Below are 144,179 nucleotides of genomic sequence, written 5' to 3'. Positions count from 1 at the left end.
CACTCAGATGTTCTTCTTTACGTTTTGCATTGTGGCAGAGTTTTTACTCCTAACATGTATGGCCTATGACCGCTATGTGGCCATCTGTAACCCCCTGCACTATACAACCATTATGAACAAAAATGTGTGTATTACGCTTATTTCTGTCCCTACGCTTGTCTGTTTTTTTAATTCATTGATCTATGCTGTGCTGATTTCTAATGTATCATTCTGCAACCAATTAGTTGGTCATTTCTACTGTGATCTGAAAACCATGATATCACAGTCTAGTGGTGACATCACAGGTATTAAAATGCTGCTATCTATGGAAAATGTTGTTTTGGGACTTTCGCCCTTTGTGCTGATATTAGTCTCTTATACATGTATAATTGTTACCATTATAAAGATCCGCAGCTCCGCGGGCAGAGTAAAGGCGTTCTCCAGCTGCTCCTCCCATCTCACCGTTGTATTATTATTCTATGGGACGTCCCTCATCTCCTACATGGTGCCAGAGTCGAAGGTCTCTCGGGCACGAGACAAATATCTCTCCTTGCTTTACACAGCGGTAGCCCCAATGCTAAACCCTCTAGTTTATACTCTGAGGAACAAACAGGTTTTAAAATCTATGGACAATATTTTAAAAAAATATTTGAAATGTTAACTTGTTCATCTGTGTGAAAGTAGATCCATTAACTGTGTACAAAGCAAAGCAAGATTCAAATAAGTGCAAGGTTGCTGGAATTGTGGGTAATTGCAGGCGGGAATATGTTGTTTACTTTTCTCACTTGTCTATGGGTTGCGTGCAAAAAGCATCAAGTATATCGGTTGGGTAACCTGAGCCTCATTGAATCTGCTTCCAAATGTAGCATAACTAGAGATGATCACACACCTAATGGTGGCTCGTACCTTATGGCAGGAGGGGGCTGCCCCTGGCCACGAAGCAGGCACCCACCCCTTGCCGCCACTGCCACTCCTCCTGGCCCCGTGGAACGCAGGTGACAGGCACTGGACTGGCGTGTGCGCAGTACCGACGTAGGTACTGCGTATGCGCAATCCCTGGATTTTATGGACTGCCCCTCGGAGAGGCGTCCCAGAGGGAGGGAACAGCTCCCAGTGGGACTGCCTTGGTGACTGGCAGGTCAGACTTCCAATAGGAAGTCACTGCCAGTCACAATGAATCTCGTGCAGTCTCACAGACAGTGTCAGATTTCACTTGGGGGGGCTGCAGCCCATAGGTATATACACCGCCATTGCAGACACCCTTATGTAATGGTTTTAGATTTCACTGCGTATGTTTCACTTCTTCAGAACAACCCTCGTGTTTTGATTTTGGATCTGGATTTTTTTATTTTAATTATAAAACCAGCTAAAATCAATACACAATACAAAACAAACCTAAAACCAAAAATTTGGATTCAAAATATGAATTCTGATCTGCAGGAAGATCCAAGCCAGGTTTTTTTTAATATTGGGAATGGGATAAAGAGAATTGTTTTTAGATTGTTATTTCTTTAGAACTAATCCGCATCTCTAGTTTAATATACCAATTTAATACAGACTGGTATATTTTGTTGACAACAATTGTGTTGTGATTCTGGATGTTGACATGATCATATTTTCAAATGCAGTATGTTGACATTAAACATGATGTTGACATTTATCATAATGACATGGACGACACGATTAGAATGCTGACAAAGAGTCCCTGGGGGTCTAGTGGGGATGCGGTTAAAATCCTGGCGGCCAGGATGCCGTCAGTTAGAATACCAATGAATGACTCCCGACTTGTGGCCACAAGACATTGATGAGGATACCAAGGACAGAATCATAAATGCTAGCATAGCAAACATAAGTATTCAGGCGGGTTAGCATTAGACAGTGGGTGGGGGTTTACCTAGGCACTGGTGGGGTACTTAAGCATACCTCCCAACTGTCACGCTTAACGCGGGAACGTCCCGGTATTTTGGGACGTTCCCGCGTCCCTCCTGCGGCCGGCAGTGGGAGTCCCCTTCTGTAGTCTGTGAATAGACGCTGTGCGCATGCATGCTGTCCCTCAGCTGCACGCAAATGTTGGGAGGTATGGGAGGTATGCTTAAGGTTAGGCTGTGGAAAGGGTTAAGCTGAGGGAGGGAATGTAGGCTGCGGGAAGGGGGGTAGGGTTAGGCTGTGGGAAAGGGGGAGGGTTAGGCTGTGGGAAGGGGGGTAGGGTTAGGATGTGGGAAGGGTTAGGCTATGCGAAGGGAGGGTAGGGTTAGGCTGCAGGAAGGGGGGTAGGGTTAGGCTGTGGGAAGGGGGGTAGGGTTAGGATGTGGGGAGGGTTAGGCTGTGCGAAGGGAGGGTAGGGTTAGGCTGCAGGAAGGAGGGTAGGGTTAGGCTGTGGGAAGGGAAGGGTTAGGCTGTGGGAATTGGGGTAGGGTTAGGATGTGGGAAGGGGGAGGGTTAGGCTGTGTGAAGGGAGGGTAGGTTTAGGCTGCAGGAAGGGGGGTAGGGTTAGGATGTGGGAGGGGGGTAGGCTGCGGGAAGCGGGTAGGGTTTGGCTGTGGGAAAGGGGAAGGGTTAGGCTGTGGGAAGGGGGGTTATTGTTAGGCTGTGCGAAGGGAGGGTAGGGTTAGGCTGCAGGAAGGGAGGGTAGGGTTAGGCTGCAGGAAGGGAGGGTAGGGTTAGGCTGCAGGAAGGGAGGGTAGGGTTAGGCTGTGGGAAGGGGGAGGGTTAGGCTGCAGGAAGGGGGGTAGGGTTAGGCTGCGGGAAATAGGAGTTAGGTTTAGGAAGCAGGATATGAGGGTTAGGTTCAGGCACTAGCTCAGGGGAGGGAAAGTTAGGACTAGGCACTTAGAAAGGGAGGGGATACAGTTTACTAGGGGTAGACTGCTGGGGGGCTCTTAGGATTAGGCTGCAGGGAGGAAGGGTTAGTGTTAGGCACTAGGAATAGGCTGTGAGGGGGAGGTTAATAGTAAACTGCGGTTAGTGTTAGACATGGGAAGGGATAGGCAGGGGGGGGGTTAGAGTCTGTAGGAAGGGAAGGTTAGGGTTGAGCACTTAGAAAGGGGCTTAGAGTAAGGATGCTGGGGGAACTCAGGATTAGCCTGCGAGGGGGTGGGATGGTTAGGCTTAAGCACTTAGTAAGGGGGTTACGCAGTGGCGGATCCAGTACAGGGCGATAGGGGCGGTCGCCCCAGGGCCTCCACACATCAAAGGCCCCACACTCCAGTATGTATATGCCGCAGCTGCTGAATGTACACACGCGGCCGCGCAGCCCTGCGCCTGCCCCGGCCCGGCAAGTCTCTCAGTCTTGTGATACGCGAGATATCCCAGGAGCCAGCCTGGGATCGCTCAGCATTGTGCCTGCATTGGCCCAACGAGTCTCGTGAGAAATCCCAGGAGCCATCGTAGCAAGGGATGACATAGGACACGGCGGCGCATCCGGGATGGCACCATTTTAATCAGCAGCAGACAGTGCAGCACAGAGTACTGAGAGCAGCCCTTCCCCGGTTCCCCAAAGCCTGCCCAGCAGCAGCCAGAGCCCCGGGGCGCCTGGCTCCTGTCCTGACTCCCTCGCTGCTGGGTTTGGCAACTGGCACCCCCTGGTGCATGCAGATGGTAAGGACAAACAAGCATAATAAATACTATCCAGAAGAACTGTAGCTAGGAGTCTGGGTGCTCATGGTAAATGTGAAGGACTTTACCAATCCTTATAATATTTGCTTATAAATTTGCCATCCACGCTGTATTGGCCATACTGTTGAAAAACTTGAATATAAAAACATAAAATGTAGAAGAAAGGTTAATACACGTTAAGGTGAGGTGTGACCATGGACTTATTGGTCCACAGAGAAAATTGAGCAGGATGACACTGTAGTAACAGTGGCTAGGGGTGTTTGGCAGGAAGGGTTGGGAAGTAGGGTGGTACAAGAGTAGTAAGGTATGGGGAATATTAGGGGCAATCTTTGTAGGATACTGTATATGCAAGCATGGGGCAAATTATAGAGAATACTACAAGTTATGACCTACAGTAAGTTAGAGAGACATAAGGGAGGTGGGGGGGGGGAGAGATGATCTGCAGCAGTTAGAGAGATATAGGGGGGAGAGATGATCTGCAGCAGAATTAATAAAGAGAGGGCATGCAACAAGAAACCATATACAAAGCATATACATAGCACTACTTTGAAAGGGGAAGGGATCTTGAAATACAGTCCTCATATTCCTCCATGAACTGGTAATGCCCAGCCCCCTACAGATTGGCAAAATGAGCCAGGTAATGCCTCCATCCCTCAAACAGTGCCCCTGGCTAGTTCCATCCTATCCAACCCCTAGTTACAGCCCTGATGCCATCTGAAGTGTGTTATAGAAGTGAGATAGTAATTGATTATGTTTTAAAAAAATATATATATTACTTTTATTGATAGAGGCCCCATAAGTTTGTTGTCCAGGGCCCCCATATACCTTAATCCGGCCATGGGGTTAGGGATAGGCTATGGGGTGTGAAGGATAGGGTTAATTACTTAGTATGGGGTTAGGGATAGGCTGTAGGGTGGGAAGGTTAGGGTTAAGCACTTAGTAGGGGGGTTAGGGATAGGCTGTAGGGTGGGAAGGTTAGGGTTAAGCACTTAGTAGGGGGGTTAGGGATAGGCTGTAGGGTGGGAAGGTTAGGGTTAATTACTTAGTATGGGGTTAGGGATAGGCTGTGGGGTGGAAGGTTAGGGTTAAGCACTTACTAGGGGGTTAGGGATAGGCTGTGGGGTGGAAGGTTAGGGTTAAGCACTTAGTATAGGGTTAGGGATAGGCTGTAGGGTGGAAAGGTTAGGGTTAAGCACTTAGTAGGGGGGTTAGGGATAGGCTGTAGGGTGGGAAGGTTAGGGTTAAGCACTTAGTAGGGGGTTAGGCTGTAGGGTGGGAAGGTTAGGGTTAAGCACTTAGTAGGGGGGTTAGGGCAGGGGCGTGGCCTAATCACGGACCCCCCGTGACCACGCCCCCTTTTGAAACCTTCGAGTCCTGCTGACTGCTGAAGGAGCCCAGGCCAGCCCAGCCCAGCGCAGGTACTGCTAGGTGGCCTGCAGCTGCACTACTTCACTACTACTGCAGCTGCACTAGTTCACCCGGGCACAGGAAAAGGCAGGGGCGTGGCCTAATCACGGCCCCCGTGACCACACCCCCTTTTGAAACTTTGCGTCCTGCTGACTGCTGAAGCAGCCCAGCCCAGCGCAGGTACTGCTAGGCGGCCGGGGGAGGGGGCACTGCCGCTGCCGGTCATTAGGAAGTGCTGATATTGTGCGGGGGGTGCCGGTCATTAGGAGGTGCCTGTGCACCCTCGGCACCCCCTGTGCGCACGCCTATGTCCACATGTATGTGGTGCCCACTGCTGTCGCTTAGCTTAGTCATCCAGCTACCTCGGTATACCCTTTTGGCCCAACTACAGTAAATGAAAACAATTTTGTGAGCTGTGAAGTGATCAAAATTGACTAGAAATGAGTGGAAACTAATGTTATTGAGGTCAATAATACTTTAGGGGCAAAAACAGGCCCAAATTCTGTTATTTTAGCCATTTTTAGCATTTTTTCATAAAAATCCAGATCCAAAACCAAAACCCACAAGGGTGGTTTTGCCAAAACCAATCCAGATCCAAAACACGAAGGGAGATCCAGATCCAAAACCAAAACCCGAAAAAGTGGCCGCTGCAAATCTCTAATTTAAAGTAACTCCCCAAGGAGACACTGCTACCAACTAATATAGAGTGGGTTAGAGCCCTAACAGTTTATGAAAAAGTTTATAAATTAATAAGGATAAATTGTTTCTAATGCTGGACATTAATGTGTGTTTTTAGATTTTTTTATATATTTTTTTCCATACGTGTGGGTATATGTGTGTATATTAAATAAATGGAATTTTAATTTTTTAATAAATTCAATCATTTATTGATCAACTCAGTGCGCTCTCTGTAAAAAAAAAATATTTTCTGGTTGAATTTTTTAATTCGATTGGGAGCAGCATAACATTAAATAATAACTGTGTGTAATCAGTCAATTATTGATTCAATCAAAACATTAAGTGTTACAGAAAGAATCAATTTGCGCCCAATATACCCAGTGTATATTGTTTTTGTCCTATTAAATTACACAGTAGTGCCCCTTATACGCATAATGGCCCTTATTCAGTTCTGATCACAGTACAAATTTGTTCTCAAACTGGGCAAAACCATGTGCACTGCAGGTGGGGTATAGAGAGTTAGATTTGTGTGAGTTATTTTGTTTCTGTGCAGGGTAAATACTGGCTGCATTACTTTTACACTGCAATTTAGATTTCAGCTTCAACACACCCCACCCAAATTTAACTCTCGCTGCACATGTTCCATCTGCCCCACCTGCAGTTCACATGGTTTTGTCCATTTTGAGAACAAATTTGTACTGCTATCAGATCTGAATAAGGGCCAATGTCCACAGTTGTGCTGTCACTCCAGCAGCTCACTGTCCATGTCCCTCAGAATCTCTATGCCCTGTGTCCCTCCAGCAGCTTCCCCACCTCTTAGTCCGTCCAGCCCCCTCTCACCCTGTGTTCAGCAAGCAGGGCTGGCAACAGAAATCTTGGGGCCCGGTACACTGATATCTCTGGGGCCCCCTAACAATGCCCCCTTGAGCAGAAATTTTTTTGTATACCGCTTATTGAATGTGTTTTTTTATTATTACAAAAGACACAATTAATATTCACTAATACTGGAGGGGTGTCTGGGTAAGTACCCTTACAGGAATCCAGGTGGGTGCCTTTATAAACCATTTCTAGGCACTGCACTGCCGCAGCTATGCTTACAGCCCGTCAGAACTTTGGGGCCCCTCACAAGCTTGGGGCCCGGTACAGGTGTCCCCCTTGAACCCCCCTGTTGCCTGCCCTGTCAGCAAGCACATAGCCTGCTCCTCTTAGTGGCTCTTCTTCACTTCAGCGGTGGTGATGGCATGACATCACAAACACTGTATGTAGAAGAAGAAGCAGGAACCGGCTTTTCTGTTGGAATTACTGTTCTGGGCTGTGGTAGAGAGATGGAACTCAGCCCCCCCCCATTCCCCCTCACTTTAACCCCTGGATATAACCAGGGCTATTTTTCAGCAGGCTCCAGCAGGAACTGAGGCCCTTATTCTAGTTCACTCTTTCTGACAAAATCCTTCTTAGATGGACAAAACCATGTGCACTGCAGGGGGGCAGATTTAAAATGTGCAGAGAGAATTAGATTTGGGTGAGTTATTTTGTTTCTGTGCAGGGTAAATACTGACTGCTTTATTTTTACACTGCAATATAGATCTCACTTTGAAGTAAAACCCCACCCAAATCTAACTCTCTCTCTGCACAAGTAACATCTTCCCCACCTGCAGTGCACATGGTTTTGTCCATCTAAGAAGGCTTTTGTCAGAAAGAGTGATCTAGAATAAGGGCCTCAGTTCCTGCTGGAGCCTGCTGAAAAATAGCCCTGGATATAACATACATAAAATGGATATATATGAAGATGGATATGATAGATGCAGATGTATTAAGCCTTGGAGAGTGATAAAATGGAGAGAGATAATGTACCAATCATCTCCTGATCATTTTTTTGTTGCCTGTACATGGCAATTACAAGCTGATTGGTTGGTACTTTGAGCCAGATTCTAGTTCACTCGGTCCCCTGCGAATTTGCTATGAAGACCAATGTTTCAGATTAATGTTACCATTATATCTGATATTCGAGGAATCAATAAACTCGGGGATGGTACCAACGGACTGGCGCATAAAAAAGAGACCTTGGCGCTTCTTTCTGGAGTTCTGCTGCCCGCCTATACTCAAAAATTGGGACTATTCCCTAAAGTCCCGATTAAATAGTATAGCAAAAAGGGGGGGTATTTGGTAGTGGCGTGGCGCTACTTCAGGTTAATCATAGATTTCTTCTTGATACTTATCTTTTGTTTTTCTTAATCATGAAAACATCGCTTCTAAAAACTTTGAAAAACTCCGATATGTCGCTTCCATCAACACTTTAAACATGGAACTAATACCTAGCATCTTAGCTAATGAAAAGGAAATGCCGCTATTAGAAGGAACTCCGGGAAGAAAGACCAGTACGTGATTTCGCGTCACTTTTTGGCTGAGAGCCAAACCGGAAGTGACTTTAAGAACAAGAAGATACACAGTGGCCATATTACTACACCCAAACAAGACTTGCGGGACATACTGACATACGTGGAGAGCAGGAAATAACACGGTGGCCATCTTACTACACCCGGATCACCTTAAGGATAAGACATCAATACTGTTACACCTTCCGGCTGATAGTTGGAGTAGAAGTGATGCGGACTGCAGGAAGTAGAGAAACTGCCATATTACTACACCCGCGGAGTGTAGCGAAGGAATATATAATATATCATAATCTTTTTTCAAATTTACAGCTGAATAATAGATGCATGCTAGTCGGGACTATCTTTATATCCTAGGCTATAGAGAATGTTTTAAATCAAGCAGAAACATAATGTTTGTTGTGAACAGGAAACGGAAGGGCCACCATTTTTGATGTCAAACACCATAAATAGCAAGCCCACTAGCATGTCCTCCATGCCTTGATAAAGAGATGTGGATCTCGAAACGCGTTGGCAGGGGGACTTGCTATTTCATTTGATGCTATTTTCTGCTGGAGGTTTGTTTTTTCTTGGCAGTGAACCGTCCCCCCCCCTGGAAGTAAGGTAGGACAGAGGTTTTTTATTGTACAGAGCCTGTTTACCGGTTAGCAGCCCTGTACCCATGCCCTGCCTGCTCTAGGAGGAACGGACCTGCCCCTCCACCAGTTGACCAATTTTTTATATAAAAAATAAAATCCTTTAAATCGACGCATTGGAAAAGAAACCTTTATGAGAGGGATTACACAAATACAATTGTGAGTATTGGTACGCATTTGCATACATTTGAAAATATACCTTGATGTGAAGGCATCACATACAGTGCCTGTATATTGAAAAGATACCTTGATGCGAAAGTTTTTAAATGCTCTTACGTAAGTAAGGTACGAATCCATGGAGACCTACGATCAGTTGAGTATAAAGAAACCCAGATAGGCTTACCCTCACTACATTGATGTGGAAGTGAGGTAGGAATACCTACAAACTGGGACATATTCTTCTTTTAAAAGGATTAGGACAAGCATGTAAAATTCTCACTTTAAAAACACATCCTCTTATCTTTTATCTCCTCTATACCAATCTGCGAGATCAAAAAATGAAAAAGGAGAGAAGAGAGATCACCCCACATGATTAAGAAAAACAAAAGATAAGTATTAAGAAGAAATCTATGATTAACCTGAAGTAGCGCCACACCACTAACAAAACACCCCTTTTTCCTTAACTGGCGCATAGCTAACGTAGTACCAATATGAAAGAAAGGTAGCAAAACTAACCCTGAAACTATAGATCGTCAGCCTTACATCCATTGTGGGGAAAATATTAGAAGGAATAATAAGAGATAGTATCCAAAATTTCTTCGAACAGAAGAAAGTGATAAGTAAGGCTCACCATGGGTTCCTCAAAAAAAGATCATGTCAGACTAATTTAATAAGCTTCTATAAAGAAGTCAGTAGGGGGCTGGACTTAGGGAAATCTGTTGGTGTAATACTGTTTGATTTCGCTAAAGCTTTTGTCACGGTGCATCATAAAAGGTTATTAACGAAACTAGGTAACTTAGGGTTAGGGGATAAAATTTGTAATTGGATTGAAAACTGGTTGCACAATCGGGGACAGAGAGTGGTGGTAAATGGCATACATTCCAGCTGGGGTAAGGTCCAAAGTGGAGTCACGCAAGGTTCAATATTGGGATCCACCTTGTTTAATATATTCATTAATGGTATTGGAAGGGACATAGTGAGTAAAATTGTAATATTTGCAGATGACATTAAATTGAGTAAGGAAATTAACTCAGGAGAGGATGTGGAAACACTACAATGTGACTTAAATAAACTGGAAAGGTGGAAAATGCAGTTTAACATTGAAAAATGTAAAGTAATTCATTATGGGAACAAAAATTATCAAGCTACTTCTAGGCTTAATGGAGTTATTATAGGAAATTCTGCTGTAGAGAAGGACTTGGGGGTCATCATAGATGAAAAATTGGGTAATAGTGCACACTGCTCAATTGCAGCAGCAAAAGCAAACAGGACGCTGGCATGCATTAAAAGGGGTATGGATTCAAGGGATGCCAATGTGATAGTGCCTCTTTACAAGGCATTGGTGAGACCACACTTGGAATATTGTTTTCAGTTCTGGCAACGCACCTTAAAAAGGATATAAATGAATGGTAACAGGTACAGAGAAGGATGACTAAGCTTGTTAAAGGTCTTGAATCACTAGAATACAAAGATAGATTAACCAAGCTGAATATTTTTTCACTGGAGAAATGAAGATGGGGAGGTGATATTAGTATGTTCAAATACAGTATTGGAAATCATATGGAACTGGGAGATGATTGGTCACTAAAAGGCCTCTACTTAGGACACTCAGGCATGTACTGAGGCTCAAGGAAAATAAATTCTGTACTTGTTAAGAAGAGGATTCTGAACCATTAGAGGAGTAAAATTCTGGAACTCATTGCCGGTAGGGGTGATTACAGCAACTACTGTTAATGAATTTAAATCAAAATGGATGCATTTTTGACCACTAAGGTAATCCTATAGCTATGACTTCCTCACGTCAGTAGTAACAAGTTAGATAGGTTGAACTCGATGGACTATCGTCTTTTTTTCAGCCTTAGTTACTATGTTACTATGGGCCTTATTCTAGTTCACTCTTTCTGACAAAATCCTTCTTAGATGGACAAAACCATGTGCACTGCAGGGAGGCAGATGTAAAATGTGCAGAGAGAATTAGATTTGTGTGAGTGATTTTGTTTCTGTGCAGGGCAAATACTGGCTGCTTTATTTTTACACTGCAATATAGATCTCACTTTGAAATAAAATCCCACCCAAATCTAATTATATCTGCACAAGTAACATCTGCCCCACCTGCAGTGCACATGGTTTTGTCTATCTAAGAAGGATTTTGTCAGAAAGGGTGAACTAGAATAAGGCCCCATGTGTCACGGACCCACCGTTCGCCTGTTCAGATACTTCAATCTGAGCATCACCGGCCGTGACTGGGGTTCATTTTGGACACACAAGTCCCCTCTATGAGGTACCCCGTCACCAGCAGGCTTGATTTAGCGCTGTTGAATTGCGCATGGGCGCCTTGCTGCCCCTGACCACACAATACAGTATAGAACCAAGGTAACTGTTTGACCACTCTTCTTTGGCTTAAAAGGTCCTGAGAATCACAAAATCATAACTGTGAATATGTATTATATATTCCTAGAAATACTACAGAGCTTTAAGTGATAAAAATGGTTACAAGATTACAATGATTTTAAAAGTACACACAAGAGAAATGCAATTCATAAATAAAAGGGAATAAAAAAATGACAGAACTGTATCTTACACCCAAGTACTCATTCTGTAGTGGGGGGGTCTCCACATGATATCAAACAGGTCGCTTCTAGCTAGTTTGCTGGTCCCCCAAGAAGTACCACTGACTTATTGACAAGAGGGACAGTTATACTTGCAGACTCCCTCATCCCTCCCACCCTTGGGATTTGACCCGTTCCTTGCTGGAACTAGGGAATGTCCCTGGTAATGGATTTTCTACAATACATGCAGAATTCGTCTGCTGTTTTCAAAGTGATTGATACTCCTTCCTTATCAAGTGAGATGCATAGCAGACAGGCTTCACTGATAAGAGATCTGGAGGAAGGAGACAATCTCTAACCTCTCTTGTGGACCATGGTTTATGAGGGGACTCAGATCTTAGTAGCAGTAGTTTGTTTATTTATAAGGCGCTACAAAGTGTCCGCAGCGCCATACATAGGAAACAAAAAACAAATGACAAGGTAGCATACAGGGTGTGTTGATAAAATACAGCATAAATAGGGGTATAGCTGGTAGAACTAAAATCAGCATCAGTTCCTAAGTAGGTGTCGAAATTGTCGAGGAGACTGAAGATGAAGTAGAGGAAGGGAAGAACAGGGCAGGAGCACTGGTGAGGTAAAGAGGTAGGGTGAGTACGTGAGGAAGGTGGGCCCTACTCATAAGAGTAAACAGACTAAAAGGAGGTTGGTGGACGAACGAAAAACAATGGGATAAGTAGGAACGGATGGAGGGGTAGGGTAGGCAGGATAGGAGGAGCAAAAGAGGTTAGGAGGAGGAGGGATAGGCTAGTCGGAAGAAGTGGGTTTTGAGGGAGCAAAAGAGAGTGGAAGATTGCGCTAAGATATGATGATTTAAATTTGATTGGATAAATGAAATGGATAAATTAACAAGAAAAAGGGAAGGGTGGTCAGGTGTGTACAGAGAAAGGGGTTTTTAATCATACAACATTGTATATTACAATAAAATACATAAATCACTAAAATTCATTGAAATAGAAGTATAAAAGTAACGTTCAGATCAATAGTCACACATATGTCATCCGAAGAGCCAGTCTGTGGGATTTTTTTCGGTACTTGTTTCCTAGCACGGCCACACCGATTTGCATCGGGGTGATCGTGTCGGAAAAATGGCGTCGGTCGCATCGCATGCGACCAAATCGCATGCGATGCGACTGACGCGATCGACCCGATTTTTACATTGAATCAAATGTGAATAGGGTCCCTGGGACCCTATTTTACATTGGATTCAATGTAAAGTATTCCCCAGACCCCAAGATTTACCCCCTCAACGCCACCCCACGATTGACGCCAACCCGAAGCGTGGCGAGCGCAGCGAGCCCGCGAGGGGCGGTGGTGCGCATCCTCCGTCCTTTTCATACCCCTACTATCCACGTCGGTGTGGAGTTGAGAACATAAAGTGTGGCGAGCGCACCCGTATAACTTCACAGGTATACGCGTCTGCTCGCCACGCTGCGCTCGCCACACTTTATATTCTCAACTCCACGCCGACGTGGATAGTAGGGGTATGAAAAGGTAGGAGGATGCGCCCCGCCACCCCTCGCGGGCTCGCTGCGCTCGCCATGCTTCGGGTTGGTGCCAATCGTGGGGTGACGCTCACAATGGGGTTGCGTAACCCATGACGGGGCCATATACAATGTGAAATGGGTCAGATTGGCCCATTTCACATTGTTTCCTATGTGAGATGGACTTAATCAAGTCCATCTCATCTTGTGGCATTATAATGGCACAAGACCGACGCGATGCTCCCGATTTGAATGATAAAAATATTTTAACATTGAAGCCTATGGCAAAATCGTGGGCATCGCGTCGGTCGCGTCGGGGGCCATGTTAATGCACGCGACCGACGCGATGCCCCCGATTTTGCCTTTGCCGGCAAAATGGACCTGATTTCAAAGAAAATCGGGTCCATCGCGGGCATCGTGTACCTTAACTTTAAGGTACACGATGCCCGCGATTGTGGCCGTTCTAGGAAACAAGTACCTTTTTTTCCCTCAAGGTGGATAATGAGGTACCACACTTTTTTAGAGAGACAATTTGTAATCCAGGTGTTGCTGGGGAGCTGATGCTCAGTTAGTGCTGAATCCTCAACCCCAAAACTTGAAACCGGGCCTTTAGGAGGTGGCGTACTCCCAAATGTTCTTAGTTGCCACGGAGTAGGTGGGTGGGTCAGTTGGTGGAGCCTGAGAGCTTGACAGTCCCAAACAAGGTGGATAGAAGTCCCTCTGTGGATTCTGTTTGTTCCACTTTTTCCAGAAGTAGTGGGTATAGCTGGCTGTGGGTGTAAACTGGATCTGAGGTCACCAAAAATGCACCTACGCGTTTCGCTGCCCTCAGCAGCTTTTTCAAGGTCCACCAAGGTCCAACGCATAGTGATGAAATAAAGATCGTCAGGTCATAGTGTTCCATTATTACAGAACAACTTACATATAAACCAATATTTACTATTATGGTAAATGTACGTATAATTTCTAAGCATTAACATAAATGAGATATGTTGGACTATATAAACAAAGAAAGATGTCTGACACTCAGCCGCTGGGATCACCAAGCAAAATGCGAGTTTCGTACCACTGAGTCAGCCACATACTATTATAAATTTGGGATTGTGTTGAAGTTGGCAAAGATGTGATAGAACTTTCCCATGTCTCAAAAAGGAAGATACTCTGTTTGTCTTGTCAAAGCTCATCTCAAAACAATCCATGCGATAACTGAAGACACGTGTTTCCTTATGAACTGAAAATTGACAGGGGTTGGTTGTATCCAATCTTGTAGGATGATGTTTGTTTGCCCCACACTTCTTGTAAGAAGTAATTTTCTGCAACCTGGGGCAAATCTCTGTCCCTTTGGGGGGGGGGATACAGTCATTGGATCACCAGCATGTTGGTCGACAGTCATTAGGTCGACACCATTGGGTCAACATGCATGGCGGGAGAATAAAATAATGTGCCGAGCTTAGTGAGGCACCATGCCCGAAGCATGGTGAAAGCAGCAAGCCATGCGAGGGGACGCAGTTCTACGTTTCAGTGTCCATGTTGACTGTGTCAACATTTGTGACAAAAAATGTGAAAAACCCCATGTTGACCTAATGACCCTGTCGACCTAATGACCCTGTTGACCTAACCCATGGCAACCTAGACTCATGTTGACCTTCCTGCATGTCGACCTAGACTCATGTCAACCTAAATGCATGTCGACCCAATGGTGCGACCTAAAGACTGTCGACCAACCAGCATGGTGACCTAATGATCCACACCCCTTTGGAGGAATACCTAAAACAGCCCGCTCAGGAGTGTATTTCAGCATCCGTCCTAACTTGCCACCAAAAACCTTAAAATTTAAAAAGATCAATTAATTAATTAATCAAGTTGTATCATTCATTTTCTCTATTTACCTTTTTGAACAACCACCAACAATGGCTTGTGTATTACGGTATACACAGAATAGAGAAAACACTTATGCAATTAATACTGTAAATGATAATTACTGTATAGTAAACACAATAACGCACAAAAGAAAAACAAAATAATAAACATTAATTGTTCTGGGAAATCTTTAGTAAATGTATTCACAAAGGGCTGTCCCTGAGGCATAACTGCAGCTGTGTATATATATTGCTGTCCTTCCTTGCACTAAGCAAATGGGAGCAATCCTTATATACTGTATGTGCCATGATACCATCAGAGAGTCTTCTATGTATTTAGTTCAAGTGGTCCAGGTAAATGTTACAGTTTAGCTTTCAAATATAAATTGTGAATGATTATTTGTTACATTACTGTATGTTGTCGTGAACAAAAATACTTTTTTTACCAGCTAAATTTTAATTAATTATTACATTGTGTTTCTTTTCCCCATCCTACTGGAAGACCAGTTAGTTATACATTAATCAATCAAGACATTTATTAATTAATGTTTAACAAAATAAAAGTATAAAATATATAAAACAATATATAGATTAAATAAATGACACACTTATGATATTAAGAGGCCCGTTAATCAGCAAGTTTTAGCTATTTAAAACTCATTATGTATAATAAGCGTTGCTCTGGCCAATCAGCTCCCAGCTGTCATTTTCAAACACATGAAAGGAGTTGATTGGTTGTAGCACAATTTATCATACGCAATGAGTTTTAAATAGCTAAACCGTGTTTTTTAAATGTTTTCTGTACTGGCCCTGATATTATTCCCATAAACTATGCAAACCTCATTAGATAAGATTCTTCTGGTTAAACAAAGTGGCAACAATTTTATTAAATGTTTTATAAAATCTTGTGGCTTAATGGTACAAAACCTGCTTAGGCATTAATAAAAATCTTAATAAATAATTTTTAAATTGATCCTTTGATTGCCTGTAAGTATGTAGTAATCTTGTGTTACACATCTATATAATTATACATGTACATTTTTCATCTTTCACTTTTAAACAATGTTCACCCGAGATAAGTCTAGCTTGTGTGTTTAAAAATGGATAAATTGAGGCTTCAGAAATTCCTCATATGAATGATTTTGTTATCTACTGAAATGTATTTGATAGCATTATGTGTATTGTTGGACAGTAACAGAGTATCTGATTTTAACTAAATATGGGGGGGGGGGGGGAGTATGCAGCACTTAGTAAAAAATTCTCAAATTCATTGGATTGACTTTACATCATTTTATAATAATAAAATCAATGACAGTGAAAGGGACTTTGGACCAAAGAAGGAAATTTCTTATTCCATCCAAGATCCATGATCCTACAAATCCAACAAGGCGGACGGTAATTATATTCACTCTGACAACACAGAGTTGGTCCATATTGCACCCAGGTGCTTATAGGAATGGACAGTGAGGACAGAGTTACACAGCTAAATACCAATCCTAAATTGCTTGTATCAATTTATATTAACTTATTTTTTATTCACAATATGTTAACATGTTCACCGTAATGGTTTATCAAACTGTCATTGGTTTTATTATTATAAAATGATGTAAAGTCAATCCAATGAATTTGAGAATTTTTTACATTTTATAATAATAAAATCAATGACAGTGAAAGGGACTTTGGACCAAAGAAGGAAATTTCTTATTCCATCCAAGATCCATGACCCTACAAATCCAACAAGGCGGACGGTAATTATATTCACTCTGACAACACAGAGTTGGTCCATATTGCACCCAGGTGCTTATAGGAATGGACAGTGAGGACAGAGTTACACAGCTAAATACCGCTCCTAAATTGCTTGTATCAATTTATTTTAACTTATTTTTTATTCACAATATGTTAACATGTTCACCGTAATGGTTTATCAAACTGTCATTGGTTTTATTATTATAAAATGATGTAAAGTCAATCCAATGAATTTGAGAATTTTGAGAATTGGTATTCTTCTTTCAGGTTTGACACACCTGACATTTTGCAGCTGCTACTGAGTCAAGCGGCTCCTGCCCACTGCGCCCCTAAAGGTTTCGTTTCATATACCTTTTTTAGGTAGAAGGTATTTCTGATTTGAACTAAATCTGAATTTTGGCTCTGAGGTTTTCCGAGATGTCTTCTTTTCGGTCCTTTACCGGGCCATTCCTATGTCACAGATGAGGAGGTGTCTCAATCATTAGGGAGAGTTACAGTGGAGTAATTGCAACCAATAACCTCCTAACTGCCATTTCAAAGACTGTGTAAGATGAAATCTAGAAGTGTATTGGTTGGTTATTACAACTTCTCAACTCTATCTCTCCAAGACTCGATGCATCTCCACCAGCTGGAGCATAGATCAGAGAGATCATCTATGTCACAGATTGGTCCAACAGTACTGGCGCTCTGAGGTCACAGTGACATCTGATACAGATGTGTACCCCTGTGTCAGGAACAAGGGCCATCAATAACTCCTTAGATTCACCACTGTTTTTTTATTCATGCTTTTCAGAAGATACCCTTTACCACTACCAGGGACAAAATGTCGATGCATCCCTCACGTACACTAGGACTGGGAATTAATAACGATTTAAGATTTTAAAAACTAAAACATACCGGTGACCAGCCTCTGAATTCACATTGGAGGAACCAACATTTACGTTACTATATAAAAGTGTGTAATAGGACAGGATGGGCGGAATTGAATGGACCCACTGTTACCTTTAGGCCAAGACCATCCAAATTAGGATGAAAATGTTACAAGAAAATAACATCAGTGGACTAACCACTGAGCGTTCGTATGTTATCAAATCAACGGCAGAAGGAAAATAAGGGCAACAAATGTAACATTATGACCAAAAATTATGTTTTTGTCTCCTGTGTTACATTTTCTGACTTCCATTGCTAATAGAAGGTGAAGCCTACATGGGACATGATTTCTGCTTCTCCCATTACTGACCCCATCAGGTGATCCTGATCCTGCACCAGCAATGACGGAATATCTCATAAACTGCACAGTACAGGGAGACTTTCACCTCCTGGCGTTCTCCATCTCTGCAGACCTACAGCTTCTGCTCTTCATTGGGATCCTGGTGATGTATTTACTGACATTGCTGGGGAACCTGATTATCACTGGTCTTATATATCTGACCCCACAGCTCCACACCCCTATGTACTATTTCCTATGTAACCTCTCACTGCAGGACATCGTCTACGTCTCCAGTGTCCTCCCAAGATTTATATCTGTCCTGGTAACAGGTGACACCAGAATTGCCTTCCCAGCATGCATCACTCAGATGTTCTTCTTTGCATTTTGTGCTGTGTCAGAGTTTTTACTCTTAAGTGCTATGGCGTATGACCGCTATGTCGCTATCTGTGACCCCCTGCACTATACAACCATTATGACCAAGAGTTTGTGTATTACACTATTCTCTGTCTCCTGGCTTGTTGGTTTTTTAAATTCTTTATCCTACTCAGTTCTAGTTTCTACGTTATCATTCTGCAACTCCCAAGACGTTAGTAATTTCTACTGCGATCTGAAAACCATGATATCACTCTCTAGTGATGACATCACATATATTAAGATACTGGTATATGTGGACAGTATATTTTTGGGGCTTATGCCCTTTATACTGATATTAGTCTCTTATACATGTATAATTGCTACGGTCATAAAGATCCGCAGCTCAGCGGGCAGAGGAAAGGCGTTCTCCAGCTGCTCCTCCCATCTCACCGTTGTCATATTGTTCTATGGTACATCGCTCAGTTCCTACATGGTCCCGGAGTCACAGTATTCTCCGGAACGAAACAAGTTTCTCTCCCTGCTGTACACAGCGGTGGTCCCGATGCTAAACCCTCTTGTTTATACTCTGAGGAACAAACAGGTCCTGACAGCCATAGAGAACATCTTAAAAAGATATCTCAAATGTTAGACTGTGCATCCAGCTTCTTCTCCTCCTCATCCTTCTTCTTCAGTAACGAATGCGCAATGGATGAAAATATGACAGCAGGAACATGACAGATTCAGTTTTTGGAGCTTAGATGATCTCAGTTGGCTCAGAATCTGTATAATAAATACATATAGACTTTCATTTGCAGAGACTAGTTTTTCTATATTTTGTTATTTTCACCTCCGTTTATTTAATAATGTACTGGAGGTAAGACAGCTGCGTTAGACAGGAGCCTTGGGTCTCCAGAATCTGAGGGGACCCCCCAAGATTAATTATAAAAATAAGAATGACTGATAGAGGGGTCCTTGGTGATCTTGATGCAGGTGTTGAACTTCTAAGAGGCCATCTCCATACTTTCACTTGAGGTTCTGGAAAGTCAGCACTGGTGTGTGGGTGGTGGAGGGTACCAAAAATCCTTTCCACCATCCCTGAGTGGAAGCAGAAATTGTGCAGGCTTAGAACAGTCAGTCTGTATGGTCTCAGATGAGACAAGTGACAGGAGACAGAGGGGGTTGGGATCATTTGGTCTATAGAATGATGGTCAACAGTCATTAGGTTGACACCATTAAGTTGACATGGGAAAAGGTCAAATGGGCATTTGACAGGTCATCAGTGTCTAGGTCGACAGTCAAAAGGTTTTTTTTTTGGACCCGAATGTCAACACAGTCGACATGGACACAGTTTAAAGTGCACCGCAGCCCCTCGCATCGCTCGCTACACTCAGCACACTATTTTATTCTACCATTATGCCGTAGTGGAGGGTAGGGTATCAAATACCGCCTGTCAGCACATGTCGGCTCAAAAAATAGTGAAAAACCCCATGTCAACCTTTTCACTGTCGACCTAGACACTGTGGAACTAATGACCTGTCAAACTAATGACCTTTCAACCTAGAACCATGTTGACCTAGACCCATGTCGACCTTTTTCCATGTCAACCTAATGGTGTTGACCTAATGACTGTCGACCATCATGCTGTAGACCAAATGCCTGCATCCCGACAGAGGTTGAGGCACATACATCAGATTGTATGATCTTAAGTTCATCCAACTTGGCTGGGATATTTAGGCTAGGTCTGCTGGTGAATCCAGAAGGAATTCACTCATTTTCAGACATCCAGGGTTCATGAACCTTCTGAAAGGTGAAATCTGGAAATATCTCCAACTTCACAATTTTTTTTATCTTCCTCGTCCAAACTACCTGAAAAAAGTAGAGCTCTAACTTCCATTGAACCTCTTGGTGTCGACCCCCAATCCCCTACACAGACTATTTCTCAACTCTATGTTACCATTAAAGAAAATACTTTTCCAATTCCCATCTCATTTATAGGAGTTTGGGAAACTACAAGAGATGATCCAATAAATTGGGCAGTGGTTTTTCGCAATACCCAGACAAGCTCTCTCGGTCTAGACACCCTAGAAAATTGATATAAGATTATTTATCATTGGTACCGGGTTCCCATAAAATTACACAATATGTTCCCAAAAATGCTGGAGATGTAATGTAGCCTTGGGGAACTTTCTGCACATGTGGAGGGAATGTCTGATCCTTACCCCTTTTTGGTCTACTATTTTTAACCATTTAGAAGTCATTTTGAAGGGAGATGTAACAAAGGATCCTGGTTTCTGGATACTCAACTTTACGTTGGTTAATACTAAAATGTATTAAAGTTCTCTTTTAAGACATCTTAGCAATGCTGCAAAAGCTGTAACACCAGTACACTTTGCTTCTCTTCCTAGAAACACACAGGGATATATTCAAAGTCGGGTCCATGTCGGATTTGACTGACCTGTTGAATTTGGCTTTGTTTCAGACAAAAGCAGGCAGATTGGAGGCTTTTCCTAAACAGAGTTTACTGAATAGGTCGGAACCCGACAGCAATTGCATATATCCCACAGTCTCCCTCTCTCTTTTCCTTTTTCTTTTTATCTGAATCTTTCTCTATCTCTCTTTCTTTTCTTCCTTTTAAACCGTTTCGTCACCTTTTCCCTTCATTGATATACCTTGCACTGAGCAGTTTCTTGCTTTGAATGAAAAGTATATTTTCCCTGACACATAGGGCCTTATTCTGGTCTGTGCGGACGGAGCCGAAACTGCGGCCAGGACCGTGCGTCCTAAACCCCGCCTTCCGTACGGATCGCTCACTCCGTCCGAATGCGGTAAGAAGCTGTCCGAACGGACCGCAAGTGTATTTCTCATGAATACACCTCCTCCATCTCAGGGAACCTCCCCCATCATTCCATGGTCGCAGACCATCGAATGCAGGACCGAGTGGTCAGGCAGCTCCCGCAACCTCAGACCACTCGGGCATTTCTCCGTGCAAAAGCAGGGATCTGGGCGGGCAGTTGACATCCGGCAATGTCATATGTCCGCCCCCTACACGTGCGTCATGACCGCATTACCATACGTACACCCAGCGTTTTCATGGGAACGCCCATGAAACGTGGGGTGTAAACATATGGTAATGAGCCCAAACAGCCCTTCACGCCCCTCTCCACCCCCTGTTCGTAGTGTACACATTTCATGCGGAATTTGGCCGTACGCCCCGCTCGCACATGCGCAAGTATGCCTCTGCACATGCGCAGACACAAAATATCGGCGGACCGACCGCACGCGGACATTAACGCACCAACCAGAATAAGGGCCCAAGTTTTGTTTGATGTACTTATTTGTGCACGGATTTGTTCATTTACCACACAGTGAAGCTTAATTGTTTTTTTTTTTGTTGTATCTGAAAATTTATTGTTATCCTATGACAAATTGTACATGTTATAATCAATAAAAACAGTTTGAAAAGAAAAAAAAGTTAATCCGACTTAGAGACATATATATATAATCAGTGGTATCAGCGGTAGAGAGAAAGAAGTAATAATGCCACTGTATAGGTCATTGGTACGGCCTCATCTGGAATACTGTGTCCAGTTCTGGAGGCCATACAGTATCTCCAGAAGGATATAAATACATTAGAGACTGTACAAAGAAGGGCAACTAAATTGGTGCATGGCCTACATCACAAAACGTACCAGGAAAGACTAAAAGATCTTAATATGTATAGTTTAGAGCAGAGAAGGGAAAGGGGGGACATGATAGAAACTTTCAAATATATCAAGGGTTTTAGCAAGGTACAGGTGGTAAACATTCTTCACAGGAAGAGGAGCCGCAGAACACGAGGACATGCACTGACACTAGAGGGAGGAAGATTCAGGGGAAATTTGAGGAAGAATTACTTCACAGAAAGAGTAGTAGATAAGTGGAATAGCCTCCCATCAGAGGTGGTAGAGGCATATGAATATCCTTACAAAAAAAAAAAAAAAAATAAGGATCAAATATGGTTTGAGGTGACATGTTTAAAAAAGGGGCAGACTAGATGGACCAAGTATGTTTCTATGTTTCTAATGGGTATATAGTTTCCTGTCAAGGGGTGGTGGTGGTGGTTGGGGTACCGTATTCATTACACTTTGCTTTTTCATTTCAAGAAACAAGTAAAGTTTAGATTTCCTGTCTGATGTGTTATTGGGACAGATGTGTTAACAAGCGTTAAGTGTATATGCCGCACCTAACGCTGGTCAACTGGGGGGATTATGTGTTTTTAATGTACAAACAGTGTAACTAACATGCGCTAGGGAGAGCTCGCCAACGCTTGGTACAGATATCCCCTTCAAACCCCCCAGCCATATATGGCTCGGGGGATGTATGACCAACCTCTGAGGTTTTTTTCGGCCGGCCTCACGGCTCAACTGCCGCATCCACCTGGAGTGTACAAGGACGCCAGCAAACATCGTGCTGCAGGTCAAGCCACTTGCCATCGGGCTCCCCGCTCCTCCATCTCCCAACATCAAGGAGGGTGAGCATATTCACTAGGAGAGGGTACAGAGGGATGTGATAGGTCGCACAAGACACAAGGGTATGTTGGGTGGACCCCCCTGGATTTATTATTGCACTGAATTACTTATAGCAATAGTGGTGCTACCTCGGACATGAAAATTAGCAAGAACAAGAAAAAAGAGGGAGAGATGTCCTATGTTGGTGCACCAAAGCAGAGTAAAACATAACTCAGGGCCCTGAGGAAGCTAAAATCTGCGAAGCACGTGCCGGCTAGCGGTGCGCGGGCAGATGTTTGTAACTGTTTATTATTTTTCTTACTTATGCATTTTGATTATCTTTTAAATCGTGCCATGCCGCAATAGCCCTTCTAAGGGCGTTCACTGCAGTCAGCTACGGTCCACTTGGAGGCGACTCCAATGGACTAGCACAGTGAATAAATATCCAACAGGCACTGTACTCCACCGTACTGACTCCTATACCAGGCAGATTGTAGCCGACAGGAGTTTTAGTTATTACCTAGTTCAGTGCCTCCATACTGGACCTATAGCATTAGAAATAGTGACTCAGATAGTGACTCTCCCTAGGGAGTTGGAGTGATTTTCACCCATACACTGTGAGATTGCAAGGTGTATGCCGACTCACTTCTGACTGTCACCTATTAATCTAGAATAACGTGCCACACTCCAACTGACACAAGTGTATTTGCGGCAATCAGAACATCCACTATTAAAGGCATATTGCCTGTTTATACTGCTCACACCTGGCGTTACATGCGCCTATACAGGAAACTTGCATTGAGCTCCTTCCAACAGCATATTAAGTGCTTCTGGCTTTTACTCCCTCTCACTCCTTAACCCATCCATCCCCTGTTACTAACATTCCGGGGTACTTATGTAATATCTGGGCTCCCGTTTTTCTTATGAGACCGCGTCCCCTCGCGGGGCTCACTGTGCTAGCCATGCTTCGGGCACGGTGGCTCGCTGCGCTCGCCACACTATATAAAATCAACTCCATGCGTAGTTGGATAGTAGGGGTATGAAAAAATGGGGTGCATTTAACATGGGAGCCCAGATAATACATAAGTACCCATTCCAGCTGCTGCTAACCATCCATTGACCTTGACGGTGCTCCTATACCCACGCTCTCCCAAAACTAACAAGTGACCCACCTGATGCTGGCTATTTTAGCTTATTTGTACTATAGGGCCTCATCCACATATGAGTAGCCCATTTCCTGATTTATGGTATCTGCCTTTTATCTGTGTATATATTTTTTATAAGTTCTATATATATATATGTATGTGTATTTTTAAGATATGTTTTTTCCTATATAAAAATTTTATACATCATTTGAAACGTGCCCAGGTGTCCTTTTGTTCAGTGTGGTACACAGGTTATTAAATCCTGATTTGGCAGCGCAAGAGCAAAACCAATTTCTTTCTGTAAACCCTTAGTGAGTCACGAGCAGACCCACTTGCCCCTGTTGCAGTCAACTCGGGAATTCAGCTATTATACTGTAATTCCACTAGAAATCTAATTAATTAATCCATTTTAGCGCCGGGCCTAGTGGATTGTGGAAACTCCCTCTGGAGTTATCCATACCCACAATCTTTTGTGCAACAATAATACATCTGCCCCATTATCTGAAATGTACATTCCTAAATCTGTCCTTTGGTAATTTTGCTCGGTTACCACAGAATAAACAGAGACGGGAAGATCTACTGATTATACAGAGAATACCAATAGGTAAGCATTATCGCCGTAAATTCATTCCTGTCTCTCAAGATGAAGTTTTGCTGGCATTGCCAATTATTATCCAGGTGATTGATGTGATCCCACAATGAGGTCCATGTGCTAGATAATAAAGGAGTATGTGCCTGGTTAGACAGGGTGATAGTGGTCTCCCACTATATGGAGGACACTTGTATCAGCAGAGCCGACTCTGAGTCTATGACAAAATGAAGGATGACTCTGAGAGAGGCTTCCAAGGGCATATGGGTGTCGTTCTGACCCCTGACTGCTTGAGTCTGGTTTGGTCACATGACAGTCTAGGAGTTGTGTCACAAATTGTCCAAATCATTTACAGACCCAAATAATGGTGTGAGAGAGAAAGAATTAGAATATCAGACGTTGGATGTAGTGTCAATGTTCCATTCGTTGGGAGGTGAATTGATTCATCCTCCATTGCCGGGGGAACACTTCCACGGGATTTTTGGGCTGGTGTCTGAACTAATGACTACTTAAAGTCTTAATGGAAACATACAATACACTGGCAGCAGGTGATGAAGCTACAGTAGGCCATCTGTCACCTCATGAAAAGACTCAGCTCCGCACCCCTTAGGAAGAATAGACACCTCAGGTAACAGCAGGTATACAGTAGCTGCACATTGATGTTAGTGTGTAAAATGAAGCTACACGGGTGTAGTAGAGGAAAACATGAGATGTACCTCAAAGACGGGGCCTGGTTCACACCTGATCGGACCGGTGCTAATATTTGGAGCCCTGCTATCAGATAACGGCTGCCCCACCAGATGAAAACCCACCCGGTGCCAGCCTGTGAATTGTTTAGTACGGCTGGATCGGGGATTAGCTGCAAATACATTTTCCAAGTGTGTGTGTCTGTGTAATACCCGCTTGGTACTGGGTATGGCAGAATACCCTGGCATTGTCACAGCTGATAAACTTTACACTTACTCTGCTCCGGCTGGTCGTGGGGTTAGCAATAAGTACCAGTGGGAACCCTGTATACTCAGGACTTTACTTACAGAAGCCTTGAGGTAGTGGGTTGCAAATGCCGGTGCCGTGCAGTAGGAATTGGGTGCCAGGCCATCTCATAACAAAAAGCAGTTTATTTCCGGTTCAAATGGGGTTTTCACTGCAATAATATTGAATTACTTGCTCTTCTCTCTCCAGCAGAATATTTATACAGATTACATCAGTCCAGCACTTCCTTTCATTCGTATAAATGATGATGGGTTAGCAGTAAATAATATAACAGTGGGAAACAGTGGTGTAACGATAAAATGAGCGCCCCCTGTAGAATAAAGCCTGCCCCCTCCCCTTCCCCCCACCTTATCCCGCTGCTTGCCGCTGGGTCTGTGGCTGCGAGGGTCATTTTCATTAGCAGGTGCCAGCCAGGAGGAGAGCCAGAGCCGCAGACAAGTAGATCTGCGGGTCCCGCCACAGACCCGGCGACAGCGGCAAGCAGCGGGGTAAGCAGGGCAGTGCATCTAAAGCCCCACAGATCTCCGGCACCCACACTCACTCAGCGCCTCCCCACGACCGCAGGGTCTTTGTTACAACAATGCTGGGAACCAGTAGGGTGGCAGCCCCAAACTGGGACTCTTTATGATGCGTTGTCCTCCTACCCGCTGGGGATACTCTCAGTCTTTCTAAATGGGATTTCTCATGGACTAATCAATGGAGGGTCTCGTCATTCTTGTAGGGTAGGGATCCTCCTTGTTCCTTCCTCTGATCTCTGCATACTGCTGCCCTCACACTACAAATATGGTCTCTCTCACACTTCATAGCAGCCCCCACACGCTGCTTCATAATACCAGGGACCATGGAAAACACTTTTGCCTGTCCACAGTCCCAGGACGCCTTCTCCCTAACTGCTAAAGAGGTTCTAGAGCTGAAGCACAACATACTCAGGGGTAAGCCATGCACCCAGCCCCTCTGGCTGCAGGAATAGACGCTGTGCGCATGTGCACAGCGTCTATTTAGCGCTGCTTAGCAGCTAACAGGGGGGACATCCGATTGCCCCCCTGCCGTGGGACGAAAAACTGGGACGTTCCCACAAGTGGGACCATTGGGAGGTATGGCTGAAGCAATACAGATCAGGATATCTTGAATTAAGTCATAGCTGCACATGAGAAACAGACAGGACCATGACAATGTGACCTTTGTTAGGATAAATTATACGTTATAAACTCCAGTCCTGTGCCCCCTTTCTGTCTGGGCCTGGGACTGGAATCCCCATAGTCCCCCCCCTTATAGCTGCCCTGATCAGGACAGATGATCCATCCAATTTGTGTAGCAATTGAGTGATTTGCTCAGGTCAGGTATACAGTGCAGCTTACACAAATATTGACCATGAAGAGAGAGTGAGCGACCCGCACCATATGTAGTACGTTTGATATTTATGTTAGTTTGTGTAGACGTGAACAGAGATATACCCACCTGTGGGAAGTTATTATATATAAATCCTCCCTACTAGGTTGAGGGTGCTGTCGACTGATTAGTAAACGTAGACTATGTAGGAAAGAAAAAGCAAATCAGTTCAAAGTGACGCACTCCTCATTCACAATGTCAAAACTGACTAAAATTCTGTTATGTCTTTATTAAGTGTTTCAAAAAAATATTTTTTGGTATTTAATAGCTAGTATCACTTACAGGTCATCATTATTTGCAATGGTAATCTCAAATTTTTATTATTATATAATGCTTGACCCGATGATTTGTTTCCCTGTATCGGGGATTGTGGTGGCGAAAATATTATTTTTTTAACTGATATATTTTATTCAATTTAACATTTAATATACAGTTTACAATGTTCAAGCGTATCAATAGAAACATATACATATACATAGTTCGAAATATTCAGCTTTACAGTTTTATAGTTTGCATAGAACATTGTGATATTTTTCAGAACATTGGAATTTCTATTTTTAACTCAAAATTAGTTACAAATCTTAAAATTATGAAATGACATTAAAACAAGACAAATAAATAAATAAATAAATAAATAAAAATAAAAAAAGTAATAATTGCCCGGAAGATTTTATATATATATTTATATACATATCATATAAAGAAGAAAAACAAAACAAAACACAGTTAAGTGTTTCCCTTAACCCATCTATCCTTATTTACAGAGGACATATATAATATTCAGAATACATACTGATCAAGTTTGGCACGTTTTTCCCCACCATGTAGTGATTGTGCATAAACAAACCAAGGGTTCCAAATCTGAATAAATTTTACGGATCTATTTTGTAAAAATGCTGAAATCTTTTCCATTGAAGCAATAAACCAAATCCTATTTGACAATATCTGAGACGAAGGGGGTTCTAGGCATTTCCAATGTGATGCAATAAGACATCTTGCTGCACTTAATATCTGGTTTGCTAATTTTTCTGATAGAGGATCTAGGTAGGTTATTGGATGTCCTAGCAGGAAAGACCATGGATCCCTAATTACAGTAGTTAGCAAAACCTTACTTAATAGGTTTGCTACTTTGTTCCAAAAATACTTAATTTTAGGACAAGTCCACCATATGTGCAAGAAAGAGCCCAACTCGCCACAGCCTCTCCAGCATAAAGGTGAAGCAGAGCTATACATCCTATTTAGTCTAACTGGAACCAAGTACCAGCGATAATAAATCTTATATGCATTCTCCTTAACCAGAGTAGAGATAGAATTTTTGGATAATCTCTCACAGATTAGTGACCACGACTCTTCATCTGGGGGATCTCCCAAATCTTCCTCCCATTGTCGTTCAAATTTGGAGGCGGGAGATTCGGATGAATGCAATAACAGATTATATATTGATCATTCCCTTCATAAGGGGTTCATCTAAACATATACGTTCTAATGGAGACTTTAGAATTTTGATGGGGAAGCAAAGGGTATCTACAAAATTCTTTATTTGTAGGAACATGAAAGCATTAATTTCTGGGAAAGAATATTTTTCTCTTAGATCTCCTAAACTCATACACTTTCCCTCTTGAAGAACATCTGCTGCAAAAACAATTCCTTTAGTAATCCACTTTGTTATATCCGCTGTTGCCCGTCCCTGTTTGAAAGATTTATTATTCCAAAGTGGAGTAAGGGGAGATGGTTTAGACAGTAGTTTATATTTTCTGATCCCTTGTTTCCAAATTGAACAGGTAAAATTAATTACAGGGTTACTAGTAACCTCAAGAGGTCGACATATTGATGTAAGCGTTAATAGAAGAGGAAGCGATTCAATTCCGCTGGAACTCATCTCAAGGTCGACCCACCATGGTCCTAAATTAGACGCAAACCAGACCACTGCCTGACTAATATGTGTTGCCAAATAATATAATTTAATATCAGGAAATCCGCGTCCCCCACTGGACGGTTCCTTACGTAAAGTCAAAAAACTAATTCTAGAATTTTTCCCTTTCCAGACAAACTTTGCAAACCATTTATGGAGCTGCGAGAGTATCTGACTAGGAACACTAATTGGCAGTGTTTGAAATAAGTAGAGAAGGCGTGGTATAATGTTCATTTTGAGAGCGACTATTCTACCAAACCAGGATATATAATATGATTGCCATGTGTTTAAATCCCTTTTTATTGAACTTAGAATTTTTGGAAAATTAGCACTATATAATGAATTATAATCCCTAGTAATATAGACGCCAAGATATTTTATTTTATCTGTCTTCCAAGCAAAATTATATATTTTTTAAAGAGAGTTTAGATGTTCATGAGGCATGTGTAAAGGTAGAGCTTCAGTTTTCGTATGATTGATCTTATAGCCAGATAAATTACCATATGAATTAAGAATATGAAACAAATTAGGGAGCGAAGTTTGGGGTGAAGATAAGGTGAGTAATACGTCGTCTGCGAATAACGAAATTTTATAATCCTTTTTGCCAATCAAAATTCCTTTTACAGATCTGGACTGACGAATGTAAGCTGCGAGCGGTTCAATAGTTAAAGCAAAAATCAGGGGAGACAAAGGACACCCCTGTCTTGTGCCATTTGTTATCGGAAAGGAGTTTGACACTAAACCATTAACCATAATTTTTGCACATATATGGCGAAAATATTAAAACAAGAAAGATAATAGATATAGAGGAAAAGAAATTTTAGAAAGATTAAAATAAGTCTCTGTTAGCCGTTGGTATAGGGTGTTGTAAGATGAATCCTGCTTGTGATGCAGGTAAGTATGGTACGTTGTATTAGTACAAATGTAAATAATAGATGGGTTTTATTCCCAACTCTGTAACCAATGTCGTCTCGTATTGTGTGTTTTATTTAATAGTCTCCACGTCTCTGGGGAGTTATAATTTGTAGAGATCACACATTCACTGTTATGCTACAGCAGTAGGATATATGCTGTAGTTCATAGGATATGTTGTGATTTGAACACATCAAATTTGACAGTATTATTATTGTATGTAGCGTAGGTGTGCTGTTTCATAGCACGTGTACAGTAAATGAACATTCAAATGGGCTCGTTTAGGCAAATTGACATGTGTATAGCGAAGTTAATACCAATCGTCCCTTATTAGAGGATTATTTCTAGTGTTCACATGTTTTCTTATATTCAGAAGCACAACAAGCCCATGGAATATGTGAGTATGAATAGGAGAATGGGTAGTGGCCTGCCGTATAGCCTGGTAAACTACCTCTAGATACAAATCCTATAAATGAAATCTATAATCACATACATATTAGTGTAGGTTGGTACGTTCCTCACTGTGTGTATACGTATAATCTCTCAGATATAGCATACAGAACTTTATTAGTTGCACAGTTGATGCTTATATCGATACTTTTTTCAAGCGTGTGTTGATACAGTTAATAGGTGCGCTCCTCATTCAGCGTCTACCAACGCCAGATTCTGATGAGTGATCAGTCAGTGAACTGTACAAGTGCGCTAGTCTAGCGCTCTTAGGTAACGTGTTATCATATGTGTACTTCAATCACATCTAGGGTGAAGTGTACAGGCGCCGTGGCGCTATGGGAGATATATCAGGTTGGCAGCTCACGCTGTTGGTGATTAGGTCACTGAGCTGTGCCTGCGTGTCTGCGTCTCAAGTGCTGACCCTAGCATGTACACACTGTTAGGCGAATGTTATTTCATACTACGCCTACATACATGTCAGTACACTTGATTGATATGGCAGCAATTAAGTCAGAGCAAATTGCCCGATCTTCGCTGTATGTGTGCAACTCTTTTTACAACCTCTTTTTACAACCTCTTGTTCCTGTGCTCAGGTCGCATCTCAAGGACACAACTCATTTCCTTCAAAAAATGCAAACCATTACCTGGAAGGAGTCCTATGCCTTTATGACCTTGGACGTCAAGGCTCTATACACTAATATACCACACGACCTTGGCATCTTACATCTGGCCAACAAATTAGAGAGAGACAGCGACCTGACACAGGAACAACAATCTTTCATTATCTCATCTATCTCTTTCATCCTTACCCACAATTATTTTTTGTTTTCCAATACACATTATCTACAGGTGATGGGGACGGCCATGGGCACCAGGTTTGCGCCGAGCTACGCCAACCTATACATGGGCGAGTTCGAGGACACCCATGTGTGGGGCGGCGAGTTCGGTGCGAACCTGGTGTTCTATGGCCGCTACATAGATGATCTTTTTATAATTTGGGATGGGGACTATCAAGCGGCACAACACTTTGTCACTTCACTCAATTGTAATCAATTTAATTTATCCTTCACCTCACATTTTGATCCCACTCACATTGAGTTTTTGGACATATCCCTGAACATAGTCAATTCTATCATCACTACTTCAAATTACACCAAGACTGTAGATACGCATTCATATCTACACTATAAAAGTTCACATCACAAACCTTGGAAGGTCAATATCCCCAAAGGACAGTTGATGCGGATCCGTCGCAATTGCTCATCTCTAGACTACCGATATTATTACTTCGTTTAAAGAAAGAGGATACCCAGACCCCCTCCTACAAGAAGCCCTTAAAGAGATTCGTAAAATGAGAAGAGAAGACCTTTTGGTCCCTAGAACTAAAAAACAACAGGATAAATCCCATGAAATGGCATTCATTTGTAAATATAACACAGCACACTTCCAAATCAGACAAATAATCAATAAAAACTATGGTATATTGAAACATGATAGGATCCTGAAAGACCTTTTGCCTAATAAACCCACCATCATATATAAAAAAAAATAAGTCTTTAAAAACTATATTGGCCCCAAGCCATCTAAAGATATCCGGTGGAGAAGAAGAAAAAACAGAGAATCCAAGTATTGACTCATGGCTGATCTCCAGACCTGTGGGGTTCTATAAATGCGGCAAGAATCGCTGTACCACATGTGATTTTGCCGCCAATAGAACTCTACAGATACCAACTGAAGATGAACCCATCTTAATAAGGAATTTTATTAACTTCGAGACCAAATTCACCATATATTTGCTGATTTGTTCATGTAACTTAAAATACGTGGGGCGGACCACACGCCCACTTAAAATCCGCTTTATGGAGCACCGCCGTAATATTATCAAGGGTATAACCAACCATAGTCTTTCCAGACATTTTCTTCATTTCCACAAAAATAACCCTAAAGGTTTACAACTTGTCGGGCTTGAACATATCCCCCCCTCCTTGAGGGGACGGGATAGGTACAAGACCCTCTGTCGCCAAGAGGTCTTTTGGACCTTCAAACTGAACAGCTTACACCCGGATGGCCTTAACGAGGCTTTGGAGCTAAATAGTGTAATATGAATGCTTCTCCTATCCCATCTACTCTTTTTTGTATCATATTCCCTTTGAATGATGCATAATCTGTGTTGCATAAAATTGCGTACACTATTTACTATTTTAGGTTTTTCACCACAATCTACTTTATTTATGTGCATGATGCTTAATTGCATAGGCCACATATTAAATATATTACTATTGTGGGCGATCCCCTAAGATATATTTGTATCCATATATGTACACATTGAAACGTATAAAGACATGTATAAATAACCCAATAATGATACTATATACCTTGCTTGCTCTATATCTGTAGTCAAACGTATATTGAATTCACTATGCCTCTGCATATACTATCTGCCACACTCTCTCCACATAATCAATGTCAATAAACTCATAATATTTATAATATTTTTCTTTCTCTATATATATACATATATTTCTTTTCTCCTCTCTTTTTTACTACTATAATTGTTTATTGCTTATAATGTATGCATTTTCATATGTCACTCTTTTTTTCAAAATCGAATGATGATGCCAACCAATGCGTATAACATAATTGAACTTCCGCCATCCAAAAGATGTTATTTCCGGTAACAATCGGAGTACAAACACCTATTATCGCAATATAGACCTGGGATGCCTCTGATTCCAATCAGAGACATCCGAATAATCACTTCCGCCAATCATGCGTATCTCCGCCAGCCGGAAGCATGGAAGCCGGACACCTCCACTAACCACGGAGGTGCCTGACTCCAATCAGAGCCAATAGAGCGGCTACTTCCGCCAACCATACGCACTTCCGCCATCCGGAAGTACGCGAGCCGGATGCCTCCATTAATCATGGAGTGCGGACTATAAGCCTAATAGATTCATTCCCAGGGATAACTCGTTTCCTGGATGCTGATTACATCCTTACTTATAACGCTACCCATCCTTATGTATAACGCTATTTGCTTTGCATCATTTAGCTCATTTGAGACAGATCATTAATATCACTCTCGGGACCATGTGACCAGCCCCGATCATGTGACATGATCACATGACTACCATACTGTTTTTTAAAATCAGTTTTTTTGTTATTATCATGTATAATATTAGCTTTCTGCACACTCCTCCTGTGCATACCTACAACATTGTTTATTCTGAATGTATTTGATGTATGTTTTTAACAGAATTTAACATAATGATTATTCCAGTTCCCACACCTGCAACTAAGGGAACAATTAATTCAGGGTATAAATACAGGGTCCCTGGACAAGACCTCATACCCCAGCTCCTGATGAAGACGCGAGCTAGCGTCGAAACGCGTTGAGCAGCTTCCAGCACCACTCCACTGCACTTTATTGCCTTGTTTGCACCAAACCAAGACTGCACTAAAACCCTGCACTTTATTTCCGGACCAGTTCATCTCTCTCCAGGACGTTTATTCTTCAGCAGCCATTTGCAAAACCATGCCTGGTATTTACATACCATAAGGACTGCCTATCTCATATCCATCTGACTCCTGGACTCACTGGGCATTCTATCCAGATTGGGACTTACTCCATGCAGCCAAACCACCACGGAGACCGTGCATATCTCCCCGTCTCCCTCTGGTAACTATGAATGTGCTGGTGCACACACTGTGGAGCTATATTCTCATCAGAGAGCCTCTGTCATATTATTTTTTTTATTACATAAATTTTATTATATATGTTTTTATGAGAGCTCTCATTTAATCTATTTTCTTGTATTAATAAATGTTATATACATATGTACATGTGGTAGTGTATATTTCTTTCAGTTAAACCTAGCGCTGTACACCTCTCTTTTTCTGTGTACTTCAATCACATCTAAGGTGAAGTGTTCAGGCGCCGTGGCGCTATGGGAGATATATCAGGTTGGCAGCTCACGCTGTTGGTGATTAGGTCACTGAGCTGTGCCTGCGTGTCTGCGTCTCAAGTGCTGACCCTAGCATGTACACACTGTTAGGCGAATGTTATTTCATACTACGCCTACATACATGTCAGTACACTTGATTGATACGGCAGCAATTAAGTCAGAGCAAATTGCCCGATCTTCGCTGTATGTGTGCAACTAATCGTGCATACGGTTGCTTCTCAGATATATTCCATGCAGACTGCTTGCTTCTCAGGCATAGCATACGCCACTTAGTTGGTTATATGATTATCACTTTCACTAATACTTCTGGTGATTTAAACCTTAGTGCAAGTTCTGCAGGGGGTAATTCTGTCAAACTTTTTTACAGTGAATATTCTGAGATTATACAGTTGGATGCTGCTACGTTCTCCCTTCTCCCTAGCGTGAATTGATACAATTTCTTAATATATTCTTCACTCAGCGTTTAATAACGCCAAAATATAGAGAATAAAAAATCAATGGGTTGTACATTTGCGCTAGTCCACTATTATAGCGCTTCTCAGAGATGAATTATCATCCGTGTATTATAGTCACTTCTAGGATGTACGGGCGCCGTAGCGCTATGGGAGATGTGGCCGGCTGGCAGCCCACACTGTTAGGGATTGGGTCACTGAGCTCTGCCTACGTCACAGCGTCTCGAGTGCACCCCGCTGTCCTAGCACGTACACACAGTGAGGTAAGTATTATTTAACGTTACACATTGGCTACCAAGTTATAAATACATGAATACATTTCGATACATTTGACTAATAAAACAACGGCTAAATCAGAGCGAACTGCCGATGCGCATTTCGCCTGTGTCGGCTTTTTCAAGGCTAACCTAGGTCAGGACAGATGATCCATCCAATTTGTGTAGCAATTGAGTGATTTGCTCAGGTCAGGTATACAGTGCAGCTTACACAAATATTGACCATGTTACTTAACTCTGGAAAACAGTTTGTTTAGACAGATTCCTTTTGAACATTGAACACACGGAGATTAATTATTGCTCAACTCAAATGGGAATTGTGTGAGATATTGTAAGTACACAAGTTCTAAATTTGCTCCAGATTAGAAGATTGCTGCTAATATATCATTTGTTTCTGTATGTACCAACATTTAATTCAGTACTTGTTTCCTAGCACGGCGCCCACTAAGCTATTTGCTTAGTGGCTATTCTGCGTAGGGAAATCGCATCACATCGCATGGGCCATTTTTGTGGCGTGTGATGTGAAGCGATTTTTTTATATAATTTATTCACTGCTCTGTGTGCCCCAGGGCATCGCATCGCACCTCCCGCAAAATCACATATTAGCTATACAATAATATGATTGTATGTCATACAAAGAGGTTTTACTCAACCCCCCACTATCCACACCACCCCAAAGCATGGCGAGCATCGGTGGAACGCGTCCTCCAATGTTTTCATATCCCCACTATCCACATCGGCGTGGAGTTGATTTTATATAGTGTGGCGAGCGCAGCGGAATACATGTAAAGTAATCCGCGTCCCCTCGCGGGGCTCGGTGTCTCGCTGCACTCGCCACACTATAAAAAATCAGCTCCATGCCGACGTGGATTTGGGGTATGAAAACGTTGGAGGACGCTTTCCGCCGCCACTCGCCACGCTTTGGGGTGTGGTGGATAGTGTGGGGGGGGGGGGGGGGGTGCGTAAAACATAATTGGATGTCATACAATGATATTATTGTATAGCTAATGTAATGGCATCGCACACCCTATAAAATCGCATGCGATTTTGCGGGAGGTGCGATGCAATCCCCTGGGGCACACAGAGCAGTGAATAAATTACATATAAAAATCGCATCGCATTGCACAGCACTAAAATGGCCCATGAAATGCGATGCGATTTCCCTACGGTTGTGTACGTAGAAAATCTGGGTGCCGTACTAGGAAACAAGTACCTATTATTCTTGCACACAACATAAAAGGATATGTCCTTGGAATCTGGAACAATGGGGGTATTCTGGTTGATTCCACCAGACGCTGTCCTGCGAATGCCGATACGCATGCCCCCCCCCCCCCCCCCCCACCGCACGCTGCATTCCTACGCACGGGCTGCGAATGGAGGTTTAACACCCACATCATTTGATGGTCCCTGACCTTCGAACGATGTGTAAGGCCTATGCACATCTAAGGTTACTCTGAGGTAACCATGGATCTGCGAGGACATTCGGCAGGAAGTGGGCGGGCAGCTGACATCCGGTGATGTCAGCTGCCTGTCCCTGGTGCCCACGTCAAGGGCGATTTCCATGGGAACACCTATGAAATGCTGGCCATTGCCATGGGCGGGACTATCTGCCGCCGCTCCATGTCCCCTGCCCACAGTCTTGGGTGCACCCGGCAAACAGTCTGGTTCACTGTGGCCGCATGCACCCGTTGTATGCAAATGCGCAGAAATGCAGGTGCACATAGCCAAACATCGGTCCCCGTGCGAACGAACGGTGCGTGCGAATTAGGTCCAATGAATGAACAGTTCATTCTGTATAATAATGGACATTATCCTGATACGTTATTTCAGTTCGATATGATGCTTCTGAAACAATAGCTTGGAATAAGGTTATAATCCCTAAGTGACACATTAATGTCCCCCCCCCCCCACCTCCCATGCTGAGGGGAACTACCCACCAATGCTCCTGTAATGACATATGACTTGGGGAACTTGCCCTGTCACCGAGGTCTGCTTATACTACCCGTCCACTACCAGTTCCGCAGTGATGGCAGACAGTCCACTTTCCTCTGAAACCCATGTGGCATTCACCACAGGAAGGCTGCTTGTCTTCCCTGGTCAGGATAGGGACCTGGTACAGTATGTCCACAGCAACTTGCTCCAAGGGCTCTGTCATGGGCAGAGACCAGGAGACACAAACACTGGTGTGCCCAAGCAGCCATTGTGTGACATCATCTGACATTCCATGCCAGGGCAAGCTCTGTGTCTGGTACTACAGTGGACAGTCCAGCTCTGGGCTACTGTCTGGTATAGAATTGAATAGAATCAACGGTACTTGTGTATTTTGGCGGCGCCCCAGATCTCCATCGCGCGATGTGTACATCGCATCGCATCGCATGCCATGCACCCGATGGCATGCGGTGCGATGCGACGCGATTTTTGCCCCTATGCGATAAAAGATTGTATAAGCACACTAAAGTGTGCTTTTAAGCACCCTAATGGGTGCTTACAATGTTAAAGGCACCCCCACGCCACCCCCCCACTATAAACGTGAACCCAAAGTGTGGCGAGCGCAGCGAGCCCGCGAGGGGCGGCGGTACGCGTCCTCCGACCTTTTCATACCCCCACTATCCACTTCGGCGTGGAGTTGAGAATAGAAAGTGTGGCGAGCGCAATGAGCCACCGAGCCCGAAGCGTGGCGAGCGCACGCGGATACCTTCACAGGTATACACGTCCCCTCGCGGGCTTCACAGGTGTCCGCGTCCCCTCGCGGGGCTCGCTGCGCTCGCCACGCTTCGGGCTCGGTGGCTCGCTGCGCTCGCCACACTTTCTATTCTCAACTCCACGCCGACATGGATAGTGGGGGTATGAAAAGGTCGGAGGACGCGTACATTGTAAGCAATGTTTAATCGCATCGCATCGTATTGTATGGCATTGTATGCCATATACAATGGCATACAATTTTAAAATTGTATGCCATTGTACAATATCGTACGATATCGCGTCGCATCGCATACCATCGCATGCCTTATGGTATGCGATTCGATGGGCGCCGCCAAAATACACAAGTACCGAATAAACTTTATTGGCCATATGTGCTTGCACACACTAGGAATTTTTTGTGTATTTACAGTGCAGCATCAAGCAGGGATGAAGGGGGCGGGGGCATTACATTGAGACATTACATGCGGGGGACACATACCCGCCGAGCTGCGCAGCACCTAGGCAGCCATCCGTGGTGCCACTAGTCGCTGCAGCAGTCAGGTAGGTAACAATATAAGCAGGGACAGTATAATGGCACACAGAGAACATACACCCGCCAAGATGCACAGCACCTAGGCAGCCATCAGCGGTGCCATTGGTCAATGCCGCAGCCAGGTAGGTAACAGTATGGGCAAAGACAGCACAGTTACAGCAGAGACAGTACAGATATAACACAGGGGACACAAGGTTACATATGGCTGAGTGCACGGATCCTAGGCAGCCATTTGCGACGCCAACTTCCTGTAGAAGAATCAGCGTGTAGAGCCAGCATGGGCGGTGGTGGTGGAGGGGGGGAGTCAGTGAGGCCTGGGGCTGAAGTTGGGCCCTCCCTGGGCTGGGTTCCACGCCGCTGCCCCTGATAGTTTAATCATACCTCCTCCCTGGGGGGTGGGGGGTGCCGCCACAGAGTAGAGGAATCCTGCAATCTACTGATGCTGGGGGACAGCGGCTGGGGCCTGCAGGGCGGATCTCTTCCACTGTCATGACCGGGTGCCACCTGGTACATATGGGGGGAGCCGCTGCCTCTGGAGGTCAAGCCAGGGGCCAAGCTTTGTACCTGCGGCCGGGTCCTGTGCCGCGTCCTGAGCCTCTGGTGGCCAATCTGTGAGCTAGCAGCCGGTCCTGTGCTTCATCTTCTTCCGACTCCTCCGTGCACCTCCTCAGGTGGTCATCATGCCAGGGCCGTGGTGGTGCTCTCGTCCTGGCTGGGGGGGGGGGGCACCGTGCCACCAGTACCTGTGCTGCCAGGTCCTCCCTATGCCTTCTCCCCCTCTGTCCTCCTCTGTCCACGTGGCACCCTTTATCCGGGGGCCGGGGATGGAAGCTCCGGTGGATGGGAGCTTGCATGCGTGCGACCAACCCCGGCCCCGACCGAAAGCTATGAATCTATCCCCTTCTACCTTCCTGACTACCCTGTACCTTAACCCTTCCTGCCAGGTCACACTCCCTGCTCCCATTCCATCCCGACCACTGCCAGCTTTTCGCCTCATGCCTTCCAGTGATGGGTCAGAGGGTTGAGCCTACCTCAACGTCTGCCTATGGACCCCAATTTCTCAAAAATTGGGACATTCTACATGGGGATCTAGGTTGGGATTGCTAGGAATAGTCGGCTTGGGGGTCAGTCATAAAAAGATCAGTGCAGTAACTTATACTCACCTAGTGTTCATTCTAGCACCTGATATCTTTGAAAACCCATGCAGTTCCTCTTCCCTGCCTGCGGTGTCGCTGTCTGCTGTAGTGCTTCTAGTACAGTGTGGTCTGTTTATCAGCACTGATATGCAAACTAGACCTGTGCTAGAAACACCACAGCAGACAGCGACACCCCAGGCAGGGAACAGAAACTGAAGGAAAAAAGGTTATTCACTAGGAATAATCAGGCGCCTGGTATTGAGCTGATTCTTCAATTTAAAGCAGCTGCTCAGGTGTGGGGGTAGTCACTCCCCACTTTTTAAAGAAGAAAGAAAAAGGGTAGACACGCACCAGGCGAGTCGAGCAGCGCTTAAAGACAATGAATATTACCAATTGGTAAAGAGTATAACAATTTTTACTGTTAAAAGTACATACAAATAATACAATAATACAAATAAACAAATAAGGGGGTAAGGTGGGGAAATAAACGTAGATTGGAATTAATAAAAACAATAATAAGGGATAAAATTGGAGGATGTAAATAAGTCCTCGCCTCAATGGACACGTCTGTGTGATATATTGGGTCACTTATTGGAGACCGGGTAAGTGCACATTACCGGATATGAATTTGGATGTCCCACAGAAGTAGCAAAACTGGGAGTCCTCACGATGTCTGTGGCTCAATGGATTGCCACTGGAGGAAATGGATACGCTTGGATGGATTCAGTCCTCTATTGGACGGCGAGAGAAGATATTGCCTTTAGTCTCAATCGCCGGAGGATGTCCAAAAACGAAATCCCAGTAGATGTTGCTGCAATGGGTTATGGCTTCCGTGTCTGGGGTAACTCACACTGGTATAGATGGTTTGACCAGGAGTTGTTAAGCACTGCGTCCTGCAGCTTTATCAAAGGTGTGGGGGACTGGTTACCTTGTGCAGGTATATATACCCCTACTAATGGGGGAATCAATACACCTGTGGAGTACAATTATCAGTTTTATTTCGTAAACCATGGTTAAAATTGATGTAAAAATGAAAAGGCAGACATATATCTCAATCTAAAACTAAACACGCTTAGTATATTATGATAAATCACAATAGAAATACATAAAAAAGACATCTATTTGATGTAATGACTCCGGTCATGTGACCAGAAACGGATCACATGATCGGGGCAGTGAGAGCAAAGATAGAGGGGACATATCCTCCAAAAATCATTTAATATGTGTCTCACTTTTGGGAGTGAGATGTATAATACAGCTGTATCAAATGAGTAATAATGCGCATTTTCTCATTATATATACTGTGATTCTGAGCATTATTTACGACGGTGGAATGCAAATGCGTTCCATGTATGGAGAGAGATCACTTCCGTTTTCATCCCGGAAGTGTAATGCTCAGCATCAGTTAGAAGGTGGAACGCTAATGCGTTCCATATAAGCTGAGCGATCACTTCCGCTTGCATCTCGGAAGTGTAACTATAGCCCGTGGGTGATAGAATTGGTGTATCAAGCGGGAGGCGGGGCTGAAAGCCGGCTAGACAAAGTGGTTGTCATAGCTGTCACGTGGCCATGCGTCATGAACTGATGCAAACGGTCATGTGTATATCACATGACCGGCATCTCTATGAGTAAGACGCGATACTAGAGAAAAGGAATTAGTTCCTCATGTGTGATGGAGCGCAAATGCGTTCCAAAAAGTGGTCACATAATTAAGCCATATTTATAAAAAAACATATAGTTGAGAAACCAGAGATTAAGACAGAATATAATGAACAATTATAAATATATATTAAGATGTAGTTTGCTGAATGATTTTTTGGAGGGGTTTTCTGAAGTTTACCACGCAAAAAAGGGGGGGGGGGGCAGGGGGGGGGGGAAGGGGGAGGCATATATAACACAGTAATTAAGAGATGTGGAATACAATAAACACCGGTATGTTTCAAGAAATGTAGTGAAGTTACTGTAATTCTTATATAGAAATAGAATACACTTAATTTGTTATAATTCCCATCTGGGGAAAATTTTGCATTATGTCCATATTACACTAATTGAAGGGGGAGACTCATCAGAAAAGAGGGTACAATGTATAGTGATGTTATCACAGACACTAAATGTCTTATTTATCCATATGTCCATGTGAGAACATGCTAATTGAGAGATACACATTATATGAAGCTGGATATAACATATATGTATTGATTTAACCAGGTGTCATAGATATTTCTTATTACATTAGAGGACAATGTTAAGTTCCATTGCCTCATTAAGACCCCTAGGAAAAAGACAGTCCATTTTAAAGGTCCAAAAAATTTCCTGTCTACATAAAGTGCGGAACCTATGTAGACTTAACTTCAGATGTTTAGGATTTTTTTCATGGTATTCGGAAAAATGTCTAGAGACGCTGTGGAGTAGGGAACCTTTGAGGATGTTACGGCGGTGTTCGAGGAACCTAGTCCTCAAAGGTCGTGTGGTCCTACCCACATATTTTAGGTTACAGGGACAGGTGAGAAGGTAGATGGTGAAAGAAGTATTGCAATTAATAAATCCTTTTATATTAATTTTTTTCTGTGGGTGTATTTATTGTAAGTAGTTTGTTGGTTATGAAATTACAGGTAATACATTGGTTGCCACCACACTTGTAGCACCCCAAAGGTTTTGTTGGGAGCCAATCAAAAGATGGGGTAAGTATTTTAGATGTTATTTTGGGGTCTTTCAAGCAACTGGGAGCCAAGAGGTTCTTTAATGATTTTTTTTTTCTGAATATAAAAAAGGGTTGGGAGGGTAACAGCTCTCTTAGTAAAGGGTCTTGTTTGAGTATTGAGTGGTTCTTTCTTATGATTTTTTGTATATCCTGGTAGTCTCTGTTAAATGTAGAGATGAACGAAATATGGTTCTCTCTGGTCGGGAGGGAATTTTTGGAGCGCTTGTCACATAGGAGGGCATTTCTGTCTCTTTCTCTACTGGATTTGTAAGATCCCTGAACTAATTGGGACGGGTATCCGCAATCCTGGAAAGCGGTAATAAGATCCTTGGCTTGATTGTCAAAGGATTCTAATTCGGAGCAATTCCGTCTGAGTCTTAGAATCTGTCCCTTGGGGATATTTTTCACCCAAGGGGGGTAGTAGGCACTTTTAAAGTTTAAATAAGAATTAGTGTTGACAGGTTTCTGATAATTACTAGTTTGTATGGAGCCGTTGGCACTCACCAAAGTAAGATCAAGAAAATTAATCGTGTGGGGGTGAAAGTCATGGGTGAACTTAAGATTAAAGGAATTAGAATTTAAATGTGAAACAAAAGCAGTGATAGATGTGATATCCCCGTCCCAAATAAAAAATAAATCATCTATATAACGGCCATAGAGGACCAGACTCGCACCAAAGGAGGACCCCCAGATGAGTTGGTCCTCAACCTCCCCCATGTAGTGGTTAGCATAACTTGGTGCGAATCTGGTCCCCATGGCCGTTCCCATCACCTGTAAATAAAAGGTGTCTTGAAAAAGAAAATAATTGTGTTTCAGGATAAATGAAATAGAATCCATGAGAAACCGCTGTAGTTCCACCGTCAGATCACCATCCTCCCTCAATCTTTTAGATATAGTTTTAACACCCAGTTCATGTGGTATATTAGAGTAAAGACTCTCCACATCAAGAGTTAAGAAGTGGTAAGTCTCTTTCCAAGTAATATCCTTAATCAAATTTAAAAAATGAGTAGAGTCACGGATGTGTGATCTGAGGGTGGTTACTCTTGATTGTAAGTGCGAATCAACAAATTGTGAAAGGTTGGAGGTGAGTGATTGGACACCAGAAATAATAGGACGGCCGGGTGGTGAAGTGAGGTGTTTATGGATTTTTGGGAGGTGATAAAAAATGGGGACCAAAGGGTGAGGGTTAAACAAAGCCTGGTGCGTGTCTCCCCTTTTTCTTTCTTCCAGGGAACAGAAACTGCATGGATTTTCAAAGATGGCGGGTGCTAGAATGAACACTACTCACCACCACTGGGCATCCCCACAGGATCCAAAAAGCTGGCACAAATGTCCTCTGTAATGCTAGGAGATTGCTAGGACAGTTGTCTAGCCTCTGTGGTCCTTTGCTCTGTGCTGTTGTAGATGGTGATGACTATATTCCGGCTGCTTCACCCTGCGTGATGGCCTTAGCAAAAGTGTTAACAATTCCATCACCAAGATCATTGCCCAGAACTACATCAGTTTGGAGACCATTCATGACATCAACATCTCGCAACTCGCGGCCAACTCCTCAGTCCAGGTAGACCCTTGTCCTCAGGACCCCACAGAGTTCACGTTTTCCAGGTCACACACAGGTGGAGCCAATTATTTCACTTGTGATTCTATGAGGCAACCTGCAAAGCATGCACTGTATGGGGACCTGAGGACCGAATTTGAGAACCTGTGTAATAGAGCATTTATTTTGAAACACAATTAAAACACATTAATATTTGTTAGGCACAATGTTAATTCTAAATCTCTGTGCAGGAACTTCTAACAGTTAATAGTAACAAATATTTAAAGCTGCAAGAGAACCAATATTAGCTAAATGAGAGCTGTGCTTGGGAATGACTGTTAGACGTTCCTGCATAGAGATATAGATTTAGCATTGTGTCTAATGGGGCCTACACACAGAGCTGGTTGCTGAGCAATTTTAGATCACTTAGAACGCTCAGCAATATTGCTCAGCACACATCGATGCGTCAACCAGTGGCAGAACTCTGGGAGGCAATGGAGTCATCTGCCGCCGGGCTCCTGCTCTCAAGTGGGCACTTCTCTTCCCCTGCAAGTTTAAATCCATTAATTGAAAGCCATTGTCGCTGAGTTCTGAAATATACAGTGTTCTTTCTCTCTCTTTCTCTATCATATATATATATAATATTTCATAAGAAACATATATAATTATATAAGGTTGTGTGTGTGTATGTGTTGGGGGCACTATCTTGCCTCCGGGCAACTGGGATGAACTTACGCCACTGGCGTCAACACTGCATGCTGAGCCAATGTTCACCACTGAGAACATTGGCCCTGACCCCAGCGACCCCAGTGATTATCTAGAGGTATCCAGCGTGCTGGATATTAATCCCCGGTGATAGCTATGCATGGGGCCACGCAGCACTATCGCATTGCACCTACACACGGAGCGATTTAGGGGAATTTTCTAAGTGATCTGTCTACCTTTCTGTGTGATTGTATTCTTGTTTAACTTTTAAGCCTGGGTTAAGTATCCCTTTAAGGCGGCAGCCTATTGGAATTGCTAAACTGATCTGTGCTTGTGAAAGAACAACTGTCAATAGAGAGGATGGTACTTTGCCCCTTTTTACAAACATTCTGTGTGTACTGTGATACATATAAAGCGACGGTGAGGAGGTAGTAACTGCAAAGCCAGCAGCCCCCTCTACAACATGGCAGCCCAGTCCATGGCCTGTGCGCTATTCCTGCTGCTCACCTTTGCAGGGTCTTATATCGGAGCAGGTGAGTCCTTGGATGATAGACAAACAGATGGATAAATAGATATTCCCTCCCTAATATGCAGAGTGTTCAGTGCTAACTTGTCACGTAGTACAGTACAGGTTGAGTATCCCTTATCCCAGTGGTTCCCAAACTTTTTTAAATCACGGCACCCTATAGCATCAAAATATTTTCAAGGCACCCCTTGGCCAAATGCTTCTTATCGAGAAATTCAGAAAAAAAATATTAAATTAAGTGCATTGTGTTTATATGTCATAGTTATATGGTGAGGAACAGGATTTGCTTTTGTTTGTCCACATATATTATGATTGGCAGCCACAAGCACTGGTTTTGCCTGGTACATTGACCATACATAATATAAATTGATCTTTGTCTACCAACCCAAGGCACCCCTGCAAGTGTCCTGAGGCACCCCAGGGTGCCTAGGCACACAGTTTGGGAACCACTGCCTTATCCAAAATGCTCGGGACCAGAAGAATTTTGGATAAAGGATTATTCCGTATTTCAGAATATTTTTATATTTCAATAATTTAACTTGAGCTATCTTGCATTTATGTTGTACAAACATGTGAAATAAACACAAATATATATGTTAGTTGGGCGCCCACTATAGTTAGTACGCTCATACCCCCACTATCCATGTCGGTGTGGAGTTGAATTTATACAGTGTGGCGTGCGCAGCGAGCCACCGAGCCCGAAGCGTAGCGAGCCCCGCAAGGGGACGCGGAAAACTAAGCCAATAGCTTAGTGGGCGCCCATTTAACATATACGTACCAATATATTTTATTTGTACATAAACTAAGGTTTCAAAATGTTACATATCATGTCCACAGTAGTGCCATTTACATATCATGTACACAGTAGTGTCATTTACATATCATGTCCCCAGTAGGGCCAGTTACATATCATGTCCCCAGTAGTGCCAGTTACATATCATGTCCCCAGTAGGGCCAGTTACATATCATGTCCCCAGTAGGGCCAGTTACATATCATGTCCCCAGTAGTGCCAGTTACATATCATGTCCACAGTAGTGCCAGTTACATATCATGTCCCCAGTAGTGCCAGTTAGTAACATATCATGCCCTCAGTAGTGCCAGTTACATATCATGACCTCAGTAGTGCTTTTACATATCATGTCCCCAGTAGTGCTGTTACAGATGTCCCCAGTAGTGCCAGTTACATATCATGTCCCCAGTAGTGCCAGTTACATATCATGTCCCCAGTAGTACCAGTTACATATCATGACCTCAGTAGTGCTTTTACATATCATATCCCCAGTAGTGTCAGTTACATATCATGTTCCCAGTAGTGCCAGTTAGTTACATATCATGTCCACAGTAGTGCCAGTTACATATCATGTCCCCAGTAGGGCCAGTTACATATCATGACCTCAGTAGTGCTGCTACATATCATGTTCCCAGTAGTGCCAGTTATATATCATGTCCCCAGTAGTGTAAGTTACATATCATGTCCCCAGTAGTGCCAGTTACATATAATGTCCCCAGTAGTGCCAGTTACATATCATGTCCCCACTGGGGCCAGTTACATATCATGTACCCAGGAGTGCCAGTTACATATAATGTCCCCAGTAGTACAAGTTACATATCATGTCCCCACTAGGGCCAGTTACATATCATGTCCCCAGTAGTGGCAGTTACAGATGTCCCCAATAGTGCCAGTTACATATCATGTCCACAGTAGGGCCAAGTACATATCATGACCTCAGTAATGTCAGTTACATATCATGTTCCCAGTAGTGCCAGTTAGATAGCATGTCCCCAGTAGGGCCAGATAAATATCATGACCTCAGTAGTGTTGTTACATATCATGTCCCCAGTAGTCAGTTACATGTCATGTCCCCAGTAGTGCCAGTTAAATATAATGTCCCCAGTAATGTCAGTTACATGTCATGTTCCCAGTAGTTCCAGCTACATATCATGTCCCCAGTAGTGCCAGTTACATATCATGTCCCCAGTAGGGCCAGTTACATATCATGACCTCAGTAGTGCTGTTACATATCATGTTCCCAGTAGTGCCATTTATATATCATGTCCCCAGTAGTGTCAGTTACATATCATGTCCCCAGTAGTGCCAGTTATATATAATGTCCCCAGTAGTGCCAGTTACATATCATGTCCCCACTAGGGCCAGTTACATATCATGTCCACAGTAGGGCCAGTTAAATGTCATGACCTCAGTAGTGCCAGTTACATATCATGACCCCAGTAATTACAGTTACATAACATGTTCCCAGTAGTTCCAGTTACATATCATGTCACCAGTAGTGCCAGTTATATATAATGTAATCAGTAGTGCTGTTACAGTACATATAGTGGCATAACTACAATTGGGGCGCCCCCCTGCCACTAAAATTTGTGCGCCCCCACCTCCACTGCACCCCTCCCCCCCTCTCACCCACCTCACCTCTGCATCTTAGGTGGCGTGGCTGACGATCCATTTTGGTCCCAGCTTCCTGGACCTGCTGTCTGCATTTCCTCTTGTTAGAATGTCACATACAAAATGGGCACTGACTTACAGCAGACCATTATTTAGGATGCAAGAGGAGGTTGCCGCCTCCTCTAGCATCCAAAATAACTGTCTCCTGTGAAGGGGCACCCAATTTACAAATGACATTCTAACAGGAGGAGCAGGAGCACCAGGACTCAGTACAGACAGCGGTGATGGCACCATTAACAATAGCTTCCGCAGACCCCGCCACGCCCAAGCTTACCTAGCACCTCCAAGCGACAACGGGGTCTGCGGAGCTATTATTACGCCACTGGTTACATATCATGTCCTCAGTAGTGCCAGTTACATATCAATTCCCCAGTAGTGTCAGTTACATGTCATGTCCCCAGTAGTGCCAGTTACATGTCATGTCCCCAGTAGTGCCAGTTACATGTCATGTTCCCAGTAGTGTCAGTTACATATCATGTCCCCAGTAGTGTCAGTTACATGTCATGTCCCCAGTAGTGCCAGTTACATGTCATGTTCCCAGTAGTGTCAGTTACATATCATGTCCCCAGTAGTGTCAGTTACATATCATGTCTCCAGTAGTGCTGTTACAGATGTCCCCAGTAGTGCCAGTTACATGCCATGTTCCCAGTAGTGAGAGTTACATGTCATGTCCCCAGTAGTGCCAGTTACATGTCATGTCCCCAGTAGTGCCAGTTACATGTCATGTTCCCTGTAGTGCTGTTACATATGTCCCCAGTAGTGCCAGTTACATATAATGTCCCCAGTAGTGCCAGTTACATCTCATGTCCCCAGTAGTGCCAGTTACATATCATGTCCCCAGTAGTGCCAGTTACATATCATGTCCCCAGTAGTGCCAGTTACATATCATGTCCCCAGTAGTGCTGTTACAGATGTCCCCAGTAGTGCCAGTTACATATAATGTCCCCAGTAGTGCCAGTTACATCTCATGTCCCCAGTAGTGCCAGTTACATATCATGTCCCCAGTAGTGCCAGTTACATATCATGTCCCCAGTAGTGCCAGTTACATATCATGTCCCCAGTAGTGCTGTTACAGATGTCCCCAGTAGTGCCAGTTACATATCATGTCCCCAGTAGTGCCAGTTACATATCATGTCCCCAGTAGTGCTGTTACAGATGTCCCCAGTAGTGCCAGTTATATATCATGTCCCCAGTAGTGCCAGTTACATATCATTTCCACAATAGTGCCAGTTACATATCATGTCCCCAGTAGTGCCAGTTACATATCATGTCCCCAGTAGTGCTGTTACAGATGTCCCCAGTAGTGCCAGTTACATATCATGTCCACAGTAGTGCCAGTTACATATCATGTCCACAGTAGTGCCTTTTCACTTTCTTGAATGTATGGTTTTCGGAATAATTTGGATAATGGATATTTGGGTAAAGGATACTTAACCTGTATATACTATAAATAAAAACTAATGCATTTGACATATTACTTGTTGCAGGAGCGTACAGCCCGCCCAAAGTGGAACCTTACGCCCAGCCAGGTAATGAGAGTTTGTACAAGGCTCCTTCAGAAGAATAAAGTTGCAGACACACTTGATCACAGGTTCTCAAAGTCGGTCTTCAGGACCCCACAAGGGTCAGAATCACAAGTGAAATAATTAGCTCCACCTGTGGATCTTTTAAAATGTGTCAGTAAGTAATGAGTGCACCTGTGCACCTGCCAGGTGACCTGGAAAACGTGAACTGTGTTTGAGAACCACTGTCCTAGATGATTTATCATTAACTATATGCTAAAAATGATATTGTTAATGATATATTGTACATATCGTCTAGTGTGAACGCACTATGTGCGACATTTAATAAGATGCGAAAATGTGATTTGTGTGATTTTTAGTAAAAAAAGTCTGAAATCGCAGGTTTTTCAAAATTCGCATATTTAATGAGATGCGAAAAAACGGCAAAAGAAGCGTTTTTTGCCGCAAAATCGCACTTTCTGAAGGTGCAATTTTTAGTAACGCCGGAACTCGCATCCAGATGTTTTCCCATTGAAAAGTATAAGAATCGCATATTTACTAAAATGCGAATTTGGGAAAATGTGTCTACAAAACGCTGCAATGCAGACCAGGTTCTAACAGGCGAATTGGCCAGAACCCTGCACAGATCATTGAGATCTGTGCATGGTCCTGTCTCAAAAAATGTGTAAAAGTTTTTTTTTTTTTTTTTTAAATGGCGTGGGGTCCCTCCTCCTAACCATAACCAGCCCCGGGCTCATTGAGCCGAACCTGGTTCCAAAAATACGGGGGACAAAAAGCATAGGGTTCCCCCGTATTTCTGAAACCAGCCCATGACTCTTGGAATGGTCCTGGTTCCAAAAATACGGGGACAAAAAATCTGGGGGCCCCACATATTTTGAAATCAGCACCGGGCTCCAACAGCCTGCGGTGTCATGCCACAGCTAGGGGACACTTTTTCCATAAGATGGGTGAAGCCTGGGGAGGACCCCTTTATTGGAGGGTCCCCCACTCCCCCAGGGACCCCGTCCAAGGCTGACCAGCCACGGTGCTCATGGTTTGGCCGGGGGACCTTATGTAAAAAGTGTCCCCCGGCTGTGGCATGACACTGTGGGCTGTTGGAGCCCGGTGCTGGTTTCAAAATACGGGGGGACCCCCAGATTTTTTGTCCCCCGTATTTTTGGAACCAGGTCCGACTCATTGAGCCCGGGGCTGGTTATGCTAAGGAAGGGGGGACCTCACGTCATTTATTTTTATTTTTTACAGAAATTCGTACATTTCCTTAAATTTGCACATTTTCATGACTAAAAATCACACATTTTGATGACTAAAAATCGCCCATTATCGCACTTTTTTGCCTGGAATACGCAGCTCACTAAATATGCGAATTTGCGGCAAAAAATTTGATTTAAAAAAGTGCGATAATGGGCGAATTTGAAAAGTTACTAAAAATGTTGGGGCCCGGGACTGACCTACAGTCCGGGCCCCCAGCGGCACAGCGCCATACTTCCGGCCGCCCTCACCCCCTCCCACATGATAGCACCCCGCCTCCCCCTACCCCATCTCCATTACTTACCATCACCCATGGCACGCATCGTCCTCCAGCTCCTTCGGTGTCCACAGTCAGGTCCGGCACACACACTGCACAGTGCAGCCTGCAGCCTGTGTATTGTGCATGCCTGGCCACCGGCACCGGGTGCGGGTGGCTAGGTGCGGGTGCAGGGGTCTGTGGGCAGCTGCCCGGGCCCTTCCACAGGCTGGGGCCCGGGACAACTGTACCCAGGGCACCCCCCAGTCAGTGGCCCTCCCTCCCAATGGCCAGGTAATGTCCAGAAAACACTGGGGCACTTAACCAAACAGACGTTCGCTGTCAATCACAGCGAGCAGCCAGCAATCACAGGCAACCGCACAAAAGGCTCGCACATGCGCACTGTGGACCGTGTGCATGCGAGGTCCTCCGATGGCTGCAAATTCGCAGTCCTGCGATCATGGTTGAAGCAAGCCCTAAATACAAGAGGACACAACATTTAAATAATAAATATCTAATTAATATATAAAGTGTGAATTTATGGGCTTTATCCAGAATTGATCGCTCCCCATTCACACGGGGGGATGATGGTTTATGTGTATGCATGCGCATTTCTGTGCATATGCAGACACTGGGTGTGAGCGGGCACAGCAAACTGCTAGCTCACCGTCCTGTTCGCACCTAGCAGAGCAGGCGGGAGGAGTGGGGCGGCGGCAAGGGGTCATGCCCGTGGGAATGCCCAGCGTTTCATGGGCGTTCCCATGAAAACGCTGGGCGTTGCCATGGTAATTCGCCCGGCACTGTGATGTCCCAGTGTCCCAGGGGGGGGGGGGGGGGGGCTTGCCGTGTGATGCAGCGCTGGCTGGCTTTCCCCAGGGAGGTGAGGGGGGGGGGTGTCTGGCAACGTGACGTTCCAGGGGGGGGAGCTTGGCGGGTGGTGCGGTTCGCCGTGACGATGACCCTTAGGGAGGGGGCGGCTTGCTGGGTGATGCTGCGCGGGGGGGTCCAGCCCTGGGTGTCTTACATCCACGAGCGCTGGAGAAATCGTTACATTTCGCCCCTGCACACAAGGCTGCTAATGGAGGCTAAACATCCAGTCGCAGTTGTGCAGGGAACTCAGCCATCGAGGGGGGACCGGCGGGCGAGGTTACATCCACACGCAATGCTGCAAATTTCATTGCGTGTGGACCAGAATAAGGTCCTATATTCGTTAGTCCCAAATGTTACATTGGGTTCATAATTGAGACCCCCAAAAAAGTAAAGAAAAGATTGGAACAGCATTTATAGAAACATATAACGAAATGTGAAAAATCGAATCGAATTTAATATCGCTAGACAAGGGGGTCCCCTCGGTTGATGTGGCAGGTTGCATTGTTTTTCAAATGCAACGCCTGGCTAGACAATCGGGGGCCTGCGGGTAAGCCTGGCCGCATCTATAACCGATGTCCTCTGTAGATGATGATGATTATTCCATTGAAAGACTCATTTATCTTACAGCTCCCAATGTAGCACTTCGGGGGATACCTACTCAGTCCAGCACTAACTCTTATTTTGGGAGCGCCCGGAATGCCAATGATGGATCTCTGGCCAACAATTACCTGAGGTCCCAGTGTTCTTACACAAAGAAGGACAAAGACCCTTGGTGGATGGTGGATCTGAAAAGCCCACATAAAGTGTTCTCCGTGGCCATCACTAACCGAGTCTTGGAGTGTTGCAGGGAGCGGATATTTGGTGCTGAGATCCGCATAGGAAATGACCCGAGTAAGGGAGGGACATTGAATCATAGGTAAAGTATTTTACTGATTGGCTGAAACATGAAATAGGTCCACTGGCTCCTGACAAAATGAACCCTAATGTGTATGAGTGTACATCTGGGATGGAATGATGATTGTAGACTGCACTGGGGCAAGGACTGATGTGATTGTAATTGGGCAAATGCTCTCTGTAAAGGGCTGTACGCTATGGCACATTTTCAATGCGGTCGGTGGGGGGGTTAAATGGTGGGGATCGCAGAAAACAAGTGATCCTTGCTGTTTAACCCCGGCACCGGCCGCTCACTCTATTCATTTAGATGCAAGTCTCGCTGTTTCTGGGGCCGCATTCACCGATTCCCCCTTGCTCCAAAAATGGGGGTCAGTTGAATACTGACAGGGGGGGGCGAGCTGTGACAGCGAACAGGCATCACTGCTTGCTGTCACAGCTCGCACCGGCATTGAATATACCTCTATGGAAGGTTCAACCATCAAAGCTTTCTCCTGCACTGTGCTAGGTGCAGATTCTCCTCCATAATTTGGAGTTACATAAGAAGTCTTCTGAACTTGTCTGTAAAGCTTGTGGACTTTCATAGACGGCAGAGGATTAAATTCTAGAACATAAACCGCTATTTGTTGCCAGCTTTCAAGTATAATTAGCCACTGATGGCCAATGTTTCCCTCCCATCAATACATTGAAAACAGATGTAGACGGTTTTTCCCATTGATGGTGTGTAGGTCATAGATGACCAAAGGCTGCCCATGTAGAAGACGCCATCTGCCCTTAATACCAATGTTCCTGGTACATGAAATCAGCGGCAGTGCTCCTTCGCATGTGCGCAAACCAAATCTCTCCTTGCAGAATACATGGATGCTTAGACATTGATGACTGCACCTTTGATGGACATCCCTAGTTTAGTATCCCAAAGACACTGGGTAGACAATGCTGTAGTGGGGCTGGGCAGTCTTGATCATTTCTGCAAATTGCCCCTTAGGTAACAGATATATAATGTGGTGGCACTGTGGAAAGCAGCACAGTTCTTTAGCAAGACGACATACCATTTATTCACAATCAGGAATGTTTTTATATAACTCCACTGCGGTACTCTAGGTGTGGCGTCATCACATCCATCGAGTCTGGAGAAACTCTCTCATTCTCCTGCGATGGGATGATCGGACAATATGTGACCGTCACCATTCCTGGACGGGAAGAGCATCTGGTCATGTGCGAGGTCCAGGTCTATGGGGTTCCGACTAGCAGCTCAGGTAAGTTTTCAAAATAAAATAAATAAATGTAAATCCAACATTTAAAAGGAAATGAAACTATCTAATCTTTTTTTTTCTTTGTGCTTCTAGATGAAGTGACGGCACCAAAAGACCTGAAGACACCAAATGGAGGTAACCAGTAATGTGTGCAATCTTCTGTACTGTGGGGGTTATTCAGACCTGATCGCACAGCTGGGAATTTGCAGGCAGGGTGATTATCGATAGGCCATACACAAGGTGGCAGGAAGCCAATGGTTGTGGGTTGTAACCGGCCATTTTCTAGGAGTGTCAAGGAAAACGCAGGGACAGACTGCGCACACTGCCAAAATCTTTCGATGCTGAGCGGCTTGCGAATTGATTTGCAGCGAATTGCAGATCCAGCAAATTTTTGCAAGCCGTGCTAAGCAGGGCCGGATTAAACAACAGGGGCGGTCGTCCCGGGGCCCCCACACATCAGGGGCCCCCACATCAGCACTGCTGTGGCAGTGGCAGGTGGGTGGTAGGCAGTAGGGTTGGGCAGCGCAGGACAGGCAGAGGGTCCCTGTGGCAGCTGGGCACTGCAGTCTTTGGCTGGGTCCCTGCAGTGGATGGGAAGTCACCAGTGGGGTCCCTGTGGCAGATGGGAGCTAGTAGCACTACTAGTTCCCATCTGCCACAGGAACCCCGCTGCTGACCGCCCATCCACTGCAGGGACCATGCCACTGACTTTCCATCCACTGCAGGGACCCTGCTGCCCAGATACCACCTGCCTCCATTCGGGGGGGGGGGGGGGGGGGCACCGCAATCTTGTTGTCCAGGGCCCCCACAGAACTTAATTCAGCCCTGGTGCTAAGCAAAGAAACCTAAAGTTTAACTTACAGGTAGTTTCCTGACAGCGCCATCTACTGGCTACAATGTGAAGCACTATAAGTCAGGACTCACATCATTTAGCACCACATTAGGGTTCTGGGCCTAATTCAGTATGGATTGCTAATCAGAGAGTTTGCAAATCGAGTGATTATTAAATGACTTCACATGCATACAGTACTGATTCTGGTTCACTTGCAAAAGCAACTTCTCTCTATAATGGACAAAACCATGTGCACTGCAGGTGGGGCAGATGTAACTTGTGCAGAGAGAATTAGATTTGGGTGGGGTTTTACTTCAAAGTGAGATCTACAGTATATTGCATTGTAAAAATAAAGCAGACAGTATTTACCCTGCACAGAAACAAAATAACTCACCCAAATCTAACTGTCTCTGCACATGTTACATCTGCCCCACCTGCAGGCACATGAACTTCATACAATAACCCTTCCCAGGTGGTTCGATCAGTTAATCTTTCATATGTTTGAATATTATCACGCAGCTCCTAACGTGGCGGTGAAAGGCATCGCGCAACAATCCAGTCTGTATAACATGTATGGGGAGCCCCACAATGCCATTGACGGATCCCAAGAAAGTAACTACTTGTACATCCAGTGCGCCGGCACCAGGGAGGAGGATAACCCTTGGTGGATGGTGGACCTCAAGTCAGAGTTTAGGATATTCACGGTCACGGTCACAAACAGAGGAGACTGCTGTGCCGATAGTATTAACGGAGCGCAGATAAGGATCGGGAACTCAGCCGAAAATGGGGGAACCACCAATCCCATGTAAGTGTACAGAATATGATTTCAGGTACACCACCGTTCAAAAGTTTGGGGTCACCCAGTGAATTTCGTGTTTTACATGAAAACTGACTTTTTTTTATAAAATGAGTGGCAAAATGAACAGAACATATACTGTATTCAGGACATTGGCAAGGTTAGACATAATGATATTTCTTTGAAATAATAATTTTGTCCTTCAAACTTTGCTTTCGACAAAGAATGCTCCTTTTGCAGCAATTACAGCCTTGCAGACCTTTGGCATTTTAGCTGGTAATTTGCCACTCTAGTACAGACAGAACACCAGCGGGTGTGGTACAGGATTCCGACAGTCGGGATCACGACAGTCATTAGCCCGACGTCGGGATCCCGACTGGCCGGACTCAGGCAGCATGGTGAGCACAACAAGGCCCCTTAGGGGCTCGCTGCGCTAGCCACGCTGACCCCCACGAGAGAGAAGAACCGGTGGCCTTTGGAACCCGTCTGTCAGCGTTTTAACAGTCGGGATCCCGCCGTTGGGTAAATGACTGTCGGGACCCCGTCCGGCACCCATACCAGCTGCCTGCTTGTTTGCTTCAATAGTTCTTGCATAATTTGGAGGTGAGCTTTTAATCATTGTCCTGTTGTAGGAGGAAATTGGCTCCAATCAAGGGCTGTCCACAGGATTTGGCATGACGTTGCAAAATAGAGTGATAGCCTTTGTTATTCAAAATCCTATGTACTACTCTCCAATTTTACCAGGACCAAAGCAACCCCAGACCATGACATTGCCTCCACCATGCTGACAGATGTCATTAGACACTCTTCCAGCATCTTTTCACTTGTTCTGCGTCTCACAAATGTTCTTCTATTCGTCTGTCCATAACATTCTTCTCCAATCTTCCTCTGTCCAATGTCTGTGATCTTTTGCCCATATTAATCTTTTCCTTTTATTGGCCAGGCTCAGATATGGCTTTTTCTTTGCCACTCTGCCTAGAAGGCCAGCATCTTGGTGTCGCCTCTTCACTGTAGACATTGACACTGGCGTTTTGCAGGTACCGATTAGTGAAGCTGCCAGTTGAGGACCTGTGAGACACCTATTTCTGGAACTAGAGACTCTAATGTACTTCTGCTCAGTTGTGCACCGGGGCCTCCCACTTCTCTTTCTACTCTGGTTAGAGCCTGTTTGTGCTGTTCTCTGTGGGGAGTAGTACACACCATTGTAGGAAATGTTCAGTTTCTTGGCAATTTCTCGCATGGTATAGCCTTCATTTCAAAGAACAAGAAAATACTGTTACATTCTTTTTTTCAGGTAATTTTATGAGTGTAATCAAACCCACAAATGTGATGCTCCAGATACTCAGTCCAGTTTTATAGCTTCTCTAATGAGCAAACCCATTTTCAGCTGTGCTAACATAAATGCTCAAGGGTTTTCTAATTGTCCATTAGTCTTCTAACATGATTAGCAAACACAATGTACCCTTAAAACACCGGAGTGATGGTTGCTGGAAATGGGCCTCTATACACCTATATAGATATTCCTTTAAAAACCAGACGTTTGCAGCCAGTATAGTCATTTACCACATTAACAATTTATAGAGTGATTTCTGATTCATTTAATGTTATCTTCATTGGGAAAAAAAACTCAGTAATTTTCTTTAAAAAATAAGGAAATATCTAAGTGACCCCAAACTTTTGAACAGTAGTGTATGTCCAGCTGTTGACTGAGAATAATCTGCTTTTGTTTTATTACTTTTAGATGTGCCATAATTACATCTATGAACAATGGGAAGACCCTGGCATTTCAGTGCAATGGCATGAAGGGTCAATATGTGACTGTCCACATTCCCGGAGCCAACCAATCTCTGACCATCTGTGAGGTCCAAGTTTTTGGACTCCCAAGCGAAGTCCCTGGTGAGAAACAGTTTTAGATTTAACTGTACATAATACACACTCAGAACACAGGGTTGGGGACAGATATCAGAGGAACTGACATGGTATAAATTGGAAGTGGGAACTAAAAAGACAGACAAACATTATATACAGAAATGAAAGATATAGATAATGGGGAGCGGGGGCAGATATGAGACATATGGTGACGGGGCAGAGATGATACACAAGGAAGCCAATGGTGAGGGGGGACAGAGATGAGACACAAGGAGGCAAATGGTGAGGGGGGACAGAGATGAGACACAAGGAGGCCAGTGGTGAGGGAGGACAGAGATGAGACACAAGGAGACAGGTGGTGAGGGGGGTGGGCAGGGATGAGACAAGATACAGGTAGTGACCAGGGGGGGGGGGGGGCAGAGTTGAAAAGTAGTAAGACAGGGGGTGAGCAGGACAGGGGTTGGAGACAGGGTAGTGAGATACATAGATGGGATAGTGAGGAGGCAGAAATGTGAAACAGAGATACAGGTGGGTGACGCGGACAGAAATGAGAGACACTGAAATGGAGGCTGCTGGAGGGATTGCAATGAAAAACAAGGAGATGACTGGATGAGGCAAGGGAGTGGCTGGTGAAGGGGTAGAGAGGAGAGACACAGAGATGGGAAGCGATGAGGACAGAAATGTGAGACAGGGGGTTAGGGGGACAGAGGTGAGAGACAAAGTGACAGAATGATGAGATACATAAATGGAATAGTGAGGGGGACATGAAAACAGGGAGACAGGTGGGTGGGGGGGGTGCAGAAATGAGAGTCAGGAGGATGGAGGGTGTGGGAACAGTAATGGAAATCAGGCGGGTGGATGGATGTGGGGATAGAGATGAGAGACAGGATGATGGAAGGTGAGGGGAAAGCAGTGACAAAATGGGATTAGAGATAGGGGGGTAGAGATGAGAGACAAGGAGGAGGTGAGGGACATAGAGTTTAGAGATAGGGGACGGATGCTCTAAATAAAAAATGCAGTAAAACCCCCGTTAATGGGTTTTTACCACATTTTTTTCATGAACTAAAACCCACATGCCAGGTTACTGCTACTGGGCAATAGCTGGTGATACCCTATAGAAGCCTCCTGCTGTGCTGGCCAGACCAATTACCTTCTCTTCCCTAGCACCGTACTTCCCGTTCCAGGTGCAGGGAGGAGCTGGCGGAGACGGAGTCCCTGTAGAAGGAGGAGGGGGGAGAGCCGCCAGGAATCCACTGATGCCCCGCCGGCTGCTTCGCACAGGGCAGCTTTTAACACAAGAGCTGTCCTTTGCGATATCAATCACATATGTTAGTTATATTATTATCGATGTGGTAGCTGGCGATGTGCGGTGAAGTGGGGCGGCAGATGTTAGTGCACCCCCCCTCCCCACACGGGTGCCGGACGGGTTCCCGACAGTCATTTACCCGACATCGGGATCCCGACTGTCAAAACGTCTTTGTTTACATTGTGCGGCTCCGCCCCTAAATAATGCTATTGGCCGGCTTGCGGCCTAGCGGCTCCTGATTGGCCGCTAGGCTGCAAGCCGGCCAATAGCGGTATTTGGGGGCGAAGCCGCAAGATGTAAACAAAGACACGTGCGGCTCCTGCTCAGTCCGTGGGTTTCGCGTAATACCGGTATGTTTTTTGCCAAATCCCCGGGATGCTACGTGGAAAGAAGATGTGATCTTCGCCGGAGGACACTTGTAAGTATATTTTCCTTCCACAGCTACACCTATGGATTGCGTCTGACTTTTTTCCAACCTAAACTACTATTTAACTATGTAGATATATAGATAGATAGATATGACAGATAGATGGCTCGATAGATAGATATGACATTGATAGATAGATAGATATGACATTGATAGATAGATACTGTATAGCAGAGCCATTTAATAAAGTATATGACTGTTATTTACTATTCTCACTACAGTTTTGTTACTTACACACAGGTGAAGTGATTGGCACCGAGAAGTGTAAGTATCTCTGCATTTATACTATTCCTGTGGTTGAAATCTGATCCCCCCCCCCCATATATGTGTCAGGCCGAGCGGTAGATGCGCCCGGTAACGTGGTGGTTTTAGAGACAGGGGATCAGATTTCTGTAATTATGAGATTTAAGATTCAACCCTGCTGGAACAATTTTCAAAACATTCCCTAAATATGTGCTGAATGAGGGGCATAATTTGCAATGATTGGTTTTAGGCATGATAATTTATATATAATTTGCAGCAATAAGAAATGATGTAGCTCCGGAATGTTAAATGACACATTCAGGGACAGGAGCGCACTGGCTGACACTTCCGGAACGGCCCAGAGGCTCACAAAAATTGGGGTGCGCTCCCAGCCGACCGGAAGAGCGAGTAAGATTCCCGGGGCAGCGTTTATGTGGGCGCGCCCACTGTTTTTGTGGGCACAGCCATGAAACACTGGGCGGTACCCTGCATCCGCCATCTGCCCACCCAGCAAGTGTGGAACTTGCCGAAGGCATTCGCTTTGGGGATTCGCACATGCGCATATTTATGCCCATGTGCCATCCTTGACCGTCAGCTGGGGGAGCGAATTTGGACCGCACCGAGCAAGTCAGAAGGGCCTACTTTGTTTTCTCTCTAGTATTACCTGCACTTATACTACTGTACATTGAATGTGTATTTCCTATCTCATAGCTGACCTTTACTGGATCACAAATCCAAGTAACTGGACAAGTAAGAACATTTTTATCTCTATGTGTTTAAAATGTGTACGTGTCTCTTAATAACACGACTTACATGGTATAAAAAAGGTTACACTATGGCCCTTATTCTAGTTGACTCAGACGGATGTGTATTTTCGGACGGCCACCGAGTGTTCTTAGCCCTGCCTACCGTACGGATCGCTCACACTGTACGAATGTGGTGAGACACCGAGCGAATGGACCACGAGTGGATGTTTCATGTGAACAACTCCGCCATCTGTGGGAACCTCCCCCATCCTCCGATGGTCGCCGACCAACCGAATGATGGACCGAGCGGTCAGACAGCACCGAGTGCTGCAGACCACTTGGACATTTCTCCGTGCGAACGCAGGGATATGGGCGGGCAGCTGGCATCTGGCTATGTCATATGTCCACCTTCCACACGTGCGTCACGGCCGCATTACCATACGTACGCCCAGCGTACCCATGAAACGCAGGGTGTATGCATATGGTAATGAGCACAAACAACCCTTCACGCCCCCCTGTTCAGATTGTTCCGACCGATCGTTTTCTGTATGGATTTCACGCTGCATTTGGACATGTGCGGTGTTCGCACATGCGCAGAAACGCCTCTGCACATGCGCAAACACAATACATCGGCCATCCGACCGAACACGCAGCCGTCCGACTTAATCAGAATAAGGGCCTATATGATGTCACTCTTGTCTAGTCATGTGATCTCTCGGAAGACAGGAGCGGGTCAGGATGGAGGAGGCCACACACAAGCCTCCTCCTCTCTTTTTATGGTGATCTCTGCAGCACTGCTGACACGAGACTCCGGAGGGTGAATATTACAGAAATGGGCACAGCATGTGCGGTGTGGGTCTCCTGGGACTCTCAATGCGCCCATTATAAATATAACAGTGCAGAGAGGAGCGCGGAAGCCATTTAATTACTAAGGGAAGTAAAACCATGTTGGGAGGTATGTAAGAGTGAACTAGAATAAGGCCCTTAGAGACTAGATCCCCACTACCAGGCTTGACTCTCAGTCCTCTCTTTACTTTCATTTTCTAAAGACTCCTCCTCACCTCATCCTGTGCATGTGTGGCCAGCTTCCTGAGCCAATCCGTGCACTAGGAAGTGCATACTATACATGTGGACACATGAGAGAAGAAGGTAACCTCTGCAGTACACAGAGTGTCCCTGAAATGAGGCAGCAGAATAAATAAAGCACACGGATGTTTTCCAAAACAAAACAACAGATATTCATACACATACCTGTACATTGCTTCCAAAAAACAGTCCCAGTATTTCTTTCTGGGGTGCCACAAATACATATCATACTTGCTTCTTTTGAAAACTAGTTTCAGGGAGATTATAGTTGGTAGTAGAATTTTGCACAGCGCCCCATTGAGGGGCCATGTCATGCTCCACCCAAAGGGCGTGGCTAGTTCCAAATATGGAGATATTGTGAAAAGAGATTGTGAACGTGGCACCTAGAAGCGTGGGTGTGTACTGCTACATCTGAGGGGAATCTTCTAAAATGACTTCTATCCAAATGTAGATGAGCCCCAAAGCAGTCAGTAAGAATAAAGTGCTGGGAAATGGTGCTCCTTTTTCCCCCAAAAATGTAACAGTGTAATGTGGGCTAGGTGAAATGAGGGAGATTGCTAGACTAATGAGGGAGAGAGGGAGATTGCTGCTATGTCAGGGAGTCTCCTGCAGAATGCAGGAGGGGAGGTAACTATGATGAAACAGTGTAATGTGGGCTAGGTGACATGAGGGAGATTGCTAGTCTAATGAGGGAGAGAGGGAGATTGCTGCTATGTCAGGGAGTCTCCTGCAGAATGCAGGAGGGGAGGTAACTATGATACATAGTATATAGGAAATAATATGAATGAATAGATAGATAGATCTTGTATGAAAACGTTTCATGTCAGCTTGCAATAAATGGTGACGTCACCTGGCTCATCTCTGTTTTATACAGGTTTCCTTGAGTCACTGTTTGAGGAATTTGAGGATGGTAAGTGTTTGCACAGATGGCTGCAATGGGAATTTTTACTAACGAAATGTCAGTATCAGAGGCGTAACTAGTTCACTGTGGGCCCCATAGCAACATTTTTAAAGGGACCCTTTCCCCACGACACACCATTGTAGTTACAACAGGGTTGCCGACCCTCCCGGAATTACCGGGAGTCTCCCGAAAATCGGGTCCCCCACTGAGCCCCCCGATCGCGGCATTTAAATGCCACAATCCGCGGGTCTCAGAGGAGGGGGCGGAGCTAAAATGACACACTTGTGTCATTTTAGCCCCACCCCCTCCATGGAGATCAGTGATTTCGTCTATTTCCCGTAATGGGGCGGGGCTTAATGACGTCACAGCCAAGCCCCGTCCCCCGAACGGGTAATGAGTCTCCTCTCCGGGCTTCTCCCGGAGAGGAGCATTTGAAAGTCGGCAACCCTGCGTTACAATGTTAATTAGGGGGTGGAGGGGAGAAAATGTGAGAGACAGAAAGGGGGTCGGGGGAAAAGAGAGTGAGAAAAAGACAGAGGGGTGATCAGGGAGACCGTGTGCTACATGGAAAAATAGGAATGAAAGGGTAGCGCGAGAGGGAGGTAAGGGTGTGAGTAGGAGTGAGAGACAATGTCAGAGATGGAGGGAGAGAGAAAGAGGTAAGAGAATGAGGGTGTCAATGGAATTTCCCACTGCAGCTCTGCCCCAACAAAGAGGCTTTAGAGCATACGAAATGTGGTAAAACCCTGATAACTGGGTTTTACAGCATTTTCGGTTTAGGGCATCCCACCCACAGCGAAAAAAGAGTGACAGGGAGAAAAAGTGGCAGAGGGGGTGTAAAGGAGAAAAAGGGGGGAGACAGGAAAAGTGCTAGAGGGTGTCAGGGTAGATAGACCATCAGATAGAGAGAGAGAGGAAAAAGGTGGGAAGGAGAGAGATAAAGGAGAGAGGGCAATAGAGAAAAGCTCCGTACACACTGAGCGATTTGGTCGCTGAGCGATCTTGACTTAATATTGCTCAGCGACCAAAATGCTGTGTCCCATTTTCATCAGCGACAAAGGAGACACTCTGAATGTGAAAGGAGCTGGTCAATCAGTACAGGGCGACCGCTGCACTGTACATGCTGAGCAACCATATCACTGGCAATATAAGCTTAAAACGCCCCGTGTGTACAGGGCCAAAGAGAGGATAGAGAGGGAGGGCAAAGATGGAGAAAGGTGATAGGAGGAGGGGGGGATAGAAGGAGCGGGGGGGGGGGGGGAGATGGGAAAGGACATGGAGAAGGGAGAAAGGAGAGGGAGGGACAGGGGGAAATGAAGAGGGGGGAAAGGGGGAGGAGAGAGAGTAGGGGTTTGAAAGGGTTGTGAGAGGGAAACAGGGACTGTGTGTCCCCCTCATTACAAATGAAGTACCTGTATATATCTGACAGTGGCAGCTGGGACTCTTCTTCTCTCTCCTCCCAGAAGGACCCAGTCCCCTGCTCACCGGCGCCGTGTGATTTTTTTCCTCCTCCCGAAGCTGGGTGCCTTGTTCCTTCCTCCTGAGGCCAGGTCCCCTACACACCGGTGGTGGGTGCCTTCCTTGTTCCCTCCTCCCAATCCCATGTTCCCCGGCCACCAGTGCTGGTTGCTTTTTTCGATCCTCCTGACCCCGGGTTCCCCACCCACTGGAGCTGGTAGCCTTGTTCCTTCCTCCCTCTGGGTTCATTCCTCCAAAGGCCAGGTCCCCCACACACTGGCACCGGGTGCCTTATTTCCTCCTCCTGACCCCGGGTTCCCCACCCACTGGAGCTGGGAGCCTTGTTCCTTCCTCCCACTGGGTTCATTCCTCCAAAGGCCAGGTCCCCCACACACTGGCACCGGATGCCTTGTTTCCTCCTCCTGACCCCATTTTCCCCGGCTACCGGCGCTGGGTGTTTTTTTTTTTTTATCCTCCTGACCCCCGGGTTCCCCGCCCACCCGCTCCTTCCTCCCACTAGTTTCCCCGCTCACCAGCGCTGGGTGACTGGTTGGATTGGTTTCCTCCTCCAATTCGTCATCACGGGTCCCCGCTGGTGTAGGCTCCGGGTCTCCTGCTCCCTTTTGGCAGCGCCAGCAGCGTTGTCTCCTGCACATCAACCGTGCAGAGCCTGAAAGGGGGCACGCAACATGGATATAGACATTGCGCATTTATAAATAAATAAAAAGGGAGCAGGGGACTGCCTGCTGGGACCTCGGGCCCCCCCAGCCGCCGGGCCCCATGGCAGCTGCATCTCCTGCACCCTCTATAGTTACGCCACTGGTCAGTATGTTTTCTTTCACCACTGGAGCAATTACAAGAACGCCCTGATTAGGTGTAATAGTTACTCCATAGCCAATGCAGTTCTAGGATTCCGGTTTGGATTAAGGTTACTTGATACAGTCTCATGTCATTAAATATTGCAAACTCTTATTTTTTTTTTCCATATCAGAATCTTCCAGCAAAGAGATTACAGAAAATGAAGGTAAAATTCCAGGAGATTATTTTATTGTCTAAAGTTAATTTTAAACCAAAATATATAGAATTATAACATATATACATTGTGGCCCTCATTCTGGTTTGATCCCTCCCCTGCGCGTTCGCACAGGGGATTGATGTTTAGCAACTGCGCAGCAACATTCATCAACAAGCTTGGTGCGAGCGGGCACGGTGATTATTCGCCGGCCGGTGATTATTTGCTAACAAAACTGAATCAGGCCCTATGTCCCTTTGACGTTACTGAGCACAGTAAATTGATTGTTATCAGGAGTCAATCTGGCTTTCCGAGGAGTCAGTTCCCAGTCCAGCACCTACGATAAATTTGGAGCCGCTGAAAATGCCATCGATGGCTCTTCCAACACCAGATACATGGCCGGGCATTGCTCCCACACCGACCTGGACATAGAGCCTTGGTGGATGGTGGACCTGACGAAAGTCTACAATGTCACAAAAGTCAAGATCATGAATCGGGGCGACTGCTGCCGCGAGCGAATCAACGGGGCAGAGATTAGAATCGGGACTTCGCAGGAAAAAGGTGGCAGCCGCAATCCAAGGTAAGTGGGCGTTTTACTGTGCGAGCGCTGTGTAAGAAGAGAATCCAGTAACTCCGACTTCTGTCCGGCTGTAGAATTCTTATTTCAACTCCATTTATGTCTATTAACCTAAAATGTAAAAATGTATATAGTGTGCCCTCTCCTGCAGCAGCGGCCATATATAGCCAAGGCTGTAGGAGGGTGAATGCATCCTGTGCCACCCCGAGCATGTGATGTCACTATGAGGGATGCCGGCGAGCAGCCGAAGTGTCATAAGAATGCTTCCTGCAGCCCTTTAGTAACTTGCTGCAGTGATCAGTTTGATCATAAAATAGAATGAACAGTATATGTTCTAGATATAAACATTCTTTGAGTCCTAGGCTTTATAATCATAATCTATATACAGCGGTGTAGCTAGGTGCCATGGTGCCCGGAGCAAGGGCATATTTCGCGCCCCCCCCCCCCCCCCTGTAATGAATTGGGGGCGTGGCTAACATGTGTTGGCATTTGAAAAGAAAAAACTTAAAAAATAAGACACTATATAAGACATTGTAACGGAATCTGCTGCGCTATATAAGACGCTGTAACGGAATCTGCTGCGCTATATAAGACACTGTAACGGAATCTGCTGCGCTATATAAGACACTGTAACGGAATCTGCTGCGCTATATAAGACACTGTAACGGAATCTGCTGCGCTATATAAGACACTAACGGAATCTGCTGCGCTATATAAGACACTGTAACGGAATCTGCTGCTATATAAGACACTGTAACGGAATCTGCTGCGCTATATAAGACACTGTAACGGAATCTGCTGCGCTATATAAGATGCTGTAGACACTGTAACGGAACCTGCTGCGCTATATAAGACACTGTAACGGAATCTGCTGCGCTATATAAGACACTGTAACGGAATCTGCTGCGCTATTTAAGACGCTGTAGACACTGTAACGGAACCTGCTGCGCTATATAAGACACTGTAACGGAATCTGCTGCGCTATATAAGACACTGTAACGGAATCTGCTGCGCTATATAAGACGCTGTAGACACTGTAACGGAATCTGCTGCGCTATATAAAAACCTGTAACGGAACCTGCTGCGCTAAATAAGAAGCTGTAACGGAATCTGCTGCGCTATATAAGACACTGTAACAGAATCTGCTGCGCTATATAAGACGCCGTAACGGTATATGCTGCACTATATAAGACACTGTAACGGAATCTATATAAGATGCTGATTCACCCCACCCCCCCCCCAAGTTTATTACTATGTTTAATATTAACATTAATTAGCTGTATAAATAAATAAAATAACAATTCACCTTGAATTACAGGGCGGCACAGGCGGCAGCAGAACACCTTGTCCTCCTCCAGGCTACAGCCAGCGCTTGGGATGGCTGATAATAACGCTGCTGTAGCCACGGAGGAGCGAGTGAGTCAGGTGACTCTGGGAGGAGACTTTAGTTCTGCTAATATGCTGCGCTGCCCGGAAGCCGGACCGAGCAGCAGCAGCAGCAATTTAGAGAAGAGAGAAGATTGTCCGCCCGCCGCCCGGCCACACCATCAGTGACGCTTGGCGGCAGGGACCGGGCGAGAATGGCAGGACGGAGGCAGACGCCGGGTAGGGCAGGGCAGACGCCGGCGTGCGCTGCCCGTTATTATACTTAACTTGTGCAGGGAATGGATAATTTGCGGAGGGGGGGCGGGCCGGCGGCGCCATTCCACCAATCTGCGCCCGGAGCATGAGCTCCGGTGGCTCCGCCCTCCCTACGCCTCTGTCTATATATGTTGCATGAAAGTGTATATTAAGGAAAAATGTTGGCTGAATATAGAATATAGTATATAGTATAGAATATAGCGTCTAGAACATATCTACAGGAAATAATGACAGCAAGAATAATGTTCCATACAGGTGCGCTAAAATTACCTCACTGGGTCTGGGAGAAGAAGAGGAATATAGCTGCGGGTTAATTGGACAATATGTCACAGTCACCATACCGGGGACAGCCGCATACCTGACGCTGTGCGAGGTGAAAGTTTATGGTGTGGACGTGCCAGACAACTACACAGGTAAGAAGATGTGGTAGAAGACAACTCTGAGATGTCCAAAATCGGTTGTCACTTCTCAGTCGCAATCCTCCAGCTTCTAGATTAGTGTATTTCGCGTATGTATTAGTCCTCAACACTGAGGAGGGGGGGGGGGGAGGAGAAATTTGCCAAATCTTTGAGAGAGATAAAGCACCGAATAATCAGTCATTTGTGTAGCACAGTCTGTACCATGGTAGTTAGAACTTAGAAGCTGATTGGATCTCTTTATCTCTGGCCAAGCTTTGATCATCTCGACCTAACTTTTTATTTGGATGGAATAATTTAAAAAAAAGTATTAATAAAATAAATGAAACTACCACTTTGTACAATATTTTTTATAGGTTTTTATTGTAGTCATAATAGAAAAATTTCTCCCGTTTCCCTTTTTTTCCCAGCCATTCCCATTAACCCAGATTTAACCGAAAGTGGAGAACATGACCGTAAGTCTTGCTTTTTTCTTGAAAAACTAAAAATATAAACCCTATACGCAGTATAAGCAGGCAGCGTTATGGCTCTAGAGCAGGGGTTCTCAAACTCGGTCCATAAGGCCCCACACCGTTCACATTTTCCAAGCCACTCGGCAGGTGCACAGGTGCACTCATCACTCACTGACAGATTTGAAAAGATCCAAAGGTTGAGCCTGTTACTTCACTTGTAATCCGGTGAGGAGACCTGCAAAACATGCCCTGTGTGGGTTCCTTAAGGACCGAGTTTGAGAACCTGTGCTCTAGAGGACCTTTGCTGCCTCAACTTCTTTTATGTGACCCTTACTTCGTGTCTCAACCGTCTTCTGAATTTTACAGATGCAACTGAGCTGAGAAATATCCTGAAGCATTCCAATGCTGGTAATGATTCCCATCCTAAGCCATGTATTGCTTTCTCTGACGTTTCCTTCACCAGATAATAAATGAAGGTTTATATGTTCCTCAGCACCTAACGTGGCCCTAACTGGAACCACCACTCAGTCCAGCACAAATGGAAGCGATTGCAGCAAAGCGTCTGATGGGATTTTGTCCACGTGTTCCGAGACTAATGTGGAGCAGAACCCATGGTGGACCTTAGACTTGAAGTCCGACCACAAGGTGTTCTCCATCGCGGTGACCAATAGAAACGATGAACATCCAGAAGACCTTGATGGAGCTGAGATTCACGTGGGAAGTTCTGCTAGCGGATGGAAGAAAAACCCAAAGTATGGCTTTTATATATATATATATATATATATATATATATATATATATTATATATATATTATATATTTATGAAAAAAGTTGAAAACAGTAGTTCCCATGTGATATGAGTATTACTTCGACACCGGCATAACTAGAAATTATGCGCACCCCTGCCAAAAAAGTTTCTGGTGCCCCTCCTGGCACCATAGATATTATTTTTACCTGCTTTCTTGTTGCCAGGGAGTCACCTGTTTGTTGACAGGGGTTACGTGTTTGTTGCCAAGGGGTTACATGATCACAGTGTGCCAGTGCTCCCGGAGTCCAGCACTTCCATGTGGTACTGTATACTCTTCGGTCCCCTGACAGATGCTAGAGGTACTCTGTTGCCTCCCAGGTGGTGGCCATTTTTGGAGGGCTATTTTAGCAGATTCCATGAGGATGGCCAAACCTTCTTTAATTTGCAGAGGCTGTGTGCTCCCATGCCACCGGCTCCCACCCACCACCTGGGCTTTGGTACCCTAGAAACGCCACTGTTGGGAGAGCTGAGGGCTACTTTTGAGGTCAGAAATGGGTTCCTCCTTGTTACCTAGTGGAGGTGCTTAGATATTGCAGGGATCCCTCTTGAAATTAAGAATTGATGTGGCAACTTGGCATGTGATTACCATAACATATAGTTGGATTAGGAGACTTGTTGATCACTATAAGGGCTACATAGAAGCATTTGTGTGCTCTGTGGCTAATGTACAGCGATTGCTCTAGGACCCCGTTGTCTGTAATCCCTGATTGCACCTATGTACCATGTGTCCTGGTCATTGTGACTAAGACTTACAGCTGTGGCCAGGAATGGTGGCCCCTGATGCCTCTCGTGTCTCCGTGTCCCATAGATGCGGCACAGTATCCTCCATCGGACCAGGAGAAACGTTTATATTTAACTGTGAAGGAATAAGGGGACGCTTTGTGACCATCGTCATCCCAGACAAAGAGACATCTCTCAGCCTCTGCGAAGTCCAAGTGTTCGCGCTTTCTGCGGACACTCCAAGTAAGTAACGGCACTAAGGGCCCGATTCAGCCTTGAATGTAGGGATGTGAATTTATAGCCCTGGCGATCAACGAAGGACCGCCCTCTGTGCGATCACAGGCTACAAATGCAGGTGATCTCTGGCTGCGTGATTGACAGAGGGCGGAGGTTTGGGGTCGTTCCCCGGCCATTGGGAGAGAAAGCCAATGCCCATCTCAGCGCTAAATAAGTCCTGGCGTTCTCTGCACTGCAAACAGATGGAAATCCATTCGATGGTGAATGGATTTATCCCTGTGTGTACGGCTGTGAACGAATTCAGAAAAACCCCATCATTTAGCCTGGATACAGTATGCGGGAATACATTAATAAGGACGGATCATTTCTATTTTTCATATTTAGGTGAAGACTTGAATGACGATACGGAGCTCCATAAGAAACATCATGGAGGTAAAAGCCATTGTAAACTGTCGCGTTTCGTGTTTCTCCAGGTCTTATATTATTCAGGTTGGACAAACGTGGCACCTGCTCTTGTAGGAGTATACAGAGGACCAAGCGTGATAACCATGGATACTAAGGGGTTTCTGCATGAGATATAAGCGTTTCTATAATGCATATACAATTTTCTTCTGTACTCAAACACAGAGTACTCAGAATGATTACTGTATTAATCCCCGATCTACCCCTTCATACAGACTCCCAGGTCATAATCGCAGAAGTCCATGGACCGGCACCGATTGTAAAGGGCGCACGTATATTAGTACCGGCATGATGTGTGGAAGGATGTACTGCAAGCAGGGGCATCAATAGCTCAGGGCCCTGATAAATTAAGGAGGGTTAGGTTTTTTTACAGTAAATCTCCATATAAGTAGTGGTAATAAAATATTACAGGTTCTAGCTATTGTTCACTAGGGATACATTAAAATTGTGCTTCTTTTTTCTTCTATTTACTTATCTTTAAGTACAAAATGTGGCTCCACAAGGCATTGCGTCCCAGTCTTCCTATTACGGAATGAACGATAACGCCAGACGGGCCATCGACGGCTCTCTGTCCAGCAATTACATGATGGGAGAATGTACGCACACGACTAATGAGCAGGATCCCTGGTGGAAACTGGACCTGAAATCCAGATTCAGTGTAATGTTCATCGCCATCACGAACCGTGGTGACTGCTGCCGGGAGAGAATCAACGGCGCTGAGATTCGTATCGGGGACTCGGATAAGGATGGTGGAATCGGTAACCCCAGGTAACCCCCAGTGCCAGTCTCCGGGCATGGAAATTACAATAACAAAGACAACGGTACTTGTTTCCTATCTGGGCGCCCACGATCAAAATCGCGGTCATCGGGGGTAAAAATCGCGGTGATCGCGGTCATCGCGGGCATCGCGGGTAAAATTGGATGGTCGCGATGCCCGCGATCACCGCGATTTTCCCATAGGGAACAATGTTAAAAAGGCTGATTGACCGCGATTTCACTGTTAAATGGCTCAATTGACCCGATTTGGCCATATTAACCCTGAATTAGGCCCAATTAACCCTTAAATGTCCCCCCCAATTTTTGACGCCACCCCACGATCGACGCCAACCCGAAGCGTGGCGAGCGCAGCGAGCCCGCGAGGGGCGGCGGTACGCGTCCTCCGACCTTTTCATGCCCTACTATCCACTAGGGCGTGGTGTGAGAATATAATAGTGTGGCGAGCGCAGCGAGCCACCGAGCCCGAAGCGTGGCGAGCGCAGCGAGCCCCGCGAGGGGACGCGGATACCTTCACTGTGAAGGCCGCAAGGGGACGCGCATAATTGTGAAGGTATCCGCGTCCCCTCGCGGGGCTCGCTGCGCTCGCCACGCTTCGGGCTCGGTGGCTCGCTGCGCTCGCCACACTATTATATTCTCACACCACGCCCTAGTGGATAGTAGGGCATGAAAAGGTCGGAGGACGCGTACCGCCGCCCCTCGCGGGCTCGCTGCGCTCGCCACGCTTCGGGTTGGCGTCGATCGTAGGGTGGCGTCAAAAATTGGGGGGGACATTTAAGGGTTAATGGGCTCTGTGGCCCATTTAACATTGATTCCTATGGCCAAATCGGGTGGATTGAGGCATTTAACAGTAAAATCGGGTCCATCGCAGCTTTTAAAATTGATTCCTATGGGAAATCGTGAGCATCGCGTCGCGGGCATCGCGGGTACATTTATGGCCGGCCGCGACGCGACCGACACGATTTCCAAGTTTAACATTGGTTTCAATGGGAAATCGCGGGCATCGCGTCGGTCGCGTCGCGGCCATACATAAATGTACCCGCGATGCCCGCGACGGGCGCCCAGATAGGAAACAAGTACCAAGACAACTAGTGGGATATCTGAGAACACTTTGGGAGGATCAGTGGAAATACTGTAGGGTCAGAAAACGGAGTTATATGGGTTCCAATTACTAGGCGAAATATACAGCAGTGGAGAAAGATGAAGAGTAGAAAGATAAAGTACTAACCCACCACTGCTAACAAGGTATGCCATCAGAAATTGTGGGGCCGAGACTGATAAAATATGCAGGGCCCCTTCTCCAACCCTCGGCGTGCCGGGTGAAAACCTCCGCTGTCCTCTGCACTGCCCGCACTACTTTACCCCTACATTGCTTTATGTGGAATGTGAACTTTGTATACGACATGTTACATTTGATAGACTCCAGTCCTGGGCCCCCTTTCTGTCTGGGCCCTCTTTCTGCCCCTACAGTCCTTCTCTGATGGCAGCTCTGATAATAATTGCCCCATTATAGGTTGTGCTAGAAAAATGACAGGCGATGATTGGTTTGTACTGTAAAGGGCTATTAATGAGTTTTAGCTATTTATAACTCATTGGATATCATGAATGATGTTCCAGTGACGTCTCCGCAATGTTGCTACGTTCACCATGGCACTTTGGGTAACGCAGATCTGAAAGTCTCGTCAGAGACGGCGTATTTATGGTAACCTTGGGTTACGGTCCCACACCGATACTGTTTTCCAGGTGCGCCGTTGTATTCCGAATGAATTATGAGGAAACAATGGCCTTCAACTGCAAAGGAATGGTGGGGCAATACGTGACAATTACTATACCCAACCAGAAGCAGTTCCTGTCCCTCTGTGAAGTCCAAGTATTTGCTGAACCATTGGAGCCAACTCATGAAGGTATGTAGGAGTCTTATCAGAGGTACTGTAGGTGTCTCAGTATTATATGGAAGTAAGAGTGTGTACACACGGTTCGATGTTCTGTGCGATCCGATGTACGATTCGATGTTTTGTCCGATTTTTACTTTTCCCTTTTTTTTTTCTCTACTCCTTAAGATATGCCTTAAGATATGCTTAAGATTTTGACTTTTTACCATACAATTTGCTATGCGATTTCCTATTTGATTTACTATGCGATTTCCTATATGCCTTAAGATTTGCTTAAGATTTTGAATAAGCTATTTTGACTTAAAAACAGGATGACTGACAGGGCCCTGGAAATCGTATAGCACATCGCATCTTAAGCATAACGCAAGGCACATACGATGCATGCGATATGCTTGCGATTTGTGCTAGATAGAGTGTGCTGCCCACTCTATCTCCCCTCCGATCTCTCCTTAAACGGGAGCGCGCATCGGGCTAGGAAGCCCTTACAATGCATACAATCAGTATGCGATATGGCTTCCGATGTTGACGATATCGTCAACATCGGAAGCCATATCGAACTGTGTGTACACACTATAACACAGGGTTGCCGACTTATAAATGCTCCTCTCCGGGAGAAGCCCGGAGAGGAGACTTTCCTTACCCGATCGGGGCGGGGCTTGACTGTGACGTCATTAAGCCCCGCCCCCATTACGGGAAACAGGAAAAATGACTGAACTCTATGGAGGGGGCGGGGCTAAAATGACGCGAGTGTGCCATTTTAGCCCCGCCCCCTCCTCTAAGACCCGCGGATTGCGGCATTTACATGCCGCGATTCGGGGGGCTCAGGGGGGTCCCCCAGATTCCGGGAGGGTTGCCCACCCTTCCGGGGGGCCGGGAGGAGGACCCGATTTTCGGGAGACTCCCGGGAATTCCGGGAGGGTCGGCAACCCTGAAGTAACATATTGAATGAACCTTGTAATGGCTTAGTGTATAGGTGAATGGAGAGGTTTCACCAAATAATATCTGTAGTAAAACTCTGCTCATTCGTTCTCTCTGTTATAGTTATTTCACAAGACAAAACCCAGGAGCCTGGTAAGTGTACTGTATACGTGTACAAATAATGCATAGATATCCACTAGTAAGCCAACTCCAAGCAAATGCCTCACAAGCTAGTCTGTTACCTTGTGATTGCCTCTGTGTTTGTGCATGTGAGAGAGAGATGTAGTTTCTCTTGCTGCCAACAGATGGCAGTGTTACGGAGACACACAAACAGACACTAGACATACATACATACATATATATATATATATATATACATATATATATATATATACACTAGGTGATTCATCGCGCCCTACGGGCGCTCTTCACACCGTCGTAAGGGGCTGCGCCCCCTTAATTTGTGAATGTTTGTATATGAGAAATATGGTTAGAATTGTATGAAAGATGCCCTGTATTGCAACTTAGGTGTCCGCGAATCGCGGGAGGGGGGGTCGCGGAGGGTGCCGCGAATTGCAGGAGGGGGGGTCGCGGGGGGTGCCGCGAATTACAGGAGGGGGGGTTGTGGGGGGGTGGATGCTGCGAATCGCGGGAGGGGAGGGATTGCAGAGAATCGCGGGAGGGGGGTCGCGGGGTGGGTTGCCGCAAATCGCGGGAGGGGGGTTACGGGGGCGGGGGTTGCGGCGAATCATGGTAGGGGGGGTCGCGGGGGGGTGTGCCGTGAATCACGGGAGGGGGGGTCACGGGGTGGGGTGCCGAGAATCGCGGGGGGGTGTGTGTGTGCCGTGAATCGCGGGAGTGGGGGTTGCGGGGGGGGTGGGGGTGGGGGGGGTGTGACGCGAATCGCCACAAGAAAAAATCAACACAGAAAGGTCAACACATGTAAATGTTGACATAAGTGTGGCACTTCATTGGTGTCCATGTCGACACATGAGAATGAATATGAAAATATTCCAAAAATGAAAAAAAAAACTTCAAAAACTCATGTCAACCTTTTTCATTGTCGACCATAGCCATGTCAGTGTTTTCCATGTGCAATTTAATTCTGGAGCTGCCGCGAATCACGGGGGGTGCCGTGAATTGCGGGAGGGGGGGGGTCGCGGGGTTGGGTGCCGCGAATCGCGGGAGGGCGGGGTTCACAGGGGTTCCGGTGGGGGGTTGCTGCGAATTGCGGGAGGTGGGGGGTCACGGGGGGTGCCGCGAATCGCGCGGGGGGGGGGGGTTGCGGGCGGGTGTGACGCGAATCGCCACAAGAAAAAATCAACACAGAAAGGTCAACACATGTAAATGTTGACATAAGTGTGCCACTTCATTGGTGTCCATGTTGACACATGACAATGAATATGAAAACATTCAAAAAATGAAATAAATCTTCAAAAACTCATGTCAACCTTTTTCATTGTCGACCATAGCCGTGCCAGTGTTTTGCATGTGCCATTTAATCCTGGGGCTGCCGCGAATCGCGGGGGGTGCCGCGATTTGCGGGAGGGGGGGGGTTGCAGGGGGTGGGTGCCGCGAATCGCGGGAGAGCGGGGTTCATGGGGGTTCCGGTGGGGGGTTGCCGCGAATTGCGGGAGGGGGGGGGGGTCGCAGGGGGGTGCCGGGGTGCCGCGAATCGCCGGAGGGGGGGTTGCGGGGGGTGTGACGCAAATCGCCACAAGAAAAAAATCTACACAGAAAGGTCAACACATGTAAATGTTGACATAAGTGTGGCACTTCATTGGTGTCCATGTCGACACATGAGAATGAATATGAAAATATTCAAAAAATTACAAAAAAACTTCAAAGAATCATGTCAACCTTTTTCATTGTCGACCATAGCCATGTCAGTGTTTTCCATGTGCAATTTAATTCTGGAGCTGCCGCGAATCACGGGGGGGTGCCGCGAATTGCGGGAGGGGGGGTCGCGGGGGTGGGTGCCGCGAATCGCGGGAGGGCGGGGTTCACAGGGGTTCCGGTGGGGGGTTGCCGTGAATTGCGGGAGGTGGGGGGTCATGGGGGGTGCCGCGAATCGCGGGAGGGGGGGTTGCAGGGGGGAAGTGACGCGAATCGCCACAAGAAAAAATCAACACAGAAAGGTCAACACATGTAAATGTTGACATAAGTGTGCCACTTCATTGGTGTCCATGTCGACACATGACAATGAATATGAAAAAATTGTCGACCATAGCCATGTCAGTGTTTTGCATGTGCCATTTAATCCTGGGGCTGCTGCGAATTGCGGGGGGGGGGGGGGGGGGTGTGCCGCGAATCGCGGGAGGGGTCGTGGGGGGGTTCTTTTTGCAGCGAATCGTGGGAGGGGGGGTCGCGGGGGTGTTTTTGCTGCGAATCGCGGTAGGGGGGGTCGCGGGGGAGCGGGTGTTTTTGCAGCGAATCGCGGGAGGGGGGGGGCGCGTGGGGGGAGGTTTTGCCGCAAATCGCGGGAGGGGGGCACTCACCTGGTGGCTGTGGAGTAGCAGTGCTGGGCGACATGGGAAGGCAGTGGGTGTCTGGCACTGTCTGTGGGCTCACTGGGCTGGTTCTCTGTCACATACCTCCCAACATGACCCTCTCCAGGAGGGACACAATGCTCTGTTTCTAGACTTCCCCTTAATGTATGATTGCCATCACCTGTTTTAAACAGGTTAATTTCTCAGTAAGGTGTTCAGCACAGATGAAGGCAATCACACATTAAGAGGAAAGTCCAGGAACAGAGCGTTATAGACACAGACACCCACTTTGAGTGACAGATGTAGCCAAATATATAGGAGATGTATGTATCAACCAACCAGATACGGCTTCGCTGATTTTTTAAAACCAGCTCCAGGGCCGAGGCTGGTTCCTAAAATCCGGGGGGACAAAATGACTAGGGATCCCCCGTATTTTAAAAACCAGCCCCAGGCCCAACCAGCCAGTAGGGTAATGCCACAGCCGGGGGGAGACTTTTTATACAAGTCCCCCCGGCCAAAAGCATTAACCCTCTGACCAGTCATCCTGGCCAGGGTTGCTAGGGATGTGGGGACCCCACCCCCAATAAAGGGTTCCCCCCCCCCTCTAGGACTTCCCTGGCCAGGCTGAAGCCTGGTGCTGTCCAATACCTCCCAACTTCTGTCCTGATGAAATAGGGACACTCGCGCGAGCGCCCGAAAAGGGGGTGGGGTGTATGCAAATGAGGGCGCGGCTTATGCTAATTAGCCGCGACCTAATTTTCATACGAGAATAGACGCTGTGCACTAGATTGGGGGGTCTCCCAACTGCCACCCTACGCAGCGGGACAATGCCTGCCACGGGTGGGACAGCGGAACAGGACCCGAAAATCGGGACTGTCCCGGTGTAATCGTGACAGTTGGGAGGTATGCTGTCCTCAATGCCCCTGGGCATCGAGCTGATTGAAGTTGAAAAAACAGAATAAATTAAAGGGCCCGCTGGCACTTGTAGTTCCACAGTAAAATAAATAGTAAAATAAACACACTGACACCATTGAAAAATAAAAGTTTAATACATACATTGCACATACATACTGATACTTACCTATCTTGTATATTATAGCTCATATATTATGCTTCTTCCCTCCTCTTTGTTACAGGAGAGGATGAGACTACAGAGAAACCACATCTGCCTATTAGTGAGTATACGTATATATACTGGTAAAGGTGCAGCACAGAGAACATTGTAACACTGCTGTATTGGGTCACGCTGGTTACTGGTGAAATATGACCTTTGGCCCTAGAGGTCACAGTAATGATTACACTCAGCAAAGACCTTGTGTTATTTCTATGTAAAAGCAAAAGTGCACCCGAGATATGAGCTAGTTACACACCTGTAAACTCCTGAAACACTTACAAATCCACAGCTGCTTAATTAGGCAGTTATCTGGTGAGAACACTGGCCGGTACTTGTGTAATATCTGGGCGCCCGATTTTTTCATTGTATTGCATCGCATCGCATGCAATATAGTGGCATACAATTCATGCGACCCGATTTTTAATTGTATAGTCACCCATGGGTGATTTCATACCCCCACTATCCAACTACGCATGGAGTTGATTTGCATATAGTGTGGCGAGCCCAGCGAACCACCGAGCCCGAAGCGTGGCGAGCGCACGCAGAATACATGTAAAGTAATCCGCGTCCGCTCGCCTCACTGCGCTCGCCACACTATATAAAATCAACTCCATGCGTAGTTGGATAGTGGGGGTATTAAATCACCCATGGGTGACTATACAATTAAAAATCGGGTCTTTACAATGAAAAATCGCATCGTATCGCATACCTGAAGTAGTGGCATGCGATGAAAAAAATTGGGCGCCCAGATAATACACAAGTACCCACTGGCCCTTCCAGATCACTCAGCTGTGTCTCCCCGGCTGTAGGCCCCCCATCCACTAGAGCGAAATGGCCACTTTTTATTATTTATGAACAGTTTCTTATATAGCGCACACATATTCTGCAGCGCTGTGCAGAGATTATTACCAGTTATTTACATAGCGCACACATATTCCACAGGGCAGTACAGAGAATATTACCAGTTATAGCGCACACATTTTCCCCAGCGCTGTACAGATCAATCACATCAGTCCCTGCCCCAGTGGAGCTTACAATCTATATTCCCTACCACATGTACACGCACACACAGACATTCTAGGGTTAATTTTCGTTGGAAGCTAATTAATCTACCAGTATATTTTTGGTTTGTGGGAGGAAAACGGAGTACCCGGAGGAAACCCACGCAAGTACGGGGAGAATATACAAACTCTGCAGTTAGGGAGTGCTTGCTGCAATGTATCACATGAACAGTGACACGTGTTGCAGCCCATAGCCCCTGCTAGGATCGCGTAAGATACATTGGGGCAGATGTATTAAGCCTGGAGAAGAGATAAACTGGAGATAAAGTGGAAGGAGTTAACGCACCAGCCAATCAGCTGTGTTTGAAATATGACAGTTGGGATCTGATTGGCTGGTGCGTTATCTCCTTTCACTTTATCTCTTTACCAGGCTTAATACATCTGCCCCATTGTAAGCAAAAGGACCACATACATCGCATGCAAGGTAACGTATGCGATACTTCAACCTGGTGGAAGGGGGCCTTTAGACTGTACATTTTTACCAAACCACGTGTTGAAGTCGTTTATAACCCATCTACTTGTGATTATTATCACTTCTGGGGTAGTTTGAGCAGCCATCAATTATTTCAGCCAAGATCAATACAATTGTTGTCTTTTCTTTAGACCTGGAAGGAAAACATTTCAGTTTCCCAGAAGCAAGTGATAACAGCTACGTGTACCTGTCTCCTGCCCAGCCCATGAGTCTGACGGCCTTCACACTCTGCATGAAAGTGGCATTAGATGTTCCCGAAAACAGGGAAACCATCTTGTTCTCCTACCGTACTTTATACTACGACGAATTGAATCTTTGGCTGGAGTCCAATGGGAAAATCGGTTTGTACATGAGCGCGGAGGGAATAATGTTCCCCAAACTCAGTACAGACAAAGAGTGGAACCAACTTTGTTTGACCTGGGAATCCAGGCGCGGCCGCGCTGAGCTGTGGGTGAACGGTAGAAGATCTGCGATGAAGGTTTACCGCCGGGGCCACACCTTGAGGGCAGGGGGAATTGCAATGCTTGGACAAGATCAAGACGAACTGGGAGAAGGCTTTGACGCAAACCAGAGCTTTATAGGGAAAATTAAAAATGTTAATATGTGGGATAAGGTTCTGTCGCTCAAATATCTGCGGTCGGTGGCCAAGCTCCAGACGGCGGAGAAGGGAAATGTTTTTGATTGGAGTGGTCTGACGTACTCAACAAGGGGCAATGTTGATGTTAGTGATTAATAAAACATAAGATTGCTTCTTTCTCCAAAATTCCCATAAGATGCTTATGAAGGCATTAAAAAGAATTTTAAAAAGTTTACAATTCATTATGTGCACCAATCAGCTTTGGTCTGACGAAACGATCAATAAAGTTACTTATATCTTAAGTGTAAAAAAAAAAAAAAATCACCCTCAACAATAATGAATTTTCTATTAAATATGCGAATGCCAGCTTTTAACTCTCTTCTAGATAGGAAGAATCCGGTTGTTGCAAGCAGCCACTGTCGGCAGTGCCGGATTACCAAATAGACAGAGTAGGCACCAGCTTATGGGCCCCGAAACTTTTAGGGCCCCGCAACAACGGATCAAAATAATATTGATTTCCTCATGACAGTAAATGATCAGGCATCTTACATTGTTCACAAGAAAATCAACTCAAAGAAACAAAAAACGTGACATTAAAGACTCTATAGAGAAAATACTGTATAATTGCCATAACCAATTTATAGCGCATAAACCACAGACATCAGAATCACATCACCGCTAAGTGACAGAAAAAAAAAATCCCCCCCCAAAATCAAGAGGATCCCTGCACATTCTCAGTAGTGACTCAACAGCCATTTTAGTAAAGCGCATGAAGCCTCCCTAGAGAACAGGAAGACTGGAAAATGTGCAGCCTTCTGACCGTCCGTCTGTGCCTGTCATAGGGCTGGCGCAACGTCTGATGATGCACCTTTGTACATGGTGCAGCAGCCCGGGGGTGTGTCGGTTGGCAGTCCACTTACTGTAGTATGACAACGCTATCACACTAAAATCTTAGGAGGCATCTTTCCCCTCATCCCTATATTACCCCTTGGGGCACAATTCTATTCTACATCCTGTAATGTGATACCCCATTCTGCATGGAACTCTGTGTCACTGGCATTTATTAAGTTACTTATATAGCCCGTACATTAGGCAGCATTAGAGAATGTCCGCTTATGCACACACTCTATACTCTCTACCACATGGACGCCTACACACCAGGGGTAATTAATCTGCTAGTATATATTTGGATTGTGGAAGTAAACTGAAAGACCAGGAAGAAACCAATGCAAGCACATGAACATACAAACTCCACAGTTGGGTTTCATTCTGAACACATGCCTAAGACCTTAGTACTGAGGAAGGAATGCTAACCCTTACAACAAATATATATGCAAAAATTACCCTCGTGTGAATGCACTTCATTTATTAGAACATTGGGGTATATGTATGAAGCAGTGAAAAGGGAGAAGTGAGCCAGTTGCGAAGTTTCCCATGACAACCATACTCTGCTCCTTACAATTTTCTAGTACGCAAATCATAGAGGTTACTTCAGTGCTGATTGGTTGCCATTCAGCAGTCTGCAATGTGGGGACACTTATTAAAATATAGAAAAGCTACATCCATGCTCTTTCCCTCCATTGAACTATTGCTTTAGTCACCCAGCCAAAAGAACATCAGGATTTTTTGGCATTATCTCCTCCCAGTAAATCCATGCTTGCCTCCACTTTTGTGCAGTGGTGCTACATTCACTCTATTCCAGTCCTCTGCAATACTCCTGCAGCCAGTGAATGGTTGAATAATTCTGTTAGTGGTGCTAGCAGCGCATTTTTAAGCTCTTATCATCCCATCTGGCCCCACAAATTTTCCACTTTCAACCTTGTTTTAAGGATTGTTACTACAACAACTATGATCCCTTCCACTCTCCTCCTATATAAAATAGTGAGAGAAAAAGATGGATTTTGGTCCTACCTGTAAAATCCTTTTTTCTTAATCCATGGTGGACATTGGGAAAGTGGGATGTTGGTGGAGCTTCTGCTACAGGCACCAATAATATTGACAATCTTTGAGTGCAGCCCAGGCTCCTCCCTCACGCCCCTACAGGCTTCAGTTTTGTTGAACAGCTAGCCAGAAAGGAAGAGAAAGAGAAGAAACCATGCAAACCAGATGGAAGTCAGAAGGATTCCGGAAAAACACTCAGGGGTTACAAAGCCCCTGTTATAGTTAGAACAGTGCATGAGGGTGGGCACATAATGTCCACCATGGATTAAGAAAAAAGGATTTTACAGGTAGGACCAAAATCCATTTTTTTTCTCACTCTGAAACGTGTCTATCTTGTCCTCTGGTATGAATACCCACTGTGTTCTGGTCTCTAGAAGGGCACTCAAATGGATCATCCTCTGCGCTGGAACGGTGCAGGATTTTTTCCAGCCGTGCTTTTGAAGAAGGTTTATGCTCAGATCGAGGTGTAGTTGAAGGATTTCTGGAGATTGTTCTAGAATCAGCAGATCGTCCAGGTATGGCAACAAGCAGATCCCCTGTCTGAAGGGCAGGGCCCTGAGCTGAAAATGGAAGTCCTTCACCGCAATGGACTGGTGGGCTGGGTAGATTTGAACATGGAGGTAAGCATCCTGGATGTCCAGGGATGCCATGAAGTCTCCTGGTTCTATAGTCTGGAGAATGGATCTCAGAGATTCCATTCTGAACTTGGAAATCTTGAGAAACAAATTCAGATGTTTTAAGTTCAGGATGGGTCGAAAGGAGCCATCCAGTTTTCCAACAAGGAACAGGTTGGAGTAGAAAGCTGTTCCTTGCTGAGAGGGAGAAACCCGTATAATGACCTCTGCCGACAGCAGACTCTGAATGGAGTTGTTCAGTGCCAATGCTTGTCTCGTTCCTTTGTGATGCCTGTCTTGAAATACCGAGACAGGGGTTACCCTAAACTAGAGGGAGTATCCCTGAGATATTATGGAAGTCACCCACCTGTCTGAGGTGGTGGCTTGCCACGTCTCGGCAAATAGTAACAGGTGCCCGCCCGCCTGACTGTGGTGGGCTGCCGAAACCTCATGCTAAAGGCTTCTCAGTTGTTTTGGGTCTTCCCCGGGATTGAGAGGTCTTCTTTGGTGGAGGCTGGGCTCTGGCCGAAGACTGCCCCCTGACCTTACCCTGTGGTCTGAAGGATCAAAAGGACAATGGACACACCTTTGGAGGTGCAGATGGTAAAAATGCAGTTTAAGTTTTGTAGCCACAGGTGCCACTTTCTTATCCAGCTCTGGGCCAAAAAGGTCCTTGCCTGTAAAGGGTAGGGCATCAGTGTTCCAAGTGCGCAACCAGAGTGCTCTTCTGGACATCACAGAGGAAGCTGATATCTTTGACGAAAGAGCCACAGCGTCAAGTGCAGCTTCTTCAAGATAACTGGGCACCTCTCCACAGTGGACAATAGGCTATAACTACAAGTGCCCGAAGTAATCTGATCCTGTAAGATGTTTGCCCATGAGCCAATAGCCTTTGCCACCCATGCAGATGCCATTGCCGGCCTAGCGGCAAATCCTGCGTTTGTGAACATAGATTTTAAAGAATGTCCAATTTTTCTATCAGTGGGGTCCTTTAGGGAGGCTACTGTAGGAATGGGCAGTGGTAGATGTAACCAGGTGCACCACATGGGCGTCGACCTGTGGCGGAGTTTCCCATTTCTGATGATCTGCCGTAATGAACGGGAAAAAAAGACGAGGCACTTAGATACCAAAAATGTTTTGTTTGGGTGTGCCCAGGCCTCCGAAAGAACCTCATCCAAATCGGAATTGGATGGAAATATAGCTAACTTTTTTCTTTCTTTTGAAAAGGGGAGTATAAGCTACCGCATGTTGCTCATCCTGTACATTAAGGGACTTTCTGACTGCTTTAATTAAAGCATCAACCCTGGCCTGGGTCATGAATTCCTCTTTTGGAGCGTCATCGACCTCCGGCTCCTCATCATCATCCGTATCTTGTAGCTCCCCCTGGTTGTCATCTGATCTATCAGGATCAGGGGTGACTAGGGGAAGGCCCCGCTTAGATGGAGGTGGCCGCAACATAGATTTTAATGATCTAGACACCAGAACCAATCCCTGCACTGAAGTGGACAGGCCCTGCACCCATGCAGGTTCTGCATTTACTGGTGGTGCAGACTGCGCTACCTCTGTATTAACAGGTGGCGTGGGTACCCAGGCTGCAGCTAACTGTGAAGAGAGAAGCTGCCCATTCTGGTTGTACTACCTGCTGGAAGGCAGTGAACCAGAGGGGCTGCTCTCATGGGAATCCTCTGCTGAGCAGCAGTCACATAAGCCTGCTTGATCATGTGTGGAAGAATACATTTCTTTACACTCAACACAGGTGTAAGCATGCAGCTTAGGAGCTTCCCCCATTGTGGGTTCAGCCTTGGGAGGTTTCTGTGACATGTTTAGTTCACAGAAATACCCAACAATGCAGTATAATGACAAAAACCTCAGCTTTGCACTTAAGAAAGCAACAGGCTGTATGTATATATGAAATCACATATACCACAGGTTACCCATTACACACAGCTTATAAGCAGGTAAAGGAGGAACACACCTCTCCAATCCATTCTTAACCTCGCCCCTCTCCAATCCATTCTTAACACTGCTGCTAGGCTCATCTTCCTCTCCCGCCGCTCTACCTCCGCCTCCCCCCTCTGTCTATCTCTTCACTGGCTCCCCATTCCTTTCCGAGTTCTCTTTAAACTCCTCACCACCACCTACAAGGCTCTCTCCTCCTCCACCGCTCCTTACCTCTCTTCACAGATCTCTATCCACACTCCCTCCCGTCCACTTCGCTCCATCGCTGACCGTGGACTGACCTCTCACCTAATCACCTCCTCCCACTCCCGTATCCAAGACTTCTCTCGCGCTGCTCCCCTGCACTGGAACAACCTCCCGCCACCCATCAGGCTTTCTGATTCCCTTACCTCCTTCAAGCACTCCCTCAAAACCCACTTTTTTCGACTAGCTATCACTCCTCCTCCTAACCTCTTTTGATCCTCCTATCCTGCCTCCGTTCCTACTTATCCTGTTATTTTTCGTTTGTCCACCCACCTATTTTTAGTATGTTAACTCTTATGAGTAGGGTCCTCCTGCCTCACGTACTCACCCTACCTCTTTACCTCACCTGTGCTCCTGTCCTGTTCTTCCCTTCCTCTACTTCATCTTCAGTCTCCTCGACAATTTTGACACCTACTTCTGAACTGATGCTGATTTTAGTTCTACCCCTATTTATACTGTATTTTTTAACACACCCTGTATGTTACCTTGTCATTTTTTTGCTATGTACGGCGCTGTGGACACTTTGCGGCGCCTTATAAATAAACGTACTACTACACAGTTCCTCTCTGATCGACACTAAAATTAGTGTGGTACAGAAGGATTAATAAGGTAAAAACCTGGTCCTGTATGGAAGTATAGTAGCAGGACACAGGTGCACTTCTTCCCTCAGTCTGGTCTGCCTGAAAATGATGCCTGGACACTGCTGAGGCCGGGAGAAGCACAGCTCAGGCAGCAAAACCATCTAGGTAGCCGTTCTGAGCATGGATGCGGGGTGCTGTGAATCAACCACGCCTCTCCTGGAACCATCAGTGCCCTGCGCCAAAATGGCGCTTCACAGTGCGGCCCCCTGGTGGTCTAGTGGCCTCACGGAGACGATCGGGTGCCACTGCCATACCACAGGGGAGCCGCGCTGTATAGCTGGCCGGCTCCAAAAATGAAAGTATACTTTAAAAATAAAATAACAGGGCACAGAGCTCTGTGCTTTAGTACCTGTGCCTTGCAGCACCAAGAAAAAAACTGAAACCTTTGGGGGCGTTGAGGAGGAGCCTGGGCTGCACTCAAAGATTGTCAATCTTCTTGGTGCCTGTAGCTGAAGCTCCACCCACACCCCACTGGCCACCATTGGTATGACAAAAATAATACATTGCAGCAATGTGATTATTCTGCAGTGCTATTGGGTGAGAATATCGTGCACAGATTACATTGCAAATGCGATCAATGATAAATAGGCCCCATAGTGAGAGGATGATTAAAGGAGACCATCTAAATAAAAATAAAAATTCCACCCGTAGGGACAGAGGTCCATCCCTGTGATGTGCTGAGTGTGGGTCCGAGGCTGCAGCACATGCACTGTTCCACTGGCCACACATGCACAGCAGCCTTTTCTGAGGGGGAACCCTCTGGAGGCTGCACATGTAAAGTGTAGCCCATGGAGTACAATGGACAGCTGCAGGGGAGAACCCCCATGATGCTTCGCTCTGGATATTGGTTAATATGGGAATAGAGAGGTCACAGCAGTTATAGGAGATTTCTGCTGTGTATTCTCAGACATAATTTCAGGGTATAATTAATATTTGCTGCTAACCCCAGAAAACTGCATGGGGGGTGTTACTGCATGCCATGAGTCGGTCCTGGTCTTTATACTAAACCATACTACTCTACGGTTGCTAGATCCTAGATTGTCACCCACATTTACATATAATACTCAGTCACCATTTCTGAGTACCAGTGTATCTTGGCAAGCGCACATCTTTACCAAAGATTTTTCTTAAGATCCCGTGTGCGTTCCTATGGATCTTTTGTTAAATCTTCTGATCTTTCGTGCAGCACGTAAGATCAGAAGATTCAGCTAAAGATCCACGGGAGAGCGCATCGGACGATTTTCGACCGATTATCGGTAAACATCGTACGAGATATCGGCCGATTTATCGGAAATCGGCCCAAATATCGTTCTAGTGTGTGGGCACCTTAAGTTTTTTCTTTAAATCGGTACTTGTTTCCTAGCACGGCGCCCAGATTTTCTACGTACGCAAACATAGTAAAATCGTATCGCATAACGCATAGTACTAGCATGCGATGCAATGCGATTTTCACTAATGAATGTTCTTAAATTATTTATGCTACATTAATCAAATTTGTTAAGTAAATTAGTTAACACATGTCGTCATTACTGTGTCAGCTGTATGAATGTGAAGGTGTGAATGTGTTCCTAAAACACCAGCACTATCCACTCTACCCCGAAGCATGGCGAGCGGCGGCGGAACGCGTCTTCCGACCTTTTCATACCCCCCTATCCACTTCGGCGTGGAGTTGATTTTATACAGTGTGGCGAACGCAGGTCGGAGGACACGTTCCGCCACCGCTCGTGGATAAAGGGGGCGACACAAAACAATGCCAGAGGTGCTTACAATTCTAAGCACCCATCACATGTCATAGTAAGCACCCATCACATCTCATGGCATGGGTGCTTGTACAATGAAATATAGCATCGGATCGCATCGCATTTGTTGCCATGCCATCCTATGCGATATTTCATTGTATTAGCACTCCTGTGCACTTAATATGGACATCGCATCGCACAGCACTATACACGCTATGCGATGTGATGCGGTTTTCCTACGCAGAATAGCCTGTGTAGAAAAAAGGCTAAGTGATTGAGTGCGCACGACACAAAGGCAGCCAGTGAAACAGTTTTAAGGTGTCAATTAACGACCACCAGATATAAACATACAAGCAAAACAAGGGTTGAAAACTGTTCAAAGTGGCGCTGATGTTGTTCCCAAATGTCTGTGTTTGTATAAAACACCAAATAGTCACACAGATAAAAGTCACAGGATTGTCACCAAAAACGTTTTCACAAATGGTGGACTCCTCAGAAGGTCAAATCCTCCAATAGCAAGGTTCTCCCAAGTTATATGGAACGACACAAAAGCAAAAAATAGTGCATAACTTTTGAGACATAAAATTTAATAAAGATGTGCACTTACAATTTTGCAGAATAAAAAGGCATATAGATCAAATGCTCAGGGCAAAGCTGGAGTGCGGCAAAGATGGTCCAAGTGCCAGAATTCCACCAGGTCCGGATAATGGGGTAAGCTGAAGAACTTGTATAGCAGCACAAACAGCGTCCGTGAGGTATAAATCAGGTAAAAACGCCAAATGCATTTCGGACACTAGGTCCTTCCTCAGTAGCGTGTCATTTACCTGAACTTTACTTCCTTATATATGGTGAGCAATTAAGGACAATTGCAGGCCGTTTTCTAGTTTTAGAAAATGGCCGTGCGCTCCACTCGTTAATTAAATAGAATAGCCTACTAAGCTATTTGCTTAGTGGGCGCCGTGCTAGGAAACAAGTACCCTTTAATCTTTTGTATTAAAATAGTATGAAAGCTTTTTTTCCAACCTACATTACAACCTCTACTATGATTTCTCTTCTTTCTAAATAAATGGAATCCACAGTAGCTAACAGCCTTGTCATGATCCTCATTGTCCCACGACTCTGTAATCACCACAATATCCGGGTCACCCCTTGTCACGATTGTATTTGTTCTGGGATTTTATCCTCTAAACTGTTAGCATTCGCACAAAAGCTTTACTTGTGCATCTCTTAATCCGCGGCATATTCAGACATTTCGGTTATAATTACTACATTTTCTAAGCAACGCTCTCACCGTATCGCTAAAGGTGCCCATACACTAGTAAGATGTATCTTCAGATCTGGCTGGTTGGAACAAAAACATGGTTATGGATGAGTGACAGTTTGTCAGTTTTCCAGCATATATGTGTATGGCCACCTTTAGAAAATGCCCCTACACCACTCCGTGTGTAGGGGCCATAGCCATAGTGATGCGTGGTCCCGCGTGCCGCTATCACCCCGGCAATTAATATCCAGCATGCTGGATGAATCTAGTTTATCGCAGAGGTTAGGGCCAGTGTTCTGACAGAGACAGATCACTCAGTGATACATCACTGTACGCTGAGCGATCTGTTCTGAGTGATCTGTATCATCCCGTGCGTAGGACGCATTCATCTCAGTTCTGGTTAAACGGTTTGATTATATGTTCAGAATATACACTTTGCGATTTGAACACTTGAGGCACAATGTGACAAGCACCTAGTGACCAGCACACACTTGTTACCAATACTCTCTCTGCTCACAAATGGGACTGCATCAGCGACATTGTTAAACAGAGGCGGGGCTCCCGCTGCCCACATAGATCTTTATTCACTTTACATCTTAGTATTAAAGCTATGGTAATTGCTCTCATATCTCCAGTAACAATGAATGTGGGCAGATATTTATTCAGCCTCGGGAAACAACAATGATATAAATCAATGTAAAAAAACAAATGTAAAAACTTATTTACAGTAAAATGGGTAAGACAAAAGCAATCGAAATAAAATGAAAAAACCCAACCAATCCACACAATAAAAAAAAAAAACAGAGGCATTAATGATTAATTCCAATTAGATTTAGCATTGGGTGGCAGCGATGCATGACATACCCGCCCCACCCCTCCTCTGTTCTTGCCTGCCGCACTGCCCTGCTTCTTCTGCTCCTGAAGACCAGTATGGGCAAATGAATAATCCTCCCTAATTAAAGATGGCTGCCAGCAAGCGGCACATCCAGTGTTTAGCTACAGAAAATCGCAGGAGCTACACCACACCACAAGATGCCCCCCTGCCTCTGGTTTCCAGCAGGTTGTGACCTTGAGGACCAGAGGTAGGTAGACCTGTATTAGAGATCATCCATGGGACAGTGAAAAGCGGCCTTCTGTACAAATCTAATTTTCAATAAAATACTTTATCCCCCAAGGGCAGGGAAACCACATACGGAACCTGGGACCACATCGCTGCATCTGGTTCATGAATGTAGAGAGGTCACGTTCACATAAACTACACATTATTCTGCCCTGATTTGGAGCCGCATAAAAGAGTAACTTAAATTCATCAATAAATGAAAATAAAAAGGACTGAATTAAACATTCTACTTAGATCACATGTTTAATACTAAGAAATTAAAAAGATTGGTGAACGGTCAACACAACAGACCGAGATTGCTAGCAGTCTGGGCGAGAACAGTCTGACCACGATCCACAGCATCATCAGGCGAACTCAAATGGGATCGGCAATCCCTGTTACAGACACAGTCTGCAGATGGTTTACACAACGTCACATGTTCAGGAGAAGTTGTGGGAAGCTTAAATAGGATGACTTCTAAATGACAGTACATATCCGCAGCTCTAGAGAAGCCCTTCCATCTCTTTCATGAAGGCTTCGTACATATCGTCCTTGGTCTGCACAGGCATCGGTGCCCCCATCTTGGGACCTACTTTGGCCACCGGCCTCATCACCTCCTCCTCTGTTTTCCTCGACGGAGGAGCAGCGCCTGCCCCCTTGTTCTCTCTGCGCACTCGGAGGGCCGTCGGAACGAACCGGGTCACCTCCGCTTTAGGATTTGTGATCTGCGGTTTGGCGCTGATGGTGGCAGTGGCCTTCTTCTCAATCGTGGCCCCGCTCTCGTCTGACTTGGGTCTCTGTATCAAGCTGGGAGGAGCACTTAGCACACCTGGGTTTGCCAAGGGTGTCGGAGGGTAAAGACCTGGTGGTGCTGAGCTGGGAGGAGGACCCAACGGAGGGCGCATCATTGCCCGAGGAGGAGGGGGCATACCTGCAGTGCAAAAAAAAAAGGACAGGGGCAAATTAGAAGGATGGGGGTAGTAATATTTTTGCTTTTTTATCATTCACTTTTTGGAAAAAGAGATCACACGAGTGTATACATAGGTGCATCATTACATGGTCACACTTCCGCAATAAGAAATAACCAGAGGGCAATTTACCAGGGGGTGCTGGTGGAGGCAGACGTGGGGGAGGGCCACGTGGTGGCGGACCTGGCGGCAAGCCAGGAGGAGGACCGGGAGGGGGGCCAGGAGGACGGCCGGGTGGAGGTCCTGGTGGTAACAGGCGTGGTGGTGGGCCACGAAGTCCAGGGGGCCTCAAAAACGGAGGTGCTCCTGTGGTCAAAAGAAAACATAATAGAAGAGTTAGCTGTAAGGTTTCGAGAAATACAATAATCAGAAACTTTATTATATAGATCTATCCCTATAGGTCAAAACCCTGCCAGATAATGTTCCACTTTGTTCTCTATGTGTCTGTAAAAACCATCCAAAATGTGTGTGTCCCCCAGACAGGGATTTGGGAAGATATTCAATCTGATCTCTGCGAGCATGGCATAGAATTATACTAAGTTTCTGAGACCGTGCTCACAAGTACAGTTTCACTGTGTGCTCTCTCTTCCCTGAACAATTTGTCCTTAAGAGATCACCTGTCAATGTCTGAGGTGCAATAATGCTCTCCAAATGCAATAGGTTGGGGCTGAGACCTTAGGGCAGGAAATGTGAGTGACTTATTTAGGGGGTGGGTATTTTAGGATATTTTTGGGGAGCATGATGAATGATCAGGTCTAAAATTGAGGCTTGCTCATTAACCCAGAGGTCTATGGAAAGAAAACTACACTAAGTAATATCTAGTGATGTCACAGCAGCTCAGATGACTGCAGTCTCAGCTCCTGAAACACTGAAGTGCCACCTGGACAAGGCCATAAAGAAGTGGGAGGTACTTTAGAGCTTTACATTTCATCCAATAAACCGATTACCTGGAGGAGGTCCTGGTGGCATTCCTGATGGTGGTCCAGGAGGCCGAAGTGGTGGAACTGGAGGTGGACCGAGGGGAGGCGGTCCTGTCATGATGGAGGGTGGCATTTGCAGTGGTGGCGGGGGCACATTAAGAGGGGGAGGCACTGTAATGGGTCCCGTGGTGCCGCTAGATTCCGAGTTTTCAGTTTTGGAATCCTCCGTACGCTGCTCGTCCTCAGAGCCGGAATCTTCCTCGGATGATGAGCTGGACAGATATTCCTCTGCGTCATGATCCTCGTCTTCCTCTGTAACTTCCTGACCTGCAGAATCACAGCATGTGTCATACCCATATATAGTTACACTGCAATTCTCTACACCAGAGTGGAATGGCTATCTACAGCAGTGGAACTACAAGCCACAGCAAGTCCATATACGTTTAGGCTAAAGGACGGATGTGACCATCTCCTATCCACTCCGGGGTCACAGCTTCTATACTAACAATGTGGATGAAGGAGATGTTGCTGTTACTGTACACAATGAACCTGCCACCATGAGACACAGGGTTTCTATTACACCCCTATCCTTTGGGCTCAGTTCGTTAAAACTGGATGAGGGTAACCTTTTAATTGGCAAATTCATCAAGCACTGTGTACCCTATACCCAGTCTCTCCAGTGTCCCCTATGGATAAAAGAGAAGCGCACCTTGAACAACGAAGACAAGGAACCAAGTTTTCCCCCAATATGCGAGAATTCTTGATATTATCCAACTGGTGCCAAGGTAGTTCCCACCAATCGCTCCTTTTTAATTAACTTTTAATTGGCAGCAGTGGGGTGCCCCCGAAAGTAAAATGGCAGTATTTGAGGAAGGTTGTACTTCATAGATAGGGACAATATAATAGTTCTAGACCAACTTACCTGCCATACGTAACATCATGGCCTGAAGCGGGGTCAGATCTTTCACGCTCTTCTTCCTCTTTTTGTGAGATTTGTCCGTAGCATCAGCAAAACGTACGCTGTGAGCTGAGGGTGAAAGGCGCTCAGTCAGACTTAGCATCAGTGTATTATGAATGACAACGATATTAATAATGTGAAAAGCGTTGTATAGGAGCTGGAACATTAGGAACCGGTGTTTATTATAATTAAACAAAAAACATATCATATTGGCAAGCAGCCTGGAACCTGGCCTCTTTGTATGGCCGGGAACCGCTCAGCGACTCCTAACCTTCCAATGACAGGATGACATTTTGCCACATAGAAAATGACACTAGCACTGTCCAGCCAATTATTACTCTGACGGGCATAAGACGTCTTCCAGCATGACCGATAGGTGTAATAACGGCTGCTCGGAGCTGACACATTGACCAGTTAGTGGGGAGGTTTATCTCTAGGTGTATGGCCAGCATAAAATGTGACCTCTCACCTCCCCACACCCTGGTCTTCCAATACCAGCGGTGAAGCCCCAGCTATGCAGTTCCCTACAAGGAGGGAGCCGCTGTTACCGTCCCGCTGCAGGTACGGGAGAATTCCCTGTGTGCTGAGGAGTCACAGCCAAAGTCACTTACCAAGCCGCCAGTGCTGTGCCCAATGGCGCTGTGGTTATCAGCAGCAGTGAGGGCATCCTATAGGAAATATTTCACTGACCACTCAAATAAGTAAAAAAAAAAAAAAAAAAAAAAAAAAAAAGAGAAATGAGGAACCACAACATAAGGCGATGAAAGGTCCGGAGAGTGCAGGTGACTCACCTCCCTTCTTGTCTCCGCTGCTGCTTTTCCTTTCATCCTCACGCTGAGCATACTCTGTGCTGTCACTGTCCCTCCCGTCTGACTGATTGCTGTCACTGTCCTCATCGGTGCTGCCATCATCGTCTTTGTCCTGCTCCATCTCATTAGCGTAACCCTCATCGTCACTTGAGCTGGAACCATCGAGACCCCTTTGCCCTGAGTGGAACATAGGTCACAAATTGATCATTAAGTGTAACAGAAATTAAAAGGGTTTGATCTGTTATCCATCACATATTGGACCACAGAACAACAATACGGTCAGGGAAAGGAATCGCATTGGAAAATTAAAAAGAAAAGTAAAATCAGTGATAAAATAAAAATATAGAAATGATAGAAATAAAACAAAAACACGAAGTTACTGTCAATGAAGTGCAGTACGACAGTACAGCCACAGGGGGCACATTTCCTGTGTGTTTGTCTAGATCAGGCATGTCCAAACTATGGCCCCCCAGCTGTTGTGAAACTACACATCCCAGCATGCTTTGCCATAGTTTTAGCATTCCCTAATAGGACAACTGTGGCAAGGCATGATGGGACTTGTAGTTTCACAACAGCTTGAGGGCCATAGTTTGGACATGCCTGCTCTAGATGGAACCAAAAACATAATACTATAGGGAGCTATGCCGGAGATAGTGATTATTTCCCTGGATACCGACATGTTCGGGTAGACTAGCTCCAATATTGCCACAGGAGTAAAACCGGTCACCCCAGTATCATGGCAGCAACGCTGCCTCCGGTGTAATCCCTGTGTCCTTACCTCCGTCAGGGCTGTAGCGCTCATCTTCCCGCCTCCGCATGATGTTCTCCAAAGCAAACCCAACTTTACGCCCATACATCTGCAGCACTTGGGGTGGGGGAGGACCTGGCGGCGGCCCAGGTGGCTTCTTGCCGGGAGGTAAGCGCGGTACGCCGTGGCCTGGTGGGAAAGGCAGGGCTACACCGCCGCGCCCCGGGGGTCTGGAAATGGAAAGCAGATTAGAGCTGTACTTTTCTCTGCAGAAAAAGGCCACGTTTAATAGACATTACTCACGTCCGGGATAGTTGGCCACAGCCGCTCCGCTAATCTAACAGCATTATACATGTGGCTACTAGATCGTAGCTTTTACCCGTAAGCAGAAGTCTTCTTCAGGATGGAGGGCGGCTGGGCTCCCGGTAGGGGAATGTCTTGAATGAGAATATTGGACGGAGCGTGGGGCAGGTCCGGCAGGGGGATGCTTTCTACCTCCACGTGCTGGGCGTTCTGAGGACAGAGTAACACTCATTACCAGCTGGCCCACTCACTGTGCTCAGCAGTCACTGTGCAGAGGAACCAAGCGGTAATAACTCTCGCGGCTGACGTTATGCAGGATAAACACACAGAACACAATCGCTTTGGGTACAATCAATGACAGAACGGAAGACTGGAAATGAATTGTACGAACCTTCACTGCATCAAAGTACTGGCTGAGCTGTGACCGCTTGTGCTCGTAGTCCAGCTCAATCTTCCGCAGTTCTTTGTAGGTTTCCGGGTTCTCCTTTTCGTACAGACGCAGAATGCGCTCAAACGTCTCCCGTAACTTTTTCCGTTTGTCTTTCAGGACTTTCTCATTGAGCTGTGGCTGCTGCACAGGGTTAAATTCTGCAGGGAGTCAGAGTTGATTTACTTATTACAAGCAATATATATATATATATATATATATATATATATATATATATATATATATATATATATATATATATATATATATATATATATATATATATATATATATATATATATATATATATATATATATATATATATATATATATATATATATATACACACACACACACACACACACACACACACCGCGCACAAATATTCCGCAGGCGCTTTACAGAGAATATCTGAACATTCACATCAGTCCCTGCCCCAGTGGGCTTACGATCTATATTCCCTACCACATGCACACATTCGCATTAGAGTTCATTTTGCGGAGATTCAATTGGCCTACCAGTATATTTTTTCGATTGTGGGAGGAAATCTGAGAATCCGGAGGAAACCCACGCAAGCACAGGGAGAATATACAAACTCTACACAGTTAGGGCCATGGTGGGAATGGAACCCACGACCACAGAGCTTTGAGGCAGTAATGCTAACCAAAGTGAATGAGAAAATATCCCACAAAACTGAGCTATATTTGCCACAAAACTAACAATTCTGTCTTAAAACACTGAACAATATCGCGCAGTGATGTCTCCGGGGCCCGCACAGAACATGCAGATGCTGACTATATTATCAAATGTGACTGCATGTTCAGACGAGGGGAGGGAGTGATCATTAATGATCCGCAGGACCACGCATCCTTAAAGATAGAGTAGATAGACACTGAACGATATGCACGTGATATCATTAATGATAACTAAAAAGACTAATTTGGTTTATTTATAAAACGATTTTTAGGTTTTCAGTATATTATCACGACATGGCTACATGCAATGCAGATAGGTTATATGTACTCTAAAGCTGCTCTTTCTTCTGTAGCTGTCCTATCTGAATGTATACAGTTTTGTAAGAAGAGAGGAAAGGGACTGTTTGATGGGGAACGCACTGGTAATATGATTTTATTTAAAATATAACTTTTATAAGTTTATTTCTAAGAGTTCCTGTATTATAGGAAATCTTAGAAATAAATTAATAAAAGTTATATTTTAAATAAAATCATATTACCAGTGCGTTCCCCATCAAACAGTCCCTTTCCTCTCTTCTTACAAAACTGTATACCATTGACTGTGAGGAACAGCACCCCCGACACCTATACACAGAAACTGGGGTCTCCAAAACCATAAATAAAACAAATTGGTGTGCAGACGAGCAACAGGCTCCCGAAAGGAGCCCCAAAAAAACACACTATCTGAATGTATAACAGGTTTATTACAGGAACGTTCCTAGCTACTAGAAAAGTGTTATAGATGTTTGGAGGCAGCTATCAGTATAAGGGCGCAGGGCATGGGGGACATCATTGTGGGTGTGGCCATAAAGAACCATAATGGGAAGGAGGACAACTAGTTCAGCTCCTTGTAGTTTGTACAGAGGATATTTAACCTAATATTTGGGGAACTCAAACTAAGAACAGCTGAGTCACAGCATTTACCAGTATACTGTCCCATTATTAAAGGCTTTCCCCCAATGGTTGCCAGCAGTTATATGTAACGAGGAATCAGACCAGGACGACACTCACCCATTTCATCAAGTTTCTCCATATCCCGGATAATCTGCTTTGGATCTTTCATTTTCAGCACAGCGGCCCTCACCATCATTCGCTGCTTCTTGTTCTGCAATGGTAACCAAGGAGGAAAGCTATAATGTGGAGTGTATATACCTCATACCAGTCATGCCGTGCAAGATGGTGGAAATATGGTCACACATTGAGGAATGTTGTGTGGTTAGATTTCTACAGGCACATAGGCAACTTTTTGGGGAGTTTGGTGAAAATATTCCATCATAGATACAGCTTTTGTGCACTGCCTGTAATAATGGCAGGATAGACTGTCTCAAAGTCAGTGTCCCAAACCAGTGAGGCTGGGGGTATATTCTGTGCAATTATAGGGTAAGGTTGTGTATGGAGACCAGCGAGGCTGGGGTATAATCTGTGTAACTATAAAGGGTAAGGTACTATAGGGAGACCAGTGAGGCTAGGGTATAATCTGTGTACGGTACTATAGGGAGACCAGTGAGGCTAGGGTATAATCTGTGTAAGGTACTATAGGGAGACCGGTGAGGCTAAGTGTATAATCTGTGTAAGATACTATAGGGAGACCAGTGAGGCTAGGGTATAATCTGTGTAAGGTACTATATAGGGAGACCGGTGAGGCTAGGGTATAACCTGTGTAAAGTACTATAGGGAGACCGGTGAGGCTAAGTGTATAATCTGTGTAAGGTACTATAGGGAGACCGGTGAGGCTAGGGTATAATCTGTGTAAAGTACTATAGGGAGACCGGTGAGGCTAGGGTATAACCTGTGTAAGGTACTATAGGGAGACCAGTGAGGCTAGGGTATAACCTGTGTAAGGAACTATAGGGAGACCAGTGAGGCTAGGGTATAATCTGTGTACGGTACTATAGGTAGACCAGTGAGGCTCGGGTATAATCTGTGTACGGTACTATAGGGAGACCAGTGAGGCTCGGGTATAATCTGTGTAAGGTACTATAGGGAGACCAGTGAGGCTAGGGTATAATCTGTGTAAAGTACGATAGTGAGACCAGTGAGGCTAGGGTATAATCTGTGTAAGGTACTATAGGGAGACCAGTGAGGCTAGGGTATAATCTGTGTAAGGTACTATAGGGAGACCAGTGAGGCTAGGGTATAATCTGTGTAAGGTACTAAAGAGAGACCAGTGAGGATAGGGTATAACCTGTGTAAGGTACTATAGGGAGACCAGTGAGGCTAGGGTATAATCTGTGTAAGGTACGATAGGGAGACCAGTGAGGCTAGGGTATAACCTGTGTAAGGTACTATAGAGAGACCAGTGAGGCTAGGGTATAACCTGTGTAAGGTACTATAGGGAGACCAGTGAGGCTAGGGTATAACCTGTGTAAGGTACTATAGGGAGACCAGTGAGGCTAGGGTATAACCTGTGTAAGGTACTATAGGGAGACCAGTGAGGCTAGGGTATAATCTGTGTAAGGTACTATAGGGAGACCAGTGAGGCTAGGGTATAATCTGTGTAAGGTACTATAGGGAGACCAGTGAGGCTAGGGTATAATCTGTGTACGGTACTATAGGGAGACCAGTGAGGCTAGGGTATAATCTGTGTAAGGTACGATAGGGAGACCAGTGAGGCTAGGGTATAACCTGTGTAAGGTACTATAGGGAGACCAGTGAGGCTAGGGTATAACCTGTGCAAGGTACTATAGGGAGACCAGTGAGGCTAGGGTATAATCTGTGCAAGGTACTATAGGGAGACCAGTGAGGCTAGGGTATAATCTGTGTAAGGTACTATAGGGAGACCGGTGAGGATAGGGTATAATCTGTGTAAAGTACTATAGGGAGACCAGTGAGGCTAGGGTATAATCTGTGTAAAGTACTATAGGGAGACCAGTGAGGCTAGGGTAAAATCTGTGTAAGGTACTATAGGGAGACCAGTGAGGCTAGGGTATAATCTGTGTAAGGTACTATAGGGAGACCAGTGAGGCTAGGGTATAATCTGTGTAAGGTACTATAGGGAGACCAGTGAGGCTAGGGTATAATCTGTGCAAGGTACTATAGGGGAGACCAGTGAGGCTAGGGTACAATCTGTGTAAGGTACTATAGGGAGACCAGTGAGGCTAGGGTATAATCTGTGTAAGGTACTATAGGGAGACCGGTGAGGCTAGGGTATAATCTGTGTAAAGTACTATAGGGAGACCAGTGAGGCTAGGGTATAATCTGTGTAAGGTACTATAGGGAGACCAGTGAGGCTAGGGTAAAATCTGTGTAAGGTACTATAGGGAGACCAGTGAGGCTAGGGTATAATCTGTGTAAAGTACTATAGAGACCACTGAGGCTAGGGTATAATCTGTGTAAGGTACTATAGGGAGACCAGTGAGGCTAGGGTATAATCTGTGTAAGGTACTATAGAGAGACCAGTGAGGCTAGGGTATAATCTGTGTACGGTACTATAGGGAGACCAGTGAGGCTAGGGTATAATCTGTGTAAGGTGCTATAGAGAGACCAGTGAGGCTAGGGTAGAATCTGTGTAAGGTACTATAGAGAGACCAGTGAGGCTAGGGTATAATCTGTGTAAGGTACTATACAGAGACCAGTGAGGCTAGGGTATAATCTGTGTAAGGTACTATACAGAGACCAGTGAGGCTAGGGTATAATCTGTGTAAGGTATTATAGGGAGACCAGTGAGAGTGGATCGGGAGAAGTTCTCACCTTCTTCAGTTCCCTCTTCCGCGCCTCCTTTCCTGTAGAAATCAGTATAGAAGACAGAACACAGACCGTGAGCCGCCAGCAATAGTATAAACAGCCACCTCATGTATTTCATCAGTTTTACAATATTAAAAAAATTCCTACACACTCATGGAATTTACTGTGTACTGTACTCCCCATACTTCCCGTAACTATGTATAGTCCCTTAGTGGTGCTGCAGACACTTTATGGCGCCTTTACAAAAGAGGATATATATTGCACTACATCTATCATCAAAATCTACCTGCAGAGAGATTGCTGTCTACAATTCTCTTGGCCAATAACTAGTGTTCATTCTAGCACCCGCCATATTTGAAAACACATGCAGTTCCCTCTTCCCTGCCTGGGGTGTCACTGTCTGCTGTGGTGTTTCCAGTACAGGTGTGGTTTTCCTATCAGTGCTGATATACAGACCACACTGTGCTAGAAGCATTACAGCAGACAGTGACATCCCAGGCAGGGTATAGAAACTGCATGTCTTTTCAAATATGGCAGGTGCTAGAATGTACACTAAATAACTGTGATTACATGTGTAATGCGGCAGTAAGTACAGTGGAATCCATGCTTCCCTCAGCTAGAGGAACTCACACCATGCGCCAGCTATGGAAGAATGGGACATTTCCCAGCCCGAGAAGGACTGCAGCAGGACTGTTGGTACATGCACCAATCAGCGGAAGCCTGACGAAAATAGTTTGAATTTATTTTCTGCTGTCGGAAGTGTGATGTCGCACACACAAAAATATCACAACACCTACACAATGACTGCTGATACATGTATGGACCTAGCTATTCTTATGCATTAAGCATGTGTTACCTAGGAAACTGCAAGCCTTTTACACTTTGGCTTTTGCACTGACCCCTAGCAATAGCGATGCTATACAATGATTTAGCCAAGCAGAAACAGATATCATACGGATCAGTAAGACACAGACAGATGCAGGTTACTGCACGTAGATGGATTACTTGCAGGTAACAAAATAAACCCAGGACCGTGTCACTTACGTGCTTGATCTGTGGGGTTCATGAACTTCCCACTCTTGGTGGATGATGTGGATCTTCGCCCCATCTTGCTGCTGGCCTCTTACGTCCACCCTTCCCACTGAGAAATAAAGCAACCTACAGAACGAGGGTGATAGAATACAGTGATGAAAAATCTGACGGAAGATAAATATTTTATACCAGTTACTTATATAGCACACACATAGTCCGCAGCACTTTACAGAGCCATACACATCTGTCAGTGTATCACATGTACACACACATTACAGAGAGCTTATAAGTTACATCAGCCCTTGCCCATGTGGTGCTTACAGATGGAGCCGGCCTCTTTCTTGCGGGGGCGCGCGCATGAGACGCTCGCCCCATGGCTACGGTGCTTTCACCGCCACCTCTCCTGGTGCTGCTCACCGCCCCCCCCTATCCCTGCCCATCTCCCTGAAGTGGAGACAGGCAGGGACCCGCAGCGGCGCCGTCCTGAAACTGGGATGAGCGTGCGTGTGAGACGGAGTGTCAGATGGAGCGCCTCTGCACTGGCGATCGCCAGCGCAAGCATGCTGGCGATCCCCGGCCAAGAACCAGGGGCGCTCCATCTGTACACTCTATATTCCCTATCACACGTACACACATATTACAGAGAGCATATCAGTCACATCAGCCCCTGGCCCAGTGGTGCTTACACTCTATATTATTATAATTTTATTTATAAGGCACCACAAGTGTTTCGCAGTACAAAGGAACAGTACAAAACTTGGCATAACATTGAATAAATAACAAAAATAGGAGTACAAATATAGAGCGCCACAGTTCAATACACATTACAGCTTAAATATAAGTAGTGAGGACTCAATTAACATACGAGAGGCTTGAGGCCAATGATGGAGATGAGTATGCAGACGAAGATGGTCACTATCACACGTACACACACATTACAGAGAGCGTACCAGTCACATTGGTGCTTTCACTCTATGGGGGTAATTCAGACCTGATTGCGCAGCGGGCAGTGTTCAGGTAGACACCACAACGCTAGAGTTAAATACCGCCTTGCACGAATGGCTGTAAATCTATTCTCAACCGTGCAAATATCTTAAAAACCATTTCGAAAATGCTCTCCATTGAATGAATGTTACTGGCACCAGTCATCGGAGGCTCAGAGTAGCCAGAGACAGAGGTGGTGCGATGGAAAAAGGCATCTCCGGCCTGTTGCTAATGTCACACACCCTCCCCTAAAACGCTTTGGCACCCCTGCTTTTTTTGCGGACATTCCAGTGTTTTCCCTATCACTGCGGTGTTTCTGGGACGTCTACCATTTTTCTTGGTGGTCCCACGAAACAGGCGGTTACCACCCCAAATGCCTAATTCCTGATAACCACCTTGTAAACGGGCAGCAATTAAAAAAGTAGCAGGATTTAATCGCAGGACGGCCTCACGCATGCGTACTTTGGCCACGCGCAGTCTATTGATAATCGCCCACCGTGCAATCAGGTCTGAATTACCCGGCCCAGCGACCCCACAGATGGCCCCATCCCAGCGACCCCGCAGATGGCCCCGTCCCAGCGACCCCGTCCCAGTTTTCCCAGAACATTGATTGTGGCTGTACGTGGCCAGCAGTCTGGGAGCCTTAGGTAATAGGATCCTTGTGCTCATGCCAGAAATGGGAGGAGCCATCTGTGCGGTTGCTATGGGTTACAGCATCTACTCCCAATGAGGTCCTGCATCACAGTATGACCAGGCTCAGAGATAACTCCCGCCACAACAGGTCTCCATTTTCCGTCCTTACCTCTACGGGCAGCTCTTCAATTCCCCGCTCACATTAGTATCCAGCCAGACCGCTGCATGCACACCCCACTTCTGCTTCCGGGTGACACACAAGCCGTACGTCCGCTTCCGGGGTCGCAGCGACACGCGCCTGGGTCACCAGAGGAGAAACTGCTGCAATTGTGGTTCTGTACGTCCCTGGGCGGCCATGTTACCGGAGACTACACTGCGCGTGTAAGCGTAACACAGATCTATCAGAAAATGGCCGCTTGTCAATGGTTGCCTGTCAGGACCGGGTCGCCTGGCAACAAGCGCCATGTTTGTACACCCAGCATTATGTTGGTGCCGGCCGCCTAGTATCGGCCACATTAGCACAGTGCTTCTGTTCTGTGCTCTGTGAAGCCACCAGCCCTCTGAGGCAGGGGGAGGTGGCTGAAGTTCATCAGTGACACTAGACACTAGTCCATCATATATTGGCTGGTATCCGGACTCATGATAGGGTCGACAGTCATAAGGTCGACAGGGCCCAAAGGTCGACAGCCAATAGAATAGGAATAGAGTTGACATGCATTTTTTTTAACAAAGGGGGAAGCACCGAAGCTCTGGTGCTGTCTTGTCTGTGTCTCTGGTGTTGGGAGCCTCCTCTGGAACCTGTGATATGTGATCTAGAGCAGGAGTAGCCAAATCGGTCCTCACACTCCACCAACAGTTCATGCTTTCCAGAACACCTGTGGATCTGTAGAGTGTGTCTGTGTGTCTGTTAGGAATAAATGCAGCACATGTTTGAAAATGTGACATTTAGTAATGGCTGCACCTGTGCACGGTGACGTACTTAAAATGGGTGCAGTCTGTGCGTTGCACACTTCCCAGGATGGCCCACACCATACCACCCCCCCCCCCCCCCCCCCCCCCCATTTTCCCGGAGATCTGTGCATAGGAGCGCACATCTCATCACACTGCTCTGTCACAATGTGTATGGGCACCTTAAGGCATATCAGGGACAAGCAAGGATGTAAGACATACTTGCCTACTTTTGAAAACTAGTTTCAGGAAGATTATAATTGGTAGTAAAAACTAACGCAGTGGGGGGGTGGGCGTCATGCGCCACCCAAAGGGCGTGTCTAGTTCCATATATGGAGAGATTGTGAAAAGAGATTGTGAACGTGGCACCTAGAAGCGTGGGTGTGTACTGCTACATCTGAGGGCAATCTTTTTAAATAACTTATGTCCAAATGTAGATGAGCCCCAAAGCAGTTAGTAAGAGATACTATACTTGGTAAAGTGCTGGGAAATGGTGCTGATGATTCAATGTAAATGTATCTCTCTCTCATACCTTTTTTCCCCCAAACATGTAACAGTGTAATGTGGGCTAGGTGACATGAGGGAGATTGCTAGACTAATGAGGGAGAGAGGGAGATTGCTACTATGTCAGGGAGTCTCCTGCAGAATGCAGGAGGGGAGGTAACTATGATGTAACAGTGTAATGTGGGCTAGTGGACATGAGGGAGATTGCTAGACTAATGAGGGAGAGAGGGTGATTGCTGCTATAGCAGGGAATCTCCTGCAGAATGCAGGAGGGGAGATAACTATGATGTAACAGTGTAATGTGGGCTAGGTGACATGAGGGAGATTGTTAGACTAATAAGGGAGAGAGGGAGATTGCTGCTATGTCAGGGAGTCTTCTGCAGAATGCAGGAGAGGAGGTAACTATGATGTAACAGTGTAATGTGGCTAGGTGACATGAGGGAGATTGTTAGACTAATAAGGGAGAGAGGGAGATTGCTGCTATGTCAGGGAGTCTCCTGCAGAATGCAGGAGGGGAGGTAACTATGATGTAACAGTGTAATGTGGGCTAGGTGACATGAGGGAGAGAGGGAGATTGCTGCTATGTCAGGGAGTCTCCTGCAGAATGCAGGAGGGGAGGTAACTATGATGTAACAGTGTAATGTGGGCTAGGTGACATGAGGGAGATTGCTAGACTAATGAGGGAGAGAGGGAGATTGCTGCTATGTCAGGGAGTCTTCTGCAGAATGCAGGAGAGGAGGTAACTATGATGTTACAGTGTAATGTGAGCTAGGTGACATGAGGGAGATTGCTAGACTAATGAGGGAGAGAGCGAGATTGGTGCAATCTCAGGGAGTCTCCTGCAGAATGCAGGAGGGGAGGTAACTATGATGTAAGAGATGGAGGTAATGGCAGAGGGCCCTGCCCATGTGAGTGTACAGTACATTCTAGTTTTCAAGAACCCAAATCTAAAACCATTCTGCATGATGGATCTCATAGCTGTACTTGGTTGAATGGATGACGTCTCGTGCACATTGGATTACCAATGATTGTTCCGGTAAGTTGGACAAGCACGTGCTGGCCGGACAGGATCCTGATGCAGATGGAGAGGTCCCGGCTGCCTCTGTGCACTGAGAGCCTGATTCATACTGTACATGATCGCTAAGCTGCATATACTAGCAACCTAGTGAACAGGTCAGCGCCGCACAATCCGAGTAGAATCTGCCACAATAGGTGGATAAATGCCTCGTTGTGTTATAAGTGGTCCCATGGAGCAGTAGCGCACGCAGGGGGGTTTTTGAGTACCCAGAAACCCCCCTAGTAGCTTGTCTCTACTGTTCCCAAAACCAGAGATATCAGCCTTCCAGCAGCTGGTTACTGCTCCAGCTCCACACACCTGGTATGTAGTATTATATACTCGTGGGCAGATTGCTCTGCCTCCTGAACTCTGATCCCCTAGTCCCCAGTATCATTTGGTAGGTGGGATTCTCTAGTTTTTAATTCTATTATCTAAGAAATCTATCTCCGGGAACTGGAGATATCTGCAGTCAAGCAAGCTGTCCTCCCACCAGAAAATTATGATTAATGAGCCCACTCCACTATACACCCCACCTCTGTGTATTAAACATCCTTTACCACCCTGGAAGTTATGTATCAGGGCCCCTTCATTCAGCCCAATGCCCCTTCTCCCACCCCATCTCCCACCATCTGTGCAGTAAAGGGGTAATTAGTGGAAATTACTGATCCAGGCCCTACATGCTGAGCGGTTGATATAACACCTCTACCACCCGCGGGACATCAAAGCTTCCCCCACCCCTACCGCTGGAGGATCGTTAGGGACCCCAATACATTGCTATGCCCAGGGGTCTACACTGCTGTTGACGCCCCTGTATGTATATATATATATATATATTTTTTATTATTATTATTAGTATTTATATACATTTGGTCTATCTATAATACTTTAACTGACCCGGCATATACTGGGTCACCTAAGTGTCCATCTCCGTGCTTTGCTCCGCCCCTCTGGAAACCCCCTTCTGAAAATCCTGCGTTTGCCCCTGTGGAGAGCCACACTCCCTGCACCGAGGTCTGATCCCTGTGGCTGTCTGTATGTAGGGGTTTATACTGTAGAACTGGCATAGGACCGGTCCGAGAGACCATTAATAGAAAGTATAAGAGCTTCTTATATATTTATTTCAGCAAATAAAGATACATTTGTTCTCATACAGAGGAAACCAGTGGTGTCAAACTCATGGCCCTCAAGCTGTTGTGGAACTACAAATCCCAGCATGTCCTGTCACAGATTTTATATAATGGATTGCTAAAACTGTGGCAGGGCATGCTGGGACGTGTAGTTCCACAACAGCTGGAGGGCCATGAGTTTGACACCTCTGGTGCAAGCCATATGCAGCCTCTATATGTGGCATAGCACAAAGATATATGGCCAGTCATAGCCGGAAGAGTGTGAAGTTTGGCGGTGACTCAGGTGAGCTGGACCTGCGTCTGTACCACAGTCGCCATATCATCCATTACACAGAGCCAAAGTATCTGCGATAGGCTTGGTGGAAGCCGACCCATTCCGAGAGCTGGTCACAGGGCCGGAAGTTCTCACACTGCTCCTTCTTCAACTCCAGTGGGCTCTTCATACGCGAGAAGAACCTGAAATGCAAAAATAAAAGACTTAGTTACTTATTTATAGAATGCCAGGGGATGAAGGGGAAGGGGTTTTATGCCTGTTGCAGCCCTGCTCGGGGAAGAAGAGAGAGTCTGCCAGGCAGCCAGTGAGAGCAGCCCTGCTCAACCATACAGTGCTGAGGGGAGAAGAGAGGGTCTGTCAGGCAGCCAGTGAGAGCAGCCCTGCTCATCCATACAGTGCTGAGGGGAGAAGAGAGGGTCTGTCAGGCAGCCAGTGAGAGCAGCCCTGCTCACCCATACAGTGCTGAGGGGAGAAGAGAGGGTCTGTCAGGCAGCCAGTGAGAGCAACCCTGCTCATCCATACAGTGCTGAGGGGAGAAGAGAGGGTCTGTCAGGCAGCCAGTGAGAGCAGCCCTGATCCCCCATACAGTGCTGAGGGGAGAACCTGCTCACCCATACAGTGCTGAGGGGAGAAGAGAGGGTCTGTCAGGCAGCCAGTGAGAGCAGCCCTGCTCACCCATACAGTGCTGAGGGGAGAAGAGAGGGTCTGTCAGGCAGCCAGTGAGAGCAACCCTGCTCATCCATACAGTGCTGAGGGGAGAAGAGAGGGTCTGTCAGGCAGCCAGTGAGAGCAGCCCTGCTCACCCATACAGTGCTGAGGGGAGAAGAGAGGGTCTGTCAGGCAGCCAGTGAGAGCAGCCCTGCTCACCCATACAGTGCTGAGGGGAGAAGAGAGGGTCTGTCAGGCAGCCAGTGAGAGCAGCCCTGATCCCCCATACAGTGCTGAGGGGAGAAGTCAGGCAGCCAGTGAGAGCTGTGAGAGCAGAACTGCTTCTGGAAGCCCAATTCTGGGTTGCTGGCTCATTCATACGCAGATGGAACCTGGACCAGCAGACAAAGTGGACACTTCTGCTCCAGCCAATCAGCTTTGATAAAGGACATTTGGGAGTGGATTGACTGGAGCAGCAATTATCATACACAATGAGTTTTCAATCTTGTTAATAAATCAGCCCCAGAGTTCGCTTGGCGTTAATAGGTGGGTCTCTGAACTTGGAGATGTTTCCCTTCTTCCAATATGTGGACCATCCCCCGATATTTATGTGTAGATTGTCATGGGCCCAGTCCAGGTGCTAGGAAGTAATGGCGGACAAATGACTGCGTTCCAGTTGTTAAATGGACCTTTTGTGAGAATCCATAATGGCAGCGTCCAGTTACAATGAGAGAATAATGATACATATGCCTATTACCCACATAGGAACAAACATGTCTCTGGCATGGAGAATAATGGCCTAATTCAGGCTAATTTACAACGGACCATCGATCAGTTAGACACCATCCCACCAGAAGGAAACCCAGCCTTGTGTTACGGTGCCTACGGTGGCACAAGGTGAGATGGGTGGAGGATTTGAGCAGGTGGTCAGGCGTGAGCCCGCAGCCGGGACCGCCAGTTAGGACGGCCACAGCGGATCCTACTCTGACTCTATTGAGTCCCTGAGGCAGATGGTAAACCCCTGCAGAGCTAGGCTTCACCTGTGGCCGCCGCATCCGAAGGAGCGAGTTAGGCCCGCTCCGACCCCGATGCAGCCAGGTCTTATGTATGGACAAGGGGTAAACGATCGCCACAGGGCACCCAAGAGGACTGCTAACTACCGGGCCTAACTGGGAATTGACCCCTGACTGCCGGCACCAGGCCAAACCGGGAAGCAACCAAGTCGCAGACACAACCAAATGGGAAGAGGAGTCTCCAGCAGGCTATGCTCCAGGGACAGTGACTCTTTAAAACCGGGATATGACAAGAGGGCACTCCCTGCCTGACAGATGTTAATAAAGACAGAAAGATAAAGAATGAAGCCCCTGAAGGGCACGGCCACGGCGGACCACAGGAGCTGAATTGAAAGGGAACACTGAACCCACGGAGGGGCACGGCCACGGCGGGCCACAAGAGCAGAAGAAAAAGAGAATACAGAACCCACGGAGGGGCACGGCCACGGCGGGCCACTGAAGAAAGAAAGACAGACCGAGGCTCCACAGGAGCACTTACGTGACCCACGAGATGATGGAGACAGTGGGCCAAACACAGGCTCAGGCTGAAGCTTGTTTTCTGGCTGAAGCAGGTGACTGACAGGACACACCAGGAGATGCTGGAAAAACGAGGCAAAGAAGGGACCAGGAACAGAATGCAGGGAAATGGGCTGGGAAGCCACGGGGACCGGAGGCACAAGCTATCTGCCAACAGGGCAGAGAGCTAGCAGCTTAAACTGAGCTAATGCTATAACCGGCGTCTGTGCCCAGCAGACGCCGGCTATTTATTTGAATTTTCGCGCCGCCTGACTGACGTCAGGCGCGCGCGTCATCTGCCGCCGGGCGGAAGCTGGGAACGTTGCCTAGCAACGTCCCGACGCTCTCCGTCAGAAGGAGGCTTGAGACGCTGCCGGGCAACGTCCCCGGCCGCGTCACAGCCTGCAGTATCCGCCGTCCGTCCGGGTGCCTCGCAGCCCGGACGGCGGTGTGCAACAGTACCCCCCCCTTGAGGAAGGGTTAACAACCCCTTACCACCGGGTTTATTGGGAAATTGCCGGAAAAAAACCCTTTTCAGGTTGGTGAATGTAAATTCCTATCAGGAACCCAAGACCTCTCCTCGGGACCGAACCCCCTCCAGTGCACAAGAAACTGCAGAGAACCTCTCATGAGTCTGGAATCGAGGATTTTCTCCACACAGAACTCCTGTTGCCCCTGTACCATCACTGGAGCGGAGCCATTCCTCAGTCTGCGAGGAAATTTTTGAGAAAAGACCACTGGCTTGAGAAGCGAAGCATGGAAGGTACTTGCAATTTTGAGGGACTTAGGTAGGGACAGACGGAACGCTACCGGATTAACCCTCCTGACAATCTGGAAAGGACCAATGAACCGAGGTCCTAATCTTGCTGATGGTTGGTGAAGCTTTATATTACGGGTGGATAGCCACACCCAGTCACCAACTTTGAAACAGCAAGGACGTCTAAATCTGTCAGAAAATACCTTCTCTCTGAAAGAAGCTTCCTTAAGAGCACAATGGACCTTTTTCCATATGACTCTGAGTCGAGAGGCAGCTGATGAAGAAGAACCGAGGGTATTAGGTCCCAAGGAGTTGGCTCGTGGATGGAATCCATAGACCGAAAAGAAGGGTGAGTTTTTTGAGGCTGAATGATATGCATTATTATATGCAAATTCGGCTAACGGCAGGAAACTGACCCAATCATTTTGCAGCTTGGAAACAAAGACCCTCAAGTACTGCTTAAGAGACTGATTGAGACGTTCCGTTTGCCCATTGGCCTGTGGATGAAATGCGGAAGTGAGACTGGTTTTTACTTTTAAGGCTGCACAGAACAGTCTCCAGAACTGTGCCACAAACTATGGACCACGGTCGGAAACTATATCACTGGGAAGTCCGTGCAACCGAAAAATGTGTTGGAGAAACAAAGTGGACAATTCCCTAGCTGAGGGTAATTGTCTTAAGGCCACAAAGTGAGCCATCTTGGAAAATCTATCGATGACTACCCAGATGACCTGACACTGGGAAGAGATCGGAAGACCAACGATAAAATCCATGGCCAGATGAGACCAAGGCCTGCAGGGAACGGACAGAGGCAACAATTCTCCAAGGGGTCGAGAACGCGGAACCTTATGTCGGGCACAATCCGGACAAGACAGTACAAAATCCTTGCTGTCTCTGGCCATACCTGGCCACCAGACCACACGAGATAGAAGAGCAAGTGTTTTATAAACTCCTGGATGACCCGCAATTTTGGAGTCATGGCATTCTGCCAAGACTCTGCGTCTTCGAGATGGAGGAACGAACAACCTGTTCTCTGATGTTTGGGCTGGAGCTTGTCCTTGAGCTTGGCGGAGAAGACCCTCCAAGGTTTGACTCACTCCCGCATGAATACAGGATGTGGGAACGATGGGCCCCGACTTAACTCTACTCTCCTGTTGAGGGAGGAAACATCTAGAAAGAGCGTCTGCTCTGATGTTTTTAGACCCAGGTCTATATGAGATGATAAAATTAAACCGCATAAAGAAGAGAGCCCATCGGGCTTGGCGAGAGTTTAGTCTTTTGGCTGACTCAATGTATTGCAGATTCTTATGGTCAGTCAAGACAAGAATCTGATGGACCGCTCCTTCCAGCCACTGTCGCCACTCGTCAAATGCCCACTTAATGGCAAGTAATTCTCTGTTGCCTACGTCATAATTGGACTCTGCCTGGGAAAATTTTCGGGACATATAGGCACAAGGGTGGAACTGTAGTGTTTCAGGATCTCTCTGTGAGAGAACCGCCCCAGCCCCTACTTCAGAGGCGTCAACTTCTACCACAAATGGTAGATCAGGATTGGGGTGTTTAAGAATTGGAGCAGAAATGAAGGCTTGCTTCAAAGTCTCAAAGGCAAGTTCTACTTGAGGACTCCATACTGATGGATCTGCCCCTTTTTTGGTCAGAGCCACCAAGGGTGCCACAATGGAGGAAAAGGCATGAATAAAACGCCTATAATAATTAGCGAACCCAAGGAACCGCTGGATCGCTTTTAAATTAGTGGGCCGAACCCAATCCACAATGGCTTGTAATTTTTTGGGGTCCATCTGGAAACCTTGGGAGGAAATTATATACCCCAAAAAAGAAACCTGGGTCACCTCAAATTCGCATTTTTCTAGCTTTGCGAATAACTGGTTTTCCCGCAACTTTTGCAAAACTTGGCGCACTTGTGCCCTATGTGAGTCCAAGTCCCGGGAAAAAATTAAGATATCGTCCAAATAGACAACAACAAATTTACCCAAGAATTCCCGAAGGACGTCATTGATAAAACCCTGAAAAACGGCTGGGGCATTGGAGAGGCCGAATGGCATTACCAGGTACTCGTAGTGCCCCGTCTGAGTACTGAATGCCGTTTTCCACTCATCCCCTTCCTTGATTCTAATGAGGTTATAAGCCCCCCTAAGATCGATTTTGGAAAAAATGGTAGCAGATCGAAGTTGGTTAAACAGAACTGTAATCAAAGGAAGGGGATAGGTATTTTTCACCGTAATCTTATTGAGGGCACGAAAATCGATGCAAGGTCTCAAGGAACCGTCTTTTTTTGCCACAAAGAAAAAACCGGCACTGAGAGGTGACTTAGAGGGCCGAATAAAACCTTTAGAAAGACTCTCTTGGATATACTCATCCATGGCCTTAGTCTCCGGGACAGATAAGGCATAAAGCCTGCACTTGGGTAGTGGAGCGTTGGGAACCAACTGGATGGCACAGTCGTAAGGCCGGTGTGGAGGCAAACTGTCGGCCTTGCCCTTTGAAAAAACATCTAAAAAATCTTGGTAGGGAACGGGGACCCCTGCTAAGGAAAGGGAATTTACCGGAAGGGAGATCTGAAGGCACTTTTGCTGACAGGTGGGACTCCAATGGGCAATCTCTCCCAGGTGCCAATCAATCATGGGATTATGTTTTTTCAACCAGGGGAAACCCAACACGATGGGCACCGAAGGACAGGATGTTAACAGAAACGAAATTTCCTCCTGGTGAAAAAGACCAATGGTCAACTGCAGAGGGGGAGTCTGAAATAAGATGGCCCCATTGGAGAGCACTCCACCATCTAAACCCCGTAGGGTGATGGGAACAGGAAGCCGAAGTTGGGGAATCCCCAAACTTTGGGCGATGGCAGCATCTAAGAAGTTACCAGCCGCACCGCTATCAATAAAAACAGAACCAGAAAATTTGTCTCCTTAAAAGGAGATACACCCCGGTACTAATAACGAATCTAGAGAGGAGAATAGTTGAAGGCCAAAGTGAACCCTCTCTTCGTTCACTTGGCCCGGCCTTTTACTGGCCTATTGGAACAATTTCTTAGGATGTGACCCTTGCACCCACAGTATAGGCACAGTCCTGAACTCAGTCGGCGAGCTCTTACCTCCGGGGAAATGCGAGCTGCCCCGAGTTGCATTGGCTCCTCACTTTCCTCAGGGGTCACCGAAACATAGGGAACCACCCGGGTGAGAGAGCCCCGTTCAGACCTCCACTCACGGAGGCAACGGTCAATTTTAATGGCTAATTCCATTAATTTGTCCAGAGTTTTAGGCGCTGGATATTGAATGAGGCAATCCTTATTTCGTCGGCCAGACCACAACGAAATTGGCTGCGTAATGCTGGATCATTCCATCCGCAGTCATTTGCCCATCGGCGGAACTCTGTACAATAAGCCTCAGCCGGGTCTCTCCCTTGTTTAAGGGCCCTGAGATGAGTCTCTGCTGAGGCTTCACGATCGGGGTCATCATATAACAACCCAAGGGAACTAAAGAAACTGTCCAGCGAGGTCAAAGCTGGGCTGTCAGAAGGCAGTCCAAAGGCCCAGGTCTGGGGGTCACCCTGCAGTAAAGATATTACCAACCCAATACGCTGGGCCTCGGACGTGAAAGAGCGGGGTTTGAGCTTAAAATACAGTTTACAGCTCTCCCTGAAATTAAAGAAGGTTTTGCGATCCCCAGAGAACCGTTCTGGTAGGTTCATTTTGGGGTCTGAACCTCCTGACTCTGGGGGCCTCATCCTTTGCTCTTGCGAAGCTACTTTTAAAGACAATTCCCGCACCATCTGAGTAAGCCCCTGGAGCTGATCAGAGAAAGTCTGGGGAGTGGTACTCATAATACAAAATCACCCAAAAAATAATAGAAGGGATATAAGACCAAATATAGCCTGTCTTTTATTTTTAAGGCCGGTTATAATGTTACGGTGCCTACGGTGGCACAAGGTGAGATGGGTGGAGGATTTGAGCAGGTGGTCAGGCGTGAGCCCGCAGCCGGGACCGCCGGTTAGGACGGCCACAGCGGATCCTACTCTGACTCTATTGAGTCCCTGAGGCAGATGGTAAACCCCTGCAGAGCTAGGCTTCACCTGTGGCCGCCGCGTCCGAAGGAGCGAGTTAGGCCCGCTCCGACCCCGATGCAGCCAGGTCTTATGTATGGACAAGGGGTAAACGATCGCCACAGGGCACCCAAGAGGACTGCTAACTACCGGGCCTAACTGGGAATTGACCCCTGACTGCCGGCACCAGGCCAAACCGGGAAGCGACCAAGTCGCAGACACAACCAAATGGGAAGAGGAGTCTCCAGCAGGCTATGCTCCAGGGACAGTGACTCCTCAAAACCGGGATATGACAAGAGGGCACTCCCTGCCTGACAGATGTTAATAAAGACAGAAAGATAAAGAATGAAGCCCCTGAAGGGCACGGCCACGGCGGACCACAGGAGCTGAATTGAAAGGGAACACTGAACCCACGGAGGGGCACGGCCACGGCGGGCCACAAGAGCAGAAGAAAAAGAGACTACAGAACCCACGGAGGGGCACGGCCACGGCGGGCCACTGAAGAAAGAAAGAAAGACCGAGGCTCCACAGGAGCACTTACGTGACCCACGAGATGATGGAGACAGTGGGCCAAACGCAGGCTCAGGCTGAAGCTGGTTTTCTGGCTGAAGCAGGTGACTGACAGGACACACCAGGAGATGCTGGAAAAACGAGGCAAAGAAGGGACCAGGAACAGAATGCAGGGAAATGGGCTGGGAAGACCGGAGGCACAAGCTATCTGCCAACAGGGCAGAGAGCTAGCAGCTTAAACTAAGCTAATGCTATAACCGGCATCTGTGCCCAGCAGACGCCGGCTATTTATTTGAATTTTCGCGCCGCCTGACTGACGTCAGGCGCGCGCGTCATCTGCCGCCGGGCGGAAGCCGGGAACGTTGCCTAGCAACGTCCCGACGCTCTCCGTCAGAAGGAGGCTTGAGACGCTGCCGGGCAACGTCCCCGGCCGCGTCACAGCCTGCAGTATCCGCCATCCGGGTGCCTCGCAGCCCGGACGGCGGTGTGCAACACCTTGCGCATCCATCTGTACGCCGTGCTATAGATGTGTACAACTTGCACACACTTCACAGCTATGCGAATATCCCCAAAACCATTCGTAAGCCGCTCAGCCTGGAATGATTTTCCACTGATCGCAGGCACTGAGCAGCTCTGGACTTACTTGCCGGCTGCGATGAAATCATCCTGATCGAGGCTGGAGCTGTCGCCCCACACCCTCCCCCTAAAACGCTTTTCAACACCCCCATTAAAAAGCCGGTTACCACCCCCAAATGCCGGCTTCTTGTCAATCACCAGGATTTATTTGCTGGACAGTGCGCCCAGATGCACAGCAGCGATCATGTCAAAGTCAGGCCCCTTATACTAAAGGGATACAGTCAATTTACGAACAATCAAAATACATTGGCAGACAGTCCAAATGCTGACACGGTCAAATGCCTACATGGTCAAAATACCGACATTCAAAATGTCGCCATTGTTCTTACTTTACGTTCTAAGTAGGCATAGCGGTAGATTATAATAGTGTGCGAAGCGCAGCGAGCCGTGCGAGGGGACACAGTACACTTATACGGTGTCTATGTTGACCTATGTTGTTGACACAGATGCCATTTGGACCGTGTTGTCTTTTTGACCATGTCACCATAATAATTATTGGAATGTCTGCATTTGACTGTGCCAATGTTTGTCAGTGTTGTGAATGCTGGGAAATCATACGGAACCCATTCTAAATATGTGTAATATGTGTAATATGTGTAATACGTGTAATATGTGTAATACGTGTAATATGTGTAATATGTGTTTTCACCTCTCAAAGTAGTCGTATGATCGCCGGTGTCTCTTGATGACAGCATTGGCCGAACTCCTGGTCATCATTACCTCTATGGGGAGAGGAACAACCAGACACAAATCACACAATGTATGCACATCGTATAGCCAGACACAAATCACACAATGTATACACATCATATAGCTAGACACAAATCACACAATGTATGTACATCATATAGCCAGACACAAATCACACAATGTATGTACATCATATAGCCAGACACAAATCACACAATGTATGTACATCATATAGCCAGACACAAATCACACAATGTATGTACATCGTACAGCCAGACACAAATCACACAATGTATACACATCATATAGCCAGACACAAATCATACAACGTACAGTATGCACATCGTATAGCCAGACACAAATCACACAATGTATGTACATCATATAGCCAGACACAAATCACACAATGTATGTACATCGTACAGCCAGACACAAATCACACAATGTATAGCCAGACACAAATCACACAATGTATGGACATCATATAGCCAGACACGAATCAAACAATGTATGCACATCATACAGCCAGACACAAATCACACAATGTATGTACATCATATAGCCAGACACAAATCACACAATGTATGTACATCGTACAGCCAGACACAAATCACACAATGTATAGCCAGACACAAATCACACAATGTATGGACATCATATAGCCAGACACAAATCACACAATGTATGTACATCATATAGCCAGACACAAATCACACAATGTATGTACATCATATAGCCAGACACAAATCACACAATGTATGTACATCGTACAGCCAGACACAAATCACACAATGTATAGCCAGACACAAATCACACAATGTATGGACATCATATAGCCAGACACAAATCACACAATGTATGCACATCATACAGCCAGACACAAATCACACAATGTATGTACATCATATAGCCGGACACAAATCACACAATGTATGTACATCATATAGCCAGACACAAATCACACAATGTATGTACATCATATAGCCAGACAAAAATCACACAATGTATGTACATCATACAGCCAGACACAAATCACACAATGTATGCACATCATACAGCCAGACACAAATCACAGAATGTACGGACATCATATAGCCAGACACAAATCACACAATGTATGCACATCACACAGCCAGACACAAATCACACAATGTATGTACATCATACAGCCAGACACAAATCACACAATGTATGTACATCATACAGCCAGACAAAAATCACACAATGTATGTACATCATACAGCCAGACACAAATCACACAATGTATGTACATCGTACAGCCAGACACAAATCACACAATGTATGTACATCATACAGCCAGACACAAATCACACAATGTATGTACATCGTACAGCCAGACACAAATCACACAATGTATACACATCATATAGCCAGACACAAATCACACAACGTACAGTATGCACATCGTATAGCCAGACACAAATCACACAACGTACAGAATGCACATCGTATAGCCAGACACAAATCACACAATGTACAGTATGCACATCGTATAGTCAGACACAAATCAAACAATGTATGGCCAGACACAAATCACACAATGTATGGCCAGACACAAATCACACAACGTACAGTATGCACATCGTACAGCCAGACACAAATCACACAATGTACAGTATGGACATCATACAGCCAGACACAAATCACACAACGTATGTACAACGTATAGCCAGACACAAATCACACAATGTATGCACATCATATAGCCAGGCACAAATCACACAATGTATGTACATCGTACAGCCAGACACAAATCACACAATGTATGCACATCATATAGCCGGACACAAATCACACAATGTATGCACATCCTATAGCCGGACACAAATCACACAATGTATGCACATCGTATAGCCAGACACAAATCACACAATGTATGTACATCGTATAGCCAGACACAAATCACACAATGTATGTACATCATATAGCCAGACACAAATCACACAATGTATGTACATCGTACAGCCAGACACAAATCACACAATGTATACACATCATATAGCCAGACACAAATCACACAACGTACAGTATGCACATCGTATAGCCAGACACAAATCACACAACGTACAGAATGCACATCGTATAGCCAGACACAAATCACACAATGTACAGTATGCACATCGTATAGTCAGACACAAATCAAACAATGTATGGCCAGACACAAATCACACAATGTATGGCCAGACACAAATCACACAACGTACAGTATGCACATCGTACAGCCAGACACAAATCACACAATGTACAGTATGGACATCATACAGCCAGACACAAATCACACAACGTATGTACAACGTATAGCCAGACACAAATCACACAATGTATGCACATCATATAGCCAGGCACAAATCACACAATGTATGTACATCGTACAGCCAGACACAAATCACACAATGTACAGTATGGACATCATACAGCCAGACACAAATCACACAACGTATGTACAACGTATAGCCAGACACAAATCACACAATGTATGCACATCATATAGCCAGGCACAAATCACACAATGTATAGCCAGACACAAATCACACAATCTATGCACATCATACAGCCAGACACAAATCACACAATGTATGGACATCATATAGCCAGACACAAATCACACAATGTATGCACATCATATAGCCAGACACAAATCACACAATGTATGGACATCATATAGCCAGACACAAATCACACAATGTATGCACATCATACAACCAGACACAAATCACACAATGTATGCACATCATACAACCAGACACAAATCACACAATGTATGGACATCATATAGCCAGACACAAATCACACAATGTATGCACATCATATAGCCAGACACAAATCACATAATGTATGCACATCATATAGCCAGACACAAATCACACAATGTATGGACATCGTATAGCCGGACACAAATCACACAATGTATGCACATCATATAGCCAGACACAAATCACATAATGTATGCACATCATATAGCCAGACACAAATCACACAATGTATGGACATCGTATAGCCGGACCTAAATCCCTAAATCCCAACGCGTTTCGCTGCTGAGTGCAGCTTTTTCAAGGCTTTGAAAAAGCTGCACTCAGCAGCGAAACGCGTTGTCCCAGGCACCCAGCCTACCTACCCACCACGCTGCCATTCCAGCCATCACCAACCACCACCTGAAAGCTCTAACAGGAGACCCAGACCTACACTGACCATCAATATATCGACCGGAGTGAGGTACAAATCATCTGAAGGCAAGCCGCCTCTAACCACCCACCCGGGTCACTTAGCGGACCACCTACAAACACTTCTGATATTCCAACTGGGAGGAACGCCACCCCCATTACTCTTTTGGAGGAAGTACCATATGGATTCCGCTTTGGTCTAGTCTGGAGGATAATTCCATCATCCCATCTCCCTGTTACACATTGAACTGTGGACTTTTAAAGGAGATGTTACACTAACTGGATGCAGCTTTCATACCCCTTAACCCTTTCCCCCATTTTCGCATAATACATTATACCAATTATTAAATTTTATTTGTGCTAATTTTAGTGTGTTATTGTACGATTAAAGTGCTTTTTTTACGTGACCTTGCTCTGTCATCAATCAAGCGCAATCTATACCCTTTATACATTTTTTACAAATCACACAATGTATGTACATCATATAGCCAGACACAAATCACACAATGTATGGACATCGTATCACTTCCACTCTTAGGAGATTATTCTGGTTGAATTGCAAGTGTGCTTTTGCTCCGTATCACCAGTGAGGACATTTCCAGGATCATACAAAAGAGCCTATTCCATTACATCCAAACCGGTAAAGTGCACTTACCCTGGGGACTATACATCCCACTCGGCCCCTATCCACATCCAACTGTCCATCTGTGGCGTAATATCACTGCTTTTATCTTCCATTCATTTTTTATTATTACTGTTTTTTTTTTATTATTTACTTTTATTGTATGTGATTTATATGTAATATACATGTAATTTATTCATGTGGTCATTCTAGTAAAGAACCATTGTTTTACCTCTATTTTTGCCACTTTATTATTTTTTAGCGCTGCTCATATGCCTTGTGCATAAACCACCATTACTCTAGAAACATAGAATGTGAATGGCAGATAAGAACCACTTGGCCCATCTAGTCTGCCCTTTTTTTAAACATGTTACCTCAAACCATATTTGATCCTTATTTTTTAGTAAGGATATCAATATGCCAATCCCAAGCATGTTTACATTGTTCTACTGTATTTTCCTCTACCACCTCTGTTGGGAGGCTATTCCACTTATCTACTACTCTTTCTGTGAAGTCCTTTTTCCTCAGATTTCCCCTGAATCTTCCTCCCCCTAGTGTCAGTGCATGTCCTCGTGTTCTGCTGATCCTCTTCCTGTGAAGAATGCCTCCCACCTGTACCTTCCTCCCTCTAGTGTCAGTGCATGTCTTCGTGTTCTGCTGATCCTCTTCCTGTGAAGAATGTCTCCCACCTGTACCTTCCTCCCCCTAGTGTCAGTGCATGTCCTCGTGTTCTGCTGCTCCTCTTCCTGTGACTAATGTCTCCCACCTGTACCTTCCTCCCCCTAGTGTCAGTGCATGTCCTCGTGTTCTGCTGATCCTCTTCCTGTGAAGAATGTCTCCCACCTGTACCTTCCTCCCTCTAGTGTCAGTGCATGTCCTCGTGTTCTGCTGATCCTCTTCCTGTGAAGAATGTCTCCCACCTGTACCTTCCTCCCTCTAGTGTCAGTGCATGTCCTCGTGTTCTATTGCTCCTCTTCCTGTGACTAAGGTCTCCCACCTGTACCTTCCTCCCTCTAGTGTCAGTGCATGTCCTCGTGTTCTGCTGCTCCTCTTCCTGTGAAGAATGTATCCCACCTGTACCTTCCTCCCCCTAGTGTCAGTACATGTCCTCGTGTTCTATTTCTCCTCTTCCTGTGAAGAATGTCTCCCACCTGTACCTTCCTCCCCCTAGTGTCAGTGCATGTCCTCGTGATCTGCTGCTCCTCTTCCTGTGAAGAATGTATCCCACCTGTACCTTCCTCCCCCTAGTGTCAGTGCATGTCCTCGTGTTCTATTGCTCCTCTTCCTGTGAAGAATGTCTCCCACCTGTACCTTCCTCCCTCTAGTGTCAGTGCATGTCCTCGTGTTCTGTTGCTCCTCTTCCTGTGAAGAATGTCTCCCACCTGTATCTTCCTCCCCTAGTGTCAGTGCATGTCCTCGTGTTCTGCTGCTCCTCTTCCTGTAAAGAATGTCTCCCACCTGTACCTTGTTTAAACCCTTGGTATATGTGAAAGTTTCTATCATGTCCCCCCTTTCCCTTCTCTGCTCTAAACTATACATATTAAGATATTTTAGTCTTTCCTGGTACGTTTTGTGATGTAGGCCATGCACCATTTTAGTTGCCCTTCTTTGTACAGTCTCTAATGTATTTATATCCTTCTAGAGATATGGCCTCCAGAACTGAACACAATACTCTAGGTGAGGTCGTACCAATGACCTATACAGTGGCATTATTACTTCTTTCTTTCTACTGCTGATACCTCTCCCTATGCAACCAAGCATCTGACTTGCCTTCTTCATTGCTTTGTTACATTGTCTACCTGCCTTCAAGTCCCCTGAAATAGTGGCACCTAGATCCCTCTCTTCCTCAGTAGTTTCCATTATAGTTCCATTTATACGAAATTTAGTCTTTGGATTTTTGAGACCCTCATGCAGCTGACTTCCACTGACATCAGCTGCCCTCCCCTGCACCATCGAGGAATTACAATGAGAACACCCAGCGTTTCCCCCGGCCCGCCGACCCATGTCCCCCAGCTGCACTGTTCTGTTCGCATGTGCAGTTGCTACAGATGGCTCCCCTGCTGCTAGTACACAAGTTCCAGGGACAGTTGTTGATAACATAGCTATCACCTGTCCTGATATTCTAGGGACTGTAAATATTTCTGTTATACTTACCATGAGTATTCAACACCTTCTGTGACTTCGGATCCCCTGTTACCAGAGAAAATACGTGTTAGTAACTTCTGTACAATAAATCTAGAACTTCTAATAAACCATTTAAAGGACTACAATTAGTGATGACTGTATTAATATAATCATCTGGTACTTGTTTCCTAGCATGGCTCCTACGATATTCAGTCGTATGGCATCGTATACATTGTATAACATCGCATGCCATATGCCCGCATGCGATTAGATTTTAAGATTGTATGAGCACCCTAATGGCTATTTTCAATGTTAAATGGCCCCCCTATACGATTTTTAATTGTATAAGCACCCTAATGGGTGCTTACAATGTTAAATGCACCCCCACGCCACCCCCACTATCAACGCCAACCCGAAGCGTGGCGAGCGCAGCGGTACGTGTTCTCCGACCTTTTCATACCCCCACTATCCACGTCGGCGTGGAGTTGATTTTATATAGTGTAGCGAGCGCAGCGATTCACTGAGCCCGAAGCGTGGTGAGGGTACGTGGAATACATGTAAAGTAATCCGCGTCCCCTCGCCGGGCTCGGTGGCTCACTGCGCTCGCCACACTATATAACATCAAATCCACGCTGATGTGGACAGTGGGGGTATGAAAAGGTCTGAGGACGCGTACCGCCGCCCCTCGTGGGCTCGTTGTGCTCGCCACGCTTCGGGGGAATGAATACGAATTCGAATGAATACGACTGCTTTGTATTTTCCAATGGCGTATAAATTCATATTTAGCGACCATGTACACGATCACTAAATACAAATTTGGGTACTTGTGTATTTTGGCGGCGCCCACGATGAGGATCGCGTCCATCGTGTGTGAAAAATCGGGTCCATCGCGTCGCGTCGTGTGCATTAACATGGCACACGACGCGACCGACGCGACCGACACGATTTCTCCATAGGCTTCAATGTTAAAATATTTTAACATTGAAATCGTGTCGGTCGCGTCGGTCTTGTGCCATTATAATGGCACAAGATAAGATGGACTTGATAAAGTCCATTTTACATGGAATAAAATGGGAAATGGGCCAATATGGCCCATTTCTCATTGTATATGTCCCCGTCATGTCCAAATATAACTGCCCCCCCATTGTGAGCGGCACCCCAGTATTGACGTCAACCCGAAGCGTGGCGAGCGCAGCGAGCCCGCGAGGGGCGGCGGTGCGCGTCCTCCGACCTTTTCATACCCCTACTATCCACGTCGGCGTGGAGTTGAGAATAGAATAGTGTGGCGAGCGCAGCGAGCGGACGCGGATACCTTCACAGGTAAACGCGTCCCTTCGCGGACTTCACAGGTGTCCGCGTGGCCACGGACACCTGTGAAGCCCGCGTGGGGACGCGGATACCTGTGAAGGTATCCGCGTCCCCTCGCGGGGCTCGCTGCGCTCGCCACGCTTCGGGCTCGGTGGCTCGCTGCGCTCGCCACACTATTCTATTCTCAACTCCACGCCGACGTGGATAGTAGGGGTATGAAAAGGTCGTAGGACGCGTACCGCCGCCCCTCGCGGGCTCGCTACGCTCGCCACGCTTCGGGTTGGCGTCAATACTGGGGTGCCGCTGACAATGGGGGGCATTTATATTTGGACATGACGGGGCCATATACAATGAGAAATGGGCCATATTGGCCCATTTCCCATTGTTTTCTATGTTAGATGGATTTTAACAACTACATTTGATCTTGTGCCATTATAATGGCACAAGTCCGACGCGACCGACAGTATTTCAATGTTAAAAATATTTTAACATTGAAGCCTATGGAGAAATCGTGTCGGTCGCGTCGGTCGCGTCGTGTGCCTTAACTTTAAGGTACAGGACGCGACGCGATGGACCCGATTTCTCCATCGGGTTCAATGTTAAAAATATTTTAACATTGAAGCCTATGGAGAAATCGGGTCCATCGCGTCGCGTCCTGTGCCTTAAAGTTAAGGCACACGATGCCCACGACGGGCGCCGCCAAAATACACAAGTACCCAAATTTGTATTCAGTGTAAAAAAATAGATTTTTTTTTTTTAAATGGCGTGGAGTCCCCCCCCCATGGCTAAAACCAGCCCCAGGCTCACAGATCCGGTCCTGGTTTTAAAAAATCAGGACCGGGGCCAGTCCTGGTTCCCAAAATACGGGGGACAAAATGAATAGGGATCCCCTGTATTTTAAGAACCAGCACCGGGACCAACCAGCCAGCAGGGTAATGCCACAGCCAGGGGTCACTTATTATATAAGGTCCTGCTGCCAAAACATTATCCACCTGACCGGTCAGCCTGGGCAGGAGTCCTGGGGGAGTGGGGACACCCCAATGAATGGGTCCCCCCCAGAACTTACCTGCCCAGGTTGAAGCCTGGGGCTGTCCCCGGTGCCCCTGTATGGAGGGCACCGGGCTGATTTTGGTGTAAAAATTAGAATAAACTATTGTATATTGCTGTGGAACTATGAGTCCCAGCAAGCCTTCCCCGCATGCAGGGACTTGGAGAACCACAAGTCCCAGCATGCGGGGCATTAAAGGGCCCGCTGGAACTTGTAGTTCCTCAGTAATACAAATAGTAAAATAAAGACACACACCAGAATAATAAAACTTTATTACATACAGTACATAGCCCAAACATACTATTACTTACCTATCTTGAGCCCGTAGGTAAGTGTCATCCGTCCATCTGTGCGTCCTGAAGAAATCCATAGGGGTACCTGTGGAAAGAAATTATAATTACCAGGATCCTCCGGTGTAGAACACGTCCTCTTCATTACATGTAGGCATCCCTGGGTAACGGCGTATACATTAGTATTTGTAAATACAAATAGGAATGTGCCATGAATACGAATGTACATATCTTTCGGGATAGTAAATCCCGAAAATTCTAATTCGTAAAAAAATATGTGTATTTTTGTATACAAATACACCTCTTTTTTACGAATTTAACTAATGCTGTGTACACACGGTCCGATTTCCTTTCCGATGTTGACGATATAGTCAACATCGGATCGGCATCGGATCGGATGCAGATCGCAAGGGTTTTAACCCTTGCGATCCCGATCCGATCCCGATGCGCGTTCACGTATCGGAAGCCAGAAAGTCTTGGCTGCCTTGTCTATATAGTGCAGATCTGCACTATATAGTCAAGATAGGATGCAAATCGGATGTGCCTTAAGATCCTATCCACGATCCTATCTGATCAGATCGTGGATAGGATCTTAAGGCACATCTGACCGTGTGTACACACCATAAGTAAATTTCCCCCACTGTCTGCCTGGGCCTTTGGGGTGGAATACAATTGGAAAAACTTCCGAAGAAAGGAGAACAATGGTAAAAACATCATGTAAGCGGTTATTAGAGCCAAGGAAAATTACAAACGAGAACGATAAGGGAGACGGTGTTTTTGAGTACAGGTACGTGGTGTGTACACGTTAGGGTTAAAACCCTTGCGATCTGCATCCGATGCCGATCCGATGCCGATCCGATGTTGACTATATCGTCAACATCGGAAAGGAAATCGGACCGTTAGAATGTTACAATGAGAACAGGTAGTAGGGAAATGAAAATAGGGCAGGGTTGCTTACCTTCCCGGAATGGCTGGGAGGGTCCCGGAAAGGTAGGCAACCCTCCCAGATTCTGAGGGACCCCCTCTCGCCCCCCCCCCCCCTGTTTGTCACGTCACGCCCAAGCCCCGCCCCCGACTCCTGCTGAACGTCTCCTCTCTAGGGATGGCCATCGTTGCCATTGCCATTGATGGTTGCCATCGATGGCAATTCTGCAACAGGCCATCGAAAGTGCTAAACTATGCAATGGATGACCATCGATATTTTTACATATCGATGGTCATCCATTGTGTTTGATTGATTGGCCTGTCGGCCAATCAAAACACAGGGGCGGGGCTTCGCGGTTGTCGGGGCAGAGCTATGCTCAGTGTTTGAAAAAAAAAAAAAGCAAAACATAGTTTTGCTGTTCCATCGATGGAGGGAAACCATCTGGTTCTCCCCCATCGATGGAAAAAGTATTCGACATCGCCCATGAACCATCGATGATTTCAAATGGTCGATGGCCATCCCTACTCCTCTCCGGGCTTCTCCCGGAGAGGACATAACAAAAGTCGGCAACCCTGGTATAGGGTCAGCAGGCATAGGTGCCGATTCTGTGCCCGGAACTCCAGAGTCCCAATGCCGGGCCACAGTATTTGCTTGTTGAGCCTTTCAACAGGCTTCAGCACCCACCAGCAAAAACATAAATCGTCAGCTCTGCCAGCAGGTACCAGACTGCATGATACTGGTCCGATGTCTTGCATTCATTATTATTTTTTCCCTTTACGTCCCACTTAATTCCATTGACAGCAGGTTAACTGAAAGAGAGGTAAAATGATTACCCCAAAATCGGGTGTATTGGAAAACCTTATGCCCGTGATATTCTGCTATGTGCAGTTTTGATACATGATTTGATTACACAGCCTGGCCACGGAATGATCAGATCATCAGGCTAAACCACACTGTCTTCCTTCCTCTGTACAGGGGAGCATGAAACAGTATCACACACACACGTATACTGTATACTGTAGTTTGTTACTGAACCGCTGCAATGTGACCACAAGATGGAGCTGTTCACAAGCGCAGAGCTCAGTACAGATCATTCAGAAGGCGCTGACTATGGAGCTGATGGTCTATGTACCGGTTTTCTGGGTCTCCAACTATCCATCGAAAGTATAGGAAAAGGGGCGTGACCATACCTCCCAACTGTCCCGCTTTTCACAGGAACATACTGTTTTTGGGATGGTCCCGGGTGTCCCCCATGTCATCCGTGAATAGATATGTGGCAATTCCTTACCTCTGGTCTAAGTGAACTATTGTAAAGCGCAACGGAATCTGCTGCGCTATATAAGAAACTGTAAATAATAAATAACTGTGACAGTGGGGTTCTCTCTTCCCCTCATTTCAAGACGGGTAGGAGTGCCACTTTACCTCAGAGAGTGAACAACAAGGACAGTAGCGCTACCAGTTTTATTAATACAATGAGAACCATTGTAACAGTGAAAACCCCATGTCGACCTTTTTGCTTGTCAAACCTAATGGTGTTCTATTTTTTGCTTTAGATCCCTTGTCCCGGTTCCATCTCACACACACACACCTATCCCATACACACACCTAGCCCACACACCTATATCTCACACACATACTGTATATCTCACACACATCTCCCATACTCACATATCAAAAGTTGCGTACACATGGGGGGGAGATATATTGCTAGCAATATATTGCTCAATGTCTCCTTTTCATCAGCGACCAGAGATGGTCGCTGATGAAAAGGAACCTCTGCTGGCGGTGCCGCAGAGGTAATTAGCTGGTCGCAGGAGCAAGCTCCTGCTACCAGCGATTACAATGGGGCAGAAAACGGGGTACTTGTGTAGTTTCACGGCGCCACCGCGCGCACAGTCTGTAACAGAAACTTGGCAGCCTGCCAGAGGCTCGCGTGCCGCTCTAGCTATAATGTAACGTGATGTAACGTAGCGCTGCACGTGCCACTCTAGCTGAAATGTAATGAAATGTACCGTGTAAAAAGGAGACAAACAGGGCTTCTAAATCGCACACCCCGGCACACCGCTACCACAGGGGGTGTCCCCAATGTAGACGCTAACATTTTAGGTGCTTTGAGACGCATTTAGCGTCTGAATTCCAGTCTGCTGCTTAGCCCAGCGCGGACAGCGTAACGTAGTCAGTCAGTGCGCTACGCAGGTAGCGTAGTCAGTCAGTCAGTCAGTAGTAGCCCTGTGTGAGAGACTGAGGTGCATAATGGCAGTGTGAAGGAGCGCATGTTGAGGGAGGCCTGCACGGTGGACCTGCTGGCACAGCCTCAGCGGCGAATCGGAGGCCCGGGTCATGTCGTCGAGGTCGACGAGAGCCTCTATGTAAAGAGGAAAAGTAATGTTGGACGGCTCCTGCCCAGCAGTGGGTATTCGGGGGCATATCCAGGGAGACCGGGCAGTGCTTCATCACTGCGGTGGAGCGGCGGGATGCGGCCACCCTGATGGCTGCCCTCGAGGCCGATGTTGAGCTCGTCACCAGCATCTACACTGGCTGTTGGAGGGCCTACAACACCCAGCAACTCCAGCAGGCTGGTTACATCCATGGGAAGGTGAATCATAAGTTCAACTTCGTTGACCTGGACACTGGGGTGCACACCCAGAATATAGAACGCCTCTGGGGCAGCTGCAAGTGGCGTAATAAGCGCCAAAGGGGTACCGCTCGCCATCACCTGGACTCCTACCTCCAGTAGTTTATGTGTTTAGGCGCCCAGGAACCCTTCCTACACATCTTGCATGCTCTGACCCTGCTCCCCCTGGTCGAGAAAGAGGATGAGAGCGCCGAGCCGGCTGACTCCTCTGAAACTGCTGGTGGTGACGTTGACGCAGCAGATCCTTCCTCTGCAAGTGCTGGCGGTGATGTCGACGCAGAAGCTCCTTCCTGTTCTACCGATTAATCATGACTTTTTAATTAATGTTGGACTTGTTCTTATGCTGATTACTTACATGTTATTCAAATCATTTATATTCTCCAGTTATCTTCCAGTTAAATTTCAACTAAAAAAAAGTTAACAGTTGCCAAAAATGTCGTCTTTACTGTCTCAGGTGTGTGAGTGTGCAGGTGTGAATGTGTTCCTGAATCAGCACCACTATCCACGCCCACGCGAAGCGTGGTGAGCGCAGCGAGCACCGCGAGGGGCGGCGGTGCGCGTCCTCCGACCTTTTCATACCCCCACTATCCACGTCGGCGTGGAGTTGAGAATAGAAAGTGTGGCGAGCGCAGCGAGCCACCAAGCCCGAAGTGTGGCGAGGGGACGCGGATACCTTCACAGCTATCCGCGTCCCCTCGCGGGCTTCACAGGTGTCAGCGTCCGCTCGCCACGCTTCAGGCTCGGTGGCTCGCTGCGCTCGCCACACTTTCTATTCTCAACTCCACGCCGACGTGGATAGTGGGGGTATGAAAAGGTCATAGGACGCGTACCGCCGCCGCTCGCCACGCTTCGGGTGGGCGTGGATAGTGGGATTTACAAGGTCGACAGCTGTGGGGTCGACTAGTGGCACTGTGGGCGGGTTTTGATAGTGTACCCCTACACCCAACTAAATCCAGACACTTTAGCGTCTGGATTTAGATGCCCCAACACCTTAGCAGCTTGCAGGGAGCCTAGATTCAGACGCTTAAGCATCTAAATCCAGACTCCCCGGCTTCTTAGCGGCCAGCAGGGGGCCGCCTGGATTTAGACGCTATTGCGTCAGAATCCAGGCATCCCCCCTCCTTCTTAGCGGCTTGCAAGGCGCCTGGATTCAGACGGTTTTGCGCCCCCCTCCTTCTTACGGGCTTGCAGGGAGTGTGAATCCAGGGGCTGTGGTACCTCCACTTGCCCCTGTTGTCAGTGGTGCCCAGGCTCTGCCTGTTTCACTGTGGAACTACAAGTACCACAGTGACCTGTCAGCGCCTGGGGCTCTGCCTGTTTCACTGTGGAACTACCAGTACCACAGTGACCTGTCAGCGCCTGGGCAGCGCGCTGCTGCACAAGCTCAGTGAGACAGCGCTAGAGTGGCACGCGCACACTTAAACAGCGCCTCTGGCAGGCTGCCAAGTTCAGTCACAAAGCGCTACGGCACACGCACAGTTAAACAGAGCCTTTGGCAGGCTGCCAAGTTTCTGTTACAGACTGTGCGCGCGGTGGCGCCGTGAAACTACACAAGTACCGAAAACGGGAGCGCGCACCCGGCGATTTATCGCCGGGGCACACTTCCATCACTGGCAATATGGTCGCCTGCGACCATATTCCCAGCGATTATAGCCCCTATCGCCCCCATGTGTACACAGCATTACACACACATCCCACATATACACCTATCCCATACACACACACCTATGTCTCACACACATACTGTATATCTCACACACCTATATCTCTCACACATCTCCCATACACACATATCTTACACACACATCCCAGACATACACCTATCCCATACACCTATATCCCACACATACACCTATCCCATACACCTATATCTCACACACACATCCCACACATACACCTATCCCATACACATACCTAGCCCACAAACCTATATCTGACACACCTATATCTGACACATCTATATCTCACACACACATCCCACACATACACCTATCCCATACACCTATATCTCACACACACACACACCTATCCCATACACATACCTAGCCCACACACCTATATCTCACACACATACTGTATATCTCACACACATCTCCCATACACAATCTAACACACACATCCCACACATACACCTATCCCATACACACACACACCTATATCTCACACGTCCCACACACCTATATCTGACACACACATCCCACACATAAATCTATTCCATGCACATACCTATCCAACACACACCTATATCTGACACACACATCCCACACACACCTACTGTATATCTGACAAACACATTCCACACATAAATCTATTCCATGCACATACCTATCCAACACACACCTATATCTGACACACACATCCCACACACCTATATCTGACACACACATCCCACACACCTATATCTGACACACACATCCCACACACACCTATATCTGACACACACATTCCACACATACCTGTATCTGACACACACATTCCACACATACACATATCCTATGCACATACCTACTGTATATCTCACACACACATACACCTATCCCATACACACACCTATATCTCACACACACACACACACACACACACACACACATACACCTATCCCATACACACACCTATATCTCACACACACACATCCCACACATACACGTATCCCATAAACACACCTATATCTCACACACACACACACACACACACACACACACACACACACCCCACACATACACCTATCCCATACACACACCTATATCTCACACACACATCCCACACATACACCTATCCCATACATACACATCATATACACACATATCCCTGAAGCCCTGTACACATGCATCGATTTTTCCTGATTTTCGATTCGATTTTGCATATAGAAGCAAAATCGAATCGAAACCTAAATGAAATCGAATGGTTTTTGTGTCACTTTCGATCTACATTCGATTCGATGCGCGCTCCCGTTTTCACAAAATCGAACAGAAAATTCTACTGTGCAGCCAAGGAAAATTCGAATTTGATCTAGTAAATCGAATGGGTACAATGTAGCATGAATGTATATCGAATTCGATATCTAATGCAAAAGTACAGACCTAATGCCAAATCGAATGGAAAGCTCTAATGCCAGATCTAAAAGAAAATCGAATCTAACATCAAATCTAAAGCCCTGTACACACACTTTGTTTTGCTTTAGCATTTGATTCAATGTTAGATTCGATTTTCTATTAGATCTGGCATTAGATCTTTCCATTCGATTTGGCATTAGATCTGTACTTTTGCATTAGATATTGAATTCGATGTACATTCATGGTACATTGTACCCATTCGATTTACTACATCAAATTCGATATTTCCTTGGCTGCACAGTAGAATTTTCTCTTCGATTTTGTGAAAACGGGAGCGCGCATCGAATCGAATGTAGATCAAAAGTGACACAAAAACCATTCGATTTCGTTTAGGATTCGATTCGATTTTGCTTCTATAAGCAAAATCGAATCGAAAATCAGGAAAAATCGATGCATGTGTACAGGGCTTTACACACATATCTCACACACATACAGTATATCTCACACACACATATCCCATAAACCTATCACTTACCCTTCTGTGCCAGGCACCAAGCCATCATTCCCAGCAGCCCCAGGACTACCAGTGTCTTCATGTTGCCAGTTACGTGTCCTCAGTGTCAGTGTCGCTTACTAATACGTTGCTGCTATTCCCAGACCCGTTACTGCTGCATCTGTGATCGCTGTGGTGTCTGTTACACATTATGTTATATAACATTGTTCTTCTTCTGCCGCACAGTCGCCAAATTCTTAGGGCGTCACCTCATTATGGAAGGAGTTTGGGAAGTTTATTTGACTTATAAAGGTCCAATTATCATATAATATTTGTGGTATCCCCAGTGTGTATCACAGCTTATGGCCTACACATTCTCAGCCAGGAGAGGGTTCCTCTGGATCCCGTCCCAGCAATAATGTCTGTGGTACTGTGCATATCATGCTCAGATCGCATTTTCAAATGCAATTATTAATAAACTGGGCACCATAATGTATATACTGTATATATACACTAAACATCAGCACTCACCCTTCCTAGTTTTGGGGTGCCCTATGGCACTAGGATCGCAGTGAACTTGGCTTCGAGTATACTGATCCAGTGGTGCCAGCACATTGGTTGTCACAAATTAAGGTCTTTTGGTTGCCAAAAGTGATGGAACATGTAAGTACCATGTACCCATAACCATACCTCCCAACTTTTGACCTGAAGAAATAGGGACACGCCCTAAAAGGGGGCGGGGTGTATGCAAATGAGGGCGCGGCTTATGCTAATTAGCCGCAACCTCATTTTCATACGAGAATAGACGCTGTGCGCATGCGCACAGCGTCTATTCTACTAGATTGGGGGGTCTCCCAACTGCCACCCCCCGCAGCGGGACAATGCCTGCCGCGGGTGGGACAGCGGGACAGGACCCGAAAATCGGGACTGTCCCTCTAAAATCGTGACAGTTGGGAGGTATGCACAACACAAGGACCCTCCTATCAGTCACTCTCAAGAGCCAGACCATATGGATAGTGCCAGTGATAGCTCTTAAGCTGCTTCATCTTTCCCTTATCCCAGGAGGATGTCTCATAGCAAGTCCAACTGACATACTGACCTCTAGACAGGTCTTCGGGCTTAAAGGATATGCATTTGGTGCATTAACACATAGGGCCAGATTCTCTAAGATTCAAAAGTGATACAATGGAGAGTGATAAACAGCCAGCCAATCAGCTTCTACCTGCCATGTCACAGACTGTGTTTGAAAAATGTCAGACAGGAGCTGATTGGTTGCTTGTTTATCACTCTCTATTTTATCACTTTGAAGCTTAGTGCACCTGGCCCTTAGAGTTGACAGAAGATACATTATGACCTGGTTCTTCTGTCACGGGGATAAGGTCTTGGATCTAGGGCCAACCCAAGAGAGTGAGCTTTTTACACACTGGCAGGGGCCTCTGAGGTCCAACAGATCAGGAGGAAGAAGGAAGAGCAGGTACATGATGTAATCAATGGCATCAGGGCCGGCCTTAGGCATAGGCCAACTAGGCAATTGCCTAGGGCATTTGGAATGCCTAGGGGCATCAGCAGCTTCTGCTGATTAAAATGATATGCAGCATGCCTATATTCTGTGTGTGAGTGAGGCTGTATCTGCATATGAAATAGTGTATTCATGGAAATCACTGTAACATAGCATTCCGTATGCAGGTACAGCCACAGTCGCACACAGAATATAGTCATGCTGCATATCATTTTAATCAGCAGAAGCTCCTTGTGTGTGCTGGTCATAACAATGCAAATAAGACGAATTTTCAGCAAAAAAAGGCACCGAATGGGTGTGCTGGTTCTATTTAAAATATTGCGGGTAGGGACACCAAAATGATGACTGCTATGATGAGGGTTGATGGTGCTAGGAAAGGGGAGACGGAACTAGTGGCAGTGCTAGGGGGCAACAGTCAAAATCTTGCCTAGGGCGTAATTTAGGCTAGGGCCGGCTCTGAATGGCATGATGAGAATCTGGTACCAGGGCTGTTGTCCCACAGATGGAGGAGATCATACAACAGAATAAGGATGTGACCTCATCCCGACCATCCCTCCCTTGATTGATCATGTCATGATTATGATTAAAAACATTCATTTTTAAGAACGTATCACACAATATGACTTTAGGCAAAATGTGATAGAGTGCAAGCGTCTGTGCTGTGGGCAAATGGGTGTGGATCGTATTGTTGACCCGACTTAGGTCGACAGTCATTAGGTCGACACCGTTGGGTCGACAGGTGTCTAGGTCGACATGTGACAATGTTGACATGGGTTTAGCTCGACAAATGTGCTATGTCGACATGGGTTAGGTCGACAGGTCGCAAGGTCGACATGGGTTTTTTCACAGTTTTTTTACCCGAATGTCAACACAGTCAACATGGACACAGTTGGAAGTCAACCACAGCCCCTCGCTATGCTTCAGGCATGGTGCCACGCTGCGCTCGGCACACTTTTTTATTCTACCGCCACGCCCTAGTGGATGGTAGGGCATGAATTACCGCCTGTCGGCACATGTCGGCTCAAAAAACTGTGAAAAATCCCATGTCGACCTCGCGACCTGTCGACCTAATGCATTTGTCGATCTAAAGCCATGTCGATTTTGACCTAGACACATGTCGACATTGTTGCCTGTCGACCCAACGGTGTCGACCTAATGACTGTCGACTTAAGTCGGGTCGACAATATGACCGTATCCCGGGCAAATCACTTCTATAACACTATAGTAAATCAGATCCTTCCTGTGGAAACTTAACTTATCTAAGATATGTTTCATTGTTATCATGTACCCATATAACATAACACGAAAACACAGGAATAAACATTACAGAACAACAGAAGCGTTTCATATAGAGATCATTAGCACTGAACTGGAACCATCTGTAATAATATAACTGCAGTGTAGGATCCAGCACTAGTTTGGCTGACTCTCACTTTAGGAGAACGAGTCCCAGGGTAGTAACAAGCGGAACCTCATTATCCAGGTGTGTGGTCTTTATAGTACACCATACTGTCCCGCCGAACTGGGGAAATAATGAATTACACAGGTTCTGGGGCTGGCAGACTTCAAGCCTGCATTTCACCTGCTTTTAATCAGCTCCAGAACCTGAGTAATTCGCCGGTGTCCGGGACAACCCAGGTCGACATTCCCTGCTTTATTTATTAATGCCGACCCGGGTTGTCATCATTCACACAAAAGACACCCCTGTGTTGAAAAGCAAATTACCAGGTCAATATGCTTTACCCAGCAATTTGCTGTGCATTAAGAAGGGGGGTGGGGGGGGGGGGGTGGGGGGGGACATGGATATCCTTAAAACCTGTACCATTAGGGTACCTTGGGGACTGAGGGTCTTATTCTGGTTCACTTCCTTCTTATATGGACAAAACCATATGCACTGCAGATGGGGCAGATGTAACATGTGCAGAGATAATTAGATTTGGGTGGGGGGTTTTACTTCAAAGTGAGATCTATATTGCAGTGTAAAAATAAAGCAGCCAGTATTTACTCTGCACAGAAACAAAATAACTCACAAAATCTAATTCTCTCTGCACATGTTACATCTGCCCCCCTGCAGTGCACATGGTTTTGTCCATCTAAGAAGGAATTTGCCAGAGGGAGGGAACCAGAATAAGGCCCTGAGTTTGGCGTACAGTAGTTCCGTTTATATGAGATTCTACTTCTTTACATAGTTCCTTCTAAAAGATAACTGATGGAATCTGATTGGTTGCCATGGGCAACATACCATCTTCAATAGAATGCCCATCTTAGTATATTTACCCCTTAGTTTCTACGGGAAACTGCACTATAGCACTTTGATAGTTGCCTCCAAATATTATCATTCCCGTTGTTGCCCCCTATTTCTCAGAACACTGTTTTAACCTGACATCATGTGCAGTGTTTGACTGGGACACGAGGGGCACAACAGGGGAATGTAGATGTAGGGGCCCATGCGTATGGGTGTGGCCATTTTCCAGATGGGGTGTGGTCAGCCACCACAGAGGCGTGGCTAAACATTGGAGAGTGCATGGTCTGGGCCCATTGATAACTATGGGCATTATTCTAGTTCACTCTTTCTGAAAAAAATCCTTCTTAGATGGACAAAACCATGTGCACTGCAGGTGGGGCAGATGTAACTTGTGCAGAGAGAGTTAGATTTGGGTGGGGTTTTACTTCAAAGTGAGATCTATATTGCAGTGTTAAAATAAAGCAGCCAGTATTTACCCTGCACAGAAACAAAATAACACCCAAATCTGATTTTACATGTGCAGAGGCGTCCCCCTGAAACCGCAGGGCGTTCTCTTGGGGATTCGGGGCGTCAGCCGCCCGCCCTGTTTCGGCGGAATGGCCGCAAATATATGTCAGTCTCCACTGACTTATTTGCGTGGCCTCCAGAAAATGTAATAGTAATTTAAGCGTTTGTGCAGGCGGTGTTTAGTTGGCAGCATTGCGAGTCAACCAGAATGACCTCCATCATGTATAATTCAAGTACACAGTCTACAACTGATCGTAGAGGAGCAGGTAGTGGTTCCCCCTGCACCCGATCTGGGCAACTCCAATCCTGATCATATGCAAATATTTGTTGCAATGGCACAATCACAGCCAGAATACCCACAATTCCTCAGGACACAAGATTTATAAAAGCAGCATTTTATTTCTGAAAATGAGACATTTTATCCAAGCGAGACACAGGTGCGAGTTATCTTATTATACACAGAACAGCATCAGTCAGACTGGACTTATTATAACCCTGCTATCGCCAAAGACTGGACCAGAACACGCAGCCCCCCGGGGGGTCTTTGGCCTCGCAGACACGTGAAGAACAGAAGTTACAGAAGCGGATCTATAGACAGTGCGACGAAACACGAAGCTGCATTGGGTGAGCTGTGAGCCTCCTGCATACATGGGTGGGGGAGATTGCTGATGTCATAGGGCCGGCTCATGACATCACTCTCATGTACTGCGGCTTTTCCTCTGCGTGGATCCCGTCACATCCTCCTGCTGCGCTGCGCAAAGTATCGCTTGTAAGCAGCAAGGTAGCCGTGTCGCATTGCGTAACGCTCGCAGGGGTTGTAGTCCTCGCAGATCTCGCGCTGGCGTTCTTGGGGGCTCTTGTTGCGCTCGCGGATCCTACAGAAGAGAAGACGCATGAAACACTCTATAATACACTACAGTCACATGACTATCGCTGAGCAGTGCGGAGTACAATATTTGTATTGTAGGGATAGCCATTGACCATCGATGTTTAGAAAACATTGATGGTTTATGGCTGATGTCTAATAGTTTTGCCATCGATGGGGGGGAGAACCAGATGGTTTCCCACCATCGATGTCAAGCTCAAACGAATAGTTTTGTTTTGCTTTTTCCTGGGACACGGAGCACAGCTCCGCCCCGGACACCTGTGTAGTCCCGCCCCTATATTCTGATGGGCCCACAGGCCAATCATTCAACAAAAATGGATAACCATTGATATGTAAAAACATTGCTGGTCACCCATTGCATAGTTATGCACCATCGATGGCCAGTTGCACTTTTGCCATCGATGGCAAAAATCGATGGCATAGGCATTGATGGTCATCCCTACATTGGGGTAGGAAATGCAGGGGGCTAAAAATTCACATCAATCTCAGGGGTGGAATTATGACCTTGAGGAAAGTCTCTCTTTCTCTCTCTCTCTGGTGGAGATGTACTAAGAGGTTGAGAGAGATATACCAGCAACCAATCAGCTCCTAACTGTCATTTTACAAACACAGGGCATAATAAATGTGTGTACACAGATGCAATTCCGATTGTGGTTGCCTAGGCTACGGAGCCGCTAATGTTAACAAGTGCAGCTGCCACATGAACCATCGTAATTTAATTCCCAGCAATCAGCAGATACATGTCCATGACAGACACCCCTGCATTTGCCCAACCACGCCCTACAAACTCCCCATTAACACCTCTCTTAGGGGCCAAATTAGCATACACATCCCCTTGCATGCCAGTGAGCGGCGGAGGGGGGCGGCTCTCAGTGGGACGGCGTTAATAGGTCTGAATCAGGCCCTTAATGACAATCACTTATCTCTCTCCTCCTTACCACTCTCCACGGGTTAGTACATCTCCCTATATAAGAGCTCAAGTACTTGGGACATTCATTTTTGTTATCTAATGTGTGCAAGACGCGTGGTGACAGTCATACAGGATTGCTATATGTTCCATGTTATATGGAGTATATTCATTCTGGATATATGACCCCGTCTCTAGGAAGTGTAGCTGCTCCTCACCTCTCATCCATACGCCTGGTCCGGCTGTACTGGGAGCTCATGAACGAGTTGGCGTTCCTCGAGCTGAAAAAGGGATCTGCAAACAATATATCAAAACACAAATTAATTTGTATATGTATGAAGCAGACACATGAAGGCAATTCTCTATATTCCATCAGTATATAAATGTGTTTCATGAGGTGGTGGTCATATACTACACACATATATATATATATATATATATATATATATATATATATATATATATGGGGTTGTTAATTGTGTGAAGGTCAAGGGAAGACAACTGATGTTCTTCTTACCGTATCTTTCATTGGACTCTTGGCTTTCGATTGAATCTAGGGCACAATAAAATAAGCAGATATTAGTAAATATAAAGATAAAATGAGTGATTCAGGGTTACTGAGCGAACGGGGCATAGGCCCAGGATCAGCTGTCTCTGGTTTAGTAGGCGAACATTGGAGATGTTGGCGTCACGTTGCATCTTGTATACAGAGTGTGGAAGAATTTAATCTAACATTTTAAAATTTCACCCCACCACCTATTGCTTTGAGTATCCAGGTGGTGACGGTGAGCAAAGTGAAGCCGCCATTGTGATCGAAGCATGGTGATCAAAGATGGACAATGTCCAGTCCTTGCTCCTCCCCCTGTGACATAGCAAGCAAAGCTCCCAGTCCTTGCTCCTCCCCCTGTGACATGGCAAGCAAAGCTCCCAGTCCTTGCTCCTCCCCTGTGACATGGCAAGCAATGCTCCCAGTCCTTGCTCCTCCCCCTGTGACATGGCAAGCAAAGCTCCCAGTCCTTGCTCCTCCCCTGTGACATGGCAAGCAAAGCTCCCAGTCCTTGCTCCTCCCCCATGTGACATGGAAAGCAAATCTTCCAGTGCTTGCTCCTCCCCCTGTGACATGGAAAACAAAGCTTCCAGTCCTTGCTCCTCCCCCTGTGACATCAGAGGTCTTTTTCATCCAACTAGGATCTAGACCTAACCATGAAAATATATGAATCCTTTTCTGCACAGCCTTTGCGATACTTACTATATAGTAATATTCTCTGGACATTATCATGTAATTATTATTTAAAAAGACTGTATAACCCCCCCCCCCCCACACACACACACACACACACACTCAAAAAGATGGCATCATCACTGAGTTTAATACATGTGTTATAATGGTTAATGTAGTTCCCCAAAGTCAACTTAGACAGTATTATGTGTAATAAGAGTAAGTTCAACTGTGCAAAAGCAAGTCTGGAAATGATTATAAAGTGTTGGCGAGCAATAGGAATAGCAGCTCTCCAACCTCTGTTAGGGCTGACTGCAAACTCCTGTGCTCCCTTCTCTGCACCCATGTAACTATATCTGTTGGGAGACCTGGACCTTAATGGGCCAATAATGTTAGTGCCAGTGTGCAGCTTGGTGGAGACAAGGCAGGGAAAGGTGCATATCAGTTACTGTATGACTCTGCGCGGAAAGATACAAGTAGATTTTGTGCGGTTGTATTATGAGATCACAATATCGGCTGGCAGGTTCTCCGCCTATTCTCCACGTAGAATACATTTTCTATTTAACCTAAAAACCTGCAATAAACCACAATGTAATCTGCTGGTAACATATAATTAGTGGGTTTGTGGTAGATCAGAGATACAAACACTAAATATAGCGCAGGGCAGGTTTGCAGGTTACATAAGTGCAGTTATTATTTACTCATTTTAACATTTTAAATGTGTTGATAAGTTTGTGCCAAATCTTTCATCCCACAATTTTCCCGTTACAGAATACGCTGTGTATTCCAGGAAACGGCGGCTCTCCGTCCAAGCCCATCGGCGCTCTGCAAATATTTCTCCCTGGCAAAGTCCTCAACCACTTCACTGGTTTATCCACCTTCCAGCAACTTTACTTTGCTGATCTGGGCATTCCCTCGTGGAAACGTAACTAACTACATTACTGTATTTTATGTGTTGCTTTCTTTCTGTGTCTTTCAGCAGCGCCGTTATATCATTTGTGCAGAGCTGATCCTATATACCAGCCGGCACTGATCTGCTCAGTGCATTGTGTGCGCGCAAAGGATGTCTGCGCTGTAAAATGATCAACTCTCCACAAATGATAGATAGGAATTGGTGGGAAACACAGAAAGAAGCAGCTAAGAAAACAACATAATTAGTAACCAATGAAAATAATATGGCATTTACCGGTCACATAGAGGGGGAGAGTTCTGTATGGGGACAGATATCGTTATCTCTGTGCCCACAATCAGGGGGAAACGGTCATTAGGTCACCAGCAAGTTGGTCAACAGTCATCAGGTCGACACCATTAGGTCAACATTCATTTAGGTCGACATGAGTCTAGGTGACCTCATGAGCCATATCCAATCAGTGAATGGGCCCCACTCTGCTCTCGTTAGAATTCTGCTTCTGTGCATTTCAGTCATGTCTCTATATCATCAGTCAGAGTCGTTTCTCTCCACGGCCCTATAAAGCCAAGAACACTGCTAGTTGGATGGGCATGGGTCATTGGGTTGACCACTGAAAATCGACATGTCTTAGGTTGACACATGAAATATGTCGACATGGCTAAGGTTGACAGGGTGGGATGGTCCATACAAGCATTAGGTTGACAATGGCTAGGTCGACAGTGAAAAAGGTTAAAGTGAGCTTTTCACTTTTTTCTTTTTGTCCCCAATGTCGACATGATCGACGTGGACTCCGGCAAAGTGTTTCAGGCACGGTGCCTCGCTGTGCTCACTGCACACTATTCTATTCTCCCCCCACGCCCTAGGGCATAAAATACCACCTGTCGGCACATGTCGGCTCAAAAAACAGTGAAAACCCCATGTCGACCTTTTGGCTGCCGACCTAGCCATTGTCTACCTAAAGCTTGTGTCCAACCCTGTCGACCTTAGCCAAGTCTACCTCTTTCCTGTGTTGACCTAAGCCATGTCAACTTTCAGTGGTCGACAAAATGCATGTTGACCTTCTATATGTGTCAACCTATCGACCATATACCAGCTGGATTCAGATGGGCACAATGCTGAGTATAAAGCAGATCTGAATCGTATCCAAGGATAGAAGATGTAGACGACTCTGCCTGATTCTACACTGACATGGCTAGGAAGCACAGAAGCTCATCTAGAACATCCCAGCAGTTATATAACGCCCATGGAAAGGTGATATATTCCCCATCGTCTCTGCACCGTAATACACATGATAACACTGCCCCCTCCCTGGTCCCAGGCACAGCCTGTTATTTAGAGGCATCCCAGCCTGTAGCGTAGCATGTCATTAAGATAAATGAAGCCACATTCTCTGTACCGTAAGCAATGGTGACCGCAATGGCCAGTGCCAACACCAGGAGACCTGCCAGGAACCTCATGATGCCTTGTCCTCTGCTGTCTTCTTCTCTGGTTCCCACAGGAAAGTATCAGCTGGAGGTATCAGGAGCAGCTAGAGATGGAACAGAGGCGAGTTACTATTAAAGGCAGCATCTGGGATGGGTGGTGCCAGGAATTTGGAGAGGTATGCATTGGCACTGAAGGGAACTAGGTGGGTTGAGGGACGTTAGAGGTGGGACATGATGGACAGACGGTGGGGTGAGGGACTTTAGAGGGGGAAAGTGATGGACAGACGGTGGGAGAGGGACATTAGAGGTGGGACATGATGGACAGATGGTGGGGTGAGGGACATTAGAGGTGGGACATGATGGACAGACGGTGGGGTGAGGGACATTAAAGGGGGAAAGTGATGGACAGATGGTGGGGAGAGGGACGTTAGAGGGGGAAAGTGATGGACAGATGGTGGGGAGAGGGACATTAGAGGTGGGACATGATAGACAGATGGTGGGGTGAGGGGCATTAGAGGGGGAAAGTGATGGACAGATGGTGGGGTGAGGGACATTAGAGGGGGAAAGTGATGGACAGACGGTGGGGTGAGGGACATTAGAGGGGGAAAGTGATGGACAGACGGTGGGCAGAGGGACATTAGAGGTGGGACATGATTGACAGATGGTGGGGTGAGGGAAATTAGAGGGGGAAAGTGATGGACAGATGGTGGGAGAGGAAAGTTAGAGGGGGACAGTGATGGACAGATGGTAGGGAGAGGGACATTAGAGGTGGGACATGATGGACAGACGGTGGGGTGAGGGACATTAGAGGTGGGATATGATGGACAGATGGTGGGGTGAGGGGTGTTAGAGGGGGGAAAGTGATGGACAGATGGTGGGGAGAGGGACATTAGAGGGGGAAAGTGATGGACAGATGGTGGGGAGAGGGACATTAGAGGTGGGACATGATTGACAGATGGTGGGGTGAGGGAAATTAGAGGGGGAAGTGATGGACAGATGGTGGGGAGAGGAACGTTAGAGGGGGACAGTGATGGACAGATGGTAGGGAGAGGGACATTAGAGGTGGGACATGATAGACAGACGGTGGGGTGAGGGACATTAGAGGTGGGATATGATGGACAGATGATGGGGTGAGGGGCATTAGAGGGGGGGGGAAGTGATGACCAGACGGTGGGGTGAGGGACGTTAGAGGGGAAAGTGATGGACAGACGGTGGAGAGAGGGAAATTAGAGGTGGGACATGATGGACAGAAGGTGGGGTGAGGGACATTAGAGGTGGGATATGATGGACAGATGATGGGGTGAGGGGCATTAGAGGGGGAAAGTGATGGACAGACGGTGGGGTGAGGGACATTAGAGGGGGAAAGTGATGGACAGACGGTGGGCAGAGGGACATTAGAGGTGGGACATGATTGACAGATGGTGGGGTGAGGGAAATTAGAGGGGGAAAGTGATGGACAGATGGTGGGAGAGGAAAGTTAGAGGGGGACAGTGATGGACAGATGGTAGGGAGAGGGACATTAGAGGTGGGACATGATGGACAGACGGTGGGGTGAGGGACATTTGAGGTGGGATATGATGGACAGATGGTGGGGTGAGGGGTGTTAGAGGGGGGAAAGTGATGGACAGATGGTGGGGAGAGGGACATTAGAGGGGGAAAGTGATGGACAGATGGTGGGGAGAGGGACATTAGAGGTGGGACATGATTGACAGATGGTGGGGTGAGGGAAATTAGAGGGGGAAGTGATGGACAGATGGTGGGGAGAGGAACGTTAGAGGGGGACAGTGATGGACAGATGGTAGGGAGAGGGACATTAGAGGTGGGACATGATAGACAGACGGTGGGGTGAGGGACATTAGAGGTGGGATATGATGGACAGATGATGGGGTGAGGGGCATTAGAGGGGGGGAAAGTGATGACCAGACGGTGGGGTGAGGGACGTTAGAGGGGAAAGTGATGGACAGACGGTGGAGAGAGGGAAATTAGAGGTGGGACATGATGGACAGAAGGTGGGGTGAGGGACATTAGAGGTGGGACATGATGGACAGATGGTGGGGTGAGGGGAGTTAGAGGGGGGAAGTGATGGACAGACGGTGGGGAGAGGGAAATTAGAGGTGGGATATGATGGATAGATGGTGGGGAGAGGGACGTTAGAGGTGGGACTGGACAGACGGTGGGGAGAGGGACGTTAGAGGTGGGACTGGACAGACGGTGGGGAGAAGGACGTTAAAGGTGGGACTGGACAGACGGTGGGGAGAGGGACATTAGAGGTGGGACATGGTGGACATGATGATCAGATGTTCCACTACAGTGGGGAAGATGTATCAAATATATAGAGGAAAAAATTTCGACACAAGCAAAAGATCAACGCTGAAATGGTTGACACGTGAAAAGTCGACATTAACTTTTCATGCTTTTTGGTGACAATTAATAGATTCCAACATGTGGACTCAAAATTAGAAATCCGTGTCCCTCACATGGCACGCTGCGCTTGCCGTGCTTAAGGCACATTACCGTTCCCAGTCGGAGTTTACGTGGTTGATAGTGTAAAATAAAAAAAATATGATGTCAACCTAGACCAATGGTTCTCAACCTCGGTCCTCAGTACCCCCCAACATTGCACGTTTTCCAGGTCACTTGGCAGTTGCACAGGTGCACTCATTATTCACTGACACATTTGACAGGTGGAGCTAATTATTTCAACTGTGATCCTGTGTGGACACCTGCTAAACGTGCACTGAGGACCGACGTTGAGAACCACTGACCCGATATCCTCAGAGACTCTGCGTGCTGATTCTATGGGCGGAGCCAGATTCCTCTATGACATATTACAAAGCTATAAAGGCCTCCAGCCATAGAGAATATTGGTATATTCCACATGTAGACATCTGCTTGGCCTCATGCATTGGGTCTACAATTTCCTCTGTAGGAAATTGCACTTTGTATCTCTCTACGAGAAGTCTCTGCCCGGTGGCTGTGTAAATCTCATGGCTGGAATCTTTATTATGTTGTAAAATGCTCCTAGGATCACATTTCCATAACCGGCCCGTGTGCATCATCTCAGGGCTCATCAGAGTCGAGATACGGTCATTGGTCGACAGTCATTAGGTCATTGGTCGACAGTCATTAGGTCGACACCATTAGGTCAACATGCATTTAGGTCGACATGCAGGAAGGTCAACATGAGTCTAGGTCGACATGGGTTAGGTCAAAAGGGTCATTAGGTCGACAGGGTCAATATGTCGACATGGGGAAGGTCGACATGGGGTTTTTAACAATTTTTTTGAGCTGTCATGTGCCGACAGGCGGTATTTCATGCCCTACCATCCACTAGGGCGTGGTGGAAGTGTAGCGACATTCGGGAAAAAAATGTGAAAAACCCTGTCGACCTAGACTTATGTCAACCTTCCTTCATGTCAACCTAGACTCATGTCAACCTAAATACATGTCGACCAACATGCTGGGGACCTAATGACCCATACCTTCTCATTAGTCATTATGTATAATCACTAATCCTCTGTACTGCTTTCCAGCACTTGCACCCTCTCTGACCCCTATACCTGACACAGGGGGGGCATTTAGCCTTAGACATTTGTGATTTAATGTTCCCAAACCTGGCTATTATGCAGGGAAACGTAGAGTTTAAAAAAAAAATAAAAAAAATGTACAATTTTTTTTTTTTGCCCTTTTCTGTGATTTTAAGCCTTGTTTTTACATCATTGGGCACCTGTGTTTATTCCCGCTGTATTGGCATACAACTGGTCTCTGCTGTGCATTGAGGGAGCTCTGTCACATCACATTGCAAGGAAAATCAGCATCACTGTATAATCATATAAAACATGGCTGAGAGGCACAGAAAACATGTTCAATGTTTCGGATTGTGCAAGCCCATACACTAAAGTCATATCATGGTAGAACCCCCCTGAAAGCCGCTGTTCCACTATATCCCACCTAGAATTTGGAGCCTGCTAAATAAAGACATAGGGCCGGATTCTCTAAGCTTCAAAAGCGATACAATGGAGAGTGATAAACAGCCAGCCAATCAGCTCCTACCTGCCATGTCACAGACTGTGTTGAAAAATGTCAGACAGGAGCTGATTGGCTGGCTGTTTATCACCCTCCATTTTATCACTTTTGAAGTTTAGAGAATCTGGCTCTCGGTGAGGTAAATTAACTAAGATGGGAGTTCTAATGAAAATGAGATGTTACCCATAGCAACCAATCATATTCTATTTCTCCTTTATTTAGCACCTTGTAGAACAGTCATTTTCAACCATGTCCTCCACAAGAAAACACACACACACATTGGGTCCCATATAAAAAAAAAACAAAAAACACAATGGTCCCCACAGGTAGAAAAAAAAATTGCCCTCACATGAAAAGAAAAGACCAGTGAATAACAGATAAACTGGTGTCGGTGGCTGTAATCTGGTGTGGACATCTCTAGATCTAGTGGCACACTTAAGAACAGCTCAAGGTAAAGTGAAGGTAAAGTGGTTGAATAAATGCTACATGCACACAAAGTATCAATAATCACTGTTATTACACTCTAGCAATATCTGAAACGCATCCTATTGGGTAATGCAGTAATGGCATGTTATACTCACACAACCTGCAGTCCTGGGTGTATGTGAGGCTGGAGAAGTGGAGCTATCTGGGCTGGGATCTGATGGATATTTATCTAGAAAGTCCTCCCCCTCTCCCCTCAATGTTTTCCTCCCCTCAATTACCATCACCCCCTGGTCTAAACACATCCTTTTTCCCAGGAGGAAATCTCAGCCCACAGTCTGGAGCACCCACGGGGCCTGGTCCTTAATTGGCTGCAGACCACAAAATGACAGATCCAGGTTTCTGTAAGCAGTCACTGACCACGGAATAGGGGCAATATCTCCGACACTCCTGCACAGCAGTGTCATTCCCTCAGCATAAACCCAGCTGAGATGATCCTACGGGGTGATATGTCTGGGTAGCTGTCATGGCAAAGTATACAGTACTTACATATTTATATGCATTATTATACCGGCACGACGGTGCGTAGGCAAGATTCCATGTTATTGGTGGGGATAAGACCAAGGAGCCGCGCCCGGAGATCACAGATTGCACGCCCTGCCAGCTTCCACAGATTTTTGACCTTGTGACCGCAATATTAAATGAGCACCATGTGCTGTAAGAGGCGTAAGGCAAATTAGCGCCAAAGAAAGTTTAACAAACACTTTTTTGGGCCAAAAATGATATCTGTGCAGTATAATAGGATGTAAAAGCATTGAGTAATCATTAATAATGTGATAGTATTTCCATAATGTATAGTGTACAGCAGGTGTACGTTATGGTGGATGGGTGTGGGTTATGGGATTGACAGACATAAAGTAGACATGGAGAAGGTCAATGCACTTAAAACTGTGTCCATGTCGACTGTGTTGACATTTTGGTGCCGCTGTACAGTGCGCAGGGTGACATGGGGGCAGAATTGGTTGCTGCAGTGATTTCTGTTTGCAACTTTTGTGATGTACAGTGCTATTGGTGGCAAGGCAGCACAGTTGCACAGAGGGAGGAGCAGGCGGCAGTAAGTCAGGGGAGAGTTGCAGCTGCATCTTCCAGGCTGATAGGCATCTGGTATGGACTGATATTGTATGACATATTAATGTGTAAGGGGCAATACTGTGTGTAGCATAATGTGTAAGGGGCAATACGTTTGCATAATAATGGATAAGGGGCAATACGTGTGCATAATAATGGATAAGGGGCAATACTGTGTGCACAATAATGTATAAGGGGCAATATTGTGTATGGCATGCCTTATAGTATAAGGAACACAACTGTGTGACATAACATGAATAAGGGGTCCTACTGTGTGGCACAATTTGAATAGGGGGAACTATTGTCTGGTTACACCCCTTTCCCACAAGACCGTAACCATTTTCTGGTAACAGCTCCGGTGGTGCTAGAGTTATATAAACATTATACTATATAATAACATCACCAGAAAATATTATTGACAGTGTTATTAGTAGGGTCCCTACTTTAATCCAGACGTGTTTACTTGTTCATTAGTACCTGTATTAAAACTGGAACGAGAGACCCCT

At 46.1% G+C, this 144,179-nt stretch overlaps 5 protein-coding genes across 5 annotated transcripts in view; 3 read left to right on the top strand and 2 right to left on the bottom strand.

Moving 5' to 3' along the window:
* LOC146027189 (olfactory receptor 5J3-like) overlaps positions 1-640 on the top strand; it is a 939-nt gene extending 299 nt beyond the window's left edge. Inside the window, exon 1 of the mRNA XM_083158147.1 lies at positions 1-640. This exon is cut by the window's left edge and continues 299 nt beyond it. Coding sequence (XP_083014273.1) covers positions 1-640 — 640 coding nt within the window.
* Positions 641-17,829: 17,189 nt separating this feature from the next.
* Positions 17,830-18,771, top strand: LOC146027188 (olfactory receptor 1C1-like). The gene has a single exon (XM_083158146.1). It carries the CDS (start codon positions 17,830-17,832, stop codon positions 18,769-18,771), a length of 942 nt encoding a protein of 313 aa, XP_083014272.1.
* A 25,618-nt stretch (positions 18,772-44,389) lies between these two features.
* On the top strand, positions 44,390-78,558 carry LOC146025751 (uncharacterized). The gene is made up of 23 exons (XM_083155786.1): positions 44,390-44,538; positions 48,481-48,522; positions 51,518-51,806; positions 52,883-53,037; positions 53,128-53,169; positions 54,386-54,671; positions 56,404-56,558; positions 58,505-58,528; positions 59,219-59,257; positions 61,214-61,249; positions 63,690-63,722; positions 64,005-64,290; positions 66,184-66,341; positions 66,755-66,799; positions 67,163-67,204; positions 67,290-67,548; positions 68,413-68,567; positions 68,946-68,993; positions 69,506-69,791; positions 71,541-71,701; positions 72,731-72,760; positions 76,233-76,271; positions 77,875-78,558. The coding sequence occupies exons 1-23, from the start codon at positions 44,469-44,471 to the stop codon at positions 78,474-78,476; spliced, it is 3,282 nt and encodes a 1,093-aa protein (XP_083011912.1). The 5' UTR covers positions 44,390-44,468; the 3' UTR covers positions 78,477-78,558.
* Positions 78,559-87,353: 8,795 nt separating this feature from the next.
* WBP11 (WW domain binding protein 11) lies at positions 87,354-100,330 on the bottom strand. Its single transcript, XM_083155785.1, has 12 exons — positions 100,188-100,330; positions 98,414-98,527; positions 97,376-97,407; positions 94,697-94,790; positions 92,915-93,111; positions 92,600-92,733; positions 92,251-92,450; positions 91,455-91,649; positions 90,628-90,732; positions 89,733-90,032; positions 88,918-89,091; positions 87,354-88,748 (listed from the first exon to the last, which is right to left on the bottom strand). The coding sequence occupies exons 2-12, from the start codon at positions 98,475-98,477 to the stop codon at positions 88,321-88,323; spliced, it is 1,923 nt and encodes a 640-aa protein (XP_083011911.1). The 5' UTR covers positions 98,478-98,527; positions 100,188-100,330; the 3' UTR covers positions 87,354-88,320.
* A 32,865-nt stretch (positions 100,331-133,195) lies between these two features.
* Positions 133,196-138,200, bottom strand: MGP (matrix Gla protein). The gene is made up of 4 exons (XM_083157978.1): positions 138,069-138,200; positions 135,061-135,096; positions 134,762-134,837; positions 133,196-133,625 (listed from the first exon to the last, which is right to left on the bottom strand). The coding sequence occupies exons 1-4, from the start codon at positions 138,127-138,129 to the stop codon at positions 133,484-133,486; spliced, it is 315 nt and encodes a 104-aa protein (XP_083014104.1). The 5' UTR covers positions 138,130-138,200; the 3' UTR covers positions 133,196-133,483.
* Positions 138,201-144,179: the final 5,979 nt, after the last annotated feature.

The sequence above is a fragment of the Crinia signifera genome, chromosome 8 (genome assembly GCF_055691185.1).
Source record: "Crinia signifera chromosome 8, ASM5569118v1, whole genome shotgun sequence".
NCBI lineage: Eukaryota > Metazoa > Chordata > Amphibia > Anura > Myobatrachidae > Crinia > Crinia signifera.
The sequence above is the reverse complement of the archived record's forward strand: the minus strand, read 5'-3'. Positions and strand labels throughout refer to the sequence as shown.

Excerpts from the sequence above, each read along its gene's own strand:
- LOC146027188 (XM_083158146.1), top strand. The coding sequence starts at position 17,830 with ATGACGGAATATCTCATAAACTGCACAGTACAGGGAGACTTTCACCTC.
- LOC146025751 (XM_083155786.1), top strand. The coding sequence starts at position 44,469 with ATGGCAGCCCAGTCCATGGCCTGTGCGCTATTCCTGCTGCTCACCTTT. Across the intron at positions 54,672-56,403 it reads GGGGGAACCACCAATCCCAT|ATGTGCCATAATTACATCTA; the intron begins GTAAGTGTACAG and ends TATTACTTTTAG. Across the intron at positions 56,559-58,504 it reads ACTCCCAAGCGAAGTCCCTG|GTGAAGTGATTGGCACCGAG; the intron begins GTGAGAAACAGT and ends ACTTACACACAG.
- WBP11 (XM_083155785.1), bottom strand. The coding sequence starts at position 98,477 with ATGGGGCGAAGATCCACATCATCCACCAAGAGTGGGAAGTTCATGAAC. Across the intron at positions 90,033-90,627 it reads CATGATGTTACGTATGGCAG|GTCAGGAAGTTACAGAGGAA; the intron begins GTAAGTTGGTCT and ends GTGATTCTGCAG. Across the intron at positions 88,749-88,917 it reads GCCTCCACCAGCACCCCCTG|GTATGCCCCCTCCTCCTCGG; the intron begins GTAAATTGCCCT and ends TTTGCACTGCAG.
- MGP (XM_083157978.1), bottom strand. The coding sequence starts at position 138,129 with ATGAGGTTCCTGGCAGGTCTCCTGGTGTTGGCACTGGCCATTGCGGTC. Across the intron at positions 135,097-138,068 it reads TGCGGTCACCATTGCTTACG|ATTCAATCGAAAGCCAAGAG; the intron begins GTACAGAGAATG and ends ATTGTGCCCTAG. Across the intron at positions 134,838-135,060 it reads AGAGTCCAATGAAAGATACG|ATCCCTTTTTCAGCTCGAGG; the intron begins GTAAGAAGAACA and ends TATTGTTTGCAG.